The sequence below is a fragment of the Cupressus sempervirens genome, chromosome 9 (assembly GCF_028749045.1).
Source record: "Cupressus sempervirens isolate cs-2001-9-10 chromosome 9, ASM2874904v1, whole genome shotgun sequence".
Classification (NCBI taxonomy): Eukaryota; Viridiplantae; Streptophyta; class Pinopsida; order Cupressales; family Cupressaceae; genus Cupressus; species Cupressus sempervirens.
This window is the reverse complement of record NC_143126.1, coordinates 332,330,921-332,475,099: the sequence shown is the minus strand read 5'-3', so window position 1 is coordinate 332,475,099 and position 144,179 is coordinate 332,330,921. Positions and strand designations below refer to the sequence as shown.

General features: G+C 35.6%; 2 protein-coding genes across 5 annotated transcripts; both read left to right on the top strand.

Moving 5' to 3' along the window:
* The first annotated feature begins 65,506 nt into the window (after nt 1-65,506).
* LOC149538699 (uncharacterized) lies at nt 65,507-128,561 on the top strand. 4 transcript variants are annotated; one of them, XM_089800034.1, is made up of 7 exons: nt 65,507-65,925; nt 66,079-66,175; nt 67,466-67,586; nt 67,956-68,753; nt 87,352-88,708; nt 88,838-88,978; nt 127,607-128,561. In XM_089800034.1, exons 1-7 carry the CDS (start codon nt 65,745-65,747, stop codon nt 128,026-128,028), a joined length of 3,117 nt encoding a protein of 1,038 aa, XP_089656160.1. In that variant the 5' UTR covers nt 65,507-65,744; the 3' UTR covers nt 128,029-128,561. The 4 variants fall into 4 exon arrangements, with proteins under 4 accessions (XP_089656160.1, XP_089656161.1, XP_089656162.1 ...); XM_089800035.1 differs by having other exon boundaries at nt 65,508-65,925; nt 87,352-88,681; XM_089800036.1 differs by lacking the exon at nt 127,607-128,561 and adding an exon at nt 125,229-125,652 and having other exon boundaries at nt 65,536-65,925.
* On the top strand, nt 70,612-72,755 carry LOC149538700 (uncharacterized). The gene is made up of 2 exons (XM_089798886.1): nt 70,612-71,804; nt 71,909-72,755. The coding sequence occupies exons 1-2, from the start codon at nt 71,028-71,030 to the stop codon at nt 72,113-72,115; spliced, it is 984 nt and encodes a 327-aa protein (XP_089655012.1). The 5' UTR covers nt 70,612-71,027; the 3' UTR covers nt 72,116-72,755.
* Nucleotides 128,562-144,179: the final 15,618 nt, after the last annotated feature.

Genomic DNA, 144,179 nt, shown 5'->3' with positions numbered 1-144,179 from the left:
AGGGATATATAAGTTAGAGAAAAATATTAGGGGAATTATAGTATGTAAATGATGGTATGATATATAATGATCCACATTTTGAAATTTTCACAGGGCCACAATTTTGCAATTTTGTAATTTTGATACTTAGCCAATTTTTCCCATATGTTGCCATCAATGACAAAGGGGAGATTTCTAGAAATATGGCTAAGGTAATATATTAGGGTTTTCATTTATGGAAACATATTGTCTACCTCAAGATAACAAATTTTTTGGTGAATTTCGAACGCATAATATTTAAAAATTTTTCTAAGTAGACATTAGCAAAATAGGCATATGAAGACTTATTTTGTTAAACAAGGTTTACTAGAAGCACATGAGGTTTCACACACTTACAAAAAGACAGTACATATATCATATGACATAACCAATACTGCTAAAAATAATATAAAGTTTTGTTAGAATAAAAGGCCTAACTTTAACTGCTTTATTAAAGTTGTCTTTTATCCTCTCTTAGATTTCACCTTTATGCATAGTTGGCATTAAATAAATGTTTTTCATTTATTAAATGTCTTAATCTCTTTAGTGGATCCATGATTGGATTCCATGGACCCCTTATCTCTTTAGGAGTGGATGACAAGGATTCCCTTATCACCTTATCTTCCTTAGAGATTGCATGATCTCCTTTATATAGAGATCATCTCTCTTGTAACACATATCTTGAGAACTCAGTTCTCATTCATGAGAACACTTCTCATTTTCACTCATGAATATATTCTTTCTATTTTGAGAGTAATATTTTCTTCTTTGCTTCATCTTCCTTGTAATAGGTATTTGTTTGTAGGTTATTTCTAGGATCTGTGAAGTTGTCTTCTTATCGACTTCTACATGGTATTAGAGCCATAGATTTGTAGCTTCTTGTTTTTGTTTGTAGATTTTTGAAGCTTATGTACTATTCAACAATGAATCTAGAAAAAAATTTCATTCTAGCACTTTTATGCTCCATTGTAGAGCATTTAAATAATATTCCGCACAATGTTTTAGTGCTTTTGTTATACTATGTAGTGCATTTACAATGTAAAATAGCACATTTGAATTTCCAAATAATGCATTTGCATTGTAAAATAGTGCATTTTCATTGTGAAAGAGTGCATTTAAACTTTGATTTGGTAGTCAAACTTTGGAAGGCCATAACTTGGTCATCCAGACTCCAAATTGCATGAATTATTTTTTGATTTGGGGTAGGAACTCCCAAACTTTCCAATGGTGAAATTAGTTTTGCATTTTGATGCACATATTTTGAGGTATTAATAGTTTTCTATGATTGTACCTACTTAATCATCATTTTTTGCAACTTCTAGAGCTCATACAGACACATATTTAAGTTCCATTTTTTTTAAGTGCCTAGTTTTTTCAGATTTATCCAAATCTAATACCAAAAGATAGTCTTCTTTGAGCATAAACTTCACTTTTAGAAAGTGGCCTTATTTGGTCTCTTTGGTACTTATCCTCTATTAGATCCTTTTGTGAACTAAGTGTTTTTTTTGTATGATTCTGATATTGTTTCAGATTGGAAGTTGTAATCATAACAAAAAAGGAGGCCACTTTTCTTTTTTTGCAACTAGAAAATTGTACCTGCACTCCATTATAAAGTGCCAAAAATTTGCATTTTGAGGGGTGACTTATGATTTAGTGAAAATGGGGGGTCATGATCTTGTGTAAATTTGAATGCATTGACTCCTTTAAGTATCTTAAGTAAACTGGGAAATCACAATTCAAACTCTTAATTCCACATAATTAAATATATAATTAATTTTGTGGTTGGATTAATTACATTATGGGAGATGTTTCTTTCTTTCTTTCTATAATTTACATCAGAGAACTCAAAATTCTTAACTTTTTAACCCTACTAAAAAATGGTGGATTCATCTTTAGAGTCTCATACTCCACACAATTATCATATCTAGAAAGCTCGTATGACAAGATCTCTAAGATCACAAGGGTTATGGTCCTATTTAGATGATATTTAACCTCATTTGGCACATTCTTTTGAGGTCATGTAGAATATAAACAACATGGATCAAGCTATGGATTTTTTATCTTTACATGTCAGTGATAGTCTACTCTTTCATCTAGATGGTTGTCTCACTCCTTGGGCTATATGGATAAAGTTTGAGGGACTTTTTGGCACCATAAATGAATTCAGAGCATTGGAGATTGAGGCAGAGTTGACTTCTTTGGTTCCTAATTCATTTCCCTCTATTGAGGATTTATTGATGAAATTCAAATCTATCAGATCTATTTTACAAGGTTGTGGAAAGATCAAGACTGATCAAGAGTGCATTTACCTTATTCTTTCAAAGTGTTGAGGAAACTTTTAGATTTTCTCATCTAATTTTCACTCTACTATGGATTCTTTGGGTCCTAGATTCACCATGCCTACATTTGAGGTTTTTTTTAATTGATTGACTAGAGAGCAGACCAAGATTACACATTTGGACTCTCTACTAGGATCAACAAACAAGGCATTACTTGCCCAGTCATCTAAGGAGAGGTCAAAGCAGAAATTGAAGCCAAAGAAAGATTTTTCTGGAAGTGAGTGTTCCTCCAACCCACCTTTGAAGAATGCTTCAAAAAATAATTCAATCCTAAACAAAGTAAATCTTCTAAGTCTAGTCAATCTTCATCTAAGACTAAGAAGTTTACAAGTGATCCTTGCAATTTTTGTGGCAAGGAAGGACATCTAGTTTTTGGGTGTTGGAAATGGTTAGAGGCTTTAGAGGAAGCCATGCAACAACATCATATCTCCCCACCTTAGCCTCCTTCCATAAGGAAAGTTCATGCTCTTCATGCATGAGCCTACCTTCAGGGTCTTCTTGGATCATTGATTCTGGTGCTTCACACAATATGACATATTCATAGGATTTGGTCACCACCCTTCCCCATAGTGATACTTCACATACTACAATTGGTGACTCAGCACAACTCCCAGTTCTCGGTTCAGGTTTTGTTTTATTAGATTGTGGTTATCTTCAAGGTGTACTTCTTGTTCCTAACATTTTGACAAACCTCCTTTCAGTATATCAGATTTATCATTCTAGCTCTGGTAAGATAGTTGAGTTCTCACCACATGATGTAGCTATTCAAGACCTTCATGATCCTAATTTAGTTATTATTATTGGCAGCGTTGATCGTTAGTCTCACTTATATTGGTTTGATGGCTTCAAGAGCTTATATAGTTTGGGTTCTTCTCTTATTGCTCATGCAGACTCAGTGAGCAAGCATTGGCATGAGAATTTGGGCCATGTCAACTACAAATATTTATAACATATGAGTACACAAGCATGTTTTACTGGGCTACTAAAGATCTCCTACACTGATGGTGTTTGTCATGATGTGTTCTTGGAAAGCATCATTGAGATCCCTTTCCTATGGGAATAGCCACATGTGATAAGGAACCTTGGATTTGGTCCATAGTGATCTTATGTCATTTCCTACTCATTTTTCAAGGGCTCACTATGTACTCACCTTTATTGATGACTTCTCCAAATGTACATGGGTGTACTTTCTTAAGTACAAATCTGATGTCTTTGATTCATGATGAAGGGTGCTCCCCTTAATACCATAAACACATAACAAAAACAAAGAAACAACAGAAAATGTGAGAACAAAATATGGAATCCTTATTTTCACCGCAAATGCAAAATTATAGAATTCACAAGTACTATATGCTAACCCACATGGGCACCTTCATTACAGTAATCTGCAAGACTAAGTTGTGAACTACCACCTAGAGATATCCTAGACAATGTTTGGGCCTTTCTTAAATAGGTAATTTTATGTCATCCAAGAAGGTTCTAGACACTCAAAGTTAATACATAGGGTTGACAGACCCTAACAATACATATAGAGTTGGCTAAATACATCTTTGAAAAATTATTTTAGAAATTTTGGGTAGCCCAACTTTGGAAAACCATAACTCTCGAACCGTTCCTCTGATTGGCTATTATAACCACTTTTCGAAAACACTAGCTCCTGATCTCCAAGTTTGGAATTGTGCAAGCACCCTTCCAACTAGTTATTTGGACCTCATCCAGGCACTCTAAGGCCTCCAACAGTGAGCCTGAAGATTTTTCTCCTAGATTTACTTCTCTGATACTTAAGCTAGAGAAATGAGATTTTTATGGTAGACTTATAATTCTAAAAGGAACCTTCATGTAGAAAATTAGAACATTTTGAGCTCATATGAAAAACTTACTAAAAATAGAAAGTTCCCAGAAATAGCAACCCCCTGTCTACTAGTCCTTATTAAAATAGAAAAGGCTGAAAATAAAAATATTTTTTGATGATACAAGATTGACCTCATACTCAAGATGCTCCTACATCAATTCCTTTTGAATCTTCAAGACATTTGTGGAGAAATGAGCTAGTTTTTCTCTCACACAAATATGTACAGATAATGAGGGAGAGTAAATGAATTAGGCATTCAAAGACTTTTGCACTAAGCATGGTTTACTACATCAATTTTAAGTTTCGCATACCTCTCAGCAAAATGGTGTTGCTGAGAGAAAGAATAGAACACTATGAGAGATGGAAAATTGTATGATTCATTCATGGAATATACAGTCTTCCTTTTGGGCTAAAGTAGTCAATTGTGCCAACCACATTCAGAATCAAATGCCCCATGAGGCATTACATCATATGACTAGTGCTGAAGAGGCTTGGTCCCATGCCAAGCCTGATATTTCTACATTTCAAGTTTTTGGTAGTGAGGCATGAGCTTTTATTCCTAATGCTCAAAGGAAATCAATGGAAAAGAAGATTTGACCACTTGTATTTGTTGGCTTTTGTGAGGATGTGAAGGCATATAGGTTATTTGATCCTAAGTCTACAAAGGTCTTGTTTCACTGAGATGCCTAGTTTGATGAGCGCTTTCCTCTTCCTAATTCTCCTTCCTTGGATTCCTCCTCCTTTCCTACTCCTTCCTCTTCATCTCTTGAGGATGTTCTATCTTCTAATGATGATGTAGATATTGATCCACCACATTCACCTCCTCCACCACCATTGGTTGCTCCACCTTTTCCTGAGTAGGCCCATGTTATAGTTGAGTCAGTTGGTCCTTTAGTAGGAGATCTTATAGATATCCGTCATACTCAAGCTCAGACATCTGGTTCTAGTCTTTTGAGTCATGTTATTTAAGATCCATAGAGATTTTCAGAGGTGATCGAACATTTAGAGTGGGATTTGGCTATGGATGAGGAGTATTCTTCTTTGATGAAGAATCACACATGGGATCTTTATACTCTTTTGAAAGGATGAAAGTTGGTTCAATGCAAGTGGTTGTACTGTACAAAGTATGTTTTAGATGGCTCCATTGATAAGTACAAGGAACATCTTGTTGTAAAGGGATTCTTGTAGGTTGAGGGTATTGATTACTCTAAGACTTTTGCCCCCGTTGCCAAGATGAATTCTATTAACTTTGTCCTTTCACTAGTAGCTTCACAGGGATGGCCAGTCTTTCATATGGATGTGAAGAGTGTGTTCTTGCACGATGATCTCCATGAGGAAATTTGTGTAGGACTCTTCATTTGTTTGTAGGCTTCAACATTCATTATATGGTCTCAAAAAAGCCCCTCAGGCTTGGTATGAGAAGATGGACTCATTCCTACTTTCAAAAAATTTCAACTGATGTCATTCCGATCATACAGTGTACATTCAATGTTAGGGGATTGATATTGTGATACTTGTTCTCTATGTTGATGATCTCATCATTACTGATAGTTCATCCTCCATGATTCAAAGTATTCAAAGAGCAATAATGGAGCAGTTTGAGATGACAGATCTTAGTCTTTTGCACTATTTTTTGGGCCTATAGGTTACTCAGACTTTCGATGGTATTTCCATCTGTCAATAGAAGTATGCTCTTGATATGCTTCAATGCTTCAAGATGCTTGATTGTAAGCCTACCCATACATTATTTCGGTTAGTTGTCTTGTCTACCCCTTGTCCTATAGCTTAGTAGATCCCACTTTATATCGATATTTGGTTGGCAGTTTGTTGTACCTAACACATACTCGTTCTGATCTATCCTTTGCGGTTGGTCTTGTTTCTCAATTTTTTCATGATCCTCATGAGAGCCATTAGTAGGCTGCCAAATGTATCTTGAGGTACATTTAAGGTACTACACAATTTAGCATTCACTATACTATAGGATTCCCACACATTGTTGACATTTTAAACTCAGATTGGGCTGTTGATTCTGACGATAGAAAGTCTAGTTCTAGCTTCATTTTCAGTCTTGGATATGTATTATCACAATGTCTTGCAAGAAGCAATCTACTATTGCACTATCATCTACAGAGGTTGAGTACCAAGCAGTAGTGTTAACTAGTCAGGAGCTTTTGTGGCTTTGACAATTGATGACTAAATTTGGGTTTCCTCTTGATAGTCCCACTATGCTTTGGTGTGATAATAAGAGTGTCATTCATATTTCTCACAACCCAATAGAGCATCAATGTACTAAGCATATTGAGATCCATATGCACTTCATCTGACAATTGGTCCAGGATGGTGTTCTCATCTTAGAGTACATTCTTGCAAAAGAGCAGGTTACTGACATATTCACTAAATCATTTGCATCACCGCACTATCTTGAGTTATGTACCATGCTTGGGGTGAAGGAAGTTGTCCTTGGGAGGTCTTAGTGAGGCCTTCCTTCCTTTTTCAATTTTTTTCAACATAATTCTTCATCTCTTTTGGAGTAGAGTTTTTCCCATGCGGTTTCCTCTAATTCTCTAGTTTATAGAGATTTGGTTGTAATTGGGTACCTCATCAGGTGATGTTGTCGAGACCCAAATTTTCTTTTGCATTGTCACTCATCTTAAGTGGGATGTTAGAATAAAAGGCCTAACATTAACTACTTTATTAAATTTGTCTTTTATTCTCTCTCAAGATTTCACCTTTATGCATAGTTGGCATTTAATAAATGTTTTTCATTTATTAAATACCTTTATCTTTTTAAGGAATCTGTGATATAATTGCATGGACCCCTTATCTCTTTAGGATTGGATGAAAAGGATTCCCTTATCACCTTACCCTCCTTAGAGATTGCATGATCTCCTTTATATAGAGATCATCTCTCTTGTAATACATATCTTGAGGACTTATTTCTCATTCATGAGAACACTTCTCATTTTCATTCATGATTGTATTCTTTCTGTTTTGAAAGTAATATTTTCTTCTTTTCTTCATCTTCCTTGTAATAGGTATTTTCTTGCAGGTTATTTCCAGGATTATGAAGTTGTCTTCTTATCAACTTCTACAGTTTTGTATGAGTTATGAAGGTTTTACCAGTAATAGGTTAACATGGCAGAACAAAGTAATAGGCAGTATAATGGTATTTTGGTTTACCAAAATAGTTACTTAACAATGTTAGGATGACATTTTAAGATAAAGAAAATTATCAAGCAACAAGTCTGACAAGACTAAGTAATTGGGTATTAAGGCAGAACATTTTTCTTGGCAAATTGTGGCATTATATTATATTAATATAATGTTTGTACACTCACTTTATATGATTGGAAATAGTACATAGTAGAATAGTTGTATGTACAATTTTGAAGAAGGAACAAAAAGGAAAAATAAAATATTGAAGATATCAGCACTGTATAAGGTTTTTATATCTATCTCTATTGATAGCATTGTATAGTTGAATATGTATCTTTGAGCAATGAGCTCATCTTGCACTCTTTTGTATTGTAATAAAAACTCTTAATAGGGTTGAGACTTCTAACAAGGGCTAGTCCTCTAACAAGGACATGTACACTATACCTTTGCAATAGACTTCTAACAAGGTCAATATCTTTCACAAGATACTTTTTATTGGTTGATCAGTTTGTGCGTACCATTCCCACCAAGGTTTTTTCTTGGTCATGATTTCCCTAATTAACAAATAATGGTGTTATGAGTTACATTGTGTTATGCTTGTGTTTACTTTTTAGTTTCATCATTTATGCAAGTTTAAATATTGTAAATAATATCCATAGTTGGGAAAACATTTGTGGAACATTGATTCAACTCCCCCCCGCCCCCCAAAACTCTTAGGGTTAAATTATCTATGCAAGTTTAAAGATTGTTAATAATATCCATAATTGGGAAAAATTTTGTGGAACATTGATTCAACTCCTCTCTCCCCCCCTGCCACAACTCTCAATATTCCCTATTTATAACATTTCCATGTATGGTGTAATAATTCCTTACAGTTCCAATATCCTTAATTTTAGACACTCTTCCTTGGGCTTCAATTCATGTTCCTTTCAAATTAACTCCCTCAATTTTGTTGAATTATCCATGAAGTGTGATCTTGAGGGTGTAGGTTGTCAATTTGTAGTGTCAATTCATGATGTGTTCTAGCAATCTTACCTTCAACTTCTCTTGTTAAGCCAATAATGTTATACAACTTTGTGTACATTTTTGTGGCACTCTTCAATGTCTCCTTCATTTCATCAATTACTTTTAACAACTCAAATTTTAAAATTGTAATTTTGGTTATCAATTTATTTACTTTTTCTTCTTCCATCTTGTTCTCATCTTCCTTGGCTAATTTTCCATCCAAGCATTGTCTAGATTTATCAATAAAATCTATATATATACTTTTAATTCATCCATTAATGGCTCCTCTTCATCCACTATAACATCAAGTATGAGTTCCTCAAATAAGTTCAAGGTTTTAATTAAGATTGTATTTCACACATTCTTCCTTGTGGCTTTATCAATTTTTATTTTATTCTCAATTGCCTTAGCATAGGCTTGTATGTCCTTTATTTTTTTGAATGTTTTTATTGGCATCTTTCTTTACATCTTTTTGCTTAGTCTTGTTAATCTCCTTGTCTTTATCTTTACCATAGTTATCATCTTTCTCTTTCTCTTCCTTTTTCTCATCTCTCTTATCATCATCTTTATTTGTATCTTCTTCTTGTTTTTGTTCCCATATTTTAGAATCTTGGCATGTAATGTCCCACCCAGAGATCCTTGGAATAAGGATAAACAAAGGCTAATTTTTTTTGATAAGGTGCAATAATAACAACTTACACCAGAAAGCAATAGAAGACTAATCATAAACCACAACACCAAAGATCCCCAAGCATCACTACTAACCAACTTAGAATTTAAGATCGTACAAATCACGAGGATACATAAAGGAATGTTCCTTTTAAGCCCAAGGTAAAAGTTCCTAGCATGGTTAAACATTCAAGTTCATTTCCACTAACAATAACATAATCAAGAATTACAAGCAGAGACCAATAATGGTCATGCATAAGACAAGGGCTCAAAGTTAAAACCACTCATCTACTGGACACCATGCTAAAAGACAAATGATGAATCCTGAAATTTAGCTAAGTTTGAATTCTTGAAGCCCTGAGATTTCCTAGAATCTTTATCTTAACTCAAAGGGGTCTGGAAACTATCTCAAATGAATCATCACATATATTATAATATAGCTTAACTATAAGGAATTAAATATACATCAACTTATACTTAAATGATATATTTTATACCCTGTAGAAAATATACTTTCAACTAGGAAGGTGTGGAAACCAAAATGGTATCCAAAACACTCTCCAAAATACGACCGACAAGTCTAAAAACACCTATTGTTTGCTAGAGCATTTTTTCACACAAAACTCGCATGATACTTTTCCAGTATTGTATGACACTATTCACTACTACTAGATGATACTTTTCCAATATCGCACGATACTTCTTACAACTATCGTACAATACTTTCCAATATCGCATGATATACTTTACTACTACCATGTGATACTTTACTAGTGTCACATGATAGAACTTACTACTATCGTGCCATACTTTCTAGTATCATGTGATATACTTCACTACTACCATTTGATACTTTACCAATGTCACACGATAGAACTTACCACTATTGTGTGATACTTTATAGTATTGCATGATATACTTCACTACTACCGTGTTATACTTTTCCAATATCGCACAATAGAACTTACTATTGTTGTGTGATACATTCCAGCATCACATGATAATTTTCTCCCTATAGTCATGCAATACTTTTCTAGTATCGCCCAATGCTGAACCAATGTTGCCTAGGTTTATAAGGAAAACCAACGATCAATTTAAAAAGGAAATAGAGTTAGAACCTCCACACAGGGGAGTACTAGAACCACTAAAGTTGAGGGGTAAACATTCAAAAGCATAAAGAAGATTGAATATCTCTACCATCTAATCCATAGAATCTAATGTAATCATGTGGAAATCAACATTGCAATGAACATACATGTGCATAAATCAATTACCTCAAGAAGGAAACCAGAAGCAAAGAGCCACCAAACTAAAAATAATTGTGCTCATTTCCTCCCATCCATAATAGCATCATGAGCCCTCAAAGGCCCTAGCCATCCCCCAAGCATGAATCTCAAATTGCCAATAAGATAGTTGGAGTTATTTCATGAGATCATTCTTACCAATAACCCACGAATATCAACATAAGTACAAGTATAGCCAACATGCTAATCTACTAGTAGTATCACTAATCCAAAGCAATGGTAAGAAATTTCATATAGCAATATAATTCAACATCATGATAAAGGAATCCATCAAGTAATAAACTAAGATCATCTAAATATGATATCCATGCATCCAAGGTAAAGTATAAATCATAAGGAAACATAATCTGGATACACTGAAGTACCAAGTGAACATCCAGCACTGCCCTCAAACTAGAAGTAGACCATTTCTATAAACCAGTCCCTAGTAGTGGTATAGGTAGGTATGCCTCCCAACCATGTGGTACTTGTAGGCCCACTCATGTTGTGCTCATGGAGATAATGACCCGATCACAATAACAGAAGATAAACACCCATGGCTAACACACATGCCAATCAAGAACATGATACAAAATGTCTATATGATCTAGAAGATAATGCAATATAATACGTCATTGGTCAGATCCACTAATAATAACTATTAGGGACTCTAGTGGAGTGTAAGTCTCTTGGAATCAGAAAGCCCAAGCTATATCAAGTGTGAAACAAATCCCTCAAGAAACCATCACACCAGTGCAGAACTAATCCCTTGGGAAACCATCACACCATGCCCTCAGAACAACCATATAGGCATTCACTTATCTGATATTAAGTTTTATTACCCATTTACTAATTTAGTTATCACTTATTAGAACTTCTTCATGCTACCTCATCAGAATGCAACCAAGGTATACAAGAGAAGCCACTCCACACATCTACCCTACATACCCATGCTCATCTCACAATGAGTGCTTAGAGGCAATACAATTTCCCAACCCAACCCCAAAGAACAACCCCTCAACCAGCCTATATCTAGGAGTTTGGGTCTCACAAGATCCCATCAAATGCATGCACACATGGTCATTTGTGGGCACAAAAAACTACATGAAATTAAAACTAAACAAGGGTTGAATGAGAGAACAAAAATTAACAAGTGTAAAAATCACTCAATCGAGCACATTGTCGAGAGTATGGATTTGACATGAATCCCAATGCAAGAAAAATAGATCTATGGCCACATTGGATTCCTCGTGGGCAATCCTAATCCACAACCAACATTAGTGCCAAGAAACACCCAAGAAAATTGGGTGGTACACAAATCGAGGCAAAGTCAAATACCCAAAATCCAATGTTGACAAAAATCAACGATATTAAAACTCATTATCCAAATGGTTCCCAAACATCCAAAAATCCAATAAAAATCAAGTTTCAAGCACATATGCAAGAACAGCGAGCATAATGACTCAAAACTTCAAAACCCCAAACTCACAAACCTCAAATTACTCACACACCCAATTGGGCCAATTAAACATGTAAAAATAGAGGGTAACACTAGTTCTCAACCTCCAAGTATAAAGCAATAGAAAGCAAAAGTTGAAATAGGCTAAAACTATTTAAATAGAAAAGCTCTACCTCACAGCTAGAAGGGCAAAAATAGAGGATGGCGCTATAAAATAATCGGAGTGCCCACTCTGACAAAAATCTCAGAAAGGGAAGAGATTCTCGCTCTAAATCCAATGTACCTATCCTTGTGGAAACACCATGATCACAACTCACCTAACGAGCAAAACACCAGAAACTCACATGGAGGTTTGGAGGATTTTCTCTAATTTCCTTGTTTTCAAAATGTGAGAAGTGAGAAATAACTCACTTTTTGGGATATTTGTTAACTTTAAAAGTGCAATATATAATTAGGAAAATAACTAGCTCACTTAAATAAATCCCTTTTAATCCAAACAAAATTAGTCAATTCTAATTAAATGGAATTCAACTATGGAAAATTTGTTGATAATTAAAATAATAAAATCAAATATCAAAATACCATTAAAACATTAAATCACAATATTCCTTAATAATTTTTGTGACCAAGTGGACATCTAAATGAACAGATAAAATACTAGTCTAGTCACAATACAAATGACTCTAGATTTATTAAATCATTGGGGGGTTTAATTAATAATTAAACAAGGTACATCACTCGTACAGGGAAAACATTTGCTAGGTATAAACAACTGAATAACTAACTCCATGTACCACTATCAAGGATATAAATCTTGCACACTAAAATAACATGATCAAGTGTAAGTGCAAGTAAAGGCGATGGTAGGTGGGAACTTGGTAGGAAGGAATCTAGTAGGAGGGAATTTAGCTGTGGGGATTGCATCTGGTTTTCCAAGGAATCTGGATGTGAGGAGTTTAGAGGGTGTTGTAGGGAATGTGGCAAAATATTTTTGCAATGGATTAGGTGGGATTCTGGAGCAAGAAGAAGACAAAGTTTTGTTGGGTTTTGGCTCTAGAAGATGTGGGGTTTCTGACTGTTATCTATTTGATCCTTTTTCTGAGATCCTAGTCCTTATAGGGGACCCATTCATGAATATTGTGAAAGGGGAACCTTCCCTAAGTATGTGTAAGAACTCTAAAGGAGTATGTGGTGAGGAGCATAAGAAGGAGGACAATGAAGTAGGTCAAAGAAAGTGGTTTTCTTTATTTGGAAAAAGGTCAAGAGACAAGTATACTTTTCCTCCTGTTACTTCTAAATTCTGATGGGAAAAAGGTGAGTTTCATATTTTTATCCTAGAATCAATAGTAGATTATTCTATCCTACCATTAATTTAACCCTAGTTGGGAAATTTTGGGGGGCCCAACCAAATATTGAAACTTCAAGAAAAATGATTAAAATGAAATGGGATCTTCGTGGTCAAGTGGATATTGCTCTTACGATGAAAGGGTTTTTCTCCTTTTTATTTACTTGTAAGGAAGATTTGAATATGGTCTTATGTGGTGGACCTTGGTTATTTGGGAATAATACCTTAACGATTAAAAAATGGGAACCAACTGTGGATCTATCAAATGTTTTTTCCCTAGCTACTCTGGTTTGGGTAAGACTCCTAAGTCTCCCTCTTGAGTTCTGGCATGAAGACATTTTTAAGGGGATAGTTGGATCTTTTGGAGAACTCATGGCTATTGATAATATGACTACCTCTAGATCTAAACTTCATTGTGCTAGAATCTATGTAAAAGTTGCACATCTGAAGGACCTTCTTCAAAAGGTAGAAATTAACTCAAATTAGGAAAGTGGAATCAAGAGGTCTCTTTTGAAGATCTTCCTAATGCTTGCTTTTTTTGTAAAAAGGCAAGTCACTGGGCTAAGAATTGTCCATTGAAACTTAAAAACAAACAAAAGATGGTGAATGTGGAAAAGAAGGTTTTGAAAACAGTTTGGAAACCTAAAATCATTCTTGAATCGCAAGGCCAAAAAGGGGAAGAATGTCTTAAATCTATGGTTAATCAAATGAAGGAGATGTCGAAGGATGAAGATAAGAAGACCCAACACAATGAGGATAATCAACCAACTATTAAGGATTCTAAGAACTCTGAATCATTATTGAACTAAATAGTTATCTATTAAAAAAATGAAGAGGATGTGGAAGATGTTGAGGAGTTGGAGGAGATTGAGGAAGAAGAAATCCTTAAGGAGAGGAGTGGACAACTAGATGAGATTGATCTTGTGGAGGACTTACTGAATGAATAACTTCATATTTTGTTGAAACCACTATGTCAAGAAATCCCTTTGAATGAAAGTGAATCAGATTCCAAGTATTTGGACCAAATATATGAGAAGGAAGAACATAAATAGAAATAGGTTCAAAGGAAAAAAATAACTAAAAAATTTAATCCTTTGCCAATAGGAGTTGTGACTCAAAGAAGTAAATTGGAAAATCCTATAAAAATGAAACTAAATGTTGGAACTCTAGATAAATCTAGAAGAAAAACCACCAAAAAAGGAGAGAAGGTGAAAGTATGCAGAATATTGTTGATGAGAAGCAAGAAACTATTATGGATTTCACCCCTTAAAATTTATAATGAAAATCATGACATGGAATATTAGGGGGGTGAATAGTATCCATAAATTGGATGTTGTTCAAAAAAAATTTATAAAGCATAAACTTGATATAATGGTGATCCAAGAAATGAAAATGGACAAAGGTAAGGCTAAGAATTTGAAAGATTTCAAGAATTGTTGTATTATGGCTAGTAGTTTCGAAGGAGCATCAGTTTGTACTCTGATAATGTGGAAGAGTTCTATGTTTTCTGGTACATTGATGGATGCCAATAAGCTCTTCATTGTGGTTAAGATCCAAAATTTATCTCATGATACAAACTGGTATGTAGTTAATGTGTATGCTCCTAACAATAAAAATTCTAGAAAAAAGTTGTGGGACTCTCTTTCTAAGCTAAAGAGCTTAGATTATAATGGAAAATGGTTATTTTTGAGGGATTTTAATGTTCCTCTCTATGAACATGAAAAGAAAGGGGGGAATCCTAGTCAATTGGAAGGAATGATGGATCTTATGGATTTTATTAGTAAAGAAGATTTAATGGATTTGAACCTCTAAGGGATTAACTTCACCTAGAGTAATAAAAGAATTGGAAATGAAAGTATTCAAGCTCCTTTGGATAGAGTTCTTATTTCTTCGGAGTGGACCAAAGATTTTGTTTGTACTCTTAATGTTATACAAAAGATTTCTTCTTACCACTTTCCACTCTTTTTTAAGGTTGAAGCTATTCAAAAAAGGAGAAATGTCTCATTTAGATTTGAGAAAATATGGATGCAACACCCTAATTTTGAGGTTTTGTTGGCAGATTGGTGGAATATTAATTTTGAAGGAACAACTCAGTTTTGAGTTGCGTCCAAACTTAACTATGTTAAAAGAAGAGTGAGAGAATGGAATAAGAAGTCTTTTGGGAATATTTTTAAAAATAAGTTGAATTTGAAGAATGATCTAAAAACCATCCAAGATCAAATTCAATAGGTAGGTTACTTGGAGGAACTAGTTAAAGAAGAGAATGAAAAGCTAGTTGAATACCATGACATCATTTCTAAAGAGGAAACATTTTGGAGGTAGAGGTTTAGATCCATTTGGCTGGAAGAAGGTGATAGAAACACTAAAAAAAATTTGGTCTAACAACTACGAAACATAGAGCCAGGAACCAAATTTCTAGCCTTTCAAAGGGAAGAGAGAAAATTACTAATGAAATGTTATCCTACTTTTCTTCTCTTTTGACTTTTGACCAAAATGTGGATGGTACTAGGCAGCTTGAGCTTCTTGAAGCTATACCTCATGTTGTCTCTAGTGAATAGAACAAAATGTCGATAGCCATTCCCAATGGAGAGGAAATTTATAAAGCAGTTTGTTCCTTTGAAGGAGATAAATCCCCAGGCCCAGATGGGTTTCCTATGTTCTTCTTTCAAAAAGAGTAAAAGCTAGTAGGTAAAGATGTTTATGATGCAATTAAAGAATTATTTGGAGCTAAAAGAATGTTGAAGGAGATTAATTCTACTTTTCTTTGTCTCGTACCTAAGAAGCATGGAGCTAACTCCCCTGATCAGTTTAGGCCTATTAGCCTTTGTAACTTAATTTACAAAATCATTTCAAAAGTTTTGACTTTGAGGTTACTGGGTATCCTTCCTAACCTTATCTCTAAACAACAAAATGATTTTATTTCTAGAAGGAAAACATTGAATTGAATTATATCAACCCATGAAAATATCCATTCTTTATCTCTATCCAACAAACAGGGTTTCATTATGAAAGTGGAAATTGCTAAAGCTTATGATAGAGTAGAATGGAGTTTTCTTCAAAAGGCCTTATGTTATTTTGGCTTTAATGATTATATTATAAAGCTAATTTTTTAGCTTGTTTCTACCTCTTCTCTAGTTGTTTTAGTCAATGGGAGTTCTACTAATTTTTTTACTCCCTCTAGGGGTCTGAAGCAGGGTGATCTTATTTCTCCAATCCTTTTCACTATTATGGTTGATAGTCTGGTACATATATTAGGAAAATGGTTTTGAGAGGGAAAATTCAAGGGATGAGACCTACTTCTCATCTACTTAATTTCTCTCGTGAACAATTTGTGGATGATACTATTTTCTTAGGAAAAGTTGATGTTAGGGAGGCTAGAAGTCTTTAAAAAGCTCTAAATCTTTATTCTACTATCTCTAGGCAATTGATAAATTGGGATAAGAGTTCTCTCTTTTTTGTCAACATCTTGAGTATAGACAAAGGAAAATTGCTAGTATTCTTGGGTGTTTAATTGGTTCTCTACCGAGCACTTACCTAGGCCTTCCTCTAGGACTTAGTCCTTTTGATACCTTTTGGGACGATCTAGTCAAGAAATTCAACAAGATATTAGTTGGATGGAAAATAAACATGCTAAGTCAAGTAGGTAAAGCAATTCTTCTAAAAGCTTGCCTTCAAAGCCTCCCAACTTATGCTTTGAGTCTCTTTAGGATTCCAGCTAAATTTTTGGATGCTATTGATAAAATAAAATTCAAAGGAACTTTTTATGGTCTGGAACCACAGATAAAAAGAGATTGGCCATGATAGCATGGGAGACGGTCTATAAACCTAAGATGGAAGGAGGATTTGGTATCACATCTATCAAAATTATGAATAAAGCTTTACTGGTCAAAAAAGGGTGGAAAGTGTACCATGATGATAAAGAATGGAGTTCTATTTGGAAACAAAAGTATCTTTATAATGCTCCCTCTATTTCTAATTTTTTATCCCACCCTATTATCCATAGTTCTTCTATGATCTAGGGTGTTGTCCAAGGTGTTAAACATGTCCTAAATAAAGGTTGTAAGTGGAAAGTTGGTAATGGAAGTAAAATCAAGTTTTGGGAAGATGAGTGGTTTTTGGATCACCCATTGGTGGATGATTTTGTGAATTTGAGTTCTATAAATAGATGTAAATAGGTTTATGGAGAACTTATGGAGAATTATTGGTCTAATAATGGTTGGGTTAATATTATCAAGATTAATCAAAGTTTTTCCAACATCCAAATTTCTCTTAATACTAGTAGTCTTTATCCTAATCAAGAAGACTTCACTGTGTCGGGGATTAACCTAGTGGATGCTTCAAGGTCTCTTATGTGTTTAAAACTAAGGATAAGATCGATTCCCCTATGTGGGCTAAAGCTTGAATCAAGTTTCTCATCCCTAAAATTAACATTTTCTTTTGGACTTTGCTTCAAAATAAGATTTTAATCCTAGATAATCTGCAAAAAAGAGGTATTTATCTGGTAAATACATGTTGTCTTTGTAAGATAGGAATCACCTTTTTTTAAACTTCATATATAGTGGGGGATTGAACCTAGTGAATGCTTCAAGGTCTCTTATGTGTTTAAAACTAAGGATAAGGTCAATTCCCCTATGTGGGATAAAGCTTGGAACAAGGGTCTCATCCCTAAAATTAATATTTTCTTTTGGAATTTACTTCAAAATAAAATTTTAACCCTGGATAATCTACAAAAAAGAGGTATTTATTTGGTGAATAGATGTTGCCTTTGTAAGATGGATTTGGAAGATAGGGAACACCTTTTTTTGAACTACATATATAGTCAAAATGTTTGGGGATACCTCCTTCAATATTGGAATACTTGGTGGGTTCAACCTGATAATATTGATGATTGCTTTAAGAATTGGATTTGTCCAATTAAGGGAGTTGAAATCAAATTTCTCTAGAAGATCTCTCTTCCCCATATTTGTAGGGGTATTTGGAAAGAAAGGAACCATAGAATTTTCAGAAATAAAGAAACTCCTAAGTGGGTTGTGGGCCAAAGTATCATTAGAGCCTTCAAAGAGAATTTTAGATCTCAGAACAAAAATAGCGATGAAGCCCAAATTAGAAATCCTATAAATGGTACAGGAACTAATACTAAAAAGTATGAGCAGAGACAATATGTGAAATGGAAATCTTCTCCTTTGGGTTGGTTGAAAGCTAATTTTGATGGATTTGCTAAAGGGAATCTTGGAAGAGTGGGATGTGGTGGAGTTTTGAGAGACCATTATAGTAGAGTGGTGGATGTTGTTGTTATTCCTATTGGTGACTCAACTAGTCATAAAGTTGAGGCTACAATGGCTATGCATACTGTTAGGTTGGCTCTGAAGTCTGGTTATAGAAATCTATGACTAGAAGGGGATTCTCTTAATATTGTCAATATGTCAAATAATAGGAGTATGACCACATGGAGTGTTGATGGTAGCACTATGGAAATTAAAGATCTTATTAAAAAATTTGACAAAGTTACTATAAGTCACATTTTCCATGAAGGCAATAAAGTTGTTGTTGGATTGTGAATAAAGTGGTTTATAGGGATGAAAAAATGACATGGCATGATTCCTTAGCAAGGAGAGTGAGATGGTGGTGACTATTAATAATGATATGAATAATGGTATTGAAGGAAAGATTATAAAAGATTGAGCAATTTATTATGATTAGTGATGATTTTATGGCAGATTGTTTGCATATCTCAAGGAGGTAGTATTGTGTCATCATTAAAAATACTTGGCACATTTTAAGGGTAAAGAATTTTCTTGAGATTAAATAAACCTTGTTCTTATTTGATGTTATTATTTCTCAAAAAAATTGCAAAGCAGGTTATGCGATGGGTGGAGAGCAAAGGAAGAGCTGACGACATGCAAGGAATGGAAGGCAAAATTTGGGGTGTGGGAAATAATTTCCAAGGGAAAAGTGATATAGTATATCAAGAAGTTACATGGCTACAAGCCCCATATCATTGAGTACTTCTTTAAGAATTGGACTAAAGAAAGGGTAAGTATGCATGAAGTTACAGTGAATTTGATAGAGGATTTCATAGCGAAGATTGTTGATCTTCCTATGGGTGGGTTAAAATTTACAAATGAAACAAGTATCTTGAATGCAACTTTCAAGAAATTCCCAAAAATTGATGATGAGGAGAAAAGGAAAGTGAAGAATGGGGATTTCTATGACCTGGACTAACTCAAGGCTATATGGAAAGATGTCTTGTCCTGCATCCATGAATACTTCATTCTTGACAGAAGATCAAAAAGGGTACATAAATTTCATTTCATATTTTTAAACTATTTCTGTTATAAAGATAGGATTTCTTTCCTTTTTTAATTGAATTTCTCTTTGCTCAATAGTCTTCAAGCCCATTGGAAGAAGGAATCTAGACTAGTGCTCCATGAAGGGCTTATTTTATTAATTGAAAATTACTATAAAATTAATGCACTAAAACCCTCTCCTATAATGGAGAAGAAGTGTAAATCACTTGGTAGTGAGCCTCATCAAAAGATGAGTGCTAAGAAAATTAAGGTTAAAATTAAGGAGGGTTTTAGTGATAGTAAGGGCTCTTAGAAGGAGATTAAGGGGGAGAAAAACAAGAAAATAATTAAGGAAAATATAGAGTCTAAGAAAATTGGAGATGAAGAGGATAATACAAAAATGAGGGACTTGAGCTCTAATCTGAATGGTTATTCTAGAAGAAAGGGTATTTCTATAGTTAAGCATGAGGGGGAGAGCAGTAAAGATAGGAATGTGGAGTCAAAATCTTTCTTTGAAGCCTCGAAGCAAAATGAGGGAAACCAGAGTGATCAGCCTACACCACTAAAAAGGATGTTTCTAAGGTTAAGAGTATGAAGGATATAGAAACTAAGAAGAATAATGAAGGTAAAGCTCTTATCATTAAAGACCATTGCTTAAATAAAGAGAATAAAAAGGAGATAATGGAACAAAAGGGAACAATTTTTGAGAGTCATATCCATCTCGAGGAAAACCAAAAAATTACGAATGATTCTGGTAAAAATTCAGGTGATGAGATCAGAGATGAAACTAACTCGTTCAAGTTATCTTTCCTTCATAAAGCCGAGTTGAAAGTAAATATGTCCCTCCAAGTAAACTCCTAGCTTTGTAACAAAATAATTGTGCTTAAGAAGAAAATGGTTGAAATGTAGAAAGATCTAGAAGAAGAAATAACTAAGAGATCCCAACTAGAGAATCAAGTTGGGAATATTCCTAATAAACTAAAAGAGTATGAAATAGAACTTTAGCAACTGGTCAAAGATAGTGGACAAAAAATGGAGATGGTGACTTCCATCTTATGCATCACAACTACTAGTTTAGGGAAAAAGAACAATGAGGAGATTATGTCTCCTGAGGCTGTGGTGGCAAAGATTCCTAGTGGGTTGAGCAAAAGAACACGACAGAGTACTAAGAGGGCAATTATTGAGGCTCCTAGTTCTACTATAGAAGAGATCCTTTAGAGTATAACAGAGGCTAACAAGGAATTAGCAAAGGTCATTAAAGAGCTAATTTAATCATTGGTTTGGTTTGCAAGTGTCTAGTCTCTTGTTGATTTGCTAGTTTTGGTTCCCTATTTTTTGTTGTTTCCAGCTTTTTGTAGTTTCAACTCTAGGTTTTAGGTCCTTGTAAAACTTGGGTTAGTACTTTGTTTAAATTCTAGTTTTAGGTCACTGTAAAACCTAGTTTTCTGATGCTGTGTAGTGAACTTTAGATTTCAAGTCCTTGTAAAACTTGGTGATACTTCTTCTATATGTTTTATTTTTGTAAGGGGTTTTGGGTCCCCTCAAAACCTATTTTTGTATTAATCTAAAACATAACCAAGTGCAATTGCATATAATAATATAGTCAAAGTGATAAATGCATTAAATCACATAATTAACCATTTATTTAATTACATTAAAATAACCTATTTACATAACTCACTACATCATATAACATCTCAAAGCAAGAATGAAGTAAATATACGTAGCCAAATCATAGTATCCAAAATCCAATAATTCCATCGTATAATAAAAATAGAGTATATGCCTGAACACAAAATAACCAGATATCATCATAAAGCATTATGTCACATCAATAAGCCTTATCATGCATATATGATCAAATTGACTAGTGTAACGTCTAACATCAAGCAACTCTGATATTGGCAATCAAAATAATGTCTAAACATTGAAGCATCTCAAATGCACATAAACAAGAGTATCAAAGTATCTTGCAAACCAAAATAGATCAAGGTACAGAATGCAAATATGGGAGGCACTACATGGCATTAATAATGATGATGCATCTAATTTGATAGAAAAAGTTGTTGATCATATTATGTAATATTTTGAACATTTATGCTTAGACCTTTATATAGATGTGTTCATCTTGTTTCTTTATCCCTTTCAGTATCTCCTCTATAATTTTTAATTTTGGATTAGCTAGATCCATTGGTTACATCATCGGTACATTAACTTCTTCACTACCTTGTTGGTCATTGCATGTTATGTTGGTTATCTGATTAACATTAGTGTCAACCTTATTAGTTCTAAGCTCAGTAACTTTTGCTTATAGAAGTGCTTCCAACCTTTCACTCTCCCCAATTTTATTTTTTGATTCTTCTATAACTTTCTCAATCACCTGCTCAATCCTATCCATTGAAGTGTCTTTTGTACTAGGTGCATTTTTTATAATCTCATTTAAAGTAAAAGTATCATCAACATTATAGGGTCATACCTCTGTATATACTTGTGATTGTTCTCAACTCATAATTTTTTTCCACAACTCAATAATACCATTTTACAAAATACACTCTTTATTTGCTAATACCATGGTTGTCAAGGTCTTCATTCCGAACTCCTTTTTATACTTGTCTAGAATATTTTTGTGTCATTATTTGACATTTGTGGCACAAGTTATTTTAAGGCATTCATTCTTATTTCCTCAAATTTGTAAAATGATGAGGTCCATCTTTCTAATAATGTTTTAATGGAGTTCTTTTTATTGTATTATCCTTAATGTCTCCAAGATATTTGTTGAACTTGAGAAAATTCTTTACAATAGCATCTTCAATCAGCTTCTTATCATCTTTAATCAATTTGGCATACTTAGTTGCACTTATTCTTCCAACTATGTAACTTATAATGTTTTGCTTCCCATTCTTGTTCCAAATTTTGTAATCTCTCATTCATATTTTGTATCTTCCTCTAGTTCAACTTTTTCTAAAGTGGTCAATGGAGTCCTTGTTTTACTCTGAGTAGTCATCCTTTCATGCACTTAAGGATGTGGTTTCCTCTTTGCAGTAATCTTCCTTCTTGGTGTTTCTTCAACCTCTTTTTCTTCTTCACCAATAGTAATCAGTGTCTTAACTTTCACTTCTCTAGCTTCACTATCATAAATCTCTTGGATATTTCCTCTTTCTTGATGTGGTAGGGAGATTCAATAATTATTTTTTAAATATTTTACTTCAATTTTTAGGTTGCTTTTCCCTTGAAAACTTCCATACCCTTATTCTAGATTATCTATTATTTTCTTTTTTTTGTTCTTAATCTTAGGCTTCTTAATGTCTAGTGTTTCATTTTCATATGCTTCTTCATAAGTGCCAAATGGTTTGACTATTTTATTCTTCTATAGACTCAGTATATAATTGGCACATCTGATTATGTATTTCCCTATAACTTCATATCCAAATGTTAGTACCCAATATTCTTTTGGTTCTACAGATTGTATCTTGTATGTGTTAGTTTTTACAAGAAAATAAATAGAATCTCTATACTTTTCTACTATAGATGGGGGTACCTGATAGCATTCTTACATCCTAATTTTAAACTCTTTGAAATAACTCCACACTATTTGGTTAAATTCATCACCCACTTACTCAATGAAATCATTTATCAAATAAACTATGGACTTATCTATAGTCCAATTCATATGTCTCATTCGAAAAAAGAAATTCTTGACATACAAAAATGAACAAACAAGTAGAGATTCATACTTAACCTCTTTCTTTTGATCTTTCTTTAATCTATTCATATTAGCAAGTAGTTATGTCTAAGTCATCTTGACTACATCATAATATTTTTCCTAACTTTGCAATTTTATAGGTGGCATACATAATACTTTCTAGAAGGTTGTTGAGTTAGCTTGATTGGTAAACCTTGTACCTGATTATCATTGTAGAAAATATTGTCTTCACATCTTTAATTTTGTGAACACTTAAATCTATATCATCCTTTCTAGTTTCAATGATCTTCTCCACCTAATTGATATTATTTAATCTTAATGTTCATTCATTTCCATCTATCAGTAGTTTGGTTACCACATGAATTAGGTCTATGGTGATCTTTACTAGTTTCTTATCTTTTGACCATAAAAATTAGTCATGTACTCTGCTCAACATGTAATGAATCCAATCTTCATTGAAGACTTTTGGAAAAAAAGATAAAATAGGTTAAACCCTTAGTCTCAAGACATTTGTGCTCATCCTTCTAAATTCCATTTATACATAGTTGTTTGTTATACAACTTCTTAATTTCACTATCACCTAATTCAATGATTTTATTGTGAATAAAAGTTTTGATGTCCTTGATCATCATTACTCTCATCAATAGTGATAATAAAGCTCCAACATTATCCTTTTCAGATGTATTCAAAGGGCACATCTTGAAATATGGTGATGGCTCGTCATTGATGCTTACAATAGTTGGGTTCTTGATTCTGGTTTCCATCTTGCTCAAGAAATTTTATTTCAGCTCAAAAATGTTGCAGCTTTACTAAAAAATTCCTACAACTCCACTCTACTCCATTAAGCTAGGGCACACAATTCTTTCACTCAATCTTGCACTAATTTCTTGTTGATAACAATTCACAACGGATAGCTTGTAAGCACTCAAATCTAGCTCAAATGATTTTAGTTTAGAAAATGTAAGGTAAGAAAGGAATATGGTTGACATGTATTTATCTTTTGATAATTTATAGAAGAATATTTAAGGAATAAATACTTTCACCAATAACATTCTTTCAATAGTCACCTTTTATCCAATAGTGGTATCCTTTACCGATTACATTCCTTCACTCTGACAACTAAACTTATTAATTGATAACTATATGACTTCCAATGATAAAACAATAATATCATGTACTAATTGAATTCCATGAGATTTATTTTTTATGAGGTCTACTACATATAGATATGTTGATTTAAGATTCAACTCATCCTTTTAATAAGGGACAAATGTATTTAACAATTTATTTTAGAAACTTATTAATTGATAACTATATGACTTCCAATGATAAAATAATAGTATCATATACTAATTTAATTCCATGAGATGTATTTTTTATGAGATCAACTACAAATAGATATGTTGATTTAAGATTTAACTCATCCTTTTTATAAGGGACAAATGTATTTAACAATTTATTTTAGATCCCTAAGAAAAACTTACTTTCTTAGTTTGATGATGAATGCTCTTGACCAAAGAATGAAGGATTGCATGGTGCATTATTTTCTTCCTTCTTAACCCTGATTATTTTCATATCATTCCTCACTTGATCTTGATTTACTACTAATTTTCCTTTTTTTTTGGCTTGTTTGTACCTTAGTTTTGTGCTAAGTGTCTATACTTGTGATAGATAAAACATACCATGCTCGTTGATCTCCATGGTCTAGAGCTTCCTCTTGAATTTATCAATCTATAGTTCATTATCATGTATCCAAAATATCTATGTGTATTACACATAACTTGAATATTTATTTCTCTTCTCAATGTACTGATTGGTTTGTTTGGTATTCTTTCCAATGAGTCCCTTGATCTACAATATTCATATTTACATCCATATTGAATTTACATGTATAAAAATGAACTCCAAAACTTCCTTATGATGATATAATGCTAGCTCTTAATACGCATTCCTTATCTTGATGTCCAAACTTATTATAATACTACCAATTTCCATTGAATGGTATACCTCTTTAAATATTAACTAGTCTACTCCTATAAATATTTAATGTATTACCAAGATTTCCATAGTTGTAACAAGTAAGTTTAGTATATTTCATACCTTGTGTATTGATAGGTTCCTTTAGTTTTTATAATAGATTTTTTGCTACTCATTATGATGATTCACTTATTTCAAACTAGTTGTCAGTGACATACTCTGGGTCAATCGTATGCCTCGATCTTCTTTGATTTTTAAATTTTTCATTCACCTTTTGCATTCTTATCTTAAACCTTTTAAGTCTTTCATTGACTTCTTTCTAAACTTTTAGATTGTCAACCTCCTTTCTCAAATTTTTATTATCGGTATGTATCTCCTTATTTTCTTCATTTGTACCATTCAGGCTATTGTTCTCCTATTACAACCTTTAATAATAGCATATTTTTCTTTGATAGCTTTTTCAAGGTTTATTATGTCTACTTCAATAATTTCTTTGGCATCTTTTATTTTTCTCATTTTTTCAAGTACTTCAATCATCCTTAGGGAGTGACTCTAAAGTTATTTTTGAGTCTCAATTATTTCTTCCACCTATACACTCAAAAGGTGTCACACTCTAAAGCCTTCTATCCAAACGATTTTATCAGTTCAAAATGCTTGGATGTCGGCTTAGAGCTCCCTATCCACAGAGTGCAAGAGAGTGTATTTCAAGTACAAGGGCTCTTAGCTGAGCCTTAGGAATACTCTTCTTGCTAGTAAACCATGCAATTGGAGGTTCAAAAGGTGAGATTCAAGAATGCAAATGTCCACAAGGAGTTCCTCAAGGATGCAATGCAAATGGAGACTAAGCTAGAATGAGAGTGCAAAAATGTCACTATGCTAAGTAATATGAAAGTGTTATCAATCCAACTAATTACTATGTGATTTAAGCTATTACAAAATGAAAGCTAAGCTGCATGCAACATGATCCTAAGCTAGTATGTGGTGGAATGAGAGAATGAAGACAAGAAATGGAAGTTCTCCTCAAAGCTCCAAGAAACCTGTCAGAAAACTTGCAGCATAACAATATTCAAATGGTGGATGGATCCTTTAAGGGATAAAGCTCTCTCCCTTTTAAAATTTTATAGATGGTAGAGATCAAGATCAAGATGATGGATGATCAATGGTGGAATTAGAAAAGAGGAGTGATCCATGTGCACACACAAGTCAACCAATAGAATATAATTTGACTTGTCATATAAGAAAAAAGTCACAAAGCTTTTTCTTTTAATTTGAAAATTAGAAAAAGGACATGTGCACTTTATGTGGGTTAGAAGAATGGGGTCTTTTATTTAATCAAAAGGGGACATTTTCTTTTAATCAAATAATGAACTTAGGATAGCATAGTCAAACTATAGGTTATAATCAAATTAATTGATTATTAGCAATTTGGTCTAGGTAAATGATCAATTAAATTAGCCAAAATGCTAAAAAGGGGGCTAATAGTCTAGATGACCATTTTTTAGGTGATTACATTTGCCCCTCTTTGACTAATGTGTGATCATTTTGGGAACACATTACGTCAAAGAAAATAGAAGCCAAATAGGTAGTGATAGATATAGATATTTGGTTCTAAAGAATGAAATGGCGAAAGAGATAGCACATCCTAAATGTACAGCTTGATAGTAGTAGTACTAAACATTAGGATAAAAATGATTTCATAATTCAAAATGAATGCTAACACCTAGCAAAGCAGATAGATCAAGAGCGAATGGAAAGATCAAACATATGCTCCTAGGAAATAGATAGTTGTAGCAAGCGATGATAGAGTATTTTTGCCCCCTTGGGATCGAAATCAAAATGAAGTAAGGGGATGCAGAAATAAGTGAGATATGATTAAATCAGGATATTGAAATGTCCAAGATGAAAAATAGATTATTAGAACCATAGAGTGACTATTAAGAAATGATAGAATGCCCTAGTTTGACTAGATTTGACCACGAAGGATACAACATAAAAATTAGGTCAAATTGAGCAGAAAGATTATTTCAGACATGAAAAGGATGAATTTGAGTAGATATGAATCATAGAGGTGATGAAGACATGAAGAGATGAAGATGTCCCATCAATGATTTAGAGATGAGACCAAAGAAGATCAGCTAAATGCTCAAAAGAAGGTAGAATTTTTAAAATGCAATTTTGACTATCAAGATGAACTCAGATTTTTATTTCCATCTTGAAAATGGATCTAGGACATCAAAATTAGCCAAGGGTGCAAAAGGTTATATAGATGTGATGATAGGATAGCAAAGAGATGAAGCGAAAGATTAAGGTGAAAAGACATGATAAAGAAGAAAGCAAAGAAAGATGTGAAAGCAGTTAGCCGATATGTCCGTGAAAAAAGATGAAGAGAGAGCTCTCCCATATGCATGAATGCAAGACTAAGCTAGGAAATGAACCTAAAATGTAAACTAATATGCAAAGTAGTTTACTAGCAAGAAACCCATAACATTTAGACTCTTATTTCATCATTGAGCATTTATTAGGGACATCATGAGATCATACAACCATCACTAGTATAACTATGAGGATAGGATTATGATCAATATTAGATAGGTATGTGGAAATCCAATCTAAGCATCAGAGACATGTAAGTCAAGATAACTACGCGATTAGATTCCCTAAGTTTAGTCTAGCAAGATTACACCTGTATCAAGGCATAAGTGTTAGTGTAAATAATTAATTATTATTTACACTTCACTTAAGTTTACTTAGGTTAAATGCATTATTTTATTATTTATCATGTAGGCACCTAGGAGTATGTGTACTCATATGAGTTGTCTTATTGACAACACAAGAGTTAGCAACTCATTTTAGCACATGGTGTCTACAACATCGTTTTACATGACACACCTATGTAAGCTTATCCTCTCGTCAACGCACAAACTCTTGTGCTCAATGGAGGATAGGCCACTCTTGATGGACATGTGCTTAGTTGTGAGGCTTATCATTTTGCTAACTCTTAGTCATTCTAGAGGCCTTTATATACAGGCACTTTTAGTGTACTTGTACATCAATTCATTCTCATATTGTTATTATGATCATACATCATTTGGCCCATATTGTGCTTTGTTCTTCAGCTTCTTGATCTTGGCATCATTTTGCCCCAAGGCAAATTCTTACATAGTATTAGAGCTGAGGGAGCGTCATTTCATAGCCATTGGAGACCACTTTTGCTTCACCTCTCGGAGGACCTCAATTTAGATCCAAAGAATTTGCAACTATTAGGAGTGTCTAGAGCCAAAGAAGACCTCACCATTGCATCCAGAGCATCGATTCAATGAATTTTGACTATAAATTTGCCTACCCTAGGCCATAGTCAAAATTGAGGCAAACTTTTTTTGCAAATCGAAACTCGAAGGCCCAATTTGCGAAATTTGGTATGATTTTTTAGATCTATGAATTCAATTTTTAGATTTGCATATTTTAATTTCTATCTCTGCAATTTCTCTACAATTTTCAAATTTTTGTTTCGAATTTTTTTTGGCCATCAGGCCTGTAGAGAAGGATTTTTATTGCAAGAACTAGGTGGTCAAATCCCAGTACCCACAGAACATTCTATCAATATATTCCAAGCATATCCGGCAACATCCAAAATTCTAGTGGTATTTCCTAGTTCCACGGCGATGGGCTTCACCAAAACCGGCAGCCTTTTTAGCCAACCTATCTTCTATGGCCTTGTGGTTTTAAACAAAAGTATTTTCGCAAACATTGTGGATGTGGGATTAATCATCCCCCACCTACCAACAAACATTGTCACCACTGATCATATCTCGATGGCTTCAACTTCTAAACACTCTACTCACGTCATACCCCACCACCGATCATAACATAACTATTGGCTAGACTCCTCTACCACTGTCATCACCTCTCTAACATTGTAAACCTCCACTGCTTCCTAGCTTTGGCTTTTCTGCCAGCCAATTTGCTCCCATCAGCAATCACAACCACAACCACCATCCGAGCCCTAGCCACATTAGTGCTTACATGGACTACCAATGGTGATTAATCAGACACGTCAGCCCGCAAGGACACGTCAACAGGTGCCGGCTCAACTTTCACTATATGCACAATCAGAACCACATTATACATCCACGATGGTAGACATGTCAACAACTATATGCACAGTCAGCATCTAATGTCATCATTTGTACTGCCACATAAGCCCAGGGGCTCTTTTTTGCTGACATCACCATTTCATGAGTTTAAATATGATGGTTGTCTGACCATCGCAAGCAAGCCAAATTGCATTGTTGCGATGGTTGTTTGGATGTCCCTTTTAACATGGTGTTTTGCTGAGCAGACTCCTCACCATATGTAGTTTTGCTTTAGTAGTCCAACTTTGGGAGGCCATATCTCAGTCATTTGGACTCCAAATTAGGTGCAATTTTTATTTTATTTTTGCTAGAATTCCCTAAAATTATTAGTGGTACTTTTATTTTCTAGTTTTGATGCATGGATTTGTCAAAAAATTTAGTTTTTGGCAACTGTACCTATCCAATCCTAGATTTTGTAACTTCAAATGTCTGGACACCTTTTCAGGTTCCATTTTTTTTTAAGTGAATAATTTTTCATCTACTTTCTAGATTTGCAATCGTATTATAGGCTTGTGTGGATAGATATACCACTTTCAGAGATAGGTCTTTTTTTGCATTATATTGCTTTGATTAAACTTCAAAATTGTTGTATATATGAGCTACAATACTTAGTACTAGATTTGAACTCCAAGAGGAGCTTGTAAATAGAAAAATCAAAAGTCCACTAAGGCCTAAATTAGCAAGTGGCTATTGTAAACACACTAAGTATAAAGTGTCAAAATCATTCATTTGGGGGGTGTTGATTGAGTGAAAAGGGGGGGTGTCTCTTAGTGTTGTGTTCCTCTTTTTTTGTTGTTATCTTTCTTTCCTTACATTATGGGAAACTTTAAAATTCCAAAATTAACACCACATAGCTATGCCACATGGTCAGTTAAAAAATGGTGTAAATTGATGAATGAAGAAGTTGCTCAATATGTAGATGGCTCTTTTCCTAAACCAACAGGTGATCAAGTATCTAAAAGTGAAATTTGTGCTTGGAAAATAGAATATAGGAAAGCCCTAAGACTCATTAGGTTAGGGGTTGATGATAAGATCCTCTATCAGATCATAAAATTTAATACATCCAATGAAACTTAGGATGCCCTTAAAAACCTATATGGGAAAGTAACTGAGGAGGATGTCTACAAGATTGAAGATGAGCTTATCTCCCTAGATCCTAAGAGCTTTGATTCTATCTAGGATTTTATCACTAAGGTGAACGAGTTGTGAACAAAACTTAATGATTGTAGTAGCCCTATTAAAGATGACATGTTGATTTATCTCATTCATAATAAACTGCCATCTGAATACTCTGCATTTGTCTCTTCTTTCAACACCAAAAAGATTATCTTAGGGGCTTCCTATAAGAAAATCACTTTTGATGACCATGCTTAATTGTTAAAGGATTAACGAGCTAAGTTGATAATAATAGGGATTCTCAAGTCTTCAAAGTTTAAGGCATCGATGGCTAACAATGAGAGCTCTAAAACTTTAGCTGGTGAAAGTTCAAACAAGGCAAGGGCAAAAAGAATAAGCAAAAATATAACAAACAAGGAGACACATAAAAGTCAACATCAAATCAACAACAACAATGCAAGTCTTCTCCTAATACCAACAAAAAGGGGGACAATAATCAAGAAAAGAAGAAGGGTGCCTATTGCAAAAGAATAGGTCATGATGAACATCAGTGTTACCACAAGCAGATTGATGAGTTGAAAAACATCATGAAGAAACAAAGTGTTTCATTGCCTAATGCTTATAAGGAAAAGGGGTCTTCATCTTTAGATTCTAAGAGCAAAAGGTAAGCTTTACTCACAAACACTGTTAGTCAGGGAGAATGGATTATTGACTCAAGTGCCACACATCACATGGGTGTGTCAAAGAGATATTTTTCTTCCTTGACACCTTCGAAGGTACCTCACATCTTTGTAGGGGATGATACTAAAGTGGAAGTTGAAGGAAAAGGCGAAGTTGAGATGGAAAGTGGAGCATTCAAGGATGTTCTCTATGTTCCTAATTTTACCTCCAACCTTCTTTCAGTCTACCAAATCACTCACTATGGAGATGGAAATAAGGTTGAATTTCTTCCAAATTCAGTGGTAGTGAAAAGCATCAAGGATGACTCTATGGCTGCAATAGGTGAAGCTAATCATTATTCAAGGTTTTATAATTTCTCTTCCTTTGTGCCTAAATTAAATGCACAAGCCTTGTTAATGCATTCAAATATAGAAAGCAAATTATGGCATGAGAGATTTGGAAATCTCAACTATAGCTATCTTCAACAGCTTAGCAACAAGAACATGGTTCATGGTCTACCTCAAGTCCAATTTTTAGAAGGTGTTTGTTCAGGTTGTACACTTGGGAAGCATCCACAAAAATTGTTTGACAAGGGGAAGTCTTGGAGAGTGTAATGTGTTCTTGAACTAGTTCATCGTGATGTGGTTGGCCCATTTCTAGTGCCATCATTTGGAAAGTCTCGCTATGCACTCACCTTCATTGATGACTACTCTCACTATATTTGGGTATTCTTCATGGCTAATAAGAGTGAAGTGTTTGAATGATTTCTCAGCTTCAAGGCTCAAGTAAAAAAGTAGTCAGAGAAAGCCATCAAAGTCCTTCAAACAGATAATGAAGGGTAGTATGTGAACTCAAGACTTATAGACTTTTATAATCAAGAGGGAATTGACCTTCAACATTTGGTACCATACATGCCACAGTAGAATGGTGTTGCCAAAAGGAAGAATAGAACCCTCAAGGAGATGACCACTTTCATGCTACTACATAAGTCTCTTGATCAAGTCTCTTGGGCTGAAGCAATGAATTGTGCTAACTACATTCATAACAGGAGTCCTCATAAAGCTTTGGATGGTGTAACTCCTTTTGAAGCTTGGACTAGCAGGAAACCTTCTATAAAGCACTTTAGAGTCTTTGGTTGTCTAGCATGGGCTTGAATATCTCCACAAAAATGCAAGGAATTGGAACCTCAAAGTAAACCTTGCATCTTTATTGGATATGTAGACTCTCATAAAGCCTACAAGTTGATGGATCTAGAGACACGTGATATTTCTATGAGAGGAGTGTACACTTTGAAGAAAGTTGTCCCAGCTTTACTTCTTCAACTCCTCCTTCTTCCTCCTTCATTGAAGAGAGTGACAATGATGATAGTGACTTGGAAGATGTTCATCCATGACCTAAACAGAGGGCCAGATGAGGTTGAGGATATCCCTTCTACATCTTCTTCCACAAGATCTAAATGGGCTTAGCTAACATTGGATGTGATAGGACCATTAGTAGGGAATCCTTCAGATACTAGGAGGACAAGATCACAACACAACTCACTCCCTCATGCTTATATTGCAGTTGCTTCCAATCCATAATCATTCAAAGAAGCTTCAAGAATTCTAGAATGGGATAAAGTAATGGAGGAAGAATATAATTCTCTTATGAGAAATGACACATGGGACTTAGTCTCTCTTCCTAAGGGAAGAAAATTGATTCAGTATAAGTGGATTTATCAGACCAAGTTTGTAGTGGACGGAAGTGTTGATAAACATAAGGCTAGACTTGTTGCAAAAGGTTTCTCTTAGGTACCTAGCATTAACTACAATAAGACCTTTGCACTAGTTGCAAAAATGAACTCCATTCATTTGACACTAGCTATAGCAGCAACTCAAAGATGGGTTGTTCATCAGATGGATATGAAAAGTGCATTCTTGAATGGTTATCTTCATGAGGAGATTTATATGGAGTAGCCACAGGGGTTCATTCAGGATTCTACCTAGTTTGCAAATTGAAAAAGTCTATCTATGGACTAAAACAAGCTCCAAGAGCTTGGTATGCCAAGATGGATTCTTTCCTTCTCTTAGCAGGGTTCACCAAATGTCATTATGATCCGAATGTCTACATTATTCAAAGGGATGATTCTCACTTGCTACTTGTTCTTTATGTTGATGACTTGATCATTGTAGGAAGTACATCATCTATCATTGATAGTGTCAAGGCTACTTTGTAGGATAGATTTTTGATGACAAACTTGGGTCTACTTCATTATTTCCTTGGTATCGAGATACATCAGTCTTCATCAAGGATCACATTATCACAACCCAAGTATGCTCTTGATCTACTTTATTGATTTCGCATGAGTGACTGCAAGGCTACATCTACTCCATTCCTTTTAGGTGTTAAGTTAGAAGCAAAGTGTTCCACTCTGCTTATTGATGCTACTTTGTATAGACAGTTGGTTGGAAGTCTCATCTACTTGACACATACATGCCCTATCATGTCCTTTGTAGTTGGCATGATTTCTCACTTCATGCAAGAGCCACATGAACTTTACTGGAAGGTAGCCAAATGCATCTTGCACTATATCCAAGGTACACACACATATAGGATATGCATTACAGCTGGTACTGGACTACAATTAGTGGGTTATACAAACTCAAACTATGCAGGGGATCTTTATTCTTACAAGTGCACTTTAGGATATATGTTTCATCTTGGTTTTGGCCCCATTTGTTGGCAGAGTAAAAAGTAGGACACTATTGCTCTTTCATCAACTGAGGTTGAGTATTGAGGAGTTGTGACTGTGGCGATAGAAACTATTTGGTTGCAGAATATTCTAAAGGAGTTTCATTTTGATCTACCTAGACCCACAGTCATACATTGTGATAATCAGAGTGCCATTGAAATCTCAAAACATCTAGTCCAACATTAGTAAACAAAACACATTGAGGTTCATATGCACTACATCAGAGAGCTGATACATGAGCAAGTCATTGCATTGTAGTATTGTCCTATAGAGCAACAAATTACTGACATCTTCACCAGGCCCTTCACTAAGGTCAAGTATCTTCATTTGCAAGATCTCTTAGGGGTGCAAGATTTTTCACCAAGGGGGTCACATGACTCTTCTCTTCTTTATTGTACATATGTCTCTTTTAGAGGGAGGGTTTTTCCCATGAGTTTTTCCCTCTTTCTCCATTTTTAGAGAGATTTCATTGCATTGCATTGTATGTACATCATTGCATTTGTACATGGTACCTAGCATGGCCTAGTAGAAGGAACCCATTATGCATTTTCATCATAGCTTTTGTGAGCTTAAGTGCATTCCCCTAAGTTGCACTTAAGGGGGGTGTTAGTGTAAATAATTAATTATTATTTACACTTTACTTAAGTTTACTTAGGTTAAATGCATTATTTTATTATTTATCATGTAGGCACCTAGGAGTATGCGTACTCATATGAGTTGTCTTGTTGACAACATAGGAGTTAGCAACTCATTTTAGCACATGGTGTCTACAACACAGGAGTGTGCATAATCAACTAAGTTTTCATGTAGACAACATAGTTATTCATACTATAATTAAGTACATGGTGTCTAAAACATCTTTTTACATGACACACCTATGTAAGCTTATCCTCTCATCAATGCACAAACTCTTGTGCTCAATGGAGGATAATCCACTCTTGGTGGACATGTGCTTAGTTGTAAGGCTTATCATTTTACTAACTCCTATTCATTCTAGAGGCCTTTATATATAGCAACTTCTAGTGTACTTGTACATCAATTCATTCTCATATTGTTATTATGAACATACATCATTTGGTCTATATTATGCTTTTTTCTTGAGCTTCTTGATCTTGGTGTCATTTTTCCCTAAGGCAAATTCTTATAATAAGTGCCAGGATAACCCCCAAGTGTGTTCTTGCAAAAACAGTCAAGGATGATACGTTTGTAAGTCAAAGTGTCAATAAGACAAGCTTGAATGCTCGAAACACCTTTAGACAAACAAAGTATACCTACAAGTAGAAATCAAGAAAACATGCCCCATGCCCCCTGTCTTCTAATCAATGACATCCTTGAAAGACTTATTAGGGAGGAAATACATAACAAAGAAATCATCATAGACAACACACAAAGAAGATAAAGTTCATCATAGCTCAATCAAAATGTTTAAGTGCATGTGTGTAAGTCACTTGGCCATTTCTGCAAGACTTGATTCTAATAGTGAGAAATATCACGACATCAGAGACCATAGGTAAACTATCTGAAAAGTGTTGAAAAACACTTGATGTCAAGTTGGGGGGTAGTGTTGAGAAACACTATTTTGTGAGTTTCCAAACAAACCCTAATGCACAAGAAAACCTCAAGTAGGAAAAGAATCTATGCCCCCGAGATGAGGACAAGGAACAATCCCAAGCTAGGAAATGTGTAGTGAAATGGGTGATTGAGACTGATAAACATAGGTGCAAGGGATTCAAGTAGTGCCTGTTTCCAGGTTTTCACCACTTGGTAGATTTTTTTAGTAGTTTTTTCAATTTTTTTGTATTTTTTATTTTTTTGGTGATACATCAAAGCACCTATTGCTAGGTTTTCACTAAGATGATCATCTTTTCAGGACATTTTTCTAATTTTTAGGATTTTTTCAACATCATATATGATTTGTTTTTCGATTTTTAAGAATGGTTTAGAGATTACTAGTTCTCAAGCAAGATCGCATCATTTTCTCCCAATGTCTAGCAAGGTGTAAAATATGGAGTAGGAAGTTGGTGGATAGACAGAGATGGATAGGCAAGGAATATGAAGCGAGTGAAAGTGGTCCTCAAGGATTGACTCCTCAAGAGTACCCAAGCTAGAGAAAGATAGCCAAATGAATAAGGTTTTGGATAGCAATGAGCAAGATAAAATATAGGATAAGCAATGGAAGCCACTAATTGAGATAACATATGGGATAAGTAATGGAAGCCAATAAACAAGATAGCATGAAGCATGTATTCTAAAAGAGTAGCCATGTCAAGAGACCCATGAGAACCATGTTTTATTTATTATGATCAAGGCACAGGGGTAAACTAGATAGGATAGTGATGGGATGGAGCAATAAGAATAAAGCTCAAGATGGAGGCTACGAGTGAATGAGAAAGCACAATAGAGAATCTTGTGGATAAGCTAGCCAATATGCAAAGATAGCTCAACAATTTCAAGATCAAAGAGGAAGAGGGAAAAGGGGATCGATGGATGATGGAAGAATTATGCATGATGCCTATTTACCAAGTTTCCATCATGGTACTTATGCAAGGTGCCACAAGAAGTGGTTTTCACCATAGGACGAATTTATTTCTCTTTAATTTTGCTACCAGGGTGCCACAAGAAGTGGTTTTCACCAAGGCACATTTTTTTCATTTTCATTTTTAGAAATAGGTCAAGCTTTTTTTTCAATTTAGATAGTACTCCTATTAGAAGGATAAGTCATGATAAGCCAAGACCATAGAAAGTTATCCTTAAAGATGTTGATAGGGAGATGGAAGGGAGATTATGGTAGGAAGAGTATATGGACGATAAGAGTTCATGCCTTGAAAGGTTTGAATGAGCATGGATAGCAAGTAAGTGTAAGTTTTAGAAGATTTCATGAGGCTAGCTGAAATATTGGGCAAGATCAACATTAACACACACCTTGAAGGGTGTTGGAATGATGGATGAATCATGGATGAAATAGCTTGAGGTTTAGATGTATGGGGTAGTAGGAGAATTTGAGAAGAAGATGGAATGGAAACCTTTGGAAACTTTTGAGGAACATGTTCAAAAGAAAATGGAGTGGAAGCCTTTGGAAGATTGAATGTCAATTTTGAAGTATTTTCAATATTCAAGTCTTTCAAAAGAGACTTGGGAATCCATATAGCTTTAGATTTTTCCTGTTCTTTGGATGCTTGAGAGTGCATTTCTTCAATGATGGATTTAGGAACACATATTTTCTTTGATTTAGCTCTCTTAATAGTGGACCTTTGTTGTCTCTCTTGTGCATTTTCCTTCTTAGCATTCATGTGTTGTTTAGATGGGACATAGTGATCTTCATTTTTCAATGGATTCTTATGTTTATTCTCACTTCCAAAGGACTTGGGATTTGTGGATGAATAAGGTTGATATGACTAGTTTAGATGGATAGATGGGTGAAAATTCATCAAGGATTAGTGTCTTTGTTGATCTTGAGGTATGATAGGAGAGCTAGGAGTGGAAAATGTAAGATATGAAGGAACATAAAGTCTCAATATAGATGGAAGGTTTGAAGGTTTTAGCTTTGATGGATGAGGACCAAGGATAGACTTAGGAGATGCAAATGGATAGTGGAAAGGGATATCAACATCTTTAGAGTGAGCAACATGGTCAAAGCCATCAACAGACTTATTAGTAGCTTTGATAGGAACAACATTTTTAATAGGAGCACTTGAACCTTGAGCACAATTTTGAAGTGGATGTGGAGAAGTAGAACATGAGGAGATCCTTTGATCTTGACAAGTAGCTTTTGATAGCATAGGTAGAGAATTTTTATCATAATTTTCAGTAAGCTCAAGGAAGATAGTGGAACTGGTGTCTTCATCATACTTAGGAGGTGGATAAGATATAGGATATGGAAGGGAAAAATCTTGAAAGAGATGAAAGGGTGCTTGATCTTGATCTTTCTTCACATTTATAGTTTTTTCTTTCTGAGAGTCCTCTTGACATGGAGCCACTTCTAAGAATAAGGGAGAATGAAGAGGGAGTGGAGTAGTAGGCATAGAATTGTATGAAGGTTGAGGATTTTTAGTTATAGTAGCATGGAAAAGGTTTGCATCCAAGTGAAGGTTAGCTTGAGTTTCTTTGAGAGGTAGCCCTTGAGGATACACATAGTCAATGTGGAAAGCATTAGGCTATTTTTTTTATAGAGGCTTGTTGGAAATCTTTGAAGTGTTGGGAGATGAATGAGTATTAGAAGAAGTGGAAGATGTAATGGAGCCACTATTATACATAGGGTAATCAACGTAATCTTGCTCAAGAGAAGTATCTTCACCACATGAGTCACTAGAGGTTCCAAGATCAACAATCGCATCATCAATGAGATCTTGCACTTTATGTTTCAGCTCTATATAGTTAGAAGTAGCATGGTCATTAGATTGGTGATAAGCACAATAATCATCCAAGAAAGGATTTCCATAGGAGCTAGACTTAGGTAACATGATGAGCTTGGTGCCAAGAAGTGCTCTCAACATGTCATTATAAGAATTTTCTATGGGAGTAAAAGTTCTCACAAAAAAATGTCTTGAATCATTATTTTGTTTCTCAAGCAAATAACAAGCTTTCATGCCTTCATCATATTGGTCAAAGATAGGCTTGTAAATTTTAGCGTATGCTCCAACGATGTATCATTTTCTAGCTCTCTAAAAAGGCTTTTAGATCTGGTAGGCGAAGACAATTGATGTCTTGAAGTAGAGCATGAACTAGAAAGAGAATCATCTGATGATGTTGTTTGTTCCTTGACCATTTTCTCAAATCTAGCATATGTTTTTATCATGCCCTTAGTGAGACTAGTGTAAGCAAGGTTTGGAGTCTCTTCAAGTTTATTGTATTGAGTGTGTAAGCTTTGCAATTCCCTAAAGAGCTCAAACAACTCAAGATCATCTAGACTTGGTTGAGATCTAATAGCACAAGATTTAGATCCCATAGTTGTAGATGCAAAGCCAAGCATAAAAGAGCCTAGAAGATAACTTGATGTTCAAATATCTAAGTAGCCAAGTAGATAGATAGGTAAAGACAAGTGAATGAATCTCCCAACCAAGCAAGACAATCAAGAGATCAAGGTAGTCATTTTAGCAAAACATGTAGCTTCCAGACCCAAGGAGTCATAGTAAACCAAGTATAAATACTTTAGACAACCTAAGAACAAGTTCCAAGCAAGAGAAATCCAGTTTAACAACTAGGCGAGACAATACAGTAACTCAGGTGACAGTTTGAGAATGTATAATGTTGTACGATATTGTTCACAGTAACAAGACAACACTTTTTCTTCGTACAATAGTTTTTCTTCAGCAATGTCACATTACTCAGTATAAGCATATTAGTCAAAGTAACCAAGCAATACTTTTTTTTGGACAAAAAGTTTGGTACGATATTTCTCTAGAAAGGATGCGATAATTTGCCAGTGAATTGTGAAAAAAAGATAGTGTTGACCCAAAAGTTTATGTTTTAGTTTGACAACTAGGTAGTTTTTAGATCAGGCAGTGTAAGTTTTTAGTTTGTGTTAATTATCAACAAGGTTTGCAAATAGTAAAGGTATTTTGCATGTCTCAATCACTTAAACAAGGGACAAAACAACCTTGCCAACATTCCTATTATGTGATATCAGAACAACTTCCTACCATGCTAACGAGATGTTTGACATAAAAGAACATTTACATAAGTTAACTTTCAAAAACATTAGCCAAGCAATCTACCTTAGAGTCATGGTTCATTACTCAACAACTTGGCCCACGCTTGATGCTCCTTCACCTTACACCAAGTGGTTTCCAACAAGAGATATTGGCTTTGTCATGGAAGTTCCATAAGCACAACCAAGGGAACACATATGATGAGTGTAAAATCTTGGGGTGATCTGGGTAGTCCACTAAGATTGATCCTTGCACCAAGAAGTTGAGCAACAAAATAGGGTAGATACTAACTTAGGGTGTTTAGAAAGGGCTCCCATTCGTAATGTTCCTCTTGCACCCAATTAAGGGACACCCCACCTTGTGGTGGGCAACAGACCTCGCAATCACAAGAGCACCTTGAGGTTTCTTTCCTAGTGATCTCCTTATGGTCGAAATCCCATAAGTGATCACACTAAGCGAAGACAAACAATACATCTACCAAGGTTTTATGTCCTTGATAGCCTTGAGTTTATAGTGGGTTGGAAGATTTGGGTATTAGCTTGTCCCCACTTGGGTTGTTCCTCTTAGGTTGTCCAAGAGCAGGCCCTCTAAAGGATTCTAACTACCACAAATTGGATCCACTCTCAAGGGTCAAGATTTCTAATTCACCACAAGGGTGAAGAGCATACTCTCCTATCTTTCCAATTATCCCCTTGCTCTCAAAACCCAAAGGCAAGCCAAGATTTTTGATTCACCACAAGGGTGAAGAGCATACTCATCTATCACCAAAGGACCTTAATTGCAAGTTCAATATACCTATGGAAATGAAACAAATAGTAAATGTCGCACATGGAATAAAGAAAACAAGCAAGTTGGGTTTTTATTCTTTGGGCAGCCCTGCAAACAATAGCTAGTAGCCCTTGTGCATTTGAAGCTTTGACATGCATTCTTTTTTGCTAGGTTTTTATTTTTATTTGAAGTTTTGACATGTGTTCCCTACAAAACCACAAGTTAGAGCATATGAAAATAGATAACAAACATGAGTTATGAAAATGTTAACACCTTAGCATGAGTTATGATGTCTACCATCCTACATGAAAGCTTGGCTACGGGGAAAAAAATTTAACTTTTTTTGTCATTTTTATACATGTAAAATAGCTTAGAAAAGGCTAAATCCTATGGAACCATCAAAAGTCAAACTTTGTGTGTGTGTGTGTGTGTGTGTGTGTGTGTGTGTGTGTGTGTGTGTGTGTGTGTGTGTGTGTGTGTGTGTGTGTGTGTGTGTGTGTAATTATTTTTTAAATTATTTTTCAAGTATACCACGAGTTAGTTCCAAAATAGCAACAAAAAACTATAAAGAAACCTCTGTTAGATAATCATAGACCTATAAAAACCAATAAGCAGCAAGCAACAACTAAAAATTTGACAAAATCACCCAAACAACAAGCAAATTCAAGTTAGGCAATAGTTTTTCCTAGAAGTTTGTCGTGCAATACTTCTCAGTATATATGCATGACCGAATTTCCTTGTGCGATATTTTTGCTTTTGTCGGGTGACAAAACTTAGTATACTGAGGTGTCAGTGTTTAGTATAGGTGTGTGACACTATTTCCAAAATGTATCACCCAATAGTTATGAGAACTGTCATACAAAATTGGAAAAATGTTGCTCGAAATCTGTGACTGTAAAAAAAAAGGAAACTTGTGAACAAAATGGCAGGAAATGTGGAAATACAACAAAAAGAAGAGCAAAACTAAGATGTTCTACCCAAGGTGGGCGCCAAAAATGTACACTCAAAAGGTGTCACACTCTAAACCCTTCTATCCAAATGATTCCATTAGTTCAGAATGCTTGGATGCAAGCCTAGAGCTCCCTATCCATGGAGTGCAAGAGAGTGTATTTCAAGTACAAGGGCTCTCAGCTAAACCTTAGGAATACTCTTCTTGCTAGTAAACCATGCAATGGAAGGTTCCAAAGATGAGATGCAACAATGCAAATGTCCACAAGGATTTCCTCAAAGATGTAATGCAAATGGAGACTAAGCTAGAATGAGAGTGCAAAAATGCCACTCTGCTAAGAAATATGAAAGTGTTACCAATCCAACTAATTACTATGTGATTTAAGCTATTACAAAATGAAAGCTAAGCTACATGTAACATGATCCTAAGCTAGAATGTGGTGGAATGAGAGAATGAAGACAAGAAATGGAAGTTCTCCTCAAAGCTCCAAGAAACCTGTAAGAAAACCTGCAACATAACAATATTCAAATGGTGGATGGATCCTTTGAGGGGGAAAGCTCTCTCCCTTTTAAAGTCTTACAGATAGTAGAGATCAAGATCAAGATGTTGCATGATCAATAGTGGAATTCCAAAAAGAGGAGTGATTCATATGCACACACAAGTCAACTGATAGAATATAAGTTGACTTGTCATATAAGACAAAAGTCACAAAGCCTTTTCTTTTAATTTGATAATTAGAAAAATGACTTTATGTGTGCACTTTAAGTGGGTTAGAATAATGGGTTCTTTTATTTAATTAAAAAGGGACATGTTCTTTTAATCAAATAATGAACTTAGGATAGCATAGTCAAATTATAGGTTATAATCAAATTAATTGATTATTAGCAATTTGGTCTAGGTAAATGATCAATTAAATTAGCCAAAATGTTGAGAAGGGGGCTAATAGTCTAGATGACCATTTTTAGGTGATTACACCACCATGGTAGTGTTTCTTTCTAGTAGTTTCTCAACAATTGCATCATCTTATTTTGTATTAACATTATTTTTCTAAAGTTCCTTAATATTGTCCAGGCTTATCTTTAATCATTTTAATAGTTCTTTCCTTTTGGTGAATGCAACTTTTAATTTCTTTTTCAGACTGTCTATTTGGCCCTAAACTACATTTAAATCATCTTCTAAATATTTTTCTCTCCTATACCTCTTCATAATCCCAAAATTTACTCTCAAGTTATTAAACTTTCCCTAGAGAACTAATTTAGATTTCACACCAACCTTTATTGGGGAATACATATATAAACACTTACCATTCATGAAAAATCATTCAACTCCTTTCTTCACCGATTTTATTTCTACTTCCACTCATGATGAATCTATTAAATCTAGTGATAAAAATCATATGCCCTTATGCAATGGGGAGCATACACATCTTTTGACACCATTGTTGATCATAATTTAAGATGTTCTCAACAAAGTATTGAATCTCATTCTTTGTCCACATCCTCTCACATACCTTCTCTTACTAATCAGGAACTTATCTTACCTAAACTTCTTCATGCTAAGGTGATTACTAGGCATAAACATAGAAAGAAACATAGTCAAAAACTTATGATACTTCCATTTTTCATGTATCTTTCATTTTTCATGTATCACCGTTATCACGATCACTCTACTAATTATTTTCAAGCTTTACATTATAAATTTCAAAACCTCATTAATAATAAGGCTATTCACATATCTCCTTATAATGAGCTCTCTTTTAGTTTAAATTTATTTAAATAACATTTAAGTCCCTATTATGTTTCTCCACACAATGTAACATTGTTGGCCTTCCTTTTGGGAGCTTTTTATCATACATGTTTTTCTTTGTGAGTGGCACCATAGGTGTTTTTTCTCTTATTTTGTTCATATGCTTGAGGGGTAAGGGAATCATGTCCTTTTTCACTTTTGTGCAAATCCACTATTTCCTTTGGTTGAGTGTTGTTTATTTATCATGTGATATTCAATTTTACATAATTTGTAATTGGATTTCATGGTAGATAGATCACTTACCTTGGAGTCTCATAGTAGTGTTTTTTCTTTTTCAAGGATTTCCTTTTTTCACTTCTTGCATGGTGTCTCTTCGTTCTACACTTCCATGAACTTACAGGAGTTGTGACCTCTTTACTTTGGACTAGGTGTTTCTTGTGGATATTATTTTGATACTAAAACTATTTTATCCTCCATCACTTCCTTACGATGCCAAAATAATCAATTATTTGTATATCTTAAGGAGGAGGGGGGGAGGGGTATACATGGTCCCCTTATCCTTTTCATATGTTTTTTTCAAGCACACCATATGGAGTACACTAGCATGACACAACTTTCTAGGGCCAGCTAATCTCTCTTTATACATGTATTGGATTGGTTAACTAGCATGATACACACACTTTCTAGACCATTTGACCTATCCTAGTGCATACACAAACCATTCTCATAATCTAGGAGTACTATATCATGAGAGTGTAAGGTAAATTTATAGGATTGACTGTCGGGAACACAGACCTACTAGACCATTCAATCCTCCCCTTTTCTTTTCTTTATGGGATTGACAACCAGCACACAAACCCGTTAGACTATTTGATCCTATCCCCTTTTGTGTGATTCATAATAAGGAGCACAAACCTTATTGGGTAAGTTAACCACACCCCCTTATCTCTCTATTTCTTTTTTTTTGGTAATATCTCTCTTGCTGTGATCTTGGAATATGATGAAGACTCAAGTTTCTTAGGGGCAAATACGAATTCAAAGTATGGCTTAGAGTACTTTAGCCTTTCCAACTTGGTATGATTCATGGGTTATCTTCAAATCTATGCATTGTTCCTTGATTGATGATTTCTTTGTCTCCTAAGTTGTGATAATATCATCTTTTTCTTTTGATTTACTTTACTGAGTTTGAGGCAACCCACACTCCCACTAAAGTGGGGGCTAAATGTACCGTCTTAAAATGGATGCACTTACATTTTAAGACCTTTTAGCACCCTTTCCATAATTCCTCTCTCAGACCATGGATGTACATGTGCTCAATGTCTCTTTTTCTCTTCTCCTCTTCCATTTCACTCTTTTTGTCTTCTCTCACTCTCCGACATGGTCTTCTAGGTATCATTTTGTCACCCTTTTGACCATATCTCCTAATCAATCTATCATCTCCCTAGTTTCACTTGTACCACCTTCTAGAACTTGATGTGTCCTTTTTGACCTATCCACTAGGACTATGTTGACCTAGTCCCCAGTGATTGTGGAGTTCAAACCCCAAAAGTTCTTGAGTTTTCCTATTAGTTTGATTAACTCCTTAGTCAGCCTGAGTTGTTTTCCCGCCCGTAAACTAGTATTAAAGGATGTTTGGGGGATTCATTTTTATATCTCATCTCATTCATGACATCTCACTCTTAAGACATTAAAGCATTCAAGATAGTGAGTTCAAGCATTCAAGCAAGCAAGGGAGTTTTCTTCATGTATTCAAGGATTCTTTGTGGAAATTTCCTCTTCAAGATCTAGCATATTATTGGCCATCAAGGGAGTATATCTACATTGAAGAATTCATTATCTTCTTTTATTGATGGACATTTACATCCATGACTCCATGATGTGGTTATTGTAGATCCATTGCAATTATGGAGATATCTTACATCCTTCATACTGAATTCAAGATCTACAACATACATAATGAAAATTATTTACTAGCAAGGGTTTCTATGAGAAATGTGAATATTTACATTTATCTTGTTTCCTTTACATTTGGATTTACCTTGTTTCCTTTACATTTACATTTATCATTTGTGTTTAATTCCTTAACTTAGAGCTAGACCAAGGCAAGCCCTCCCCCCAATAAAACCCCAAAACCCTTCTTCTTTTTTTGTTGATTTATAGATTAGGAATGAAAAGGATTATAGATTTGGAGCTTACTTTTTGGGAGTTTTTTTTGGAGAAGTCAACTCTAGGTCATCAGACTGCACCAACCTAGTTGTAGGGCTTCTTCCCAAGTTGACCTAGTCCTTCAGTCTCTATTTTCAGGGAGATTTTTGAGTTTTGTTCCTTTTGTCATTTTATTCTAAGATCCATGAAAGGATATTCAGAAATAATTCAAATCTATGAGTTTTGGTGCTAAAGCACATCTTCCTCTATTCATTTCAAGGTTAGTCTTTTATATTTTATTTCTATTTGTATATTTACCTTAGCTTTTCATCTTAATTGTCCTAATTGTCTTCACAAATCATTTAGAAAACATCATACAAGCAATTAGTTCAATTCCACATTCACATTATCCTATCAAGATCCAAAGAGAGTGCATTTCCTTATATTGCATTCCTTTTTATAATTCAAATTTAGTATTAGCCCCCTTCTTCCTTTAGGTTCTAGCTAAACTAATTTGAGTCATAAGTGGAATCATATTTGGAAATTCCCCTCGTTCCCTCACATACGTATTTAAATGGCTTAGTGTTCCAAAATTGGGAGATCTTTAACCCTATTTAAAGTGTCTCCTTTCCCCCCTGGACACTTGGATATAGGCTTGAGAAATGAAAGTGGATCATAGTGAGGATCCTTTTCATGTATTTCTTCCAAAATGTCTTGGTAAGCATGCTACTTTCTCTTCTTTTTATTATGTGATTCAACATCCATGTCATTTTTTATAATGCCTTTGGGGAAGTCAAAATTGTGATCTCCCTTAGGCTTAAAATTTATTATATTCATCAACATAAGATAAAAATTGTCTGTGTCATTTAATCTCTTGCAACTGACATCCTCTTTTAGGGTTTGAGAAATTGAAAAATATCCTTATGTCCTCCTTTGACCATTGCAAAGTGATGAAAAATCGTAAGACCTAGAAAGAAAGTTCATGCTTAGATAATGGGTGTTGCACACATTGCATAATATTGTTGTATTGTATTATTTTATTTTATTATGTAATGTTACACCTAGATGAATGTGCAACATGTAAAGATTCTCATGGGATATACTTGATGAGTTGTATTGTAACATTGTGATAATATTTCATACAATTATTTAGTATTGGGGAAAAGAATTAAATTTCCAATATTATATTTGGGTCAATGGGTTAGGTAGCACATGGTTTATGTAATACCACTTGGTGGTTTTGTGGGACTTACTACTATATAAGCAGTCACAAGGGTAGTTGTAGAGACAAAAAAAAAGACAAGGCAAAAAAGGAAAGAGTCGAGTGGAACAAGGCTTGACAAGTTAGCCAAGGGAGCATTTGTGAAGGTTGGAAGCATGACATGGGATGTGTGGATTCATGCTTGTTCACATAGATTGCTTGGTAGTGGCTATGGCTTTGAAGGCTTCCATGGTTGTATTGCAATGATATTTTTTGTTGAATAATACATGAAGATAGATGCTTTTGGAAGCTGGGTTTTTCCCTCAATGAGGGTTTCCAAGGGTATATCTTGTGTCACAATTTTTGTGGGTACGTTGTTTATTCTCTTGCATGTGGATTTCAATTGCATGTTTATTTCAAATTTATTATGGGTTATGTGGAAACTGTTATATTCTTTGTTGCAAGTTTCCTTACAAGTGGTATTAGAGCTACGATTGTGTTGTTGTAACCCTAGATTAAATTCATGGAAATGCATGAGAGGATAAAAGAAAGGGCAAGATATATGAGTTGTTTATTATAGATTTGAGGGTTTGGGGTTTGTTGTTATGATGGGGTATTGGTAGATTTTAGGCATGTGAAATTGTTGGACAAAATGGTTTTTTGAATGTTACATTTAAATGAGAATTTTAGGGGGAGCTTGCAGAAATGACCTCCTAGGTAAAAACAAACCTCACCATTGGATACGGGTTGATGTTTCCATAAATTTTGATATATAATATGCTCTAGTTTGGCCCTGTTTAGAGGAAATGAAAGAGTTTTTTAATTTCAACTCGTGATGGCCGTCAAATTTAATCCTATTAGATTTTTCATCACACAAAAAATCGCAATTAAAAAGGTAAAAAGACTGTCTTAGTAAAACTGCCATAACTTTCTCTCAAGATATCAGATTTCAAACTTCTTATAGGCATTGGAAAGCTAATTTAGAGCACTACAATTTGGTGTAGGTTTGGTTCTATGATTTTGACATTTTTTCAAGTTTTAAGAGCCTAAAAGGTAGATGTTATTTATTTTGAGCACATATTAGGGCATAACTTGGGTATACAGTGTCAGATTTTGGACTTTGAGTAGTCAATGAAAAGCTTTTGAAAAGCTCTTGGAAAGCTCTACACATTGGTTTAGATTTGGTGTAGGTTTGACATATTTATTTGGTGATATATTGATTTAAATAGTTTATGATATATATTGATTATGGTAACATTACGAGTTTATGACATTGTATATTTTTTAGATTTGGATTTGATGTCATTGTATACTTAGTTCATATTTTAGATTGGTCTCATGATGATATGATTATTAGTGTTTTGTTTGGATATGTATGATGACTTGTTAGGTCTACAAGTTGTGCAGTGTTATAAGTGGTCTATACTTATAGGTTGTAATTATAGCTTGGTTATGAGTTGTCTTTGCCCATTGATCTTTCATTATTGATCAATATTCAAATTGGTGGTTTGAATTTGGGTTGTTTATGCCCTAAGTTACATGATTTGCTAATTTTTTTCTTTTTATAGAAGGGATGAGATGTTGTTTCCATGTATAGTCATGGTGGAGGATTGTGGTTGACTATTTTATGCTGATAGGTTGGACACTTTGAGAGTTATATGCTCAATTCATGAATGTGATCATAGTGCCATGGATTTTGGCATGACATGATTAGATATATAGGTGCATCCTTGATGTTTATTGGTTTGGATTTCTAATTTGGTTATGGTGGTATATATCTTCTTGGTTGAGGATCATGGTTATTTGGTTTCTTTTGAGGAGCTCGTGACATGCAGTTTGAGTTCTTTGATAGTTTGATGCCTTGGTTGATTTTCATGGTTAGAGGATGGCTTTTCCTCGTGATGCCATAGATAGCTTGGATACATAGTTTAGTGGGATCTTGTGAGAGTGATGAGGTGATAATGCAAGATTAGCTCCTAGTTTGGTTTGTATCTTCTTGGTTTGGAGATCTTGGTATTGGCACTTTGGTTGTGTGAGTATAGAACTCTAGGATCTTCATGTAGGAGATGGGTTTTATGATGTTATAGGTGACTTGGTACCACAATTGAGTGGGAGTTTTTTTTGGCATTGATATATTCATTGAGTATTTATAGATGCTGGAGGTTTGTGTTAGATCTTGTTGTTGTAGAAGCATCTTTGACATTTGCATGGTGCACTTGTTATCTTCATGGTGTGTGAAGATGGTTAGATCTTGAGGACTCATGGGGTTCTTGGTTGTCTTCATGGTGTGTGGAGATGGTTGCATCTTGAAGACTAATGGGGTTCTTGGTAAAGGTGTGGTTTATGCTTTCATTTGGCATGTTATCCTTGGTGTGAGAATGGTTTCATTATTATGTCATGGTATACTCTTGATACATGTTCAGAGTTTTGACATTTTATGTTCATATGGAGTATGTTATCTCGTTGGTTTAGATGGTTAGATCATGTTGTCATTTTTATATTTCTCAGGCCGTGGTTGGATCTTTAACAATGATCTTGGTTTAGTTTCTTGCTATTGAGTACATTGATTATAAGTTGGATACTTCATGATATTGCTATGTTGCATTTGGAGTTGGCATTAATTGATTGGTTATAGGTGCTCATGGATACTTAGAGACGATGGTGATGTTGATTTCTCTTGATTAGAGAATTATTTGTTGGGATAATTATTTGGTTTTAGCAGGAATTCTAAGGGGCAGTCACTTGATATAGACTTGAGAGGAGATTGTTCTTAGATGAGTCTTGGATGGAGACTTGGATATCTTGATAAGAATTTGCATTCCCCACTCTTGTTCTACTCGACAATTTTCTACTTGAGAGGTATAACCCATTGTTTCTCTCAGTTGTATTATGTTTATGCTTATCTTTCATGGATATGGGTCTTCAGCTATGGTACATGAGTTAGTTCTGGAGGGTTCATTTGAGAGATGGTTTAGCATTGGTTATCTCTATGTGCATATGTTGTTATGTTGGTTGATTTTGGGAGAGGAATTTATATTGGGCATATTCATTGGATTAGGAATGGTTTATGAGTTTGATCTTTTTGTGAGAGGCTTACATCCATGATTAGTTATATGGTATGGTTTGGATGTTGTTGTGGCTTCTTAGTTGGGGTTTTATGGAGGAGATCATACTTGGCACAATTTACATCTAGAGGTGTGTGTAGAAGGACATGACACCTATTATGATTTTCATGGTTTCTCTTTAGTCTTGGTTATCTTCCTAGATATTCAGTTTTGCTTACATTGGATTTGAGATTGGTTAGAGATTGTGATCACTGGTTTGTGCTCATGTATGTCATGTGAGAAATGACATGGTTATTCCTTTATCTCTTTCCTATATTGGTTGTGGAGAGCTTGGGAGACCGTTGGAGATTTTTTATGAGAGTTGCTCTTGTAAGTTATCAGTTTATGTATTGTGGATGTCCTTGAGACTACATGGATTCACTTCTTTGAGATGTGTGAGTGGATTGGTTATAGATTTGATATTATCTTTTGTAGTGGGAGCTTCTTGGTATATATGTGGTAGGTATTGCTCTTGAGGCTTGTGATTGCAAGTTATAGATTGGATATGTTGATGATGTGAGATTCATTTGGTATACCTTTGGAGGTATGGATAGTTGGATGGGTTTGGCACTTGCTATGGGAACTATTTTAGCTATGGATATTTTCACAACTACAGATACATGTAATTACTTTTAGATCAAGTTTTTTGTGCTTGGCATTTCAATTGGTATATGATTTTATGATCTTCTAATGTGATAGGTTGGGTGGCTTTCTCTTTGGATGGCTTCTATGTATGTTTGGTGGTAGTGGCATAATAAGAGGTGAGATCATTCATGTTTGAGATGTTGGATACTTTGATTTTGTTATGGGTACCAAGATGGAGCACTTTGTGTACTTTGATCCATGATGGTGGATGTACTTGGAGGGATTGTTCCCTTGTTTATTTATGTGGCTACAAATTGACCCTATGCAATGTATACAACAAGTGGGAGATTGTTGAGATAATGGGTGTTGCACACATTGCATAATATTGTTATATTGTATTATTTTATTTTATTATGTAATGTTGCACCTAGATGGATGTGCAGCATGTAAAGATTCCCATGGGATATAATTGATGAGTTGTATTTAAACACGGTGATAATATTTCATTTAATTATTTAATATTAGGGAAAAGAATTAAATTTCCAATATCAAATGTGGGGTCAATGGATTAGGTAGTACATGGTTTATGTAATACCACTTGGTGGTTTTGTGGGAATTTCTACTATATAAGCAACTATAAGGGTAGTTGTAGAGACAAAAAAAAGAGAAGAAGACAAAAGGTGAAAAGGGAAATAGTCTAGTGGGACAAGGTTTGAGAGGTTAGCCAAAGGAGCATTTGTGAAGGTTGGAAGCATGGCATGGGATGTGTGGATTTGTGCTTGTTCACATGGATTACTTGGTAGTGGCTATGGCTTTGAAGACTTCCATTGTTGTATTGTAATGATATTTTTTGTTGAATAATACATGAAGATGGATGCTTTTGGAGGCTGGGTTTTTCCCTCAATGAGGGTTTCCCAGAGTATATCTTGTGTCACAAATTTTTGTGGGTATGTTGTCTATTCTCTTGCATGTGGATTTCAATTACATGTTTATTTCAGATCTATTATGTGTTATGTGAAAATGGTTATATTCTTTGTTGCCAGTTTCCTTACAGTTATGTTACCTATCTTAGGAGGAAATCAATGTCTTGCAATATGATAATCTTCCTCATAATCTCCAAAAATCCAACTCTTAGGGTGACATACCTTGGTAATACTAAAGATCTCATTGGGAAACCATATACCCTAATGATGGTAGTGTGAGAGTAAAAATAGATATCCCCCCCCACCGATGGCACAAGTTTGTCTGAACATATTTATGATCAACGGGTCTAAAAGATATTAGCAGGGCACATGGAAAATCTTCAATTATTGGTAAGAGTTTCTTCTTGAGTGCTATTCCAAATTCATTCTCAAATACTCTGTAGCTAGGCTCATTCCACTCAATGGACATGATTATTGAACACAACTGGACTAGCATAACTTTACCATCCCTCTCCAACTCCAAATCCATATGTTTGGAAAAATAATCCCCTTTTTTTAATAGGATCATGTGCACGAGAAATGAATACCACTAGAATTCTAGTGTTTCTCCTTTATGCAAGGATGTCAGTCCCTCATTGATTTTGCTTCTAAGTATTGAGGGTAATCATAAATGATTGCAACACCATACTTCTAAATTCCAAGACACATCCACATCATTGCTTTGTTAAAATTTCTCGTATTCTCTAACCCCAATACCTTATAAAGGGTTGTATGTGTGTATATCATTGTATCATCATAGTTCTCCAAATTTCTCACACTAGTTGACATAGTTTCACAAGTGAGATTTATCCCAATTATAGTTTTCATATAAGGGTTGATGAGCTTCTTCAATACTTCTATTCCAGTTGTATCATAAGTCTCCTCAAAACCTAGGAAATCTATTTCATCAATGGTATCTATGGTAAGGTAAAGGTCAAATGCCTTTCTAATGGACTTTGCATCTTATTTGAATAAAACATATCCATTCAAATCCCTAATCACCTTTGTGATAGGGTCATATTTTGCTACCAACTCCAACAATGGGTCTATGTCTGTGAACTCAGTTGGGACCACTATCTTTCCTAGGTCGTATTGCTACACATTGCATAGTGGGCTTCCCACATTACCTTGTCTATACCATTGATGTAGGAGCATCCTAGGTTGCATGGCTATCCTACATGTTTACCGAGTTACTTAGTTATTGTCGAGTTGTAATGTCTTGCATTGTTGACTTTTCCATGTTTTCTAAGTTCACAGTTATTGCCGAGTTATCCAGTGGTTGGCAAATTCCTTTGGTTGCCGAGCATTATCGAGTTCCTTTGGATGTCAAGTGTTGTTGAGTTTCCTTTGGTTACCGAGTATTGTTGAGTTCGTTGAGTTGCAACATTTGTTGGATTCTTCATTTGCTGAGTTGTCTGTGTGCGATTTCCTATTGAAGTCAACCTTTGTATTTAATTTAGTGATATGTATCTGTTGAGAGCCAATTTATGGCTTATTCTAGCATTTAATATGAGAGTTTATTTTGTTGTAATTGCGATAGGATGACTTGTGGCCATGCATGTATTTAAAGAGGTCTTTGGTAGAGTCATAGGGATAGAAAGGGAGGAGTAAGAAAATAGGAGAAGCAAAAGCAAGTTGAATTATGAAGTTTGATCTTGTGGATCAAACCTAATTGTAATGTGATCATAACCTAGAAGACCTTACAACTGGGCATATATTTGATATTTTGAATGAATATATGAAAGCATTTGTCCCTCTATCTCCCGAGTTTGTTGTTTTAGTGTTTTTTTCCCTCTGTGTTAACTCTTGCAGGCAATTTGGATAGTTGGGTGTGCCTTTAGCCCTAGTCATCTCATCTCTCCCTACTAGTGTGAGAAATTTGGAGAACTATGATGAGGCAAGGTTATTGAGAGTGTTGTCTAGGGAAAATTCAAAGCCTGTGGTTAGTGACTCCACTCTTATGCTACTAGTGTTGTATAGGGCAACCGAGTAAATAGTGCTAACCGAGTACCAGTCAATGGTTACCGAGTAGCAGAAGCTAGCAATTAGTGACTCCACTCTTATGATTAATCACAAATTTAAAACTCTACAAATACTCAACCCACTTCATATGTCTCTAATTAAACTTATGTTGACTTCCCAAGTACTGTAAAGCTTTGTGATTACTATAAAACACAAACTCCTTAGTAATCAAATAATGTCTCCACTTCTTAAATGCTTGAACAATAATATAAAACTCTTTATCATACACAAAATAATTCCTTTTAGCATCATTCAACTTCTCACTAAAGAAAGCAAAAGGTTTACCTTCTTGACTGAATACAACTCCTATTGCACTACCACTTGCATCACATTCAACTTGAAATACCTTATTGAAATCAGACAATGCTAATATAAGTAACTTAGCAACCTTTTGTTTCAAAGACTCAAAATTGTTATCAGCTCCATGTGTCCACTTGAATTCCTTTTTATATCCTCTCGTTATCTCAGTCATAGCATTACAGACAAAATTGCAATTCCTTATAAATTTCCTGTAAAAACTAGCCAAACCATGAAATGATCTTACCTCACCCACATTCTCAGGTGTAGACCACTCCAAAATTGCTCTAACCTTCTCAAGATCCATCTTCAAACCATCAACTAAAATCACAAATCCCAAATACACAATCTCCTCTTGCATATAATAACACTTCTTCACATTAATCATGAACTTCTCCTCTTTCAATATTTGCAATACTTGTCTAACATGGTCAAGATGTTCTTCCTTAGTCTTACTAAATATCAGAATACCATCCAAATAAACAATAAAAAACTTATCCAAGAATCTTTTCAGAACTTCATTCATCAACCTCATGAAAGTACTAGGTGCGTTAGTCAAACCAAAAAGCATTACCAACCATTCATACAAACCATCTTTTATCTTAAAAGTAGTCTTCCATTCATCACCTTCTCTAATTTTGATTGATAACCACTCTTTGAATCAATCTCGGTAAAATACTTTGCTCCACTCGAACAATCCATTATGTCATCCATTCTCGGCATAAGAAACCTATATTTCACTACGATCTTGTTAATAGCTCTGGAATCAATACACATTCTCCATTCTCCATTCTTCTTAGGTGCTAATACAATGGGTACAACACATGGACTCAAACTTTCTCTGATCAAACCTTTCTCGAACAACTCATGCACTTGCCTGTTAAGTTCTTCATTCTTTATAGGTGTCAATCTATATGGTGCTTTGTTGGACAACTAGCTCTAGGAAGCATATCCATGCAATGACTTATACTTCTTACTGGTGGTAAACCATCAGGTATGTCCTCTACAACAATTTCTTTATTCTTTTAGCAATTTTGTAATTTCTACTAGCACTCAATCAATACTACCAATTTTTGTTGTCACTTAGTTACCACTAGCTTCTACTACTCGGTCACCACTAACTGGTACTCGGTTAACATTACTTTTTGATACTCGGTTGCTACAGGCACAAATTGGTCTCCTAGGAATTATAGCAAAATAGATTTGGTTTTTCTTCATTTTAGAGATCCAATCCAACATAGCATTGGTATCCAATTTTCCATCATAAGGAACAACTTCTACAATAGGCTTTGAATTTTCCCTAAAGAACACTCTCAACAACCTTGCCTCATCTTGATCTTCTTTAGGTTCTGGATTAGGGTTTGGTGTTGTTGCTTCATCATCACTCACATCATCAAGATGTGCTCCTCTTCTCTAGGTTGTCTCCACAACATCTAATATGGTTGCAATATGTCTCAATGTATCCAATACAACATTGTTAGCATTTCCTCTACCTCAAACCATCTTTACAATCAAGTTCCTATAAGATTGTAACCCTCTGCAAGTTATATGTCAAATCTATAGATGTGCAACCCTACAACACAAATCAACTTAGGGTTCTACACAATCCAATCTCCACAAGGATGAACCTCTTCTCTAATACTACACAATGCAAGGAGGGATGGGATAACTAGGGCCAAAGGCACACCCAGCTATCCAAACTACATGCAGGAGTTAACACAGCGAAAAACAAACACCAAAACAACAAACTTGAGAGATAGAGGGACAAATGCTTTCATATATTCATTCAAAATATCAAATACATGCCCAGTTGTAAGGCCTTCTAGGTTATGGCCACATTATAATCAAGTTCGATCCACAAGATCAAACTTTACAATTCAATTTGCTTATGCTTCTCCTATTTTCTTACTCCTCCCTTTCTATCCCTAAAACTCTACCAAAGACCTCTTTAAATACATGCATGACCACAAGTTGACTTGTTGTAATTACAACAAAATAAGCTCTCATTTTAAATGCTAGAATAAGCCATAAGCCGGCTATCAGCAAATAACTATCACTAAATTAAATGTAAAGGTAGGCTTCAACTAGAAATCACACATAGACAACTCGACCAATGAAGAATCCAACAAATGCTGCAACTCCGCAAACTTAGCAATACTTAGCAACCAAAGGAAACTTGACAACACTCGACAACCAAAGGAACTTGGCAACGCTTGACAACCAAAGGAACTCAACAACCACATGATAGCTCTACAACAACTGTGAGCTCAGAAAACATAGAAAACTTAGCAATGCAAGACATTGCAACTCAGTAGTAACTAAGTAACTCAGTAAACATGTAGGATAGCCATGCAACCTAGGATGCTCCTACATCAACCACCTTCTAAAAACTTGCAAACCTCGACTAGGCAAGTATACATCATGGATGACACCATACTTATCTCGTAGGCCTGTGCGTACTTTTACCCCCATCATCTTCTATTCATCGGTGGCAACCTTTCCTTCCTTCATTCCTAGTGATTTCTCTACAAAATCGTCTTGCAGATGTCTCTCAGTATAATTGAATTTCCTAGAATGTTTCTTGGATAGCATCTTTACACAATTGGGTGATTATGAGAGCTAGAGTTTTACAATACTTCAAAACAAGTCCTAGGTATTCAATAAAATAATAAAGTAGATAACTTCACCAAGAGAGAAACCTACTATCTAATTGTTGAGAAAAACATCCACTTCAAATTCTAAAGACTAAGGTTTTTACTTACTAGTTTTCTCACCATGAAGATTGTCTTGAATTTGCTTGAAATCTCAAGTTGCAAACAAGCATGGGCTTCACAACAATCACAAAACATAGCATGGTGATAAGAAATGACTAAGGTGATAGCTTTAAAACCCACAATGAAGCGTTGAAACCATGAAACTTGAAACATCACTATATTCATAAATGAAAAGGATTTTCTTTGTTATAACCACAAGTTTAAATCTTCGCCATCAATCTTCACTCATCTAGAACCTTATGGCTCATAACTCCATTGAATTATGTTGAAATCCTTCGTCAATAATTTGGGGCCTTGTTTCAAACAATAAGAAACAAGAAAAATGATCGTGTGGAACCCTTTGACATTTCAATGTCTATTAGAAAGAGAGGCCACATGGAAACATCTTGCATTTTCATGAGATAGATGTCAGTCCTCACAAAAATGTGATGGTTATCGATCTTGCTCTGAGAGACCATCGAGTGAGTTCATCGCTTGATTAAAACACCATCGTTGATTACAACCACATGCACGATTTCATCCCTTTAGTAACTTCCTTCTATTGAGACCATCCCTTTGTCACACATGGCATGATCTAGCATTTTTGTGTGATAGGATGTTATTTTACAAAAATATGTGAGTCATCGAATCTCTCTTCATTAAGTTCATACTTCATAAGGGATGTCTCAAGCCCATTGATAGAAATGACATGGACAAATCAAATTTCAAGTTTCATTGATGACTTAGACCCTACTAACCTTGTCCTTCACCTGAACCCACGCCACACATCATGATCTCGTGTTTTCTTGTAACCCTTTTTCAAGCTCACAAAAATATGATATCCATATGATCCACTGGGTTCACTTTTTATCGTTTGAAATATAGTGGACATACCCCAAGCCCACGAGTGACACGCATCTTCATCTCGTGTTTTTCTGAGATGAATGTCAAATCTCATGAAATCATGATCATCGTTGATCTCCAAGTGCATTTCATATCTTGTTCATTTGATATAGGGCCTACTGACATATATTTAAGCTAGATCCGCATGGACCAATCAAACAACAAGGTCCTCTACCAAAATAGGTCCCATTGCAATCTTCCTCAGTCAGGTCCCAATCCACATGGAGTAATCTCATGTTTTAGTGAAATATCTTGTTAGAAAACATGACAACCATTGGATCTTCCTTCATTCTCCTTACCAATGCTTCAAACATCACGGTCCCTGCATAGACATATGTCACGATCTCGCTTCTTCGTGTTACAAAACATGAGTAACACAAAAATATGATCATTGTTGGATCTTCCTTCATTCATGAGACATCGTTGGGAGATTGGGCCTGCCTATACCACATGCTTTCATCTTGCATTTTCATGTTCAAGAGTGTCAAGTTTAGCAAGAACAAGATGACCATTAATTTTTGGGTCCACTATGATGTATAAATTTAATGTCTAGCAGAGTATAAGCTAGAATTGTAAACTTACAAAAAATTTTGGACCACGAGATAAAAACATTTGAAAGGTTGTGATCACTAGGGAAATTACAAGGGGCCCCAACACACATCAAAATAACTCTTCATTTAAGTTATATGCATATATAACTTAGGGATAAAGATAAGATGGGGCCCAAATATAAAGTTATATCATTAGGAGAATTAAAAGACCCCTTCTTCATGATGCAACAACCCTTCCTTAACTTACTTTAAAATGTAACTTAAAATTATAACATAAAAAAGGTTTTTCAAGGGTTTCAAATATCTTAGGTTATTTTCATTGCAATGGCTATATTGCGAACCCATCTTAACAACAAAATGTGAAAAATTTACCACACTAACCTAGGGCTTTGCACTATACTAAAAATAGGGCTAATAATTATCTTATTTTCTACCTCTTAAGTTAACCAAAAAGGGGAAACAAGACTAGCTCTAGCATCGCCTGCTCCTATTGAGCTTGTCGATGTAGATAGAAGGATCACAGGTGGTAGGAGGACTAGGAGAAGAAGGGATTTCCACTATAGATGTTATATTAATATCCTACATGATTTGCTGAAATATTCCATTGGAATCTTCTTCAACCTTCTTCTACTTTGCAAACGTACCCTCTTCATCCAACTCACATATGCTTTTAATCTCAACCCTGTTCTCACCATGTTTCTCTCCATCTCCACCACTCCATGTGTCTATGTTAGCTAGGCTAACATATGTTCTCTCATTGATCATTGTATGAGTGGTAGAAGTCTTTCCTTGGGTTGAAGGACCAACATATGTTTTCTCATTGATATGTGTACCTTTCTTTCTCCATTTCCCTTCTAACCATTCGATATCCTTTTTATTACGTTGGCAGTCTGATCTATCAAATAAAAAGCCTTTGGCTTACTCCAACCTACTTTAGGGACACCATTATCCTTCAACTCATGAAACTCAAGATCAATGATGATGTCTTCTTCCTGTGATCTGAAAAGGATGTTCAAATTAACCCCAAAGGACCGAATTTGTTGTAGAGTAAGCTCAATAAAACCCATTTTGAACATTTCCATATCATTAATACAATATTCCTATAAATCCTTCAATGTGGGTTTATGGATGTAAGTTCAGAATCCATACAATTTCTCTCTAGCAAAACCTTTTTTTATCAAACTAGGTTCTTCAGGTAGAGTGTGGAAATGGTAGCCCTCCAAGATTTTCTCAACACTTATAACAACCATTGGGGTTTTACATGAGTAGAAGGACATAAAATGGGAAAGGTAAAACCTTTGTTTTCCATTCTTGAGTATTTAACATTCAAAACAACCATTTAATGACATAATTCTAAGAACACAAGAAAATGAGAGGGGTATCTAGGAAGACACAAGGGCTCTTTCTCAAAACTCCATATTCTTTAAGTATGGGAATAATCAGAATTGAGTGAATATGATACCAAACCCTAAGAAAAAATTAGCAACCTCTTGAGATAACCTCATGTTGAGTTTTCCTTCTAACTCCTTGGCCAAATTCATAAGCAAACCATCATTCACTAGGGTGAAATCTTCATTATCCTTATTTGCAGTGAGTTGGAGAAACAACTTATAGATGGGGGCTCATACAAAATGTATATGACGTTGGGTTAAAACTTCTTAAAATATTCTATGGTTGGCAATTTGATACAGTAACACATTAGAGAAATTGAACATTCCCATTTGGGAGAATTCTTTCAAGTGAGTATGAAAGTGATAGATTATAAGACTAGCCCAATGTATATAATCCTATCGAAATAAACTTAAACATCTAGAATTTAAAGCTCTCAGAATTAGGGCTTCCTACTACTCTATGCAACAAATTAATCACACCTACAATGGACTCTTTAAAATATAATTTCTTCATCTTACTTGGCAATCAAGACTTGCATTTCAAATTCAAGATAGGTCTTGGCAACACCACTTAGACAAGATTCTTCATGTGCTTTGAAATACTCATGCCCAAATTCAACAAAAATCCTCTCAGTTACACTATCATAGGGAATGGTCAAAGCTCATGTAATGTTTCTCCTTGAGATGATCTTTGCTAATACCTTCTTGTTGGGTGTTCAAATTTCTTGCTCGGTAGGATGATATAACTTGTGCATGTGGTTACCAACTCAAGACATGCATGGAAGAAGGAAAAGATCTTGCATGCACTAGACCAATCTAAAGGAATAATTGCTCCCAAGAATCTAAATCCTTATGTTCATACTTCTGCAAAAAAATTTTAAAGTCCCCATATTCCATCTCAGTATCCTTTACTTTAGATGTTTGGCTCTGAATCATAGACTACATGTCAAGGAATAAGCTAGAGCAAGTAGCGCACTGGAGATTTTAAAGGATGATACTAAAAAATTGACCACCTAAATAATATGTTAATTTGGTTGGGATGTGCATTAAAGAATCATCATTCTTCCTTGAAAAAAATGGAACTTTTATGCCAACCTCTAAACAAAAAGGATGAGAATTGATGTGGGAAAAAAGTGGGAACACCTATAGTAGAGTCCAACTGGATCTTGGGACCCACTAGTCACTTGGTTGCCTAACTCCTAAATTTGTAACTAGTGATTAAGGCTTTTATGCTTGCAAAGACTTCTAACTAAGTGACTAGTAACACACGCAAATTTTTTGGGGATCCATGATATAATCTTCAAAGTATCATAACCCCATGACTACTTTGAAGAGACCATACTTGACCAATAATTAGGACGACCAAGGACGCGACAGTCTAGGTAGACTTTCTCTACAAGGAAATGCTTTCAAAAGGAAGTGAAAAAAGACATCGCTACCACTGGCTATGAGGGGGGGAATGACCAATAGGACACAAAGAATCCAAAATCGTATGACAATGCCTTATTCATTAGGTGCCTAGAAAAAGAAAACACACAAAATATAAAAGTACACAAAATTGGAAGGAAATCAAGGAACTATGTACAAAGGAAATAGAAGGAACCTAATTAGTTAGACTTCAGATCTTGCCCATTGCAAGTAAGAGGAAAAGGGGTATCATTTGGGTATTCCATAAGAAATGAATTATTACCTAGCATCATTTTGATTTTGAAGGGACCCCTCCACGAGGAATCAAACTTCTTATGCAATCCTTTAGGTTCTCTTCTTTTATCCCACAAAAGTACCATATCTTTGATAGAAGAGTCTCATTGTCAAGCTCCTTTGTCGAATATCTTCTTTATAGTTCTCTAATGCCTTGTAATTGTATCCACCACCTTTTCCCTTTCTTCTTTTAAATAATTTAGGTACACGATTCTCTTTTCAATACCAGATTGAAACTCCTTATCCTTAATCGCCTTGTGCAAGTTTAGGGCATTGAGTTCTAAGGGAAGAGGGATGACTGCATATACTCCATACAACAACTAGAATGAGGACATGTCGATAGCTCTTTTCTAAGTAATCATATCATCCTAAAGGCATCATGCAACTTCTTGTGCCAGTCTCTCTGGTTCTCATCAACTGACTTCTTCATAATATTCACCAAGCTTTTATTGTTGGATTCTACCTGATTGTTCTGTTGAGCATAATAATCAAATGAGTGGCTGAGAGTGATGTTATTCTCATAACAAAACATGGTGATTTTATCTGAAGAGAAATAACTAGCATTATAAACAATTAACTTTCTATGTACCCCCAATCTTACCAAAGTGTTTTGTTTTAAAAATGTGCACTACTTTAGAAGTGGTTGTCTTGGTAGGGGTTACCTTGATCCATTTAGTAAATTAATTTGTGGTAATTAGGATGTAGGCACGTTCACACTTCTTTAGAAATTGATATAAGTTCCCATATTTCATCTTGGTATCCTTCACTCAGGATAGTTGACTCTGAATCATAGGTTGTATGTGGAGGAAGAAACTGGACCAAATAGTGTACTAGAGATTTCAAAGAATGATACTAAAAAATCTATCACTTGAATGATATATTAATTTGGATGAGATGTACATTAAATGAATCATCATTCTCCCTTGAAAATTGTGCAACTTTCGTGCCAAGTTGTAGGTAGAAAGGCAAGGAATTGACATGGAAAAAAGGGCAATACTTAAAAGCAGAGTCGCACTAGAACTTGGGACCCAACGGTCGCTCAGGCGCCTAATATCTTAAACTTGCAACTAGTGATCAAGGCATTTATGCTTGCGAAGACTTCCAACTGAGCGATCAATAACACAAACAAATTGTTAGGGGATTGATGATTTAAGAAAGATTGTAACTTCGTGATTACTTTGAAGAGACCATACTCGACCACCAATTAGGTGAAGGACCGAGGCCACAACATGTCTAGTAGAATTTCTTTGCTAACATTGATGTAAATACATATATAAAATGTCTCTTCTTTTAGTATTTAAATAGCTACATCTCAAATATACAGCTATTAGTTTTAATTGAATCTACAAATATGAAGAACTAATTCTTTATTAAGATTATTCACTTAATATTAAAGAAATATATGTATAAACAAACATTAAATCTTAAAACTAAGTTTTAATTGAATATACAGTACAAAGAACTAATTATTAATCCCTGCCTATCTATAGACAGGGAACTAATGTTCCTAGTGGTGGTCACAATTATTTTTTACAATACTTCTTGATGAGTTTCTAAAATTTAAAATCACTTTATTTTTAAATTAATTTTCAAACCAAAATTTCTAATTTTTGATTGGTTAGTTGTAATTTAGCCAGAGGTTTTTTTTTTTTTTCACAATTAGAGGAAAAATCAATCTCTAGAATGTTCTTGAAAAATTGTCAAAAAAAAAAATCTAAAGTTCACACATCTTCTACAACCTTCTGCAGATAATAGGAAACAAGGATCAATGAATGGGCAAAGTGATCATTCTAGATCAACAATTGAGAACAACATGATTTGAGATCAAAAGCCCTGCCTGCATGCATGTCTACATTGACTCAAGGGGCAATATCTGGTTTGATAATAAAAGGCACATCTTCACCTCGAGAGAGGACATAGTTGATTCAATACATGCTATTTCTGGGGGTTATTTATGCTTGGATGAAGAAGAGGAAGAATGCTCAGAATCATTGAGTAGAGGTTTGGGGGATCAAATCCTACTGATGCTCACTTTTGGGCATAATGCTTATCAAAGGGAGAAAAAGCCCTCTCTCCTAGGGTTTGTTTGTAGTGGTTACTTGTCCATCGACGAAGAAGGTAAATATTGTCTACAAAAGAAGCCATGTAAGGATGACAAAAAAAGGAAGAGTTCTACATTTTCACTTTTCCATGTGACACAACTCTAATATGAGATCAAGACCCCTTCCATGCCAATCTCCACAAGTATTGCTTACAAATGTCTAGAAGAAATCAACAATAAAAAATGATAATAATAACATCAAACAATGCACTTTGTTCCTTCTGAGCTCACATGTCATTGCCGCTTTGACTAAAATTTCAAAAAATAAAACCCCCAAAAAAGCAAAAAGTTTTGATTTAGAATCCAAGTAACTCTTTCTTTTTTGGGTGGGGGTGCGGGGGAGGGAAGGTGGGAGAGTGATTTAACAGAGTTACCTAATGTGAACAAATCAACATATATCATTCTTCAAGACTTTGGCATGCTATAAAATATCATTTTTTTGCGCAATAAGAGAATGAGATGATCTACAACACTTTCTGCAATAAGTTGTAGGCAACAGAAGGGAGGCCAATTTGGGGAAATGGCTAAATCCACCCAATCTTTGTTCTCCAAAATGGTGGAGCCAAATGTGATATTCCCAACCCTTCATTCCTCTTCTCTTTTGATGCAACTCTTCATATTAATGATGAGGAGGGCCTTAGTACGTCTAAGACTGCAACGATAGAGGCATTGATTCCTCTGCTCCACTGCATTGAATTCGTTCTCTTTGATATTGTTGCTTCCATCAACTTCTTTTGTGAATCCTCTAAAATCGCCTCCATCTCTTTACTACAGCCTGCGATTGGCTATGTTGCAAAGCAATGCATGCTTATTTAGGTTTGAAAGAAAATCTGTGTAGAATTAATATGTGTACCCCTTGAAACCACAAAAAATCTGTGTAAAAACACTACTATAGAGGACGATGTCACATTTACCATGCCATTTTCCATCGTGGTCCTCACATCATCCATCATTGCATTTTGCAACAACAAAAAACACAGAACAAACATTCTCACCTACCCTTCTTACTCCAACTTCTTAAATTCAATTAATAAGCTAATAAATAAAAAGCTCTAAAATAAGGGAGATAAGCATGTACACCTTTCTTCGCCATTTGATTGGTTGCACCTATGTAAATATCTCTCCTATATTTTCAATTATATATGGAAAAATTGAGAAATTCAACGAAATTTGTTGAATTTGTGTGATCTAAACAATGGTTACTTTGTTATTATATTTTAAATATAAACTTTTAATTTTAATGTATTTATATAAATAAAGAGTTAAAAATAATATTTGCTATCTTAATTTAAAAGTTTTTTTCAAAACTATATTTGATGCATTTTTTAATTAAAAAATAGTAGTTTTTACTTATCTATATTATAGAAAAATTTATTCATCAATAAATATTAAAAAAATAAATAATAAACACATCATACTAAAGGTAGAATTTTCAATGAAATGATATTAAATTGAAATTATAACAAATCTTAGGTTTTCGTTCTTATATTTTTCTATGCCTTTGAACTCTGCGTCAACAAACACATATCAGATATCATTCTTCTCAAACGAAATTGCCACAACAAAGGTTCACTACATGCTAACCAAAGAAATACAAATAAGAAAAAAAAGATAAAAAAGAGCAAGCAAGCAGAGACTCTAACTCTTTTTAGAGCTCTTGTTTATTAAGACTAATCATTTAATATTGAAGAAATATATTATTGTTGTAAACAAACGTTACATTTTAACACTAGCCAAAAATTTCCTCCGCAAACCCGTTACACATTACTGGTTATATATGGCATTGGCAATGGAGCCATAAATTTGGGGAACCATACCTAACGGAACACTCCCGTTTTTTTGTGCTAAAAAAGATGTTCACAACAAGGTAAATTTATCTGAATTTATGGCTGGACATGGCTGGACAGCCACTAGCGCTATGTACTAGTCCTTATATAACGTGTCAAAGTCAGTCTGCAAATGAAGAAATGTGCAAGGTACCACACATGAGACGGCTCCATTATCACAGCGGGCACAGCGAATGTAATGCGTCTACAAAATGATAGCTTAGCTTTTAGGGGAAGGCCTACGCTTTAGATAGATAGATAGATAAAATTTTAACGTTCACGAGGCCAAAAATAGCCTATGGGACAGCAAGACAACTCAAGCAGACTTAAGTAGCGCTGTTCGCCTCTTGTGTAGACTAATGATGAGCCCTCCCAATTGCTCAATGTACTCTTCGTTGAACAGGTTATGCCAAGAACTGTCACATATAGTATCCGCAAACTTATCCCTGCTATCCTTGTAGGCCTCACATTCTAGAATAAAGTGCTGTTCAGTTTCCACTTTCCCAGAATTGCAAAATCTGCAAATTCTCTCTTCCCAAGCCTCCTTTGGCCTCTTCCAACGCCCGGTCTCACAACGAAGTTGGTGAGAGTTGGTTCTCAGCTGAGCAATAAGAATTTTAGCTCTCCAAGAAATGTTGGCTCCTATGTACACTTTTTCGAGTTGATCACAAGTGGGGTTGAACTCATTTATATCATATAGTTTCTTCCTCCCAATCTCGCTTCCCCAATTTCTCTTGTAGAATTTCTCCATAACAAAGACCTTTATTTCTTTATTACTTGTGGGGCACATATTGAAATGAATATTCCATTTACTCATCCACTTGATGTTTTGTTGCATCCATGTCCTTTTTTGCTTACATAGTGTGTCACTAAAGACAACTTTCGGCCATCTATCCTCTTCCATTTTTTCGATTCTTTTTAGATAGCTTAAAAGGCGAATCATAGCAAGTGCCTCAATAGGCGCAGCCCCCATTTCACTTAGTATGATGTCATATGGAACAGTGCTTTTAATTTTAAACTTGCTTGTAATGAAGCGCTTTTGGATTCCTTTTATGTGTGGGGACACGAGGAGCTCAAAATCAAATAAGTTATTATAACGATTTAGCGGTTTTTAAAATTTGTAGTAAAGCAATTTGGCATTAATTAGGTAGCGATGATGGGATGGGGAAGTGGGAGTGGCAGGGACAGAGAGCCAAGTTTGCGCTTTTATTGCTCGAGGCAGCTTTCTCAGCTTTCAAGTCAGGGACGAACGTGAACTTCAATCGATTCAACCAAAAAAAGGCGACAGACAAGTTTGTTTGATTTTCACATGAAGCGAGTACAACATCCAAGGTCGTTCATGGGGTGATTAGAGATCAATGGAGTCAAATATGAAAGAAGAAGATGATGTGTGCAGTGAGGAGAGTAGTACGAGTTCATCTGGAGAAGGCGGGGAAGAAGAGGAGGAAGAAGAAGAGTTGGCTCTGTTTAAGAATATGAAGGCTCTGGAGCGGCAAGAGTTCCTGCATCGCTTCTCCGATGACAGTGATGAATCCATTTGTAAGTAAAATCTGTTTGTGAATTGGGTCAAATTCCAATGCCTTTAGTTGGCCTATTTTGGATAATGCATTTGAGGTTTCTTTTTAGTTTTATATGGGTGGGAGTTAGAATCTGGAGTTTTGGAGTTATGAGCAGTGGGTTTATTTGTTGCAGCTATAAAACTGGGGAGCTTTTCCAGCTTCAAGTTTTACTTGTCGGGAAAGCATGCTGATCCACTCAATGCAGACACAGGAAGGACCGATTATAACTGGTGAGTTTCGTTTGTTGGTGTTGGAGCCATTCTTTTTCTCCCTATTGTTTAGCACTTTGTTTAATTCGATCATCAATAGTCTTGGAAGCCAAGGGGTTTTCTAGACTTGCGTCCTGCCTCGCCTGTGGTGGGTACGGCCTAAACAATGCAGCTTCTTCACAACAGGAGCATGCCTTGAATTTACCACTAAGACCATCACATTCTGGACAAGTTGGCACTGGACATTTTCGGGTTTGTAAATCCTGGGGGAGGTTGTGTTGCATTTTGGGTCACGCTCCACAGTAGCACACTGAGTATGTGCAGCCCAGGGCAAATGTACCCAATTCAATATCGTCATTTTCCACTTGGATTATGAGTTGCTGGAACCAGCATCGATCACGAATGTGATTGCATTTGCTTCTGAAAGCCTTTCTTCTAGTGACATGGAATAGAGAACTATCTTTGCTGACCTTTATGAGTAGCTTTGATTTTTGATATGTATCGAGGTCCAATTGCATACTATATTTGCTGTTAGCTTTCTCAATGAATGTAGATTTTTTTTCTATGACCATTTAATATGACGGTGTACACTGTAGAATCCACAGTTGCATGTTTCTACTATTAATATGGTATCTGAATTGCTATTTTTTGGTACATATTTTGCATATTTAGTTTACAGGATATTTTCAGGGCGTCTTTTCTTCCAATCCAACAATTTACTTTGTGAGAAAAAGTTCTGGTTATGATTCTGTTTATTTTCCCTTTTTAGCCATTTCAGGTTAGACTGATAGGGTCAGATTTGTTTGTGTTGGCTTTATGGCATTTCCAAACAAGTCGTCGCGGTGGACGACTCTTACTCAAATGTTCGACACTCCCTTTTGGAATTGAACTCGGGCCCTAGTTATAGATAAAGTCAAGTTTCTAATACTTTTAAAACCCAAACGCTTGCGTCATTATGTTGGAGGTTTAATCTACATGTGTGAAGCGCTCAAGGCTGGCGGTCAGTCGTAGAGTGCACAGAAATGCAGATGGAAGGTCGTATATTTGTGTTCTTGTCAGTGCACGCCTTAAATATTTTCTTTGTTAAAATTGGTTACCGAGTGTGTGGTGAACTTTGCAAGCAGCAGTAGATTACGATATTTATATCCCCCCCCCCCCGTTTATTTGGATGTTTTTAGTAGATAATAAAAACTGGAAATTATTGCTATTAGGAAAGTCTTCTGTAGCTTTTCACGGGAACGATTGTTATATTATTTATTTGGAGTTTCAGAGACATGTTATTCTATTTATGAGATTGATTTTTGATTGCAGGCTTCTAACTCCACCAGCCACTCCACTATTTCCAACATTGGATAAGAAGACTCCACATGTTGAGATTTCTGAGAGAAGCAAACTGCAGAGAAAACCTAGAACCAGTCCAAGAATATCAATGGTGAGTCTTTTGTAAAATCCTGTCCAGTCCAAACAGTAAATATGCTTGGCGCATATACTTATCTTTCAAATGTTGTTTACTTTTGTTTTGCTTACAAAAGGTGCTTCTTTAGCGTGTTCTTCAAGATGGGCTGTTCTTTATCTGTTTGGGTACGTGGTGATTGAGAGCAATTTTATCCCAGGATGATCAAGGCTTTTTGCTATGTTACCTTTTCTCTTTTGACTATGTTGATTGCTATAAGATTCATTCACATTGTTTGCCATCAGTTATTGTTGTGTCTTTCCACAGTTTCTGTTATCTAATCACCATCTGCAAAATGTAACTTATTTCCTCGGTCATCCTTACGACATTGCATTTTCCCTATTTCAGACAGAGCCTAGTCCAAGGAGGACAAGAAGCAGTTCTAGTACACAGCATTCAAGTCTACTTTCTTCTTCGAGCAGTGTCACTAGCCATTCGAGAGGCAGAGCAGCATCATCAACTCTATCTTCCAGAGGGAATCCCAACTCCCATCATTCAATTTCTACAGTTAGGTCATCCACTGATACAATCAATTCATCTGCTGCTTCGGCAAGGTCATCTACACCATCCTCAAAAATCTCATTATTGACATTTCAGAGGTCTAGCACAGGTTCAACTTCCAGTGGTTCTCCATCATTGATAGGAAAAGCTGCACCTTCACTGCAAGGAAAAAAATGCCAAGCCTCCTGCTCGGTACAGAAACAGTTGCAGCATATGACTAGTCCCTGTTCTGTCTCTCAGCCCCCTCCAAAATTAATTACAAGAACATCAGATCATAATCTCTTCCTTAAAAGGGGCTCATCACTGGTCTCAAAATCCAGGCGTCAGTCTGCATCTCCAGCCTTAAGTGACAGAGGAGAGACTGAAAAGAAATCCAGGCACCAATCTGCTTCACCAACCTTTTTGAGAAATGGTGGCTCATCAGAAAACCATGACCGTGATCCCTGTGTCTCCAAAAGCAAAGGCCACAGAATGTCATCAAGCACTGATGTCAGGACAGATCCGGTCCTCAAAGTTAAACAAAGGTCATACACAAGTAACAGAGTCCAGTCACCGTTGAAAGGTGCAAGAAGATCAGAATCTGCACCAATGGTTTCAAATGTCTTAATGTCCAAAAGGTGTCCAAACACCAGGACACAACAAAAGGTATGTCTCATGATTTGTGAAAATTGTTAGCTTTATGAGTTATTAGTGATTAGCAACATTCAAAGGCCTTTGCAATGCAGATATCTGATTTTCTATGGTTGCACAGAGAATTGTATACATGCACATGATATTGCATGCATCTACTAAGCTTAAAATTCGGTGGGTATTGTTCACCATTAACATTATTTTGTAGAAATTGATTTCAGTAGTCACCAGAATTTTCAGCATAACAAAGGGATGCTTACCGGGGTCTGACATGGCATCTGGGGCAGAGACAAAATGGTCCTTTGCTGTTCTGTGGGAACAAGGGTGCATCCTTGACATTTATACACCCCCTATTCTGCCTCTGTTTTGAGAATGTCCAAATGGCCCCTGTGTGTTTGTACCATAGTTCAAAATCTCGTTCTCTGCCACTTATTGGAATGGAAAACTTTGTACATTTGAACCCAAAATGAATTTAACCCCCAAAGGTTTTTAGCTGAATTGATGAACCTGAATTGGAATCCTGACCAAACCTGGCAGCACAAATATATAGTCAGTGCTTCTATTCTATTTTGTCTAGGAATCAACAGAGTAGTGGCAAATGCAAATACAATAAGTTAAGAGGGTGAACTAATAATCCTGATTGTAAAACTTAAAAGGAGTGAATCCTAGGGGTGCCAAAGCTAGCAACAACAAGATTCTAAAATGCTAAAATGAGAGACAAAAGCCAGAAAAAATAAATAGACCAAAGTCAACTCTTACGCTTAGTAATGGAGGCAAAAGTGTTGTAGATGAATGTTGCTAAACTTCTTAAGAAATCTGAATTCTTCACAAACACTTGGTAAAAATGCTGGTAAATTGCTCAAAGTGTTGGAAACAATTGTGTAGAATGTTGGAAAGTACCAAAACCTGATAGAATGCGAGAAAACTTGTATGCAATATATTCAAATAAATCCAATGGAGGAATACATAGGAGTTGGGAGGTCATATGGATTTGCTCAAGGATATTCACCTACAACTTGAGTACATGATAGGTAAGGAAATATTCAGAACCAACCGGAGAATCACAAATTGTCAGGGGAAGCTACAGTGTCCCAGTAGTGTTTGAATATTGCTAGCTCAACAAAGGTCCAAACAGTAGAAATAAACTCTGATACTGATTCGTGGCCTTGCTCCCTAGCTTCCGCATCCGATACGGACGGATGCGGGAAGCCTCCGGATGCGCTGCGGGTGCTGCCCGTAAGCCACCCCTAGGCATCCGGATGTGGGTGGAAGCTGATACTCAGCTTCCACCTGCATCCGGATGCCTGCGGGTGGCTTCCGGGCAGCATCCGCAGGGAATCCGGGAGCATCCGGACGCATCCACAGGAGTTAGGCGGAAAACTAATAAAATAAAGTATATTTTAACTTAAAACTATGAAACAACATGTGACTAAAAGCATTTTTTACAATAAAACCCTAAAACGACCCTAGAAGACAACATAGAAGCATTCACAAGAGTCATTTTAGAGTTTTGTTTGCACCTATAGCCACTCCTTCATTGTGAAGCTAAGTTCAGCATTTTCGAAGATGATCGATCGAAGAGGGAGAGATAGCTTTTTCAAAGAAGTTTAAACCATTCAAGGTAAGTGATCAATCCTTTTCTTGAGTATTTAGATGAATTTTTTTGAGTTTTTGATGATTTTTTTAAGTTCTTGAAGATTTTTTTAAAGTTTTTTGTCAAATTTTTTTTTTTTGAAAGATATGTAGAAGCAACTTTGGGTATCTATTTTAGTAGTTTTTCTCACTTCTTTCCACTTGTATGCATAATCATTGATGTTCATCGTTGTTAGAAACTAATTAAAATTTATTTATTTTCTTATAAAATAGGTTGCAAAAAACTAGGCAAGAATGGATACCGGTGGTAGTGCTATTCAAAGTTCAGTGGGGGGCCAAGGAGGGGAAGGGACTGATAATTTCAAAATTGATGTAGGTTCTCCTTTGTGGAGACATACAACACGAATATCACAGGTTTCAGGAGGTGGCTCATACTATTGGAAGTGCAATTATTGTTAAAGTAACAAAGGAAAACCTTTCAATAGCTCATATTCTCGAGTGAAGCTTCATTTTATTGGCCTTGCTGGCAAAGGATTTGGAATGTGCAAAGGCAAAAATGGTACTGGGATGACTAGCGCGGAAATACTTTCATTTGTAAGAGAACAAGAAGCTGCTGATGCATTGATCAATAGATAAAAAAAAAGCTACTATCAAGGTCCTTCCTCAAAGAGCAAGCCAAAGACACCCACTGAACCAATGGCATCCTCCCAACACCCATTCTTGCAGGTACTTGTGCCAGAAGAGGATGAGGAAGAAGTGGAAATTTCAACTTGTAAAAGAGGCCCATTGGACACCGCATTTAAAATGGAGGCAAGAGACCGCGCTGATGAAGCTATTGCACATTGCCTCTATGCGAATGGGCTTTCTTTCAACTTGGTGAGATCACCATATTGGAACGAAATGGTGGCAGCAATCAAAGAATCACCAGCTGACTACACAAGCCCGGGCTATGAAAAGGTGTGTACAACTTTATTGCAACAAGAGAGGGCACATATAGAGAGAGACCTTCAACCAATCAAAAAATCTTGGAAAACTTCAGGTCTAACTATTGTGTCAGACGGTTGGAAGGATACAAGAAACCGGCCATTGATTAATGTGATTGCAATTTCCCCCAAAGGGGCAATGTTTTTGAAGGCCATTGATTGTGAAGGGCAAGTGAAGGATTCAAAATTCATTTCTAGAATTCTCATTGAGGCCATTGAGATGGTGGGTAGCGAGAATGTGGTACAGGTGGTCATTGACAATGCCAAAAATTGCAGGGGTGCGGGTGCTTTAGTTGAGAGTCGGTATGACCATATTTTTGGGACTCCATGCACTGTTCACTCCCTTAACTTGATCATGCAGAGGATTGACACTGAAGTAGAGTGGGTGAAGAAAATATATGAAGAGGGGGAGGACATACAGATGTTTGTGACCAACCACCACATGTCACAATCCATTTTTAGAACATACTCCAAATTGGAGTTGCTGAAGGTAAATTAATTTTTTTAAATTACTAAGTTTCATGGTTTTGTAATTTAGTTAAAAATTAAAATTTATAATTATATTGTCAATTGACATATTGTTAACTTGCTTAGGTTGCTGAGACCCGTTTTGCATCTCATACAATCGTTATGAGACGACTCAAGGTAAAAGATGCATTAAGTCAAATGGTCATCGGTCATCAATGGGGTGTATGGAAGATCTCAAATTCAGAAAGAGCACAAAGGATCAGGAATTTGATCTTGAATGAGAGTTGGTGGGCTCGTGTGGCATATGTATTGGATTTACTGAGCCCATCATGACTATGCTCTGTTTTGTTGATACAGATACACCTTGCTTAGGGGATGTGTATGATGGCATGGACACCATGGTTGAGAAGGTAAAACATTCTATACAAGCACATGAGAGTGACCCCACACAATGTGAAGCCTTATGCAAACAAGTGCAAGCAATTATCAACCATCGCTGGAATAAGATGACTACCCCATTGCACCTTCTTGCATATGCCTTATCTCCTAGGTACTATAGTGAGGAGATAGCTGGTATGCTGGGTAGAGTTGCACCATTTGTGGATGAGGAGGTTGCTGAGGGGTGCCACAAAGCCCTTTCAAGACTCTTCCCATTGGAAGAAATGCATGAAAAAGTGAGGGAAGAATTTGGGTTGTTTGCTTCGGGGTTAAAGCATTCTCCATTTGCACTAAAGGACCAAAATAGAATGGGAGCTATCACATGGCGGTACATGTATGGTCAACCTTTCAAGCATCTTCAACCTCTTGCAATCAAAGTCCTATCACAAGTAAGTTTTTTATTTTGTTTTGTAAATTTGTTTTAAAATTTTATGTTTACACTTGCATTGTAGAATTTAGTGTTTCACACATTCTATAAAATTAATTTGCTTTTCATTTGTATGTTTTGTGACAACTATATAGGTTGCTAGTTCTTCTGCTGCTGAAAGAAATTGGAGTACATACTCCTTTATCCATTCAGTGAAGCGCAACCGGTTAGGCTCCAAGAAAGCTGAGGACTTGGTCTTTGTCCACACTAACTTGCGTCTTTTGTCACGTAAGAATGATCATTACAAGGAAGGGGCAACAAAGCTTTGGGATGTAGCCCCTGAGTGTGCAGATTTGGATGCAACACTTCATGATCTTGTTACAGTTGGAGACGGTGATGATGTTAGTGTGGCACGTGGTGCATCTAGCATAGGTGGAACCATGCTTGGTTCAAATGATCTTTCAACAATTGGAGATGACAATGAGAATGTGGATTTTCTTGCAAATCCCTATGATTCAGAGCCAGACTCTGATTGATTGAATCTTCAGATTTCAATCATTTACCATGTTTTTAAATTTTATTTTGTTGGAATCTTGAACATGACCTATTTGAACTTATTGTTTAAGAGTCAAGACTAAACGCTAATGTTGGACAAGCACATATTGATATTGATATATGAATATCATATGAATTTTGAAATATCTTGAATTTTGTTGAAGGGTTCAATTAACTGTTAAGTATCATAGATTCATAGTCATATTATGCCTTATCAAATGATTTGTTTTTGTATATTTCTTGCATTTCGTTGCATATGTTAATATATATATATATATATATATATATATATACACGTTTCCTCCCGCATTCGCATCCAAAAAAAAAAAAAATCCCTGCATCACGTATCCGCTTCGGAATTTGCATCCGAATCGGTAACTTAGGAAATAAACATGCAAAATATAGTTGTAACATAATGTCTGGGAAAAAAGACAATGAAAGGCAAGGCCTTGGTACCATGGATGGAGAAAGGTTAAGGTTGAAAGGAATCTGAAACATATTAGGGGAGACAAACACCAAAGTTAGCTTCTGGTTCTAGGCTAAAACATATTGTGCAAAAGGAATGCAATGCCAAATGTATAGGATGAGAGAAAACTACAACGAACTTAAAGTAGATCTTGCTCTGCCTAGACTGACGAACATTTGGTAGTCTATGTCTCTCTATTTGATCTTCCTGATTCTGCTGCTACTTTCGTCATCCTAGCAAAGGATTTAAAAGGAGTGAGGCCTTTACATTAATTGCAAGTTGCTGTTTGAAACTTTCATTTTAAACCTAATCCATATATTTTTGGGATCACAAGGTATAATCCATATATTTTTGTGATCGCTTGGTATAATCCATATATTTTTGCGATCACATGGTATAAAAGATAGATAATGCAAGTTTTTCTTTCAATATAAATTTAGCTAAGACACATTATCTACCTCCATCTTATGTACGTCTTGCAAGGACTGTACTGATTAAATTTCCTATCATTAAAAACCTTATGATCGCATTTCATATTTTACTATCACAGATTCGCATGATTTGTTTGATATACCCCTAGGATACCTATCATTAAACACCTTATGATTGCATTTCATATCTTACTAACACAGATTTGCATGATTTGTTTAATATCCCCCTAGGATATTATTTCCAGATTTTACCACAACAAATTAAACAAATATTTTGTATGCTATTTATTTAAATTTGTCCAGCACAATGTACAGGAAATAACAAACTGAAATAAAGAGTCTAAAATAAGATATGAATATTGCGTTTAAATCTTCAGTGGAGAAACAAAATATCCAATCGTAGCCACAACAATTACAGTCAGCTTGGATAACCAGAAATACGAATTTGAATCACAAAGTGAGACACCTAGCAATAGCTCCAATAGACATTGGGTTTCTGGCTACTGCCTCCGAGCTCGAGGGTTTCCATCCTCAAATCTGCTGAAAGCCAAAGTTTCCCAGCATTCTCCAAGAGAATAAATGAAACATAAAACTAAGCATGTTGAAATGAATCTAGCATTCTTCTTTTAAAGCCCAATGCAGTGTCTCTTCATTATCCCTTTGCTTGTCTCTTCATCTCCTTTCTTTTTGTCCCCTTTTAAGATCCCCTTTTTAGAATTAAAACAATTTTATTAATTAAGCTCCAAATAAGTCATTTTAATACTCTATGAAGTTGTCATTTAATTTTCTAATGTCCCTAAAATAGGGATATTACAATCCTCCCTCCTTAGAAATTGCCTGTCTTCAAGCAATCATGAATGTGCATACCAACACTAGGATCTCATATGAATCTGCAAGCAACTCTATGGCACAATCTAGAATGACTAGAATCAAAACTTGCCACTCTGTGAAGCAAAATGTTTGGATGCAACTAGTTTTTCAATAAGATCTTTGGATCACAAGGCAATCTAAAAATTTTTGCTTCACCAATCCACTGCACCACTCTCAAACCAACACTATGCCTCAAGCCAACTCATCATGATCCATAAAACAAAGTATTGGTCATATCAACACCCAAATCCTAAGCCAATCTATCGATTTGACTATAGGAGCAGAAATAGATGTCTATGATTATACCAAACTGAAAATCAGATTCCAACTCAATTTTAGGGTCCCAAACCTTACTATTTCCGCCAAGCACAATGCCGCAATCAAGAGCAATGACATCACACAACTCGAAAATTGATTGTCATATGTATTATTAGCACCCATTTCCAACAATGGGTTATCAATGATCACTTCGAATTTAGTTTCCCCTCATGTTCACACAAATCAAAGAATTGATGCTACGATGTATATCAATATCCGATGTTGTGTTAAGAGGAAGATATGGGTGCTTTGCCTAAGTGCACAAGTTTGGCAGCCAAGGGGCTGCCTTCCCTCAAGCTCGATGTGTCAAACATGGTTGATAATGCGGTTAAAATGCTAAAGTGTCACACACTGATCGATGGAATCCTTGGGAGGCTCATGCCCTAGGACCGAATTCGCACTTGGATTGCAGACAACTGGGGGTGCGATGGAGTAAAGAATTCTTTTACGCCGAAGCACTTTTTTGTGCTTAAATTTGGTGCTCAGGACTTTTGCGATAAGGTGTTGCATACCATGTCTTTGTTAGAATCTGAAAAGATTAATAACCCAGAAAACTAGTGCAAAGAATAAATATTTAAGCTACGAATGCAAATGATACAAAATCAAAATAGCAACACAGAGTTGGTCTCCAAGAGAGTAATGCAAATGCTAGAAGCAAAATAGCATTAAGAGGATGCAAAAACAAGAGATACAAATACAAGCCAGGTAGCATGCTTATATAGGCTAGGAAGAGGGAGGAGGTGGCAACACCGACCAATGAGGAGCAACCATCTATTGGACTAAAGATAGCAAAGTATCTTCCCAAGATAGCTAATGGATGCTCATATGTAGGAAGGTGACACCTCACAACCATTCACCTAATAAGACATGCTTTATTAACCTAAAAAGCGAGATTATTAAAAGTGTAGGAAAAACCTAGCAATATAAGGAAAAATAAATAACCTACTAGGAAATAAAAAACTACACTAACATCCCCCTATAAGCGAAGCTTAGGTGGATGTAGAAATGGGTCTCGACAAGTCAAGCTTGATGAGGTACCCATGTACATAAGATTCCTCCAAAAGAGAGAGGAAAGAGACCCCCCAAAAAAAGTCAGGACTCCAAGTGAGAGGAAGAGGCCCCCCCTAAAAGATGAAGCATCCCGCACCCCCAGCAAAGCTCGCAAATGAAGGAACTTGCTCTCAGTGAAGGGTTTGGTGAAGATATCAGCAACTTGCTCGGAAGTGAGACAACAACGAAGGTCAATGATGTGACCATGAATGAGCTGTCGGATCTAGTGCATGTGGACCTCTATGTGTTTGGTCTGCTGGCGATGAACCAGATTCTGTGAGATCTGAATGACACTTTGGTTGTCACAAAATATGACTGATGGCCGTCTAATTTGGATACCAAACTCAGTGAGAAGATGTTGAAGCCAAATGGCCTTAGTGGTGGCATTTACAGCCCCCTGATACTCAGCCTCAGTAGAAGATAGAGCAATAGTAGATTGCTTTTTGCTCGACCAACAAACAGGACCTGAACCAAGTGAGAAGTTGTACCCCTGAAGTAGACTTGCGATCTTGAAAATCACCTGCCCAATCTGAATCTATGTAGCCCACCAAATCAAGCTCAATACCTGTTGCGTAGTGAATCCCACAACTGTGAGAACCCTGAATGTAGTGAAGGATCCGCTTGGCTGCTTTCTAGTGCAGCTCATGGGGCTCCTGCATGAATCGAGAGACCATGCCTACAACATATGAGATGTCAGGTCTCGTATGAGTCAGATAAATGAGACTCCCAACAAGTTGGCGGTACAAAGTGCCATCAACAAGTGGGGAAGAACACTGAGCCTCAAGTTTGACTCCAGAAAGGAAGGGAGTCGAAGCAGGCTTACAGTCAGCCATATGAAACCTCGAGAGTAAATCTAGAGCATACTTGGACTGTGTGAATGTGATCCCAGAAGGAGACTGAAAGATCTCAATCCCAAGAAAGTAATGCAACAAGCCCAAGTCAGTCATCAAAAAACTGTCCTAAAGGGCCACTTTGACAGCCTTAATGGTGGGTGAAGAACTTCTGGTGATTAGCAAGTCATCAACATCCAAAACCAAAAATAGAAGTGAATCACCCTGTTGCAAAATGTAGACATTAAGATTAGAATGGCGTCGAGTGAACCCAATTGATAGAAGGAAGGAGTCCATCTTGGCATACCAGGTCCGAGGAGCCTGTTTGAGACCGTAGAGAGACTTTCGAAGACGACACACAAGTGAAGAATCTTGAAGGAAGCCTTATGGTTGCTCCATGTAGATCTCCTCATGAAGGTCACCATGAAGAGAAGCACTCTTCACATCCATTTGATGTACTTCCCAACGATTAGCTACAGCAATGGCAAGAACAAGTCGAATGGAATTCATTTGGGCAACTGGCGCAAAAGTCTCAGAGTAGTCAATCCCAGGAACCTGGGAGAATCCTTTGGCGACCAAGTGAGCCTTGTGTTTGTCAACTGACCCATTTGCTGCAAATTTTGTTCGATAGATCCACTTACATCGAACAAGTTTTCTTCCCTTAGGAAGAGGGACAAGATCCCAAGTGTGGTTCCTCATCAAGGAACTATACTCTTTTTGCATAGCTGTATCCCACTCAAGAATACCAGAAGCCTCATGAAAGAACTGTGGATCTGAGGCAGTAGCAATGAAGACATGTGGAGCATCTTGGAATTGTGAACGAGTCCGCTTGGTGTCTGATGGATCCCCAACCCAATCACCTGTGGATTGCAAGGTTTGTCTAGCCCAAAGTGGACCGGAAGATGGAGAATCTGGCAGGGAATCATTAACCTTTGAATGATGACTAGGAGAGGAAGGAGGTGAGTTCTCTGAATCACTCTCTGCATCGGAAGTGGAGGTAGAAGATTGTACAGGTGAATCTGACTCATCAGGAGATCTATCATGTATTCTAAGTGACTCCAATGTCAAAGTAGAAGGAGTTGGAGAAGTGATAGAAAGTGACCTTGAAGATCCCTCCTCAAACTGAACACTCCTCTCAATGAATAACTCACGTGTAGTAGGGTGGAGCAACTAATAACCCTTCACACCATCAGGATAACCTACAAATATGCAAGGTCTTCTTTGCGGATCCAAGGCCTTATGTTTCTCTGCAAGAATATGAGCCCATGCAAGAGAGTCAAAAACTCGAAAGTGCTTAACTGATGGTTTCTGACCGCTCCAAGCTTCAAAAGGAGTAACTCCCTTCAAGGCTCGGTGAGGAACACGGTTCTGGATATAACAAGCATAGTTAATGGCCTCTGCCCAATACTCTAGTGCAAGAGATCTAGAGTGAATCATACAATTTGTCATTTCCTTCAAGGCTCTATTCTTTCGTTTTGCAACACCGTTCTGCTGAGGATTGTATGGAATTGAATGCTGTAAATCAATCCCCTCTGAAGTGCAAAATCTTTCAAACCGATGGTTGACATACTTACCACCATTGTCTGTGTGCAAAACTTTGATGGCTTTCCCAAATTGCTTTTCTACAAAATTGTTAAAGTTTTGAAAATGATCAAATACCTTTGACTTCTATTTGAGAAAGTACACCCAAGTATATCGAGAAAGGTCATCAATGAATGTGAGGACATATCGGGCCCTGTTGAAAGAAGGATGTTGAAATGGACCAGCCAAATCACTGTGAACTAACTCTAGTATCTGTGAAGCTCTCCATGCCTTACTTTTGTCAAACCTTTCCTTAGAATGCTTACCAAGAATGCAACCTTAACAAAGATTGCCTGAGAATTGAACCGAAGGCAATCCTGTGACCATGCTTTGCTGGTTAAGCTGATGCAAATAGCGGAAGTTAAGATGGCCAAACCGCTCATGCCATAATTTACTCACATCATTAGAGTGAGTGAGCAAAACAGATGGAGGAGGATCAAGAGCAAAGTGAGAAAATAGATAGAGTCGTGACTGATGATCTGCTCTCCCAATTGCAACTATAGAATCACTGTGCAACTCACATATCTCCACGGAATCAGGAGTGAACTCAACCCGCTTTCTTAAACCTGTGTGAGTGATCTGGTATATTGATAGGAGATTAGTTGATAATGAGGGTACACAAAGAACATCATGGAATGTGCCATCCCCCACATCAACAAACCCTCTCCCACACACCTCAACAGGATTGTCATCACCCATCAAAATAGAAGGCATAGTACATGTCTCCAAGGATGCAAGTTCTTCCTTAGATGAAGCCATGTGGTGCGAAGCACCCGAATCAAGAACCCAAGTGGATGGTGAGGAAGCAATTGCAACAAGAGCCTTGCCCTTTCCTTTCCCCTTGCTGTTTTCTTTTGCCTTGTTAGACCCTTCATTAGAACTTTGTTTGATAGACTCAGGAACACTAATATTATTCTTCTCAAGAATGTATGTCAAGTGATCAATTTGTTTCTTCAAACATTTATGTTCATCATGACCAGGTCTTTTACAATAGGTGCATTTGACCTTTTCTTTCTTAGGCTTATTGCCCTTGGAGGATGGGGTATCAATAGTTGCTTTTGAAGCAACCGGTATTTGATCCTTCTTTTCCTCACTATTATTTTGTTTCTCATCCTTACTATTGTTGTTACTACTTTGTCCTTTTTGTTGTTTTGTGCCTTGGTTGGCAACCAAGGCATGTGACTTAGAGGACTTAAGAGTGCCTATCTGGATTAGCTTGTCTTGTTCTCGAGTGAGGTTGACAGCAAAATCATCTAAAGATGGCATGGTGAATTGAGTACCAAGTGCACCCTTAGTAGCATAGAAGGTAGAGACAAACACAGAATATTCTAAACTTAGCTTAGAGAGAATACTAAGAATCAGTTGTTCATCTTTCTTTTCAATTCCACATTGTTTTAACTGCAACCTTAGTGATTTCAATTTGGTGAAGAAATCCTGGATTGTGTTGAAATTGCCTGGACTTAAACTAATTAGTTCATTTTCCAACATATGACCCCTCATTGAATCTTGTGTGCCAAATAGTGTTTCTAGCTTTGTCCATATTTCATTTGGTGTATCCAAAGACTCAATGTGAAATAGCAAGTTAGGAGAAACAAACAAACACAATGTTCCATATGCCTCATCACATTTGTTAAACCACTTAGGCTTATCTTCATCTTTATCAGGTTTAGTTTCAAGTCCCATAGTTATCCTATTTAATCCAGCTTTCCTTAAGTGAATTGTCATGCATGATTTCCACTCAAAGTAATTGTATGGAGTTAGGATGGGCATATTTGTTTGATCCATGATGAAGAAATGCTAAAAAGAAGAGAACCCAGCCACGACAATCCCCCCCCCCCCTTTTTTACTCAATCAAAGAACCCTCCCAAAGAAATATGATTTGGCACTTTATTTTAGTGCATTTACAACTACCACTAGAAAGAAATATTTAATGGTCTTGATTTCAATGCATTACAAACCGTCATGAAGAGCATATGCTAAAAGTGAAACTTAGGCACAATAATCAAGAAAACAAATAGCACCATTGCGATCTACTCAAAAAATCATGCACTTTCAAAAAAAGAATCGCCTCGATACAAGGTCGTAGGAAAAAGTTATGATCCTTCGAAGTTTCCAAAACGAAAATTGTGCACAGTCACAGTCGAGAATTTGCAATTTATGAAAAAATTATGCATGAAAATAAAAAAGCAACTCCACTAGTGGATAGAGCACAAAAAAATAGCCAAGGTCATAACAAGAATCGTTGAAATCAGAGTCCATATGAGCAAGAACGAGGCATTTGAAAACTGTGTTCAAATCTGCTACTGCCAACGGAGAGGGGTACGGCTGTAGCTTTCCACGCTCGATTTTGCAAAATATATAGATTGCATGCAAAATCTAAAAGATACCCAGATGGTTTTTTGGGGCTGTGAACAAAACCCAGAAAGCGTTTTTCTTGCTGATGTACATAAGATGTAGTTGTAGTGTAAATCAGATGTCTTTAACAATAAAAAATGGCCCCAACAACCAAAAAACGACCCTAGCAACCAAAAGATGTCATAAAAAGATTGAATCAGCTACCTAAGTCAATAAATGGCATGCTGGAACCTCCAATATTGATTGAAAACACCAAATATGCAAGTTGGTTGTCAGATTTGAGATTGAAACTCCAGTTTTGCAACTTGTATGACGATCTCTGATCTCGGTGAAATAAAAGCCAACGCTGACTTTCTCAAGCCTGCTGGATGCGTTGGAACAACCAGAAATGTTGCCAGTATAACTAGAAATGCTGCAATCACTCAGAGATTAAAAATGTTTTTGTCAAACTTTTCTGATTCTCAAGATCATCCAAAGATGCGAGAGAAGAGCATATTGGGTTTTTCAAAAACTTACAATAAAATTTATTAGCCCCCACTGAATCTCTCAAATAAGGAAACTAAAATCTACTCTTGCACGTAGAAAAGCTCTGGTACCATGTTAGAATCTGAAAAGATTAATAACCCAGAAAACTAGTGCAAAGAATAAATATCTAAACTATGAATGCAAATGATGCAAAATCAAAATAGCAACACTAAGTTAGTCTCCAAGAGAGTAATGCAAATGCTAGAAGCAAAATAGCATTAAGAGGATGCAAAAACAAGAGATACAAATACAAGCCAGGTAGCATGCTTGTATAGGCTAGGAAGAGGGAGGAGGTGGCAACATCGACCAATGAGGAGCCACCATCTATTGGACTAAAGATAGCAAAGTATCTTCCCAAGATAGCTAATGGATGCTCACATGTAGGAATGTGACACCTTGCAACCATTCACCTAATAAGACATGCTTTATTAACCTAAGCGAGATTATTAAAAGTGTAGGAAAAACCTAGCAATACAGGGAAAAATAAATAATCTACTAGGAAATAAAAAACTACACTAACAGTCTTGAAAAATCCAATCTCAGTTTGTGTTATTTCAAGCATGGTCTCCTCACTTTGATCCTATTGCTATCAATCCCTACCCTAGTCCAATCTGGGTCTCACTATACAACCTCCCACTCAAGTTATGGTATGATCGGATCTTGAATGCTATCGGCAACTCCTTTGGGCAGACTATTGACATTGACAGGGGCTCTAACGATTTCGCTTGATCCGCCAGAATCAAGGTTTTGGTCATCTATCCAATTCCTAACTCCATTTGCCTCGCTACTCCTTGTGATGACTGGACCCATCACTTGTTCTACATGTGTTGCCGTAGTCACAAGCATCAGGAGGCGACATATCCCATCCCTCCGGCCTCCCATTGGACTCCAAAGTAGGTAGTAGGTGTGGAACGTTCTGGTGACCATGTTCTTCTGCCTTTCCATTGATATTACTTCTTTCATGGATCACTGTCCGCACCTTCCTTGTGCTCCTCTGGATTTAGTTTTAGATTCTCAGCTCCAGTCATCGCCCAAATCATATGATCAGGTGCGTTCTTGGCTGGTTGCGTCAGCTGCAATCATTTTCCTGTCCCATTATGTGGCTGTGTTGGACAAGCCCACCTGCTCTCCCATCTTGTAAGCTTCTTTCGAGGATCTGTTGCTTGCTGAAGATGATTCTGACCATAACCAATTTATTGATGAACTTGACATTATTGAGCCAAGGACCATTTCTCAGTCTGCTGTTCTTCTCTTGGATTTGTCTCTTGAGTGCAAATATACAGATAGGAAAACTAACAAGCAAAAACGGGCGGAGGACACACAAGCTGGGGATCAAGTTTTCATCAAGTCCTACCTCATGCACTCGAAGGAGGCGACCTTCGTTTTGGATCATTGACTCTTCTTGGGGCCTTTTTGTCCATGGGGTTGCTCTTAGACCTACTTTATGTTTCTTTTTGATTTGGTTCTTGTGGTGTCATCGGATTGCTCCATCACCTCTTGGCTTTCTGGGATCACTATTCAGGTTGGGTCTTTGGTTGGGCTCTTGTCATCTTTGATGTAGTTTGGTTCTGTGGGTGGCATGTTCTCAGTCACTCACTTCTGGATTGCTTTGGTTTCCATGTTTGGCTTCATGATTGGTCCCTTGGCATCTATCACATTTTCATGAGCTTTTTAGCTCAGTTTTCTTTTGTTGGCTTCATGTTTGTCACTCAATATATTGACACTCCTTATGTAATTTTTTTTTGATTTTAATATAATGGGCGCTACTTGTTTGGTGGCAATTTGCCAAAAAGAATAAAAAAAAATAAAAATAAAAAATAAAAAATCAGATCCTGTGTCACATGTCAAAAGTAACTCCGTAGCTGTCCCTAGTCACCTATACCACTTTGTTAAGAAGATGCTCATCTCTTCCAACATCTGCACTGTTGTCATCAACTTCATTTGATTGTTTTGAATGTGTATTGAAAGTTGTTTTATTGATTTCATTATTTTTATCCTAATGCCTTATAGTTATTCTCTCAACCACAGAATCATCTTGAAGTTCCTTTTGCTCCATGGTAATCTCTACGTCAATATTTGTTGCATTCAGCTTCACACATTGCTTGAAAATATTACTGATCAATTCATATGCAGCTGTAGAAACATCTTGATTTTGTCTCATAACAACCAATAATATTGATATAAGAGGCGGAGAGATGATATCACATTTATCAAGGATTAAGATCATAATGGTTTGTATGCTAGAGAATATTTTCTCTTCATGATCCTTACTGATTGTGGCTATGAAACTTTGGAACATTTTGAGGATGAGATCACCACATTCCAAATCAATCATAAGAACAAAACTCCTGACACGAGCCATTAATTCTAGAATCTTCATCATCTTATCATCACAAGAGCCTCTAGTATCTTCTAGCCCATGAAAACTATCAATGATCAGTTGTAGAATCTCCCTCATTATGCAATCTTTATAAGTGACAACAGGAGCTGAGGTCCTCTTTATGTCACTAAGATAAGTGCTAACTGCAAGTCTCACATCTTCATCTGAATGCCTCATCATTTGAGACTGGACTAAAGCAACCAAAGGAATGTCTGTTGCGCACTTTAAACCACTGAAGTCAGATTGGTCCAATTTTGATAAGTGCATTTCTATTGTTTTTTCAACTTCTTAAGAAAAATATTCGTGGATGGAGAACGATTCATAAGTTGTTTTCCCAAACGATAGAGCACACTAATCACTTTAAGAAACTCATTTGAATGTATAGATTTGACTTTTCTGAACAATTTACTGCATTGAACTGTTAAGGGACCCCTATCAGCCATTTTCATTCACTCAATGTCAACACACTACAAGATTCTTAAGGGAATCTTGCCCAAATTGAGACTTAGGCTGAACTTCTCAATAATTCAGTATTCAGAAAATTTGTCAAACATATTGAGAGCTTCAGACTGAATATTTTGATTTAGTCTGGTGCTGGATAACTTTCAGAATTCCACCAGACATGACTTTTTGAACCTAGCAGAGGCACAATTGCAGCCAATATCATTCACATATAAGAGACTACCAGCACTGACCCTTTACATTCGGATTACTCATTGTTGTGATGCCATACAGCTTTGTATTTGTTGATTTCATTCATCAATTGCAGCATACAGTAGATAATCTTTTTAAGAATACACTTTCAGCACCCTTTAACCTGTTACTGAATATCCCACTCTAAGAGGACCTCCAAATGACAGAATGCAAGAAGCTCAACTCACCAGAGGCAAGTCTCTATTCTAAGTGATACTCCAAATTAACTCACTGGTTGGGAATTCAGAATGCTTAATAGCTGTTATACTACAGAAATTCCATCACCATGGAAATCCCAGACACTGTCAAATCCCATTCCATCTGTAACTTAGGCACATATTTTCTTCCTGTAACGTTCCCAACAGGATATTGACCAGTTATCCTTCTTTCCCTTCTAAGAATTTCATAAAACAGTTTACTTGCTAATTTGAACAAACAATTTCAGATATGGTAGTTCATTGTGTTTGATACTTAAGTGCTTTTCAGAAAAAGAATGCAGCACTAAACAGTTGATTAAAATAGGGCACAAGTATAAACTCAATGCCAATAACTTGGATTGCAGAAATACATTTTGGTGAAGATGAACTCAGAGGCATTGTACAGGTGATAACCACAGAACCTATTTACTGTATTAACATATGCTGAGCATACAATCAGAGGTTGTTTAGAGGAAAGAATTTGCTACAACATAGGTCCCTTTCTATTGTTAAACATAATGACTAGCTGGTATCATAGCAATCCTATTGAGTTTCTGAGTCCCATTTGGAACTGAAGATTGCCTCCTATTGCATATGCCAACAGGGCTTCAGATTTTTCAATCCTCAAATGTTCCTTTTGTTTTGTTTGTCTCCCATGATGCTTCTCAACTTCTATCAGTTCTGTAATTGGTTGCAATGGAACACAGCCTGCTACTATAAGAACTGTCTGGTCAGGACAATGGTACATTCACCTGATAAACCTTGCGTGTGAGTGACTGCGGTTATTTAAATTCTGCTCGTGTCCTTTATGATTTTTTCCAGATAGTAAAGGTCTCCGTGAGTGAAAAAAATAGATAGACAACAATGTTAATTTGCTGCTTCTATGACCTGCGACCACTCCATCCCATAGGCAACCATTGGATGTTCATGGGAGTCAGATGAATAAGCAGTTGGTTCAATATTCATACATTATCTTCACGACCAAATATCAATCTCAGAACTATTGCCGTATTTGATAATATATCTACACAAATAAACTTTTATTTCTCCAATATTAAATCTCCCACTATTTATAATGTCCATTCACCATACTTTCATACAAATATTAATGCCAATTTATCTGAAATATATTTGTGGCATAAAGATTAAAAGCTTCAATTTCTGCCCATGCTGCACAGGAATAGGAAAAATAAATATTTTACATGCCAAATATTACAATATGCCCAACATAATATGAAGAATTCTGCTTCACATATAAAATCCCGATAAAGTATTAATATTCGGCATCAAAATAGTTGTCTTCAAAGGCTCTCAATAATAATCACACCAGTAGCTTCATTAAAATATGTAAGTTGCTTATTATAATCTCCACGGAATTATAAATTCATGGCAAAGGAATGTAGTAATCCCTTAATATATTCAACACCTCCTTGGTATTGTTATAAGAGAGCTCAAAACCCGATAAAACCACTGCTTCCTATTTTACCAATAAATATATACCTTTAATTCAATCGGTTTTGATATTTGTTCTTAGATAATTAATCCCATGATTTTAACCATGAAGTGCTCACTTTAATAACACTTTAATAACCTGATTCCAAATGTGGCTAGCCTCAAAAGGAAATTTCCAAAACATTGTGTCCCAGAGATATAAAACATTCAGAATATTTCTCCGTATTTCCTCAACTAAAATTTTTGATACAAACTCATGGGCTGACAGGGAAAACTGCTCTGATACTACTGAAATATCCGCCTAGGATATTACTTCCAGATTTTACCACAACAAATTAACAAATACTTTGCATGTAATTTATATAAATTTATCCTATACAATCTAAAGGAAATAACAAACTGAAATAAGATATGAATATTGCCTTCAAATCTTCAGTAGAGCAACAAAATATCCAGTCGTAGCCACAGAACTTACAGTCAGATTGGATAACCAGAAATATGAATTTGAAGCACAAAGTGAGACACCTGAGCAATATCTCCAATAGACGATGGGTTTCCATCCACTGCCTCCAAGCTGAAGGGTTTCCACCCTCAAATCTATTGAAAGCCAAAACATCCCAGAATTCTCTAAGAGAAGAAACCAAACATAAAACCAAGCATGCTGAAATGAATCTAACATTCTTCTCTTAAAGCCCAATGCAGTGGATCTACATTTTCCCTTTTTAAATCAGGTTTTTAAAATTAAAATGACTTTATTAATTTTTATTAAGCTCCAAATAAGTCATTTTAGTACTTTATGAAGTTGCCATTTAATTTTCTAGTGTTCCTAAAAAAGGGAGATTGCAATTTGTGAGGAGACTGTAAACATATGTAGCACTTTCACAACGTGGAAGAATTGAACATGGTACAGCTGCAAGGCAAATGCAATTTATGACATTCGTTCATCGTATATGCTTCAGTATTTGATGTTATTGTTTTACTCTGCCTTTTTTCTTAACATGCTAATTATGTAAGTTGCTTTTGCTTTGCATGAATGCTGATCTTGTTTATTTCTTTATCAGAGTTCACAAAGCATGTTCAGGCCCTTACTATCAGATTTACCAGTTACATCTTTCTATGCCAAGAAAGCAACTTGTATGCTATATCAAGGAAATACTGACAATTCATCTGTGTCTACTAGTGGCAATGGATGCATTGCTCTTGTTAATAAAGTTCTTGATAATGGTAACAAAGATCTGGAAAGTGAAAGTAGCAAATGTTCGTTTCCTCATGATCAAGTAAAAATTGAAGAAATAAAAAAGACAGAGTTGGAGAATCAGGTAAAATATGTAGTTAGGGAGGAGCCTAAAAATCAAGGTTCACTATATATTTCAGCTCAAACAAACCAATGCTCACTAGATGACAGAATTGTTCAATCTTCTCTGGGAGATGGGAAACCTGAAATGGTCGGAACTAGCCAAGGGGGTCTTAGATCTGAATTTCAAAGCAAGGAAAGTTGTGCATGTTGCAAAGACAGTGACAATTGTCAAAATTGCATTGCAAAAGAAAATGTTTCTGTAGAGGATGTGCTTGGCAATTTACATTTAGAGGGTAAGGCTGAACCGTGTTCTAGGCTTGTTGATTCATTCAAATTATCTATAAATGCAAAAGATAATTTGTCATATCAGGAGGCAGATACGCAGTATAAATTTGATTCACCTAGGAATGTGCTTTATTTAACAAGTTCTTGCAAAGGGTTGAACGATGATGAAGTTGCATCAAATTCAAAACTTAATGACATGGACACACAAAAATTGGAATGTCATGTTTTAAGCCAAGTGAAAATTAGCAGACCACATTTAGAAGATTTGGCACATAAATCAAATGTGCAAGTGACATCTGGCATTCTTACAACTCCTAGAGACCAGAGCGGCATACGCGAAGCTGGGTTTCTTAGTGAGGGTGCTGCTATTGAAGGTTGTATTGATTTGTTTGCTGATATTGCTAGTGATAGATGCAGTGTAAAATCCAAAGCAGGAGAGAATGCTGTTACTGGAACTGAAGGTCAAACAAATCCTCTGAAACACAAAGATATAGAGACCTATTCAGGGAAAGAAATGCTACTTGTTCTACAAGAAAGCTTGTTTGCTAGTCCAAAGGATGAGAAACCAATTGAAGAAACTACACAAACCAACAATCAAGATACAGACTGTCTGTCAAAAGACATGTTAATTTTAGAAACGCAGGAGCAGAAATTTTGCTGCAGGAAAAGCTCAGAATTGTTTGAGAATTCTGAGTGCTTACATTTTGAAAGAAACAGAGTTGATTCAGTAACACAAACATTACCTGCATCATGTAAACAAGTCAACGAGTTTGCAGACAGTGGTGTCGACTCTGTGACATTTGAAATTGGTAACTCATCAAAAGCTTATAGTTTTGGTAATGCTTTATTTCCTTAAAAGCTTATGGGAATGTCTTATTTTTATGAGTATGCATGCAGTCAAATTTTTTATTTCTATAATTTCAAAAATAATAGTTTTATCAACTTTCATTCTGATGCTGTATCAGTCACTGCTAGTCCAAGCAATTTGGAGACAGAAATGGAGCATCCTGCCTCATCAACGCTGGAAGGGAATGCAATTTCACATGGAAATTCAAATTTTCATGTTCCAGAAGCTGACAAAGCTCAACAGTTTAATGTTTCTCAAGGTATGCCTGAGTTTATTTTCATCCCCTCATCTATTATAAAGGCAATTAGGTCATATTAGTTTCCAGATCTTGGTTTCCTTGTTTATACTATTTTTTCAAATTACATTGTGTACTCAATTGATTTGTACCCATGGGCTCCAGGATGGTGAGATTGAGGATAGCAGAATCACCTAGCTAGTAAATTATTGTGTTATACCTTGTAAGGGACATGCAACAAAATATACTGCACAAACTGTTACACATTCATAAAGACAATGATATGCAGGATAACATTCTTCAATTCAGTATGAATAGTGATAATATGTGTCTACATCTTTAGTGGGTACGAAGATGAATGTGTGTGCGCTCCATTTTGGAGGTCATATTTTCAATTACTAGAGGAAACACTGCACATCGTAAATAGAACCACATCCCCTTCTCGAAATGCTTGCATATGGAGGGTTTCAATACACAATTAGTGTCTTGCTTGGCAGAAACCTTAAAATCTATCTTTTAACTTTTTGCCCAAAGTCACTTGTTCAGGTTTGGGTTTTGAAATAGGCCACAGATTGTTTCCCCCAGGGTTTCCAGTATGATTTTGTGTATACGCACATACACATATCTAGAATATATAAATATAGTATATAATATATGTAAATTATATAGTTCAATAATTTTTATATTAAAATATTTAGATTCAATAGATATAAATATAAAATCGATATGAAATACATTTTAAAATATTTTATAATTTTATAATATAACAATTATTTTCTTCTATTAAAAGATTTTTATAGTAACATGTTGACAATAATAAGTACACGCCCAAGGTTGGTACTATTTATGTTAGAAACTTAAGTCCAATGTGATACAATAAGAAGGAAAACATAATTGGTGCACTATCTTACACATACAATCAAAGGAAAATACACATTCATCTTGTAGTGATCTACCTCTGGAGGGTGTTTTTTCCAATTCCGACCTTCTTTTCTCAAATCTGACTTTGAACAGCATATGTAATTTCTGATGTTTTTGAGTTTTAATATTTTCTGTATTTTGAAGTTTTTTTCATTTTTTTTTTGATTTTGTGTTTTTGAGGAGTAATAAGTGCAATACAACAAACCCATGACCAATGCTAAAAGCAACCAAATCATAGATTCTGCTGAAGCAGCTAAATAAATGACGGTTTCAATATGATTCGAGCTACTGCATGCTTCACCTGATGGATTCTAATGCAATCAAACATACAATTAACATTAGACACTAATTTTAAAATTACAACTATTATGCACTATTATCGATGGCCCTTTGATGGGCAAGCAACAAAGCCCTACTGTTTATAATAATAGCTTTCTCAAATATTGAACTACATCTACAAAATTCCTTGCCTCAATCACAATGAAATCTTGGATCACTTCAAAATGGTTTCCACTTTTGATAAATTCCCAACAGTAGCTAGATTGTGATATTGCTATCAGGATTTAATTGTGTAGTTTTTTAATCATACTCATCGACCTATGTTTCATGAGTAGTGATTCACATGAATCCATCTATCATGAGAATGAATTTGTAGCTAGATTACTGTTTGATAAAGTTTGATCTCAATTGCTTCATAGACTTGGCTTATATTTGATCTCAAACTTAGACAACCATTTGATGACTGCCCTCTTAAAGTCTGACAAGTTTTTGTCTCAGTTACTTCATAGGCATATCTAATATACTTGGCTTTTTTAATTTTTAATTTTTGATTCTTATCTAATGTCAAATTTAGACAACTATTTTATGACTGCCTCTTTAATAGTCTGATAAGTTTTGATATCAGTTACTTCATAGAGTTAGCTAATATTTGATCTCAGTTAGACAACTATTTGGAGACTGCCCTCTTTATGTATCAATGTGAATATAAACAAAAAAAAAAACTATTTTCTTCGATTCATTTTGATCTCAGGTACTTCATAGACTTGACTAATATTTGATCCCACACTTGGGCAACTATTTGGTGACTGCCCTCTTTAACTGAATTTTTGCCTATGCAATCAACAACATGAATATGAATGAGAGTATCTATTTTCTACAATTCATGAGTTGAATTCTATTCTATTTTCTCTTTATATTTCTATGCTACGGAAACACCCTTAAAGTTCTAAAAAAATAGTTTCTGTTTTTCCACATTTTTTTACATTCTCTAGAAAATCATATTTTCTCAAAAAAATCTTATACTTTTTGGTTTGCCAATTAATTTACCAACAGTTTTTGCTCCTATGGGTGGTACTAGAAGTCGTCGAGTGTAGTGTGCTATCTTGCGAGCTTGTTATGTGTCTTTGCTATATATTGTGTTTTCTTATTTTCACTGCAGAATCCTTCATGTGTAAAATAGTGTCATGTATGATAGCATAGCACTATCTATGGTACCACTAGTAATTGCCAACAATAATAGATGAACTATGATTCTATAGTATCAAATGGTTGCACTCATTGCCAAACACACCACAGTTAAACATATTTAGCAGCTAAATAACTAAAGGATATGGCTTTATCCATGATAGGCCCCATATAGTTCAGGAGATTAAACCTGCTCAAACCAATTTGAATTAAATAGATAGTGTGTAGAAGTTGAATGACTGAAAAAATTGTAATGAAAGAAAAAATAATTCAGCTCTATGTAGGCTAGCTAAAGCATGTGGACTTTGATGTGTCAATTGAAAGGATCATGAGAAGAGGAAGCACAAATAATGTGTAGAAGTTCTTTGTTGTAAAATTTTAGTTAGTTTGGAACCATTAACATTGCATTATTTATTTTGTTGTGGCTATTTATATTGAATTGCAAGGACAACACTCTAGTTATTGATCAATTTTCTCGACCTTTGATCCAAAATAGTCCAATGATGATCCATAGTCGAATGGGGGTGAACGCAGGAGCTGCAATATGCTATTTTCCCATTGCTAAAATCAAAACAATTAAAAGTAAAATAAGACACATTCATATTCATATTCACATGAAATAAGGACAGTTATAACAACTACTTTATATATTCACTTGAAGGGGTTTAACGAATTTAACAGAATCATACTGGATCTACATATTCCAAACTTATTTATTTAACTGAAGGAAAATAACATTTCTGTTCCGAGTCATATGAAAGACAGTTATAACTACCATCAAGTTAGCTTATCTCATGCATACAATTACATTTCATGTTCAATTGAAAGATCAACTGGTTTAACTGATTTGCTAATACATTGAAAAGGAAAATTGTTCTCTAAGCATTGGAAGGATTGACTAATTTAACTACATTACCAATTTATATATATCAAATAGAAAATACAGAAACATAAAACAAAGTGCCCGATATGTATGCAGATTATGTCCTTGTGTTGTACAAGCCTTGGCACCTAGATGAGAGGAGAAGCATCGCCATGGGCTTAACCTCCCAACCACAGACCCTTAAGTATCCCAACACAATTTCAACTGAGAAAGGCCCTCCCTACCTTGGGATTAGGCTTGGGACCCCATTGTCATGCCACTGAGCATCTTGGTGTTAGAGTGTCGACTAGTCAGTCAGCTAGGCTGTGGATACCTTCCATCAACCTACCTACTAACTGCTAGTGCTTTGACCTCTGGTGATCATAGCAACAAGCATGCCACTAACGTACCTTGGCCAAGGATTTGTGTGGGCACTGTGTACTCGATCACCCACCGCTCGACTTGACAAACAAGATCTAAACTTTGATTACCATGAGCTGACTTATTTATTTGATTTGCTTACATTCATTATTTAATTAGGTACTGATTTCATTCTTTGAATCTTGTAGGATTGGCCTGCTATTCATGGATTATCAACTCACTCCCTTCATCTCGACCTCATTGGTGATCCTTGACGAATTCTTGGGGGTGACCGCTTTTATATAGCGTATACTCCAGCCGTTTCTATTTAGCCCAGCCAGCTTATATCTTTGTGTGTGTGTATTGCTTGTAAAAATTACTTGCTGGCTCTTCCTAAGAGAGTGTAGTCGCTCATCTTAGAGGCATATGAGAGATGCCACTATATAAACTTGTCCTATAAAGTATTATTTTTAACAAATTTTTAGAAAGATCACAAAGAAAAATATTTTGTAATTCTTATATTTGGACTCAACTATTCATGAATAACCAAATAGATTCTTTTCAGAGTTGGAATCTTTCTGTATTACTATCATTCTCCTTTTTCCAACTGAAAATTAAGAATCTCATGTATCGATTTGAGAGGAAAAGAGTATTAGAATGGAAGAATGCATGACCCTAGTAAGTAAGGCCTCCATATGGTAGAAGGACTCTGCAATGTTTGGCTTATAGCACTCGTAGAGTATGTAAGACATGCATCTTATTCTTGTAGAGCTTTGACTTGGCTTGTGACACAGTGTGCAGATTTCACTTACAAAATACTCGTTGAAGGTAGCGATGCCTTGCAAAGATATAGTCTATGTAGTAACTAGTTGGATACAATTGTGGTTGTGAGACAATGATCTATCGAATATGAAAATGCAGAGTTAAGCAGCTGTATGGAGTAATGCGATTGCAAAGCAAAATAGGTAACGAGAGAACATGTGAAAACTGTTTGCCAAAGAGGAAGCAATACCATCGTAAATATGAGGCGCTCCCTTGCATGCTCGGTTACGAGCACGAGCAAGATGGAAGGTGGCACAAGAGTTAGAAGAAAACAAGGGTTATCGGTAAATACTTGGCAAATCTTTTAAAATATAAAGGACCATCAAAGATTATAAGGCCCGACAGAGAAATAAGAAAATATGGCCGCTCATGAAATAATATTAATCCATAGCCAAGGTGGAAAAATAATAATAGCTGCACCCTCTTAATGCTTTAATATGAGGACATCATTGTACTTACTTATACTCATATGTGTATGTACACATATATGTATACATGTTTAAATCCTAAACATATGTATTTTATGTATATGTTCAAAATAGGCGTATACATCTGAATTGATTTACGCACATATGCATATATATGTATGTACATGTATGAGTATATATAGGTATCATGGTGTTGTTATATTAAGACATGCTTTACACAACAAAAGGTTCTCAAATTATAAAGGTAACAAATTTTGTTAATGCTTAGTGATTTTTCTTTTATTATTTAATGATATATGTTAACTGGTTGGCTCATGGTCGCCCAAAGTATACTCTTGCTTGCCTAGCCATCTATCCTTAGTTAAGGTAGTTAAAATTTCATACCTGTTGGCTCGTTGGTGGATTTGGTGCCCCATGTCTAACTCCCTCTTTGGCAATGCTTTCCCCCCTTTGTCGCGCCCCTATAAGAAAAGATTTACCAGTAATAACACATTTCCATAAATCCAAGATAACAAATAATCATCCTCAAATAATATCATAATGATTAACTAACATGTCATCTTTACATAAAATTATAATGAATAACCATATTTCCATTTCAAATGATCATGATATTTAACAAATTGTAAAAGTCAACTGACTTCACATGAAATCTCAACGACTATAATAATGTTTTCAAATTAGGCAAAATTTTGGGTTGTAACAGGAGCTACCTAGGGGTGGTTTGGAAGAGCTTTCTATGGGCTGTTTAGAAGATGAGATCAGTTTGAGGATGATTTGGAGCATTTTTATGGGAGATCCAGAACCATCTAGTTCTATCAGAATGAGTAGAGATGGGGAAAATTGAAAATCGCATTTCTTGGTATTTTCTACATTTTATCAATTGACATTTTTAGAGGCTGTCAGAGAAGATTTTGGGGTTAGTAGTGTTGTTGGAACCTTAAATCAATTGTGAAGGCATGGTTTTGAGGGATTAACATTGGATCTCTTTAATACTTTTCCAACAATGTAATTGGTTTCAAATTCCAAGCATTGAGTTGAAAGCTATTATCTTTCCAAGTTGCGGTGTCTAGTTTTGTACCTTTCTGAACAATATGTAATTTTGTTTATTGTTTTATTCTCCAGAACTCTTGAGTTTCAAATTGGTTGGAATCTTGAGATTTTTGGGATTCTAGATGTGTATAAAACTCATTTTTAATAAGTTAATGGTGACTTTTGATGCATACAACTCTTGTTACAAGTTTTTCTATTGTCTATTTCTATCAACAATTCTTGTAGGTTTATGTATACCTAGTATTGTGACTGAATTCACCATTTTGTTCAAATTAGTGGTATCAGAGCCAATGACTCAAAGACATCTGATGGTGAATACGGGCTATTTGGGTTGGCTCGAAAGAGCATTTTGTGGTTGGTTTATAAGACACAAGCAATTCGAGGATGATCATGAGCAATATGGGGGTGATTCATACCCATCCAAATCTAGCAGAATTAGTATGGATGGGAAAAATGTAAATTGAATTTCTTGGTATTTTGTCTCAATAATCAACATTTTTGGAGGTCTTTAGAGTAGATTTTGGGATCTGTTAATGTGCGTTTTATGACTCACCAGCAATAGAACAAAATATTGAGATATCTTATCCTCTTTTGATAAAAGTCCCAAGTATGCTAAGATTGCAAAAAGATCATACAGGTGACTCCAAGGTTCCTTTTGTTTCAGGTATTGACCATGGATAAGCTCAATTATTGATGTGATTTGTTGTTAATTGTGAGGGGCCTTACATTTGTATTGCTCAAGTTGATTTAGATGGTACCAGAGATGGGAACTATTGAAAGATATTGCAATAGGGTACTTCTTTTTTGATTTTACGACTATGCAAAAAGTAAAAGGAATAGTGTTTATGAATTCTAGTCTAAACCTAAGGGTAATGACAACAACAAATAGTGCTTAGATGGACAAATTCCAAAATAACCAAGGTCCGCTTCACCAAGCTAAACAACTATGTGAGAACTGGTGCAATCTTCAAGGGGTTATGTAGATGATCTTCATATCACAACATACACCATCAAAACAAATAATGCATGCAAAATGATAGAAGTTAAGCATATATAAAGGTGAGGTTCATGCTAACTTTGCACAACAACTTACAATCGATAAACCGTCAAAAGTATGAACCATGGAATTCATCAAAACATCATCACATTATCCATTGATATCAAAACACTCTATCTAAATAGTCTAATGTGAATGAGGGAATAAGAGAACACGCAAACACTAAAATGCTTTAAGTATTCACCAAACTTCAATGCCCTATTATCTCAGTAGCTTTTAGCAACAATCTCATAATTCCATTGCTTACAAATGAGAAATGAGGCCATGATATAGGTCCTCGATTACAACGGGTGGTCCTAGGTCAAAACAATAGCCAAGGGCCAAAGATTATGCCACCTCATTTGTAGTTAGGGGTATAGTTGGAAAAGTGAATCTACATTAATGTAGGGAACTACATGGACCAATGAAGAGAAGACCATCATCTTAGTGGATAATAAATGCCCACTATCCATGACCATTCAAGGAGAGAGTGGGGTGAGATGAATGCCCTCTACGCATGCTTGCTATGCGTTAAATGCATCTCTTCCCAAAATAGCCTATGTTTGACTCAACCATTTGAGTGCGTAGAGTCTTCCCAATATTGTCTCCATCTTGTCCATGTTGACACTAGGTGCTGATTCTTGCTTGAATTTGAAGACTGCCATCACTTGTTCAAAATTTCTCAAGTGGTCCTCCCAATCTAGTTAGAAGCCCTAGGTTGTGCATGACATTGGAAAAGATAGAGAAATTCTCAAAGTCATCCCTCACGAAGGCATTTAGTTTATTGAACTCTTCTAATTTATCTCTTAGGTTGTCCACCATTATTTTATTCTTTATCAATCTTAGTGATAACAAGGACACAAATATGCAAGAGATCCCTTCCTGAATATTCTCGACTACCCTCTTCATTCACTATTGAAATCCTCAAACATTTTTTTGGCCGTGCTCACTACATTGTACATTGGGTAAAGTCATATACATCTCCTTCCTCAACAACTTTACCATCAATTAATGTGTGCTTTGGAGCTTCCATCAAATCTTGCAAGTCCATGGTTACACATCTCTAGATGTGTTCATCTTCCTACAACTCATCTATGCAATGCATCCTGGAAAGGATGATAGCTACTCTATAATGAATTTGCACCAAGTCCTCAGCATGCTTGGATGCCTTCTATCTTAACTTTGGCACCTTGAGCACTCTGTTTGATCCTATCTATACCTTCCACTGAAATAGTCAGATTGACCCAAGGAGGAATAGAGGATAGGCCTTCCTCTCTTACTGAACGAGGTAAGTTGTTTATGTATTCACATAAGGCCTTAATTCAACCCTTTTGTTTTTAAATATGCCTTAGAGTTTTCTCAGCTTATCTACCTTTGTTTGTGCAAAATCATCAAGATATTCTATAACTTGCCCTCAAGAGGCTTGGCCTAAATCAAACTCCATCACACTGTATTCATCTGGAGTAATTAGATCCTTTATGTTATCAGCGGCAGGTGTTGCCAACTGAATGGTTTTGGCTCTAGATTCTCCTTTGATGACTTTTGCAAATTTCTTAGCTTTTCCCTTTCTTTTCTAGATAGTTGACTTGATTTGGAGTTTCTTGCAACTCAAGTGTTAGAGAAACCTCCTTCACTTGATTTCTATGCAGCCTTTGCCTAAACCATTTTGGAACGACATCATTATGATCATCCTGAACTGTTAATTGCTCTTGCCCTTGCACTGACTTGATATAGTTTTCTTCCTTGGCTATAGGAATTTCCATTGTTGTCTTGAGGATTGTTATCTCTTTAGTAGGAACGTCTGCTTTTGTAGTAGGATTTTCTGCTTTGGCCACATGCACCGTTGTTTCCATCATTTCTCTCTCTAAGATAGCGGCTAGACTTTCTTGAGTGGTAACATCTTGTTCTCTGCTTCTTCCTTGTAAAAATTCTTGATAGGCATTGATACTCTCCCTATCTTGCATTGCTCTGACCATGTGATCATCTTGCTCTATTGTTCTGCTTGTCTCTACTTCTTCTCCATTGAAAGGGCCTATCTCTTGTACACTTGGAGTTCGACTAGGTGATGATGAAGCATTCTCTGGCCTCTGCCTCTTCTATTGGGGTTCTTTAATATGAATGTCTGATCTACCCCTCAGTTGTACTCCTTGAGCAGCACTCTTTCCTTTTCTTTGGTATGAACTCCCTAATGGGATTTTTGCTTCTTCCATTCTCCCTTCAAAAGGATGCCTTGATCGCTTGACATCGGCTATGGTGCAACATATTTGCACCGGTTGGATGGGATGTCATTGTTTGCATACACAGTCTATCAGTATCTTTCTAATCGCATTCCTACACCGTACACTATTTGAGTTGTCCAAGAAAAACATTTACTATGAGAACTTTACTAAGTGAAGGCACAAATTATTTTGGAGACTAATAAAATTTTAGATTAAATATGTTCTTTTTATTTTATTTAAATGAATTTATAAATTTTTAATATAAATTTGTTTTTTTAAACTTGTAAGTGAATTTATTTAAGCAATTTTTCTTTAGTATATACTTTTAAATTTAGAAAAAAAATTTGTTTTATTATTTTAAAGAGAATGTATCATGAGTTAATCTTTTTTTCTATTTTAATGAGAATGTATCTTTAGTTTTTTTATGTTCATTTAAACTTTTAAATTGAATAATTTGAGATTAAATACATATACACATATTATAAAGAAGTTGATTATTTTTTAAGTTTCTTTTATTATTGTACATTTATTTGTTTATTATTATATATATATAATTATTGAGGATATTAGATAACTAATTTTTTTAACAAGTTATTTACTTATTTATTTAAGATAATTTGTTATTTACAGAAAAATATTAGCACCAATTATTTAATAGAACTATAATTTTGAAAGAAAATTTTTCTTAACAAAACCTTTGACACTTTATTACTAATAAGTGATAAATTGTCATAGAAGTAAATGATATCATCTAAAAACATTTGCAATATAATCTCATTACTGGTTAAATATTTATAAATATATTTTTAATTACTAATAATAACCTTTTCAGATTCTATATATTAAAAGTCTATATAAAGATATAAAAATGCATCTATAAATATATATATCAATAAAAGAACTATGCTATTTTAGAAAAAATAATTATTAATATTTACAATTGAATGTATAGTGTCTACTAATAATTATTTGTCACATATTAATACATTAGTTTTTTCAAGTAAATTAATTAAACACATATTATATATAAAAATCTTAAAATTATAAAACAAAATAGATAAATAAAAACAATCAAATAAGTATTATAAATTTATTTGATTTTAATATATAAAATGAAAACATAATTAAATTTTGTCACTATTATATATTGTGTGAAAGTACTTAAAAAAAAAAAGTTTTTATATATTATTTTATTTTTAAAATTATTTATTTTGAAATGAACTTATAGATATAATGCAAGTTATCACATTTACAATCTATTATGAAATTTAAACTTACAAATTGCTTAAATATAAAATGAAATATAATGAATACATTGTCAATAAAATAGATGAAAAAATATTAAATTATAAAAAATATAAATTTAATGTTAAGAAGAACAATTTATTTAGAAGTTTGAAAAAATACACCATGAATTATTACAAATTTATTCTGGTAATTAGTTCAATAATTAGTTAAACAAGCTATGCATGTAAGTACTTGACTTATCCTTACCCGACTAATTTTTCATATAAAAAATTACTTAAATAACTTCACTTTCAAAACAATCACATATAAAAGTAAAATAAAATAATAGAATAAGTTAATTCCAAAAACAATATATACCTTGCATGCACTTTTGACAACATAAACTTTCTTAAACCATAAATGCAACATACAAATGTGATTAGATGGATACTATGCATACCAATGGCCATGACTATGTTTATGCAGGCAATGACATCCCATCTAGCTGGTGCAAATATGTTGCACCATAGCACCCCTTAATGACTAGTGCCCCATCAATTTGTATGTTTAACTTTCCTTCGACATCTTTGGCTTGTCAAAATGTCACTTAACCACCATTTCACAGAATCTAGAATTGGTGATAATGTATTGATATTTGACATTTCCTTCCTTGACAAGTCATAAGGATGAGTGGTCCTTTTTCTTTTCGAGTCATATCCCCTTCGAATCATATTCATATCTTCTTCTATTTGATTAGGTACTTGAAAGATCTTGCATGCTCTGGTCATGTTGAGCGACAACTTGCGACACATCCTCTTTCTAATCTCATTTTCATCTGCAAAATAAGGATCGTAATCTTCTCTTGCCTAATAGAGTGGTCGATGGAAGAAATGCAGCTCATCCAATGATCTCTTGACCACCTTAAAATATGAGTTCGTTTCAATCTTATCTTCTCCAATAGAAATTGTGAATTCTAGCCCCAACTTCCTGTTAGAAGTAATAGTCCACCAAGATAATTGCGGGGGGGGGGGGGTGAATCAATTATCCAATTAAAACATTTATCAACCTTAATTAATCTTAACCATTCAATCAAAGTAAACAGCAACCATAACAAGATGTACATACACAATTACACCGGATTTGTTAACTAGGGAAACCCTTGATTAGAGGGAAAACCTTGGTGGGAATGATGCCCACAAAGATATACTGATATATATATATTTCTTGTTAGAGGATAGACCTTATTAGGAGTCTATAAACACATTCAGTACATAAGAGTCCCTGATACGAGACTTTCAATCCCCGTTAGGAGTTGTAGAAGGCAGAAGGACCCACTATCCAACCAACTTCTGGGGCAAGACCACTGAACTTCATTGTCCAACTGATCTCTCAACTATTCCTTGCAGAATAATTGTTCGTACTGTGCTTTATCCTCTTTCCTCTATCTTGTCAACTGGACCAATCACTGTCAGATCTTTTAGACCAGGTCACAAACCTCGGATCCAAATGTCAAACCTCGGATCTCAAAATAAAACCTCGGCAACGAAGTTTTCTCCAACTTCGCCGTGCTCTGCTTATCGTCGCATATCAACTTGTTTCTCTTCTATTTCGCGCTTCGTGCTTCATGCAATCATTACACCTTCTCAATTAATTATTATAGGACCTCATTAAGAACATGTTATACTTAGCGATAACATCGATTAGTCGCTTTGTAACTTGAATAACTTTCTGCACGTGTAATATTATGACGAGCGAGCTAAGCCACGTCATCGCCAACATGTCTTCTACATGCCTTTAACCTTGCTTCTCAGAATAACAACTCTGCTAAGAAATACAACAAGTTTACCAGAACATGCTTCTGTAAACTCTATTTCAGAACAATCTTCACCAAAACTTGCATAACTTCTTCCAGACTTAATATCTTCTGCACTTGAGGTTAGTCGCATATACTGGACACTTAGTAGCATCTCCCGTTAACCTCGCTAGTGAAAGTACTCAAGGATTTGTTCGCACCAACTTGATCTTTACCACTGTTCTTTTGTCAGATACCACAAAAAATTGCTATGTTGACATCAATAACAAACACAGTCATGAATGTAACATATCATCAAAATAATGTTTCTACAATACTCCCCCATAGGAATATCATCAGCATTCATGCTTCCAACACTTCCTCTTTCCTTTTTGAATTTGATTGTAAATTGCCAGTTGTTGAGTGATCTCCAACAAGACCATTTTGTCAGTGGGATATCTCAAGAGTTTATATGGTTGTGGGGAAAATCCTTGTTTTCTAGATGTAGAAGAAAGTAGGAAACTAAATGAACCATGCTCCATACTTCATTTCATTGCCCCAACTGATAGTCTCATTTACGGTTTTCCTTGTTTTCCAGATGTAGAAGAAAGTAGGAAACTAAATGAACCATGCTCCATACTTCACCAATTTTATTGCCCCAACTGATACTCTCATTTACGGTCTCTTTTGTAGAGACTTGACAATGCGTATTGCAAAGGTGTTCATTCTGGCATAATTATCCTTTGCATACAAATGCCATTGAGGTTAACATTCATGCACCTTCAAGCGTTGAGCACCACTCTGAATCATTCTTTTAAACCTCAATTCATTTTGAGCCAGCATATAGATGATGTAGGAGCTCATATAAAACTTCACTGATTGCTCCAAATTCACCATTTGTTCACTCATGTTGTCACTTATCATCGACCCAATCCATGTCGTTGAATCCTAGGACTACATGTTCAATAAGGGTCTGTTTGGTTGCTAGCATAGCAATTGAAAATGAAAATGGGAATGAGAAATTGCAATTCTAGTCTTGTTTGGTTAACTTGGAATTTGATTGGGAATATGTTAATCCTGTGTTTGGTTGTACAAGAGTGAAATTGGAATAGGGAATAGGGATTTAATTTATCTAAACTTCAAGTCTGGCAATGCACGGAACAAATTGCTCAAATTATTCTTTTGTGCATAGAAGTCAAGAAACAAAATTGGCATAGTTCTGGGTATTCTAGGCGGCTTGTTGATCATGTTACTGTTCTGCTTGATTGTAGTTTGAAGAAAACTCAAATTCGCATTATTATGGAAGCCATCCCTCTTGAAAAAAGGTGCAATTTTGAGATACCCCAAATACTCCTCACAACTCCTTTGCTCTTCAATCTCCATTTTCATTGCCCACACTTGCACGGCGAATGGGAACACCAAGTTCTCACTCCTCTAGCACCACCTTTTCAACAGGATAATAAAATGGATATATTCTTTGGAAAAATTATTGGTAAACATTGTCCACTGCTGATTTTACTCTCACATTGCAATACGCTCACATCGCAATCACGCCGCCAAGCTTCTTCAATATGTCCATGTTGTATGGAACATGAGGCTTTGAAGCAAATGCCCTCATAACTTCAGCAATATCCTCAAATGTTAAAGTTGCGTCAGGATAGTTGTTTTTTTCAACCAGTTTTTCAATCTCTTGCATCTTGATGTCAGCTTCTAAATTCATTTGGTAGGCTCAAGTGTTGCTTGAAACAAATAAATTCATGGGGCTCAGTGTTATATTATTAGAGAAATCTATAACTTTCAGAAGTTCTTGTGCCCCCCTATAAACGTTCACAACATCTTTCACAATTTCATTCGAAATCCTGATCATAGGCAAGCTCTGCAAGGATAGAATTTGCCACCACTGTTGCCATCTTCCATACCCCTTGGTACTTAAATTTATCCTCATTTTGGGTAATCTGATTTTTTATCACCATCGACACAGTCCGTAATGCTCTTTAGATTTAAATAATAGCCGTTGCCATCCAACTTATAAGCTTCATCCATCACCTTCCATGTTTCCTTGGCCGATGAAATAGGCACGTAAATAGTTTCCTCGGTGTCTGCGACTCTGCACTTTTGAGTTCCCATCTACTATTAACTTACACAATAGACTCATGCACCTGTCGAAGAGTCCAACACTGACAAATATGAGAGCCAACCTAATCAAAATAGTGCACGACTGTGGCAACGGTTATGATATCCTCGAAAGAATGAGGGTCAACGATGGAGTGCAGTTGTTTGTTGGCCATTGATGATCTCTGATCTTGGGGAGCTTGAGCAAGAAGTCAAAATGAAGGGAATTTCAAAAAATTATCAAATAAGAAAAAGTTAAAATGGTAATAGGAATAGCCTATTCCAATAACAAGTATTTTTGGGAATGGATAAATTCTCATTGTGGGGCTAAAATGGGAATACATATTCCTATTCTCCATTCCAATTCCGTGCATCAAACGAAGAATACAAATCAAATTCTAATTTTCAATGACTATTTTGGTTGTATTCTAGCAACCAAATAGGCCCTAAAGTATCACATCTTTTCTTGAACTCATAGGATAGTGGAATTCCAATATTATACTAAGCATCATGACCAGGTCAATCATCCTGCTGAAGTTCAAGCTAGACGAGCTCCTTAAGCGACTTGGAATGGTGGGATCTGTTCTTCTGCAACCATTAATTGTTTATGACACCTTCACAATGTTGAATCCCAATGGTGAAAACCTTGAGTGCTTGCTCTTTTGATTTTAGTACCATCTTTTGGAATGTAGGGATTCAAATGTTTCTGAAATAGCCAGTGGAGAAAGATTTGCTATGACTTTTCCATTTGAATTGTAGTGTCTCGCACATTCCACAATCAATCTTCGTGTTGAAAGACTAGAAGAAGACCTCTTGTAGCCACAATCCCACTTTTCATAATCTGAGTAGCCAAGTGTGTTGGTTCGTGATCTGTATATCCAAACATTCTCCTATTGAACTCGTTCATATCCAAGCCTCCGAGATTGGTGTCACCAACTTTCCCACTTTGACACAATCTTGGATTCTGGATAAATCCCTCTGCTTGTTTTTGATCAGTTGTATTTTGGTCACACTTGGTCCTTTGGGTTCTGCCATTTTCACCTTCCCGCAAAACATAGTTAAAACACACATAAGAGCATGCAAGAAAATGGAAAAAAAAAATACAATTTCTTCGTTGGAAGTAGATTCTCCTTGGAGAAAACTTGAAAATTTGTTGAAAATTATGCACTCTTTTTAAAATGTGATTTATCTTTCCTCCCAAATTCATGCTTTTTTAAGTTTTCCAACTTATTGCAAAGTTTTTCTTCCTTGAAACTCATGGCCTCTTCTATCCTTTTCCATTTGGAGAAGAATTTACATTTTTTAAGAAACAATCTTATCTCTCCTCAAGACATCTCTTTTCTAAAAGATACTGTGCAATTTTATTAAAACCCTCTTGTGCATAGTTCAACTTCTCGCTGATATATTGGCGATAAATCAACTTCTCGTGAGAGGTTCCAGGCAGCAGGAAAACTTGAGATTTTATTGCCAATTTCGGGGGCTGAGATTCAACGTCTTGAGTGGAGGAGAAGGGTTTTGGAACAACACCTAAGTGTTTGGCATTGATTTGTATTGATTTCCAGTGGATTATTAGCGGAACTTTACTAGAACTACTGGGATAGGGAAGAGGAAGATGTAGACTAGTTTCATATTGAACTTGACATTTGTATTTGCTTATATTTTGACAAAAACAATTCAGTATTTACTATTTGTAGCTTGTTTCAGAGTTCAAAGTCTGTGACTACATCGGCATTTCACATGAGGATGCAATTTTGTTACTTACTGCATTTATATATATCCAGATCAGATTGTTTGGTTTGTTTACTCATTTACTGACTCAATAGCATCTACTTATTGAATTTTGTGAAAAAATGCATTTCTAATTAAATTAAAGTCATTTAAAAAATTCTCGATATTTTCTCAAGAATTTTTTTTGGCCTCACCGAGAAGTGGTAGAGAATGAGAAGTTGAACTATGCTCTTGCGTTTTCTCCCGAATCCTCAAATCTTTCTCTCAACTTGTTCTTCTATTTGTGTGTGAGAATGAAATGATGAAGTCTTTCTTATATAGACTTTCAACTTGCAAATACTACTTTAATGACTACATACAAAATTTACGAAGTTACTGTGTTTTCTTCAAGCTTCCATTTTCAAAGATATTCTCTGCCATTTGTTATATTTTTCCTCTTTTTTTTGGGGAGTTGTCAAGTTGGGTGCTTTAACCTTATTGTAAAGTTTTATCCATGCACATTGGATTTTTTCTTAGTTATTGATTCGGATGTGGATGCGCATGGATGTGCATGTGTGTGTATATGCAAATAGATGAAATAAATATACATTAAAACATTGATAGCTTGTAACTTCACTAATGCATGTTTAAATACAGAATAAGATTATAAAATATAAACCATATCAATGATATGGGTGCCATTGATATAAACCATATCAGTGATAGATAAATAAATTAGATATTTTTTGTTTTGTTTTTTGATCGGTAAACAATCGAAGCCTTGATTGATTTTATTAACTAAAAATAAAATTACATCAGCTTGACTCCGTTCAAACGAGCATTGGTAGGAAAGAATGGAGAAGAATACCTCCAGTCTTGCCTAGGATAAAAGTTCTATATAATTACATCTTAAAAGAGGCATACCCCAACGAGAACATAACCTATCGTATAAAGTTTCAGATTACATAACCTGTCAAGTAAAGTTTCGAATTACAACATAGCGAGGGGCATACCCTTGCCAACATAGTATCTGTTATGGATAATAAGTTCCGATGGGGAAGACCGAATTCTTGCAATTTGATATCCATCACCACCTCTAAGCACATAGATTCCTTGGCTAAAACAACACTCCTTACATAAAGCTTGATTGATCATCAAAATTAATGTATGAATAATAATCATTAGGAAACCACCTAAATGGAATCGAGAAAAGAAGAAACCTGTAGATGGTTAGTAGATCATAAAACAAAGTGCTTCATTATCGGGATACCTCCAAGTCTATGCAAAAACACAATGCAGAGTTCAAAAAATATCATGTAGAAAAACAATCGAGCTCCATCCAACTGAAGCCCTAACTTCTAGAAGAGATCTTCGAAGGAATGCGGGACTTGTACAAATTAGATTCGAATTACCCTTAACACTAGTGTTCAATTTGTAATTCCATTGTCAACCAGAGCAACATAACCATACCAATGACACTAAATAAGGATAGAGACAATCGGTCCAGAGAGCCTTCTTCTATCCAATTTTAAACTAAACGCCAAAAGAGCTTGGTAGGAATTAGAACTAAACATTGATCTGTAGAGACAAAATGACCCAATGCCAAACCCTAGATTTGTGGGAACAAAACCTAATTTGAGGCTTTGGTCAAATAATATCTAATTTGTCTACGATCTAGGAATATGAGACTGCATGGTGAAGCTTTATCCCCTCCTTTATCGGGCAGATATCCACAAACTCTTAGCTTGAACGATTACATGCTAAACAACTCTTACATTTCTTTACACTTGCCCTACTTACAAAGCATCTCTATATTGAGACAAAGGCTTGAAGAGTCTAAAGCCTAATATCATCAAAAGGAGCCAATCAGAGGAATGATAGCAAAACGTAATGCTAGTGAAGAGTAATGAAAAGCTAACTTAAACTCGAATTTAAAATATACACCATATAGATGAAAATGAAATAATGCTGAAATAATTACCATTGGAAACAGGAAACCAAATCACTTTAAAACCCAAATCATTTAACTGAAGATAAACAGACAAACGCTTATTAATAAGCATACTTCATATATTTAGCCAAGTTTTAGGTACATTTTTTAGAAGAGTATTTCTGCTGATATTTACAAACCAAATCTACATACATAAACTGCACATATATAGTAGATGGTATATATTATCATTTGTCGAACATCTAAATAGCTATGAGACAGACTATACCCACCTAGACTACACATGGTACCTTATATATCCGCAAGTAGACAAACCCTAACTATGCTTAAACAAAACCCACAAAAAACACCAGAGACCACACCTCATTTCCAGACCACCATGATGACTTCAAAAATGTCATTGGGGTTCTCAATATTACATTTAGGAGGAAATTCAAAACCAGTCTTGGCCTTGCTGGATTTTTCGGAGTTCGGTGTGCAAAATAAAAGGGCATCCAAGTTGTCGAAGTTTACTTCCGATTGTATGTAGGCCTTGGATAGAGTGAGGTATTTCATTAACCAATCCTTTTTTTCTTCAGTTATGATTCCTCGCTTGCAGAGCAAAAGTTGGATGCTGGCCTCCATTTTCGGCCATTCATGATAGAAAGCCACACTCTCCCGAATTACTAGAGACGGACGCTGAAATGCAGTTGCCAATTCAGGGTCACCCAACGACAATTTCATATACTTCTCTGGCAATGGGATATGAAATTTATCATCAATACTTCTAACAGCTTTCTCCAAGCCCTTCCTCCAAGTTGGGACAAAAATATCAGAGCATAGTCTTATAATGGCCTCAGCTTCCACCTTTGCCCTTATCATGCAACCGATGGAGGAACCGATGATGTCACCATTGGTTCTCTAGGTGAATTGGTAATCGAAGACCCCTTCTCTGATGGCTTTGGTAATGGCCAGTCGGGACATGTCATCTACCGGGTAGAGTATCTTGTTCCATCGCTTTGGTTTTACATTTCCACAAAAGGCCATAGTTCAATTTTCGGTTGCATGAAAGAGACAAATATTTGTTTCCATATTTAAGAAATGAGGCCGGTAAATTACAGTGTGAACATGAGAACCCATATAAAGACAAAAGAAGCCTCTAGAAGGTGTAATCGATGATGTCATCCAGTTATGGAGCCTACTATAACTCAGCATTATCTTGCCTTGGTTCCATTATGATGAAAACATCATTGAATAGACCAAAGCCAAGAATGCGTATAAAGGCTAATGAAGGGACATCCCAATAAATGATGGGGAATGAATCTACAAGCAGGCCCTTATATGAAATGAGACACCGTAAATATTATTAGCAGATCAAGACCTGTCGCAAGATAGTAAATTAAACCAATTGATACATCTAATAAGGACTTAACCCCAAAAGGAAGAGAATATATATATATATATATATATATATATATATACACTTACAAGTATGAATGTATCTCTTTATATATACAAGGGATGAGAGACTAACAATTAGAATGCTATAGCCTTATACCTATGGAAGGAAACAATTCAAAACAAAATAAGAGAACCAATGAGAATATATATATATAAGTCGAAAATATATATATATATATATATATATATATATATATATATATATATATATATATATATATATATATATATATATATATATATATATATATGTGAGTGAGTATCCAAAAGGAGGATAAAGGGAGTCAGATGAAAGGTCACAAGCTAGAATAAGCAAAACCATCATTCTTTTGGCAGAGGCGAATGGTCCTTAATGATAACTAAATTGACCCCATCTGCCCCCAAGTTTGCTAAACTATACGCTTTCTGATTGCCTTCCCTATAAATGTGACAGATCCTGTATTCTGCCAGCTTGTCAAGAAGAGCTAGGACCTCTTCTAGATTGAAATTGAGTACCCAATTAGGGGTTGTTCGTTTTCTAATAGCGTTTAAAATGATTTGAGAATCTCCCTCAATAATAACTTTGGTTAACTTCAATTTATGACATAATTGAAGTCCTTGTTTCAAAGCTTCTAATTCCGCAAGGTTATTAGAAGTAGGTTGAATAGACATAGCTTTTTTGGCTATCCGATGACCATCCTCATCATGAATAATGCATCCAATGCCGGCCTTGCCAGGATTGCCTCGAGCAGCACCATCGAAGTTCAAAAATAAATTAGATAATTGATTTATTAATTAATTAATAATTAAATAAATAATATTAAAATATAAAATAAGATATATATTCTATATTATCATAATATAAACATTATAATATACAATTAGTTGATATATTATATATTATTCTAATATAGATCTGAGTTATATTACAATAAATATCAAATATATAATTATATCTACAAACGTAAATGCCAAACCTTATGAATGGATCAAATTGGCAACTGAATATGGACAAAGGCTTCCAACCACAGAGTTGTCTCTTTTCCCCATCCTATGCGGGTATAAAGGAAGAGGATTCAAATAGAGTAAAATAAGTATTCTGGGGAATGATTGGCATCTGCTACACAAGCATCACCTAGTTCATACAGTCTGTGAAATAATAAATGGTGACTAGCCGACAGATAAAATATATGTGATTATTGTTGGAAGTGCTATTCGAAGCAATTTATATGTAAAGTTTTCTCAAAAAACACAATCAACATTCATAATCCAATCAATAGATAGCAAAGGAAAAATTTATTGGAGATGCCGCATCCAGTTGATCGGGAATGGCTGCCGACCAGCTTCCACGCACTTCAGCTTGTCTTCGTCTCCATCAGCCTCCGCTTCTGCTTTGAGGCTCCCAGGTGATACATCGGTATCTTAGGATTTTATTATTATTTTAAATTAAATATTAATAAAACACAATATTTCGTTCAATTTTCCAATTTAAAATTAAATATTGAAAATAAATCTTAATGTTTAATAATCTTTCCCAAAACAACTCAAAAAGCAATTTACTCCATTTTGATCATTTTTTTGTGTTTATCATTTTTAAAATTTTTTTCAAAATTTAGTAGTTAAATATTAAATAAAATTCAATATTTAATTAATTTTCAATTTAAATCTAAAAAAATTATTTATTCTCAAACTTTTTTCACCTTTTTCCAAATTTTAAGACTTCATTAATTAAATAATAATTACAATATTTCATATTTAATAAAATATTTGATTTAATTCTAAAAAATTGATTTATTTCCAAAATATCGCCTTTTCCTATTTCATCTCTGACCATTACTACAATTTTGAATTTGCCTATTGCTATTTAGATCTCTTGATTCATCACATCTCGATGCTTGCGTTTCAAACATGCGTTTGACTCCTTGAGTTCAAACACATTTTCACATCTAAAATTGGGGACTTTGTTTATTTCTTAATATTTTCATTTATTCTCTTGGCCCCTCTAATTGGATTTTACCAAACCCATGCCTCATGAAAAAATTTCCTTTCTTTAGCATTAAATTTTAGATATTGTCAAGTCCACTTAAATTTCTATGCTAGCGCAACATTTGTGTTGAGTGCATATTATCTTATAGGTAATATTTGTATTGTATTGATAAAGAGAGTACATTATGGCGATATGGCTAAGAGCCTTACATTTTAAACTAGCCTTACCTTGCCTATACAGATGCCATTAGATAAACAAAAAATGGAGTATGAACACTCTGAAAGTACAAACCACCCACCCATACATTAAATCGCTCAACCAAGACAAAAAGAGCCACCACCACCCTCGTTGTCAACTACTTCCTGAACCAATTCGCCACTTCCTCACGAGTGAAAGTTGGAGTTGAGAGGTCATCCATCACCAAGATCCTCTGGCTCCCCCTGCGGCGCTTTCCACTGCCCTACCCCTTGTCGGCAAGCAGAGAGGCATCAACCCAAACTCCCTTTGTTGTAGATGCGCCTTAATGCAAGTGAGATTTCTTCGCCATATGATGGTGAATTTGTTGTCTAGGGGCTAGCGTGCTCTTCCTCGACATAGCCTTCATAAAGCCTCATTCATGCTCCTTCGTCACCCAAATGTGCTCAGTTAGGAATTCCATGATCATTTTCCAACCCTGTACTGCTTTGGGGATATGAGTACCTTGCGGATTTGAAGAAGGCCACACCACTAGTGGTTGAATGGAAGAGTCTCCTTTGCCAACTAGCCTATAAGGCTTAGTACCCATCTCAATTCCAACACCCAGAACAACTCTCTCGATAATGTCATCCAATCTTGGAAGCTGTTGCCTGTCCACACTTGCAGCCATGACTCAACGAACCTCTTATTCCAATCCCCCCACCATCAACGCGAGTGCAACAAACATCGATGCTACATCCAAATTTGTTCTCCTCTTCTAGAATGCCTCTAGATACTCTAGCCCTAAAATCTGCTGAACACCCTTCAAAAAGCTCGGGTCATCAAAAAGAAAGATTTGTTTCAGACGTCGCATGGATATCTGGCCTTCATTGTTTGAGTAAATAATTAATTATTAATTATTTATTCTATTACTTAAGCTTACTTAGGTAAATGCATTTCATTTATTAGTTGTAGTCTAGGAGTTAGTTATAAGTTGTTGACAATACGGGTGTTTGTTCTCGCCTAAGTCATACTTATCCTCTCACCTTGTTCGAGGACTTTCCACCTCATGTGGATGTATGCTTAGTTGTCACACTTATCTCCTAGCGTCTTCTAGCTTGTTCTAGGAGATTCCTTGAGCTCTTTATATTCGAGCTCCCTCATTGTATTTCACATCTCATTCTTGCATATTGTAAATACATATTTTCTTGTGTTGCAATATCTTTTTCTCTCTTATGTCCATTTAGGGTTTTTCCCTTGCTCCACTCTTTTCCTTCCTTGTCTTCCCTTTGATAGGTTATTGCATGCAGGTGATCTTGGGCATCTTCGGAGTTGGATTTCATCAACTCCAACATTCATAGGTCTGTATTTGAGAATCCGAGCCAAGAGCAAAATTTGCCTCCATTTTTGTCTCAGATAAAACAAATGAACTTTACCTACCTTCAGCTTGAATATAACTGCATCGGAACTCTCTGAAATGAAGTACCAAAGCAAACCAAACACTCCTTTCGACATGCACGAGGGGTACATTGGTAGCTTGGAGATCTCTGCTTACCGTGGAATGATTAATGTTATTGTAAATCGAACTCATGATGCCTTTCCCTTCAGAGTCCAAATTGAAGTACCATGAGTGAATTATTAAGTCTATTGGACGAACAAATTTGCTCTCTTCAATAAAGACCAAGGTGATGGAAGTCCTCAAAAATTTCATATTGAGGACCCAATGCCGAATTGGCACCTAAATTGGCTAACTGATCCGCCACTCTATTCGCTTCCTGAAAGCAATGTGAAACCTTAAAATCGTCGAAGTCCAGAAGCAACTCCTTGATTTGCCATATACTTTGATCTAGAGGCCAAGCCTCCATCTTTCCTCTCTTAATGCCATTTATAATAATCTCCAAGTCTCCTTCCAAATGTATACGTTTGCATCCAATTTTTGCTCCTAATCCCAAAGCCTCCCTAGTAGCAAAACATTCTGCAGTATTATTTGTACCATCTTGCAAGCGTTTAGCTGCAAACGCAAGTATGTTGCCCTTATGGTCTCTTGCCACACATCCACACCCTGATACACCTGGGTTTCCCCTTGTCAAAATTGGATTAGCCCCAGTAAGCCCATGAATGAGCCGTGGAGTGCATATTATCATATATGAATGTTTTCCATTAATATTTCCTTGCCCAAGTCATTTTAGTGCCATGGGTGCAATTTTGCACTCGTGGAGGTTTTTTTTATTCATAACACATTCCTTCACTTATGCCTTTTATTAATTTAAAATACATTCTTTCATTTATGACAGTTTGTGCTTCAGCGCGTGGCCCACTTGCAGACACTCCATTCTAAAAAAAATCCTTCACTAAGGACAAGTTTCCTTTACTTTTTAGATAGATAGATATATATTTGTTTAGCCAGCAACTTCAGTAATTCGATTATTTTCTTGTGCAAGATGACGATGAGCACTCCCAACTTCTCAATGCACTCCTTGCTGAATAAATTATACCACGAGTAATCAGATAAATTACTTGCAAACTAGTCCCTGCTGTCCTTATATGCATCACATTCTAAAACAAAATGCTGTTCGGTCTCCGAAGTTTGAGAATTGCAAAATGGGAAAAATCTCTCCTCCCAATCCTCTTTTGACCTTTTCTAGCTCCTGTCTCAAATTGGAGTTGATGAGAATTGGTTCTCAGCTGTGCAATAAGAGTTTTAACTCTCCAAGAGATGTTAGCTGCTAGGTACGTTTTTTGAAGTTGATCGCATGTGGGATTGAACTCATTGATATAATATAGTTTTTTCTTTCCAAGCCCATTTCTCCAATTTCTTGTGGAATTTCTCTGTAACAAAGACCTTTTCTTTGTTATTTGTGGGACACATATTGAAATAGATATTCCATTTATTCATCCACTTTATGTTTTGTTGCATCCATGTTTTATTACATTTGCACATCATATCATTAAAGACAACTTTAGGCGATCTACCTTCTTCCATTTTTTTAAGATAACTTAAGAGACATACCATAACATGTGCTTGGATAGGTGCAGCCCCCATTTTACTTAGCACTATATCATATGGAACTATGCTTTTGATTTTAAACTTACTTGTGATCAAACGCTTTTGGATTCCCTTGATTTGCTTCCACTGTGAGGTTGAAGTGCTGTTGGCCGATAATTCACACCCATAAAGAACAACTAGTAGAACTAAATGACCAAACAAAGTCTGAATGGTTTTCCAATCCCAAACTTCATCCTCCCAACACCTATTTTGGAGAGCATAAAGTCTTCCAACCTCCTATCACTTTTTTCTGTAGCCATCCAACTTTAATTTTTTGTACTCCATTTCCTCAAAAATGTTTCATTCAAAATAAAACTTATGCTAATGTATTTTACTATTAGAGAAAACCATGACTTTAGTCTTTCTGATATTGACCTGCATTCCCACCATACTACAAAAGTGCTTGAGGGAAACTAAGTGTGCTTGCAAACCACAGGCAGATTTGGCAATCAAAATGAGGTTGCTCACATGGAGAAGCAGCTTTATTAAATATTCTCCCAATTGGATTCCCTTACCATTTTGCATGTTTAACCACTCTTCAAGTTGGTCTATATATAAGCCAAACAGAGTAGGTGATAGTGGGCAACCTTGCTTGACCCCAATATCGCTCTTAAAACATTCTGAAATGCCAACTGAAGTTCTGATTTTGGCTTTTACCTCTTCGTATATGCTATGAACAATAGCTTTGAGATGCATGGGATCTCCAATTCTTCCATTTTGAGCCAAAGCTTCTCCCTAGGGACAAATTTGAAAGCCTTTCTAATGTCAACAAAGCAACAAAAAACCTCACCCTTTTTTTCCCACTCTTTTTTAATAATGTGTCTCAAAGTGATATAATGATCAATTGTCGAGCGTTTTGGCCTAAAATCAACTTGCCCTTTTGCACGTTTATGTTTTTCTTCAGCCAATTTATTTACTGATTCTATTTTCTATCATGTTGCCAAATAATTTTGCAAACAAAGGATTGATCATTATTGTCTTGTAGTTGGAGGGGTTATTGACATCACCACTCTTAGAAAAGGGTATTGCAAGGCTGATTGTCCACTCTTTAGGGAATCCATGCTGGGAATCCACGCTGGCTAATATTATTGAAGATTTTTGTAATGTGTGGTGTGAAGGTTTTCATGCCCCACTTGAGGTATTCAGCTTGAAGTTCAACCAAGCCCTTACCCTTACCACCACCTAACTTCTTAATAACCATCTCGACCTCTTGTACAGTGAAATGAATTATCACGTTGTTTATTTAGGGTTGTTAATTCCGTAACTCTGAAATCATATCAGTCCGATTCTAGCAGATTGTACAGATCTATTCATGCATGAAATCCCTTATTAATAAAGGTTTATATATAATTGACTTTAGCCTAGTTGTGATCGACGTCTCCTTGAGGCATTGTTGTTAAAGTCTAAATTTGATCAAATTAGTTAGTTTAACACTAACTAAATGTTTTCTCCATTGGACGCCGATTTCAAGGAAAGCAATTAAGGCCGACTAGAAAGGGACATGTCCTTTCAAAGGACATGCCCCTTAGTTGCTATATTTATATAGGGTGTGATTGTGGATAAAGGGCACACATTGAAACTAAGTTTGCTCCTTTAACATTCATTGCCTCATACGAATTATAGTAGATATAAATATATTATTGTAGAACTGTACATCATAGGAGGAAGACTTAATATACCGTCCAGTATTGATAAAGACCATCTTCAGCGATACTAAAAGCATTACATCAGTTTTATTTATAGCAGAATTTGCAGAAACTTTACATAGTATCAAAGCTCTCGTAGTCAAACCTTGGCTCTGCAAATTAGTAATCAGACTTGATTCATATCTAGCAACATCCTTCTACCTTCAATGGCTAGGACAATTAGACCCGAAGACAAGTTTGATGGAAAAGAACACTTCGTTGCTTGGAAATTCAGAATTATGATGATTCTTGAAAACAATGATGTGAAATAGTTTGTTGATAAAGAATCCAAGCGACCTGATGCTGATCCTCATAAAACTATTTGGATTAAAGGAAATAGGAAAGCCATGCAAATCATATTAGATGGGGTTAAAAATGAAATAGTACCTATGCTAATGAAACATCAGACAACATTTAATATGATGAGTGCATTATTAAATGCATATGAGGTTAACAATGCAACTAGAACCCTTGCACTAAAAAGGCAAAGAAATCATATACAAATAAAGAAGGGTCAATCTATGAATTCATACTTCCTAAGGGCAGCTAGTCTAAGAGATGAACTTGTAAGTATAGGGACCATAATTGAAGACAAAGAGCTAACACTTATGGCTATAGATGGGTTATTGGATTCATAGGAAACATTCTCACAAGGAGTAAGTGCTAGAGACAATCTTCCAAACTTCAATAGATTTAAAGGAGATTGCCTTCAAGAAGAATCTAGGAAACTTAAGAAAGGAGGAAAATTGAAAACGGAAGATGAAGAACTTCATGTTCTCAACACAAATTTATATAAAGGTAAGAAGAAGCACTTCAAGAAGAAGGGTAATCAAAGAGATTTGGAATGTGGAATTGCAGACCTATGTGGGATTATTTGGTCAACTTGTGAATCTTACTATTATTCATTGTGATAATTAGAGTTCCATCAAGCTTTCTGTGAATCCAGTTTTTCATGAGAGGTCCAAGCATATTGAAATTCCTTACCATCATGTAAGAGATATGGTAGACAGGAATATTGTAAAATTAGAATACATTGGCATTGCAAATCAGACAACAGATATTCTTACCAACCCTTTCTCTTGAGTGAAGATAGATCACTTGAAGAAAAAACTTGGTATGGTTGAATTATAATACATATGTATTCTCTAATTATTAATGAAATAATTTTGAGTTAAAATTATTATTGTTAGTCTATTGACTGTTATGGGCTCCACCATCTGTATTCATTATTTAAGAGGTGACAATCTTTGAGATAATGAACACTCTGTGTAAAAGACATTATGAGAGGTGACGATCTCTTAGATAATGTACTGAACAATAGAGAACTACTGTCAAATCTAGAGGAGTTCAAGATCACATTGTGATATAGACATTTCTATGCCTATGAGTCACAACTTGGATAAATGAAGAATTTAATCGTCCTCTTGATTTTATCTTGTGAACTGGTAGATCTTAACTCAGGATCATATTGTGATATAGGCCTGCCAGTACCTATGAGTCACAGCTTGGATAAAGGAAGAATTTAATCATTCTCCAGATTTTATCATGTATATTGCATTCCAAGCAATACTGTAATCACAAGTATAAGTTTTAAGTGATATCACAGGTATGGTAATATGACATAGTATCATGTGTTCAATGATACCATATGCTTAGAAGATTCAGATAGATATAGAGTATCAATCTATGCGTATTCATCTTAATTGATGGTGCTAGATATGTTATCTCTCAGTATGATTATCAAGTTAAGAGGGAGTGTTAATTCTGTAACTCTGAAATCATAGTGGTCCGATTCTAGCAGATCGTATAGATCTTTCATGCATGAAATCCCTTATTAATAAAGGTCTATATATAATTGTCTTTAGCCAAGTTGTGGTCGTCGTCTCCTTGAGGCATTGTTTTTAAAGTCTAAACTTGATCAAATTAGTTAGTTTAACACTAACTAAATGTTTTCTCCATTGGAGGCCGATTTCAAGGAAAGCAATTAAGGTTGACTAGAGAGGGACATGCCACTTAGTTGCTATATTTATATAGGGTGTGATTGTGGATAAAGGACACACATTGACACTAAGTCTGCCCCTTTAGCATTCATTGCCTCATATGAATTATAGCAGATATAACTATATTATTGCAGAACTGTACATCACAGGAAGAAGACTTAATATACCGTCTAGTATTGATAAAGACCATCTTCAGCGATATTAAAAGCATTACATCAGTTTGATTTATAGCAGACTTTGCAGAAACTTTACAAGGGTGGCGGGTCCTCCTCAACTTCTTGTTCATATAGTTTGCTAGCATAATCAAACCATTGATTTGCTGTAATATTATTTTCAAATTTTTACCTTTTTGGTTGAAGTTCCTTCCAGAATAATTTTGAGTTATTTTTGTGAAGGGAAATTAGCTCTTCTCTCTTTGTGACCATAAATCAGCTTTTTTCATCTTTATATTCTGCTTCTTAACTTCAATGTCAAGGTTTTTTTTTTTTTTTTGACTCTTAGAGTCCTAGGCATTTCACATTGACTGGAAAACACTTTGTTTCTCTGTTTCTTTTCTCTTTTCTTTTACACTTTGAAAGATCCCCATGGATCAAATTTGTTAATGTATGTCTATTAACATTGTGCACTTGCATGTTCTTCCCCTTATAGAGCCTCTCAAGTGTAGCCTTGAAGATGTTACCTTTTTCAGATTTCAAAAGAATTTTGTCCTGTGAAAGTGATTGTTGAGGGGGTTACGCTTTGATGCAGGCTGCCTATCCTCTTCTCACAACAAATTTATGCACAACAGTCTACGATCAGATTTGAGATCCCATATGTGACAACATTCTCTGTTCTCTCATATATATTATTCGAACAAATTGCATAATCTACCACGCTTGCACCATTGTAAGTGTTGCAAGTGAAATTGCCTGACTTTGACCATCTAACCAAACCATTGCAAATTATTAAATTGAGAGTTCTACATAGAGTCATTAATTCTTCCCCAAAATGGTTGAAGCCCTTGGCATCTCCTAAGACTCTTTCCTGCTGATGTTTTCTTGTTTCTGTGAGCCGCATAGGATTATTATTGTTTTTGTAGCTGAAAATACTAGCTTGTCCATTTTCCGTTCTCACATTGAAATTCCCAACAAGGAGAACATCCCCCTGCTGCAAAAATATAACAACATCCTTCTTTAAAGCTGCCTAAGGATCTTTATGATCTAAACTGTAACTTTTATACATATTTGAAACTGCGGGACAAAGTAGCATGCAACAATCTTGAGAAGACTACTATTATCCACCATTTTCAACCATATGAGCTATTTATTAGTGTCTTCCTTTTCTAGCTGAATGACATGTCCTTCCTTTTCTTTTACTAAAACCGTTATGCCTCCATGACCTTTACCATTTCTTGCTGCCACATTCCACACTTCCACTTTCCAATAACCTTTCAAACAAGGGAGTCTCTTTCTCTATAAGACAAATAATGTCTTTGTCTTCTGCAATGGGCCCCAACGCAGGCTCATGTCTCCAAGGGTAACCTCTGCAATTCCAATAAACTAGACTTAAGGACGGCTGGGTTTAGCTTGATTGCTATTTGTTTTGATGTGGAATACTCAGTTGAGTTTTTATCCCTATGAATGATTAGTGATTTTGTCTTATAGTTTCTTACTGAAGAGTTTTCTGCCACATCCTTGCTGCCCACTTGCTTCTCTTAATTGGAAAGGTGCCCAAAATGAGCAATAACTGCTCTACCCTTGAACAACCAAGCCCTTTTGCTTTCATTTGTAGCTGCTCTAATTTTTGCCACTTCAACCCTTTCTCTTCTTGCTGCTTCATAGTTAGATCTTCCTACAAGAAGAAACAGGAACCTCTCAAGAGTTGTTTTTTGCTTAACATATTTTGTTTGTCACGAATATTAGACATAACCACTTTTATGGGCCTCTCTCTCTAATCAGGTAACTTGCGAACTCTCCATGCTTGGCAGATTTGACCTTGCGAAAGCAACAGTTATTTTAGGAAGTCCCTCGTTAGATCAAGAGTGTGTTCACCTTCTCCGTAGTCTTTTACTCTTTTAATAAAAACATTAGCTGCCCTGATTTGCCTTTCCTGGACCTCCATATAATGAGTATTATTCACATGCATATTTGCTTCCACACCCGCCCAAGAAGAGTATTTACTATTTTAATCCCATGTTTTGGTAATTTACGAGAAACTCCTTTTGTCCCCTTCAACCTCTGCCTTTCCTAGCAAACTAGCATGATGTATCAATCTCTCCTTATCGTGAAATGCCTCATTATTTACTTTAACTTTGTTTACTTCCAGCGAGACTTCTGTATTTTTCCATTCATCCTTCATAATTTGCCATTCATCCTTCATGTTCTGCCATTCCAATTGGCCAGCCACAAGTGTCTCTTGCGACATTAAAATTTGTTTTTTTAAAGCATTGCTATTGTCTGATAGAGCTTTGTTTGCTGCGGTCAGAGCATGAATCTTGAGGCCTGTTTCTCTCTCCTTAACCTCTAGAAGCTCCAACCTTTCCTTGGCCAACAATAGTTCTTGCACATATAAATTGGGGCTCCAAGTGAGAGGTGGTAAGTGGGGCTGTATATGACAAGGTCTATACAGTTAAACGCCACACAAAAGATTGTTCTGTCAGCCCCAAAAGATTTTTCCCTTGTTGAACATTTCCATGTCTTGGATGTTGCTAGATTAAATGACTCTTTGAATGCAAAGACATTTCAGATGCATTGCTGGATATAAAAGCTTTGATTTCTTTCCATGGAGATTATTTTGTTTGAGCCATCTCTTGGAAGTTTTGGGCCCACTTAGCAATATTTGAGTATCAAGCCTTTGGAATTTACTTTTCTAATTGGTTGAATGTAATGTGGGGCCTTTTATGCTAACTTAATGTTCTATGTGTTGGGCATACTGGATTGCAAGCTTTGACACAAGGGTCTCTTTGTCGGAAGAATGGGGTCATGCCATCCTAGTTGGTGGAGTGTCATGAAGATGACTAAATGATTTTTTTCATTCAACCAGTGTAACAAGGATTTTTTTTGGTAGTGGCCTACTTTGATGCTTTAGAAGATTTTGGGATAGTATGGGATAATTTGGAATCTTAGTTGGCAAACAAGACATCTTTCGGTGCTTTCATCTACTCATTGCTGGTCTCCTAGACACAGTTGTATTGAAGGGTTATGTCATTTTGAAAAAAAGAACGTTGTTTTGAATGTCAGCACAAATTTAGTTTAGAAAAGGCCGATGAAGTGGTGGCTTATTTTTCATTTGAGGTGATGATTGGGTTCTTGTCCTAATGAATGTGTCATGGTAGTGGTAAACTCACAGTTCTCCTAGATGCTAGTGGCACATGTTTTAACTACTAAAATAAAGAATGAGTTAGTGTGAATAGCGAGTTGGATTTGGAATGTTTCTCTGTTAATTTCTAGTTAGGATGCACCATCTTTCAATTATTTGTGCTTGGGGGGTTAAAGGAGGTACATATCTTGCTTGCCTACATTTTGTTGAGGGTCAATTCTTTGTCCATGATGCTGTTCAGTACACTTTATGATTGTTGTAAACTTGATATTGAGGTCCAATCATGTTGGGAGTGTGTAGAAGGCTTAAAAATTTGCAACTAAGCTAGTTGTAGCTATGAAGGCCTTCTAGTGAATCTGTACTTATCTGATTCCTTGTGGAACAAAGAGATAGCTCTCTCGGCTAGAGTTTTTGTTGGTGTATATGAGGATACTATGCAACTAGTTAGCTTTTGGCCTATCTTGGAGAGTTCTATTCTCACTTTTAATATGTCCACACCAGGGACTTTTTTCTTTTTGTCTCACCTCTCTTAAGGATGTGACAAATATACAAATATACACACCTTTAGAGACACCTATCTCATGTGAATGGCACATTACCCACATTTATCTTATGCATGTAAGTTGGCTAGTGTTGGCAATATGTGTTGTCTCTGATGTCAGCTTGGATGTCTGACAATACGTGTTTTCATAAGTTGGATGAATAGAATGAGTTATGGTTGTTGGTAATCGGATGATGCATATTCGGCATTAGCTATGTCAGTTCATATAATGTATGTTGAGATATATTTGATAGTAGTTGTGCCATGTCATATTGGTCAGAGACATAGAAGGCAGTCTGGAGGTTCATTAAATCGCAGTTTATCTGTCCATAATTATGGTTTTTAATTTTATACTTGACTTTTGGTTTGGTTACATGATGTGGTCACCTTGGTTGATGTATATATACATGGTCAGAATCATTTGGATGATGTTTAATTTCAAACTCATAATTGACTGATTGAAGAAATTTTCAGAGTGTTGAAACAATGCATTTCCCTATGATTGTGAGCTAGTATTTTGCTTTGCATTTTAGTGCATCATGTGCTGTTTAGGATTTAGAATTTGAAGGTTGTCAGGTGCCTACTGTCAAGATTCCGAGTCCTAATATTTTTTGCATAAGTAAGTTTAAAAGGTTTGAACATTGGATCAGAGTCTGTCGGTACAAGGTGTTTTTGTTGGCTCACTAAAATGCTCCACATCCTTCTGTGGTGAACATTTTGGCTATGTGGTTTTGGGAAGATATTGAGGAGGATTCAAAGAATTGTGGAGGCTCTTGTGTTGAAGAGGAGTGTACACAATCGTTTCGGAAATTGTTGCAGAATTTATCAGTCCGCCATAGCTCAATTTATGATAGTTGTGTCTGGTATTAAGACAGTTGGCTGCATCAGAATTTATGATAGTTGCCTTTGGTATTTATGACAGTCAGCCCTGGTACCATGCAACAGCCTTTTCCAATTCTGACTGATGACTATCAGAAGAAGAATGAATGGTGTTTTGGTCTTGCCTTAAGAGAGCCACTCTTGATTGTTCATGGGCTCCAGGAGCCCACTTACAGCAATTGCTGCACATCCTTACCATAGAGATAGGGCAGCTTAGTAGCTGGTTGTTCTAGCCATGGACAGAAGGATAGGATTTTCAACTCTAAAATTGTCCCTTCAAGAGTCACCATTTCCTTCTTTAAGTCCATTTGTTTAGCTTACCCTCTCCCAGGCCTCTGTTCTGATTTACTACCATATGCTATGGTATCCCTGCATTATTTTTAGTGTAGCCTCTTGTAGGGTGTTCTCACTCTGATGCAAATTGCTAGAAGATGGGAGTTTGAAAGAATTGTTTGCCACACATTAATGTGTATTCTTTTATTAAAAGTTTATGGCAAAGTTAATTTGGATTTGTGATCACGACTCACATTCTACAAGTTACTTTTTAGAAATTGCTAACGTAGTATTATTACATCACCAACTTAGCAATAAATTGTTGTGTACAAATTATAGTCTAACAGTATAGATAATATTATGCCTAAGACAAGCTTCCTTGAGTGTTATGGTGTCAAGCTGGGTCATCCAAGTGAGAGCTTATGCTAAGTGTTGCTCTGGTTGATGGGGGAACTGATGCCAACTGAAGTTTAGCCCTTTGAAGGCTCTAGTTGAGGCTCAAGAGAAGCAAAAGGAGAAACTAGAGAGGACTGTGTAGTGCAAGGTTGAGAACTTATGAAGATGGCAGAGAGGATATTCAAAATGGTGGTCAAACTGAAAGAAAAAGGCCTGGATATTGTGAGATGTCTGCTAATGTTGGTTCCTCAGTTTTTTAGATACATTTTTGAATGCATTGGGTCAGGGGACTGCCTCATCAAAAACTATTCACAATTTTAAAACAAGAGAGGACTGTGTAGTGCAAGGTTGTTGAACTTATGAAGATGGCAGAGAGGATATTCAAAATGGTGGTCAAACTGAAAGAAAAAGGCCTGGATATTGTGAGATGTCTGCTAATGTTGATTCCTCAGTTTTTAAGATACATTTTTGAATGCATTGGATCAGGGGACTGCCTCATCAAAAACTATTCACAATTTTAAAGCTTGCATCAGTTCCATCTTGGTCACAGAAAAGTATCATGAGGCAAAATATCACTAGATATGTTGAGTTATTTGTTTCCATTGTGCAATGGTGGGCAAAGTGTGAAGCAAAGCAGGTCCTTGCTGAGATTGCAGAGATAGTGTTAACTGACATCTGACTAAAGTGAACAGCTGATGTTTCAGTTCCTTTGTTGAACTTAAACCTTTTCTTTGGGTGGCCTCCAGCAACAGTGGCAAGGCTAATGCTAGTTGGTTTTTCTTTAGAACTATATCCCAAATGACTCCATTGGAAGGGTAATTTGGATTGCTAGTAGTTTTAAGTTGTGAGTTTTGGTGGCTATTTGGAAAACTCATTGATTAAATGATAAATCTATGCGTGTCTGCTCTGTAATTATGAAGCAAGAGCAATACAAACTGCATTTTTGCCCCATGTTCAACTACAATGAAGAAAATAATGTATTGTAAACAATGAAAAGTGAAATAAAGCAGCATGCAATGTTGTGATAGCTATGAAAGAAAATGATGATTTGAAGAGAGAATAAAAGATTGGAGAATTATGATGCAAGAAAAAGACAAAGCACATGTACATTTGAAGTGGGGGAAGACATTAGTGACATGGTGGAGACAAATATATATAATATAATAATTATTTTCATGTCCTCTTATTTAATGTCATTTTGCATTACTAGTGTTCCGTTGGCTCAAGCCTTCTCATAAATATGAAAATCTGATGACCTGAAGAATTACAATAACAGCATATCTTGCCTTAGAGATGGTTGAAACAGCCACAACGAAAACGCTGAAAAACATCTCTTCTTTTTCATCCTTTTGGTCAGTGCAAATTTGTTCTCTTTCTTTTGAAGCTGTTAGCTTAGGGAAATAAAGTAACCCTGAAGTAACCCTCTGGTTAGGTCCAAGAAATTGATATAAACAACAATTCTGATCAGACCTAAATAAAGGAGCCACGACTAATAAAAGTAGATGTAAACGAGAGGGATAAGACGTGCTTGTATTGATTATATCTAGCTGGTAATTGATATTCTGCTGCAGTATGTACTAAATTATTGGTGTCAAAGTTCTGCTATTGGAACACTTCTGCTTTATTTGTCACACAGACCTGTCCAGAGGGTCTGTTCTGCCCTTGGATGGGGCCCTGTGCTATCTACTTCTAGCATGGTTTAATCGTTACAGCATGATTCCTTTTCCTACTGCTGTTGATTTCTGTAACCTGTTTGCCTGTGCTAACATCTGTGTCTGAAACTCAGTGGTGCTGAAAGTTAACTTTAGGAGCCTTCTACTGATGAAACCATAATCCTCTCGAATTCATTGATAACAGTTAAGCACCTATGCGGATAAAATAAGTTTGAGTGCAAAACAAGCAAAGATGCAAATATATGGAGATAATAAATTGAGATGCGGTATTTGTGATGCAAGTGCAGTGCAGGCTGTCAATCTCTGAGTGATGCATTTTCTTCTTACTAATGACCTAGGAATGTGCTTTACATTCAAAAGTTTGAGTTGCTCAGTTTGAATTGTGTGGGGTGCAAACTGATGGGTAATGATCATGTCATCGCAAGGGTTCAGCTCAGGAAAGCAGGAATAGAGATTTGAGTTGGGAGAAGATAGTATATTTTTGCCTTGGCAAGAGTTGAAAGTTGAAACAGCCATAGTTAAAATGTCTGAACGTGCCTATTTCGCTTTTTCATCCTTCAATCACTTAAAATTTGTTCTTTTAGTTTAGAAACCTACATCGTTTCCAGAAAATATCTTAATTGTGAGAAACTTTCATAAAACTCAATTTTTTTCATGTAATTATGAATCATGTCCTTTTTTAGTTCCTTTTTTATTCTCTTCTATGAAGCTTAAATGCCAAACATTGTGCTGTATTGATTTTATATGGTACAAAAATTGACCCGAGTTTAATTTATGGCTTGATGTTAATTGCTATTTTAATGTGTGAATCTGTCTTTTGTGATATTTATGTTAAAAGAAAATATTATCAGTCATCATTTTGTATCCTAGATTGAAAATGTTAAATGTAAGGGATGCATTTTTTTTAATCAATTGTAGAGAATTTTACTAAGTTACCGATTCGGATGCAGATTCCGAAGTGGATTCTGGAAGCCGATACGGGATGCAGGGATTTTTTTTTTTTTTTTGGATGCGGATGCGGGAGGAAATGTGTGCGCATGTGCGTGTGTGTATATATATATTTGTAGGATTCTTGGTGGAAATCCTATTTCAAATTTTTAGCTTCATCCAGATTTAACCTGTAACATCTTAGCAGTGATTAGATGTTGCCCGACAGAAAGCCCTATATTCGAATTTGAGAGTGAATTTGACTGTGACTGGCAGAAAGCCCTATAATTGACTTTAATAATGCTGTCAGGTATTTAATATCTCAATTATTTGTCAACTTTAGATATTGCATTTGAAGACTGCTCTGTTTGTGTTTGTTTTCATGTTGGGCATCCTCTTTGTCAGAATATTCGCAGGATTTCTAGTAAAAATTCTACTTCAAATATTCATCATTATCCAGATTTAGCCTGTAACATCTTAGCAGTTAGATGTTGCCTTTATCAAGCTAGTATTACACTGTTGCTTTCAGGTTTATGTTTTCTATTTTGTGGATTTCTTATACAGTTTTAATCCTTTTGAGGGATACCATAAGTTTGTCATTATGAAGATTTCTACAAGATGTTTGTTAATACAGCGCAATTCAAATTGTCCTTGCCTAATTCAGATTTTTTTTTTAGATCGGAAATTATAGGAGTCCATATTTGGGACTTCTTACTGATGATTTCTTTCCTGAATAATAATTTTTGTTGGGGAATCCCTGTGCTTGTCTTGAAGGATACATGATGCTTGAAAGGCAGTTTTGCAGTTTTGAGACAGCATATGATTGTGTACTGGCACTTTCTGTTGGATTAATTTAAATTATTACTAATCAGTTCAGAAGATTGTGGAATGTTTATTAGCAAACTAATGTTTTACTTGGCCCCTGCCATGTGAGATATCGATTTAGTTAATGGGACCTGGTCCACCAAAGGCACTCTTTCACATTTGCCCTGTATATTAATCAATAAGTGCACATAGCTTAATACCACTCTGATCGCAAACATGTCCCTCTAACACATTTCTTCACCATCAGCTTTACTTAGGTTTTACGTATCTGTGTCAAGGATTAAAAAAGTGCATGACATGTGGCAGATAGCAGAACAGTCATTTTGACTGGACACATAAGGAGCAGAGATATCTTTATGTTTTTATTATTGTTTTTTGTTTGAAAGGCCGCTGGGCCCGCGGATGCCCCCGGATGTGTCCGGAAGCCCTGCGGGTGCTGGCCGGAAGCCAGCCGCAGGCTCCCGGATGCGCCTGGAAGCTGAGCTGAGTCTCAGCTTCCAGGCGCATCCGGGAGCCTGCGGCTGGCTTCCGGCCAGCACCCGCAGAGTCTCAGCTTCCAGGCGCATCCGGGAGCCTGCGGCTGGCTTCCGGCCAGCACCCGCAGGGCTTCCGGATGCATCCGGAATCTGTCCGCCTCCGATGCGGAAGCCAGGCCTGGACCCTGCGAATCGGTATCTGAGAATTTTACTATGAAGTTTTATGTTTTCTGTTCTGAACATTTTCGGTATCTGAGAATTTTACTATGAAGTTTTATGTTTTCTGTTATGTTTTATGAAGTTTTATGTTTTCTGTTTTATGTTTTATGTTTTATGTTTTCTGTTCTGAACATTTATGTTTTATGTTTTATGTTTTCTGTTCTGAATTTTACTATGAAGTTTTATGTTTTCTGTTCTGAACATTTTCTGTTCTGAATTTTACTAAGTTTTATGTTTTCTGTTCTGAAACTATATTTATGATTAGAAGTTAATAGGCTTAGACAAATTTTTTGAGGTCCAAAGCTAAGGGAGGGAGCCTTCCCGTGCTCCTGAAGCTATGACTATATAACCAATCACTGCAGGTGGGTGGAGGAAATAGCTCTAAAATCTGTCATATGGGATAACCTGTAAAGAGCATATTCTGTCAGTTCACTGAAAACTAAAGCCGATGACTGATAACTGGCTCTGAAGCGCCCTCAGAATTTTGAAGTACAATTTATAAATATTTAAATTAGGTAAAAATCTGGATTAGGCCTCCACCACAATACCTGCAATGAGCTTTTCAGTAATTCTAAATATTTCCTATGGCTCCTCATGGACATGGGGTGGAAGCATAACATACTCCTGATCAGTGAAACATGCTGTTAATTAGCAGGAATTTTCGGTTGATTTTTTAATATTCCGTGAAGTTTGTGGGGCTGTGATGAACATCCACCATGGTGTGAATATATGCAAATCTTGCTGGCCTAACTAGTTTCATAAAGAATTTTGACTGTTACAATGTTTTATTCCCTTAGGCAAGAGTGTTTCCATGCAATCACTAAACGATAGATGTAAAACCATGGTACATATGTCTAAGTCATTGCATTTTGTCTGTGCAGGAGATGAACCTTTCCATGGTAATGTTCCAAGGAGATGTTTATCAAAAAGTATGACACTGGAAGAAGCAGCAGACACTGTATTGTTCTGCAACTCAATAGTACATGACCTGGTGTACAAGAGCACAATGATTGCAATGCAGAAGGAAATTGTTGGTGTCACTCCAGTTCCAACAATGACCAGCATTGTTGGAATGTCTCAGGCGAAGCATAGGAATTTTTGTAGAGGAGCTGCTTCTCAGCGAATGTTGACATATAAGTCAATCAACTCAAGAAAAACTGTGGCACATCTGCATACACCATCTAGTAGAATTGAAACCACTATAGAAGACCAGCAACCTGTGATGCATGTGAATGTTGGAGAGAGGAATGAACTGCCAAAGCCTGAAAAGGTTAAGTCAAGATGCCACTGCACTATACTTTGAAGAATGTGTACAGGAGACAGCAATTCCTCGGTCCTATTCTTTTGCATCCCAGCACAAAGAATGAGGAACGGTAAAGAGCTTCAATTGATGGTTGCGTGGGAGTTGAGTAGGTTTATCCGTCAAGTGAAAAGTATGATATGTAAATAGTTTTTGAGATTATATGCTAATATTTATGAGTGAATGACCATTTGAATAGTTGCCGAGATCCCCATGATTTTTACATACTGTACTGTATCTCACCGTTTTCCCCTGTAAAGTTAACTATGAATTGATTGCAAGCCTTAATGATGAGCTGATTGTATAATACATGTTTTGGAGGTGTGTAGTTGATTCTTTTTTTGTTGCCTTCTGCTATTATACAGTGGCAAAATTTCACCTATTTCCCTTTTCGCGGTGTTGGGAACTAGGTGAAAACCTTGTCTTACTGGTATATGCCACCCAACAAAATTTGAAGGCATTCTCGATGCCTACTAATATGAATGAATGTCAACTATATGCCATTTCTTATAAAATCCACCTGCTTTTGCTTTTAATTTTGCTCTCATGTATTTAATTCATTGGATAATGAAATGCTTAACAAAATAAATTAAACCTTTTACAAATGTTAAATGATGAGATCTCGTAACCAGGGAAAAAATCAGGTCTTGTGATTCTCAACCGAGTAGCTTTCTTCATTGTTCCAAGTGTGTTTCTAATATGAATGAATGTCAACTATATGCCATTTCTTATAAAATCTACCTGCTTTTGCTTTTAATTTTGCTCTCATGTATTTAATTCATTGGATAATGAAATGCTTAACAAAATAAATTAAACCTTTTACAAATGTTCAATGATGAGATCTCGTAACCAGGGAAAAAATCAGGTCTTCTGATTCTCAATCGAGTAGCTTTCTTCATTGTTCCAAGTGTGTTTATTCATTTGCTTTCCCAAAACAAACTCATTTAAATAAAATTCTTGTACGACCGATGAAAAACAATCATCTTGTAGTAATAGAGCACAGTTTAGTTCATTAACAATTGATGTCAATTGGCATGGTTGAAGCTGTAGTTTTAGAATTGTAAATACATTGTGGCAGACGGATGTTATTACTGCTCGCTGGTGTATGTATAAGAAGAGGTACACGTTCACTTACAGTTCTTGGAGTTGTGATGTGAATATCAGGATTTAACTGTGATATTTTGAGTCAAACTCATTGACCCATGTTTCATGATAGTGATTCAACATGAATCCATCTCTCATGAGAATAAATGGAACACTTAGCACTCATTGGATCTAGGTGATGCCCACAGGGGTGAAGCACCGGGACTTCTCGGGAGGTCACCCATCCCAGTACTACTCCAGCCTGAGCGCGCTTAACTACAAAGTTTCCTCCATAGTTAAACCCAAAGCTTGCAACCCCATTTGCAAAAACCTTCACCAAGTGTTGTGCCTTATGAACCATTCATTAGAAAGCCCCTTAAGCTCATCAATTGATAAGTAGGAGATAATTTCCACAGCAAGTCAAATTGTGATGTGAATATCAGGATTTAACTGTGTGATTTTGAGTCAAACTCATTGACCCATGTTTCATGAGTAGTGATTCAACATGAATCACTACTCATGAAACATCACAATTTGACTTGCTGTGGAAATTATCTCCTACTTATCAGTTCTTGGAGTGTCACACAATTATTGCTTTTTTGAGTTTTTAAACATTTCAAGTCCTCTTTGGTCAATGTGGGTATGGGTTTTTTTTTCACAAGTTAGCAATTCAGAAATATCATCTAGTTTTCTACCATTAATGACTACTAAGAATTCCTTCATATTGGGGGATTAACAATCTATGTTATAATCCTGACCTGTTAACCAATTGCCGCAAATGAATCTACAAAGATGATAAAGGGACTGCATAAATATATGTAGAAAATAAGAGAAGGAATGCTTGTGTGTTAAGTTCGCGGTACTACTTGAATGCGGTGATCAATGCCAATAGAGCATAAACTTCACTGGCAATATTTAAAATGCTTTTCCTGTGTAGGTACAACTTCCCAATAGTCACCCAAGCTAATTTCGTGCATCTAGAATTCTTAAACTGTAAGTTAGATTTCAACAATATTTTTGATGTAACTCCATATATGAGTCAAGAACTTAAAATTAAGGTTTCTCTATATAAAATTGTGGAACGCCAAGTAAAAAAATGACATTTTCAAAGTGCCCTTTGATAATCGTTATGTTTTACACCAGTAGTCATTCACTCAAAAATGTCAGTACTTGTGGCCAAATGTCTCAATAGATTTTATGAAATGTCCTAATAGTGGTGCGCAAATAAGTCAATGAACAACCAAAAAAAATAAAAAAAAGTGGTTATTGGTACATGTGTGATAGACTATTTGTATGTGTTACAATTCTTGAGGCTCTATTAATATTTAGTAATTGGGTTTAAACTTGACAAAAATGTCACGGTTATGGACCCCCTAATGGTTACTTAGGACTTTCCCCTATATACAATTATATATTGCTAACAACTAAGAAAATTGCTACCATCGGCTGAGTTTATTGTACTCACACATGCAATTAAGCCTTGTACTGAATGGCCTAAACATACACTGTTCTGTGATTGTTTTAGAGAAATCATTCAGATGCAAATTGCTGTTCAACGGTTACAAATTAGAGTCTTTTAGGATTTTCTGTTTAGATTTTAAATATATTTTATTTTTTTATTTTTTCGAATTGATTTGATTCAATTATTTTTTCTCCCATAAAAATTGGTATGTTGTCAAAAACTTGATTTTTAAATAGTGATTGTTTTGGCACAACTTTTTTTCTACAATAGATATCAATGCGATGCTTTCGAAATAAGTTTGTTAACATCCATACTGAGCTCATGGAGGTAGTATGATGTCTTTATCCTTAGTATTTCATATTCTATTGATGTTCAAAGTTGACCTAACACTAATTTTGACATACGTTTTTGATGCATGTAACTAATTTTGTATTTGTCTGAATCCCAAAGTTCTTTTTCTGATAGAAAGAATACTCAAATACAAAACTTTTGGTTATTTTTAGAATTTTTATTCTCTTATTTACTATTTTTCTATGAGCATCCAATTAAAAGTATTCTTTCTGATAATATACCCCTTTTGTATTGACCTCCACAAATATATACTTAAAAAACCCAAAATGTATCAAATCCACAGTCATTAGAAAAACTTGTTTCGATTACTTGTGTCATGCAAAATGACATATCTTCATTGTTCCATCTGAACATGGTAATTGTGTCCGGAAGCCATGAAAACAATAGAATTCTTGTGCCCTCTCTAAAACATGCCTAATCAAATACTTTTAATGGAAACTTGCTATCGACTTCTGATAGAAACTACTTTTTGCCAGTTTCGATCAAAAGTAAGCGGTCAAATTTTTGCGTATTAACATACTTTTCCAGTTTCGATTGAAACTAACTCATTTACTTTCGATCGAAAGTAATTAAAAATTTACTTTCTATTGAAAGTAATCTACTTCCGATAGAAACTATTAGGCTAGTTTCTATCGAAACTGTGATTAAAAAATTGTGGTAGCACTTTTTTGGAGGAATTTCTTCCTTCAAAAAAGTGTAACCCACTATTGTGGGTTGACCATACATTTACGAAAAATGTGACATTGGTCCATGCTCTGGAAAAGCCATTTCCAAAGCTTAATATACATAAATCTTGACATGTTGATTGTTGACTTGATCCTATTTATATTTATCAAATATGATCATGAGAACATGAAACATCTTGTCATAGGAACCTTGAACTCACATGATTCATTAAAATATCCCACTTTACATGATAGCTTAAAGTATGTAGATCCTATAATTATATCAAGATTATATATTTAGATAACAATCATCACACGTACCCCTTGCACTTATTAAATACACAATCCACTTTGTCATCTAAATCCTAAAATCATAGTACCTCAAACATAGATCCTAATCACATATACCCCTTGCTCATATTAGATGTACCGAGGAACTTAAACCATATACCCTTTCAAGTATATTTATTGTTTGATCCTTAGTTAGATTGATATACATAGACCTTTCAAATGATGGTTTGATCAAGTTAAATTGGATCCCATTAAGCCATGGAGTATTAGGACCTAGGTTAACATATTGAACTAGATAACCCTCTTAAGCTCACATTATCGTACATAGGGCCTTTTAAACCACATTAGATCCTAACTATATAGATATAATTAATGACCACATGATCTACACACCTTGATAATCTCAAATTCACCACACACACACACACACACACACACACACACAAGTACGCATAAACACATTTATTTGTATCTAAATGATAGAAATTGATCTCAAGTTAGATATTCTCCCCTTAGCCATCAAGTATTATGATCCCTTAGGACACATGAATTGGAATGTTACCCCTTGCTCACTTTATATTTACATAAGACCTTAAACCATGTATCCTTTAAACTTACATTTATAGATTGACCTAGAGTTAGATTTCTTAGAAATATGGGTCAGGGGGGAGGAAGGAAGAGGTGGGGGTGAATCAGTATTCCACAACCGTTTTTTTCCAACTATGGATATCTTTAACAACCTTTAAACTTGTATAAACGATCAAACTGAAAAGTAAACATAACAGTAACACAATGCAACTCATAACACCATTATTTTTTAACTAGGGAAACTTCGACCAAGTAACCACAACATGATCCAATAACCAAAAAGTATCTTGTGAAAGATATTGACCTTGTTAGGAGTTTATTACATCTGTATAGTGTATTTGTCCTTGTGAGAGGACTAGGCCTTGTTAGAAGCCTCAACCCTGATAGGAGGTGTTATTACAATAAAAGTAGCAAGCTGAGCCCACTGTTCAAACATGCATATACAATAATACAATATGCATACAAAAAGGTACAAATAGAAAAACCTTTCTCACTTAGTTGACATCTTCAATATCTTATTTTTCCTTTGTAGCTCTCTTCACAAAATTGATCATGCATCCATACTGTACTGTACTAGCATTAAGTTCGTACCAGTATTGATCATACAAAGTGCACATCACAACAATTTTAACATTACATTACAATGCCACACTTATTACAAACAAAAAGTGTCTTCCTTTATATGAAATTGCTTAAGAAATCAACATTCAATACCTTACATTTCCCAAAACTTGAAATAACTATTTTCTAAGTGAGGGTTAACATCTAGGATGTCGTCCCAACCTTGTTAAGTCAGTCACTAAACCAAAATGTCTTTACTTTGTTATGCCTGCATAACCAATATCTGGATAACTTGCTATAACTCTTTTTGAACATCGAATTTTCTTGACTGCTTTTAACCACATGCTCATTACATCATGTGTTCCCTCAATTGCGCATAGTTTGAAGTGCCTTCAATGAACCATGCTAAAGAAAAATGTATAATAGTTCCCTGTTTTCCTAAACATACATACTTAGACAATTTTCTAAGTCCAAGTATCCAAAATGTAGTATTATGTTTTGCCTTATTCATAGCAGGTATAGGTTTCCATAAATGTCAACCCTATATCATCCTTAAATATCCTCCTATCCAAATTTTCAACAATCACCCCTTTGGCATTGATGACAACATGTGAGAAAATTAGCTAAGTTACAATATTCTTCAAAATTGTGGCCTTGTGAAAAATTTCAAAAAGTGGTGGATCATCTTTAAGATATATCTACCATCTTGAATTCATATTATATCCCCCCTTAATTATACTTTATCCTACTTGTAGTTCCTTAAGGGCCCGTTTGGCAATGGGAATACAAGTGGAATAGGCATATGCATATTCTTAAAATTTTGAATTTTCTGTTTGGATGCACCAAATCAGAATTGGAATAGGAATAAAATTGGAATACGTATTTCAATTTTGGCCCAAAAATGAGGATTTGTTAATCCACCAAAATAGATGGAATAGGAATACGTATTCCTATTCCAATTTTATTTTATTTTAGAAAACATAAATTTTTGAGTTCGTGTATTCCGCATCAAATTCTGGGTAAACCAAACAAGAACAGGAATACGTAACCCCATTTTCTATTCAAGAATAAGTATTCCAAAATAGGTATTCCTATTCCCATTTTTATATTCCCGCAGCCAAACAGGCCCTAACAGTTTATAATTTTCCTCAATACTATACTCCCTCCCTTTGACATCAATGACAAAGGTGAGTCAAAACTCATATACATATCAAGATTTCGTTACATTCCCTCTTTGATCAAGCTTGTTGATTGTTAATGAGTGTCATGCACTCTCCAAAGTTCTACTTCAAGCTTTCACAAGTGTCCTTTGTTGCTTCTGGTACACTGATCAATGCACATAAGCCGTAGGATGTTAATTTAACTACATTACAATCAAAATAAAAAAATTGGTAAATGATTCTTTTGTATCTGTATATTCCTTAAGGGGCCTGTGTACATGATCAATTTTCAAGGTAAGGTGTTCCCTTAACCGTGAAAATTTCTTTATGGTCCTTTCCTTCCTTAACTCAAGTAGTCTTAGCTTATCATGAACATTGTTGATCCTTGCTTCCAGGTCTATGATTTATGCATTTGGATTTCGTAATTCATCCAAAATGCTCTTTAATTCTACTTCCTTTTCCTTGATCTCCTTCTCAATACCTTTTGTGTACTCAAATGACAAAAGTATATTTACCATACAATTTTATACTTTCTTGTAGGTGTTCAGGGGAAAAATGACAATTGATAAACAATGCAAACAAGACTAAGAAAGTTGAACACTTTCTCCCTGAGCTATTCAATACAAGAGAAAGTGGGGCTTCTAAGCACAACTCTTGATAAGCCCTAAATTTGATTAACAAGACCCCAAAGAGGATAAAAGGGTGCTAATACAAAATCCAAAAACTCGTCAAGTACGCTGTCAAATTCTCTTTCATGCAATGTAAATAAGAGAGATGAAAATATAGATCTGAAATACACACAAATAGCCCAATAGAGCTCTAAACGTAGATGTATATGAGGAGGGAAAATAAAAGATAAGGTACTCACCTTGAAATGCGAAGAGGAAGATGTAATTTTGCTTCAAAACTAGTAGATTTGATATGTTCTTGAATTTTTGACTATGGATCTTGGAATGAAATGATGAAAGGAACAAACCTCATAAATTTCCCTAGAATCTAAGTGTAAAGGACTATGTCGACTTGGGATGGAAAAGGATTACAGATTTGGAACCTACTATTCACAAGCTTTATGTAGTCATTAGTTGCAAATTGTCGGACTACGTCAATATGAAACCTTAACATGTAAGTGTGCATGTATGTAAAATGTATGAAGGTGCAAATAATTAGATTTGAAGCATGATGTAGAAATCATACCTAGCCCCCAAGGCTAAAGTACTCTAACCATCTTTGAGATCCCTTCACAACTCCATGTTTGATATATTTACCTTTAAATGCTTGATGAAGAATAATAGCCTCACTTGCAATCAAGAATAATAAATCAACCCTTACTTCACCTTGCAATTGCTATAAGTCAAATTGGTCCACAAATTCTTGCTCCTTGCTCCTCTCATACCATGTCATGTCATGTCATGTTAGGTTCAAATGAGGGATTACATACCTTTTTATAGGAGATTTCGTGAAATTACTCTGTAAGAGCCGATTGCACAAGCAAGATTTTAACGAAAGAGTTAAACGTCTCAAAGCCTTTAATCAATAGAAACTTTGGCACTAGGCCGACTTGGGTCGACCTAGTTTAGACCAGACTAACCTAGTATGAACTAGGTCGACTTGGCTCGACCTAGTCTAGAAGGTTTAACTTTTGGGTCTTCTTGTCGAGGATCTAAACTAATAAGGGTTAGAGATAGAATATGATGTCCTAGACTGTCATCCAAAGAGCCAATATGGGATTTTTAGGTCTTGGAAAGAGAGGACATTCATAGATTAGGTCCTAGCGTAGTGAATATGTGAAGAAAGAGGGAAATCAAAGAGGATTTGTTAGGTCCTACCTCAATTTCACCTAGAAGATGGAGTTTAAAAGAAGTGAGGTGTGTGCTTAAGGTGTGATTATGGAATGCAAACACACTAAAGAGGAGTTAAAAGGTCTTAAATCAAAGTGCGTATAATTTAAGATGGTACATTTAGCCCCCACTTTAGCGCAATATGACACTACGTGCATATGCAAGCTAAACTAAGAAAACATAATCATAACTTGTAAAAAGGATATAACAATGTCCAAATGCTCAAATCCTATAAGAAACAATAGTAACTGCATCTTGCAAAACCACACACCAGTGATAATAAAAAATCACCTAGGAATTACTATAGAGGATGGTGAAGCTTTTGGGTAGCCATGTCCCCCTTGTTTTGGCTTGCTCATTTAGAAAAGGTGAAACAAGGGATCACACTATACACAACGAACTGTAGATACAAGATGATGAAAAGAAGCCCCCAAAATACTACTAGATGAACTCTGGATTCTTTAAGAGGGTCTTGGAAGGTTAGGTAATTGAATCATGATTCCAATGCCTATAAAAGTGAAGAAATAAGAGTTACCAAGCTCAAGATATGATGGAAAGAGTGAATAGGTGTATTACTTGCAAATTAGGATTTGTAAAAAATATTCAAAATGTAATTTAAAACAATGTTATATAAGCTCATGTTACCTTTTAAAGAATCATTTGTTACCTTATGCTTGAAAGAGAGAAGGAAGAAAGATGCCAAAGATGAAGCCACTACAACCCACACGGATGGAGGTGCTTTGATAGGATGTGTTGGATGATTCTATGCTTGACGAGGTAAGCATCAGATCCATACTTTACATTTTTTTTGAATTTTTTCTTTCATGGATGTAGATTCTAGTCATACATGTGATTTGTAGGTTCTAGAGGAGGAGGTCAACCTAGTCCTAGGCCAGGTCACCCTAGTCCTCAGGGGATCTAGGGTATCCTAGGGTCATGTCAATCTTGTCCTGAAGTAGGTCGACCTAGTCCTTGGGGAGGTTGACCTAGTCCCTAGGGATGCTGAACTAGTCTGAGGGAAGTTGACCTAGTCCCTAGGAGGTTGAAGTCTAGATATAGACTAGTTTGGCTACATAATTGATATGTGGGACTATAGATCTCTTGTTTGATTCTTCTATAGGATCTGCTAGTCACGAGAGAGAACTATATGTAAAATGCGATGATATACATTTGAGAGAACATCCATGATCTAGGAGTAGCATATATCTAGATACTCAGGGATATAGGGTTATATTGGGTAACACAATAACTACAGGTGAGATTTCATAGGGGTATACTACTAGTAGCGATAGAGAGATGGGATGAGACTGCATGCGCATTCCACTTACTAGTGGGAGAGATGACAATCACCTTATAAGATGTATACCAGATCTTGCGCCTGCCAATTCATGGATTAGTATTGAGACATCAGGGACACAAATTGTGTGAAGAGATAGTTATAGATTTTGAGTATTGCATGGGCATACCATATAGAGACAGAAAGAGACTAGAACATGGATATCTGAATCATCATAGGACATACACCTCTGCTAAGGAAGATTATGCTATGCATCACTACCACAGATGTCATATCCAATGCAAAAGGTATGGTGTTCCGAACTCCTTTGGTACATATAGTTAGACATATGGAGAGAGAGTCGACACTTTATGCATGGGGACAAAGAATGATGGCAAATATATGCTATGATATGGGGAAGTTTGTGAGATATAACCAATCTAGTCTTACAACATCTACACTCATATAGGTGTGGGCCTTCAAGCACTTTACATGCACTAGGCTATCTAGGTTCTTGATAGAGATACCAATAATCACCAAGAGCATATGCTTATGCGCTAAGTCATCCCTAGTAGTTTGGAGATATATTATATTGGAGGATTAGATTCGACGGATTACAATGTACTGATGTGACATGGAGATCCTACCATCTCATGAAAGCATGGTCTAACTCAACAGTACAAATAAGATGGATATGAAGTTAGATGGTTTTAGAGGGAAGATACAAGTACATAGTGGTGTCATACTATTATGATAGTGTTGTGGCAGTTTGGTCTTTAGTAGGCTCCTCCTCCATTTGCGCCCCAATATTTGTATGGAGCTAGATACAAAGACATCCCTGAGACCCGATATTGACTGACAGTGGATGATTTGACATTGACATATACTGAGAGTATAGATGATAGAGGTGCCCCCTACATTGGAGGATTCAAGACTATCTGGAGACTATCTACAATATTTTAGTATTGAGGGTGTGAGACCCATATTCCTAGATGACTACCCTATATGTGATTTGAATCCATATTCCAGAGTATCATGAGGAGACATAGATGAGAGTGGTGATGATGATGAGGCTCCACCCGAGGGGCTGACGATGGATACTAAGAGTGGGGAGGATACACTAGTAGTGGGTGATAAAGCACAAGAGATGATGCCATCTTTTAAAGCAACCTGACCACTACGATCTTGCACATCATGGGATCAGAACAAGACCCCTCCTACTAGGACCAGACATGTAGAGTGTGGAGAGTCAAGCCAACCACCTCCAACTACCCATATCAGAGGCATATATCTCTGGTTCAAGGAAGGAGATCTAGGTATGAAGAATGATAAAGATTTGATTATATGAATAATGATAGAAAATAGATGATTAATAAAATATGATTTGTGCAACTAGCAAAAAGGAGTGGACACCCTTTGTGAGGGACATCTTGATAGAAATGGCCTTAGAGGGAAGGATTCCTTCCACTTCACAGATATGATATGGGAGGAGAAGAGATCCTAGACGCCACTCAAACAACTTTACACTTGCAGCAATGGAGCTACAATTGATGCAATAGCAACTAGATCAACATGGCTACAAGCTATAGGAGCAACATGTGCACTGGCACATATCTCATATCCCTTTAGAGAGGAGTACATCTAGGAGTCACATATATGTGTTGACTACCCATTAGACAACTCCATCATCGCATCATAGAGTAGAGAGATCAAAATCTCACCATCCTATGGATGAGAGTTGATTGTTCTATTTTGATATAGGGCACATTTTGTATCTAGTGCGTACTATGTATACAAAAATAGTTTGATGATATATATATATATATATATATATATATATATATATATATATATATATATATATATATATATATATATATATATTCCTTCTTATGATTAACTTGCATAACTAATTACATAAAGAAAGAAAGAAACATAGAAATGAAGATAAGATATACTTTGCATTCTTACAATCACTTTTTAGATAAAAAAAGGAGAGAAATACAAGGACACACAATGTGAATGATTAAACATTATAATGACACAAATGCATAATATTAATAGGTTCCTTAAAAAAACACCATTCACATCAATAACTTTGTATGCACCAAATCCATATACTTCTATAATAATATAAGGAGCTAACCAATTAGGACTAAACTTACCTCTTTCACATGGGTAAGGCATTTACATTCCTTTGATTCCCATAAAGAACTAAATCACCTATGGAAGAAGAGTGTTCAATCACTTCACCATTATATTGCTTGTTCATCATTTTATGATAGGCCATGATGTGTTCTAGAGTATTGATTCATTGTTCATCCAACATCTTAAGATCTTGTAAACAATGTTCTTGAAAAGTATCCTTATCACTTACACTTTTGAAAGAAACTCTCTAAGAAGGAATCTCTAATTCTAAAGGCATTACTGCATCTACCCCATACACTAAGTTATAGGGAGATGTTCCATTCATAGTTCAAACACTAATTCTGCAAGCCCATAGAGCATACACCAATAGTTAGCATTTTTATTAACTATCTTTTGAAGGATCTATTCAATAACCTTATTAGAAGCTTTATCATGTCCATTACATTAAGATAAGTAAGGAGAAGAGAAATGACAGTTAATACGATATTTCTGCAAAAAGGCATTAACTTCCTTGTTTTCAAATTGAGCTCCATTATCCAAAATGATAGCAATAGGGATACCAAATATAGTGATAATTTTTTGAAGGATGAAATCAACAATTTCATCTGTAGGGGTAGAGCGAAGAGGTACAACTTATACCTACTTAGTGAAGTAATCTGTAGCAATGAGGGTATAAATATGTCCTTGAGAAGAGGGAGGATAAGTCTTACCAATAAGATCAAAACCCCACACACTAAAAGACCATGGTGGAACTTGAGAACACAAAGCATATGCAGGAGGATGAATAAGATTATTATGGTGTTGACACTGTGAACACTTTTTGACAAAGGTGAATTAGCCTTGTTCCATAGTTTTCCAATAATATGCCATCTGAAGGAGTTTGTTAACTGAGGAATGTCCACCAAAATGCCCCTCGCATGATCCAACAGGGGCTTCTTGAAAAATGGCATGGATTTTGGCTTTTGTAAGGCATATGAGGAGAGGACCATCATAAGACCTCTTATAAAGAACATCAACAAGGATGATATAATGAGCGGCAAGTTTTCAGATCATGTTCCTACAATTCCTAGTTGCAGAGTCAGAGAAAGATCCATCTTTAAGGTACTAATAAATGGGAGAATACCACTCATCTAAATGCAACTTAAGACATGTTACATTTAATGGGGTATCATGTAAAATCAAAGGTTCAGATAGAGTATGAATCATAAACTGAAAATCTAACATACCCTCCTCTAAAGTAATAAGGGATGCACCACAAGCCATAGCATCAATATGCCGATTATCCTTTTGAGGTAGGATTTGAATAGAGTAGGAAGAAAGTTTTCCAAGCAAACACTACTACATTTGGGGTCAAATTGCGATGATAGGATATTTCAATTACGACAGCCTCCCATTGTCCAAGCGACACATATAGGAATTGGCTCCTGTCGAATGAATGTTGGAATTTTGCTGTCATAAATTGTGATGGCGAGGGTTTCCATTACAATTGTGATGCATGAAGCTATCATGAATTGAAGCCAGATGCGTCAATACACCATCATAGTTGCGAGGGCTATACCATGGAGACTCTGTCAAATGTGCGATGTTTATGCAACAACTATGTTGTGGGTCCAATAACTAGTTGTCAAACTTGTCCGTTGCTATAGAGCCAAATTTGTGGCAATAATATTGTAGAACTGATGTCTAGCTGTTGAAATTACGATGATAACGTAATAGAAAAAAATATGGAATGTGTGACATTGGAGAGAGTGCTTTCCTAAGAAATTTATTTCTAAAATTCAACTTTGGTTTTTAACATTATTAGATATTGCGATGCTCTTACCCCTATGACTGGTATTCCTGTTATTTTTATCTTTTGGGTCACAAGAATCATCCAGTCTCTCCCAAAAGATAAAAATAATAGGAAAACCAGTTATAGGGGTAAGAGTGTTGTAGTCTTCTTATAATATTCATAACCAAAATTGAATTCTAGAAGTAGATTTGCTAGGAAAGAACTCTCTCCAACGTCACACATCCCATATTTTTTTCTATTACAATAGTAAAATTTAAAGTTACTAGATTGATCCTGCTAGCTGGTAGCAACTAATTATTCATTTTATCATACCTAATTTAATGATACTTCTACAGGAATTTGTAATCAACCTAGCTAATCAACAAATAGACCAATGAATCAAACTAACAAAGGCATAAAATATGTGACTAAAATCCCTAAGAAAAGAGATTTAGACAATGAATCATTTGAGAGGGTATCAAAAAATAGGGAGAAAAGGAGAAGATATGATTATGACCACGATAGTGAAAATAAAAGCTATGGACATACTAGAATGAATTTAGAGAAATATAATAGAAAGTCTACAAGAGGTTCTAATCAGAGGAATGAAATTTATGGAGGTACCAAACAAAATGATATTCTATATGATGTAGAGGGAAAATACAAGAACAAAGGTATGGAAACGAATTTTTTTGATCATAGAACTGGTAAGCATCATATCTTTGTTAAAAGTCAAGATGATACATAGCCTAGAAGGGTTGAGACAATGACAGAAAGAAGTAATTGGGGTAGAGATGTTGAGGGTGATAGGTAAAAAGCATGAGGAAGACAATAATAAATATGATTGTTAAGTCAACAATTATAAAAACATAATAGGCAGAGAATGTTTGCACAAGCATGGAATCTCCTTGAGATATTATTTTGTACAATTTTTTGGTATATTTGCATGAGCCTACAAGATTTGTTTTTTGCTATATTTCAAAATAGATTTCTATTTGTAAATTGGCCAAACAATATTTCTAGGCTTGCCATTTTGAAAATAATTAGAAGGTTGTTTGATTAATATCAACAATGTACTTTACTTGAAACTTCATTTTTACCTTAAATGCATCATGCAATGAGAAATTCTATTTGAAAAGTGTGTGGGTCATTTATTTTTTTGTGGTACTATTTCTTAAGTTATTCAAAGTTAACTTTTTGTTGGTTTATAGTGGATTAGAATGTACCTAGAAGGAAACAATGAATTTGTCAAGGTTTCATGTCAAACTACTTGTTACTTGTTACATATAATGTCTTAAAATAGTTAAGTGCTACCTAACTATGTCCAAGGTGTCCACACACCAGAGTCATACTCCACCTACCAGTCTGTCTATATACTTGTATCCATGGGATCAAGACCCTTGAACTACTCACTCTAATGAATATGTAGTTTTTCTTTCTAATTGTTTTGATGTAGGTATATTCCTATAACCACTGGTGAGCTCTACTCACATAATACAACTCTTCAACATCATACACCCACTCGGGTGAACCAGACAATTTTCTATAATTACAATACTGTAATACCTGGTGCAACCTTTGATTTGTAGTTTACAATTAATGTAAGGTTAACCTATATACGTCCTAACTCACTCCTTATATAGTTATGTTTAAAAACTTGTGATAATAATCAATGTGACAAAATATTGTTTAAAAGCACATATTCCTTTTATTAAATGTAAGGTTGATTACCTGAACATCCATATGTGTATAAGCATGGTAAGTTACTTGGAATGCCATGAGATCAATCTTTAAAGTATCTGGAATGTCCTTATTGCCTCCTGCTACTCTCAGGGGAAGTTCATCTTCATTGTTTATGAGTAATTCATCACACATGTATATCCAGGAATGTCCTCATCGCCTCCTGCATAAAATGAATCCAGTATTACAAAATGCACCCTAAGAAATAATAGTTCAAGTGAAATAAACACATGAAAAATTAGAAAGAAAAAGAGGAATTTACTTACCAATAGGCATTGCCATTGCATCTATGGCCATGCTACCTATTGAGTGGGTTTTATTGTTTTTCTATTGTATCAAGGTCTCTCTATATACATACATACATACATATACATACATACACATACACACATACATGCATATACAAAGATCACAAGGGAATGACAATGAAATCCTAGATCTCTACTAATCTCCACCAACATTCAAAGCTCTCCACCCTCATTCAGAGCTTTCCACTCTCTTTTGTACACAACTCTTCACAATCAATTAAAACAAATGGAGAAAGATTAATGTCATGTTTTCTTTTCTTTTCTTTTTATAATCCATAATCCACAATCCACAAGATCTCTCTGTACACACACACACACACACACACACACACACACACACACACACACACACACACACACACACACATCTTGAAAACTTGAGTGCTGAAATTAATTTTGATTAGGATATTATGGGAGCCACTAGATAGAATCTAGGAAAGTGTTGTGGTAGGTACTATGACATTGGAAACACTAGTTAAATTGGTCTAGTTGCTGATTAACTGAGTTGATTACTTCATTATTATATGATCCAATGGTAATGTTAGTTATTATTTTGACATACATGAAAATATTATTATTATTCATTATTATATATACATATATACATGAAAACAACAATGCACTTTCTAAGAGTTTACAATTGTTCAACAAAATTAATGTTTTACAAGAAAATGCGCTTGAAGAACTGTTAGCTTAGAAGCAAGAAAATGTTGTTGAAACAATACATAAATTTATTGACATTAGAGGTCCACAAGTGAGGTTGTTGACCAATCTTGAAAACTTGAATGCTGAAATGAAAGCTATTGATGATCAAACACCTATGCTAGAGTTACAACACAATGTGAAGTTGATTTTAGATAAGGTAGAGGTAGATATTCAAAAGTTTGATAATCAAAATTTAAGGCACAAGAG

Bases quoted from the DNA above. Each gene is read 5' to 3' on its own strand.
- LOC149538699 (XM_089800034.1), top strand. From the start codon at position 65,745: ATGGAGTCAAATATGAAAGAAGAAGATGATGTGTGCAGTGAGGAGAGT. The intron at 65,926-66,078 runs GTAAGTAAAATC...TATTTGTTGCAG, and splicing joins TGACAGTGATGAATCCATTT to CTATAAAACTGGGGAGCTTT. The intron at 66,176-67,465 runs GTGAGTTTCGTT...TTTTGATTGCAG, and splicing joins GGAAGGACCGATTATAACTG to GCTTCTAACTCCACCAGCCA.
- LOC149538700 (XM_089798886.1), top strand. From the start codon at position 71,028: ATGGCATCCTCCCAACACCCATTCTTGCAGGTACTTGTGCCAGAAGAG. The intron at 71,805-71,908 runs GTAAATTAATTT...TAACTTGCTTAG, and splicing joins CCAAATTGGAGTTGCTGAAG to GTTGCTGAGACCCGTTTTGC.